At 45.6% G+C, this 144,179-nt stretch overlaps 3 protein-coding genes across 18 annotated transcripts; 2 read left to right on the plus strand and 1 right to left on the minus strand.

Annotated features, from left to right (window-relative positions):
- Positions 1-2,093: 2,093 nt before the first annotated feature.
- LOC106572866 (uncharacterized) lies at positions 2,094-38,537 on the plus strand. 11 transcript variants are annotated; one of them, XR_006758782.1, is made up of 8 exons: positions 2,094-2,298; positions 9,383-9,611; positions 14,446-15,325; positions 24,956-25,045; positions 25,176-25,775; positions 26,337-26,473; positions 26,532-26,603; positions 26,646-27,776. XR_006758782.1 is itself a non-coding variant. In XM_045694177.1 (7 exons), the coding sequence occupies exons 2-7, from the start codon at positions 9,405-9,407 to the stop codon at positions 26,541-26,543; spliced, it is 1,926 nt and encodes a 641-aa protein (XP_045550133.1). In that variant the 5' UTR covers positions 2,094-2,298; positions 9,383-9,404; the 3' UTR covers positions 26,544-27,776. The 11 variants fall into 11 exon arrangements, 4 of the variants coding, with proteins under 4 accessions (XP_045550133.1, XP_045550127.1, XP_045550141.1 ...); XR_006758781.1 differs by having other exon boundaries at positions 26,337-27,105; positions 27,156-27,776; XR_006758784.1 differs by having other exon boundaries at positions 26,337-27,105; positions 27,214-27,776.
- Positions 38,538-44,829: 6,292 nt separating this feature from the next.
- Positions 44,830-52,870, minus strand: inip (INTS3 and NABP interacting protein). Of its 4 annotated transcripts, none has more exons than XM_014147377.2 (5): positions 52,757-52,870; positions 52,324-52,369; positions 52,013-52,109; positions 51,733-51,823; positions 44,830-45,283 (listed from the first exon to the last, which is right to left on the minus strand). In XM_014147377.2, exons 1-5 carry the CDS (start codon positions 52,853-52,855, stop codon positions 45,173-45,175), a joined length of 444 nt encoding a protein of 147 aa, XP_014002852.2. In that variant the 5' UTR covers positions 52,856-52,870; the 3' UTR covers positions 44,830-45,172.
- Positions 52,871-57,224: 4,354 nt separating this feature from the next.
- On the plus strand, positions 57,225-120,832 carry LOC106591923 (sorting nexin-30). Of its 3 annotated transcripts, none has more exons than XM_045694194.1 (9): positions 57,225-57,521; positions 81,692-81,880; positions 93,759-93,869; positions 97,528-97,686; positions 101,734-101,923; positions 102,971-103,170; positions 104,377-104,469; positions 107,163-107,318; positions 118,685-120,832. In XM_045694194.1, exons 1-9 carry the CDS (start codon positions 57,381-57,383, stop codon positions 118,760-118,762), a joined length of 1,317 nt encoding a protein of 438 aa, XP_045550150.1. In that variant the 5' UTR covers positions 57,225-57,380; the 3' UTR covers positions 118,763-120,832. The 3 variants fall into 3 exon arrangements, with proteins under 3 accessions (XP_045550150.1, XP_045550153.1, XP_045550158.1); XM_045694197.1 differs by having other exon boundaries at positions 107,166-107,318; XM_045694202.1 differs by lacking the exons at positions 57,225-57,521; positions 81,692-81,880 and adding an exon at positions 81,891-82,087.
- The last annotated feature ends 23,347 nt before the right edge of the window (positions 120,833-144,179 follow it).

A 144,179-nucleotide genomic window follows, 5' to 3' on the forward strand; every position in this document is an offset into this window, starting at 1 on the left:
CCAAATATTTCCCTCAATCCTGAGTCTCAGTCCCTGCCGCTGAAAACCATCCCCACAGCATGATCAATGAAAACAGGATGCACCTGAGCTCAATTTTGAGTCTCATAGCAAAGGGTCTGAAAAGTTATGTAAGTAAGATAACTGATAGTTTTTTTATTTTTAATACATTTGCAAACATTTCTAAAAACCAGTTTTTGCTTCGTCATTATGGGGTAGTGTGTGTAGATTGAGGATAAAAAAAAAAAAATCTAATTAATTTTAGAATAACACGGAACACAAACCGGCTGCGCGCGTGCGCCATCGTGCATAAATGTATTTTGTCCCCCTACACCAAACGCGATCACGACACGTAGGTTAAAATATCAAAACAAACTCTGAACCAATGACATTAATTTGGGGACAGGATGAAAAGCATTAAACATTTATGGCAATTTAGCTAGTTAGCTTGCGCTTGCTAGCTAATTTGTCCTATTTAGCTAGCTTGCTGTTGCTAGCTAATTTGTCCTATTTAGCTAGCTTGCTGTTGCTAGCTAATTTGTCCTATTTAGCTAGCTTACTGTTGCTAGCTAATTTGTCCTGGGATATAAACATTGAGTTGTTATTTTACCTGCACAAGGTCCTCTACTCCGACAATTAATCCACACATAAAACGGCCAACCGAATCGTTTCTAGTCATCTCTCCTCCTTCCAGGCTTTTCATCTTTGAACTTATATGGTGATCGGCATCTACACTTTCATAGTATTACCACGACAACCGGCAAAACAGTTCGTCTTTCAATCACCCACGTGGGTATAACCAATGAGGAGATGGCATGTGGGTACCTGCTTCTATTAACCAATGAGGAGACGGCACGTGGGTACCTGCTTCTATAAACCAATGAGGTGATGGGAGAGGCAGGACTTGCAGCGCGATCTGCGTCAGAAATAGAAAGGAGTTCTATTTTATCCCCTTGGCAACGCAGCCGCTCGTTGGCGTGCGAGAGCAGTGTGTCCGGTCTGGTCAGCATGTAAGAGTTTAAACTACTAGAGTTATCAGATAGGATTTATTAATTACAAAAACGGGTCGTTTTTTTGGGGGTTGGAACCGGTTCATAAATGTATTTTGCTGGTTGGAACAGTGACCACATTTCCATCCACAGTAAAGTCATAATAAAACACAAATCACAACAGCTGTAGAAATAGGAAGTGTCGGGACAGATATTTTTGGGATCTTTTTGTGTCAGTAAAATGTACTATGGGAGAAATGGCGGAAGAAATGCCCAGATGTGCAAATATATCTATACAGCAACGCTCCCTATCCAACCAGACAGAGCTTGAGAGGATCTGCAGAGAAGAATGGGAGAAACTCCCCAAATACAGGTGTGCCAAGCTTGTAGCGTCATACCCAAGAAGACTCGAGGCTGTAATCACTGCCAAAGGTGCTTCAACAAAGGACTGAGTCTGTGATACATTTACATTTAGCAGACTTGCATTTATCCAGAGCGACTTGCAGTAGTGAGAGCATACATTTTACATTTTACAATACTAAATGTGATATCCGTTTTTTTTATTTCATACATTTGCAATACATTCTAAAAACCTGTTTTTGTTTTGCCATTATGGGGTATTTTCTGTAGATTGATGAGGAAAAAACGATTTAACACATTTTAGAATAAGGCTGTAACGCAACAAAATGTGGATGCACTGTACACTAACCAGATTTATTTGTGGGTAAAGTTGATAACATTACCGGTGGAGGGTTCTTATCAACAGTCTAAAGCCATCTACATTTCTAGAAATGAAACAAACAAAAAACAAATAGCTAGTGTGAGTTCTTTTTTTAATTCTCCCTATTGATTTAATGAATGTAAACATGTTTTAAAAAAAATAATAATAATAAGTTTAACTTTCTTGTTTTGTTAAAACAAGTATACAATGAGCCTAACATCAACCCATGCATTGTCTTTAAAGTTTCTCATCCTTCCATTTTGTATATGTTACAAAATTGTCATGTATTGTATTTATTATGAATAAGATTTACATTTTTCATCTGTCGTGGCCACACGATGACGTAGCTACAAAAAAGCGAGAAAAAAAACCCGATGACGCAGCTACATATCCGATTCGACGTATTTCCGGTTAGGCCTCGTGCCCCTTCAACGTCTTTTATTTATATGTTTTAGGAGAAGAAGAAGAAGAAGAAGAAAAAGCTATCCAGCTAGCTTGGCTAGTTGACCGCTGTGTTACTTACCATCATCCCAAACAACTCCTTCCTTTATGTTAGAAGAAATAGCTATATGAAGAGTCTCCGGTGTAAAGGTAAGTGTTTATTGACAATACAGAGAGATTAGGCGTCTCTTTGTTCTATGAGGAGTCGGATCACGCTAACGAACGTAGCTAGCCGGGCCGTTGTTATTCTGGCTGCTGTTGATTTGAAATAGCTGAATATCTAGCAAGATAACTGGCTAGCTCGAGTGTGTTATGTTAGCCGCGGGCCCAGCTAGATAATTAGCAAGCTAGCTAGATAGCGAAATGCAGAATGGTTGAAATGACTAGCCAGCCCAGAACTAACGTTAAATCAATGTGCTAGCCACTGATAACGAAATGGCCTATGAACCATATTTTTATTTGGTTGTTTATATATATATATATCTAACAACTTTAACAGTAGGCCGTTCTTTGCCTTAGTTGACTTATAATCGGCATACACTAGACGACTTAACAACTTGGACGTGCTCACATTTCCCGATGTCCTTGTCCCCAATCTTTCCTCCCATCCATCCATCCTAAACCCCAGGACGTGGGTGTTCACATTACACAATGATTCCCTAGTTGATCCTGACCTGCTCTTCTCGGTTGTCGTAGGAAGAAAACAAATATGTGCAGAAACATCAAAAAAGTCTGAGGCGCAGAATATGGTCTTGATTTCATGTCATCTATTATTGTTTATTTCTGTCATGTAACGCGTATGTAATATTGGTTCGTTTTGCTTGGCCTGTTGCCTCGGGTGAGTGGAGGTTTTACTTAAGTGCCAAGGATTCTGTTTTCCCTTGCAAAAGGGATTGCTTTTGATAAAACGTTTTTTTTTCTTCCTTCCCAATGAAAATGAAAATATGTATTTTATGGAAAAGAGATGTATGTTTATGGACGATGCACCATGCTGCCTTGTTGACAACATGACAGAGCTGTTCCATTTGAGAAGGGCATGCCTCCCTCCCCGCCAGATGTGACAGGTAGAGGCCCCGGCTCAACATGATTGAATCCGCCCATTGTTTTGGTCTCACATGCTGAATGCTCCATGGCTATTGGCAGCAGTCCTTGCCCAATCATGCCGAAGCAATGCTCATACTATAAAATGCACAACCAACATTTAGGACATGTCAGAGACTGATCAGGACATCAGACAGGGGTCTGGAGAACAGAACAGCCATCATTGGTGCGTCCTTGACCTGCTCGAACTATGCGAGTCTCGATGTAATGATCCTAGCCCAAGTTCATAGGATTTTACCCAGATCATGAAAATTCATCTGGGATGGCAAAATTGTGTAGTGTATGCCTGGCCTTAAGCCCTCTACAGATGGTACGATTTTAGCTGTCTTATGCAGTGATTTTTGCCTTCTCAGACAACATTTCCACATCATTGGCAAATTCTTAAGTCGTAAACGATTGTTGGACATCTTGGCTCGTTCAGTGTAACGGGGTCTAGGTCTGCCGATTTTTAAAAGAAAAAAAGTTTAAAAATAAATTGTTTTAAGTACAATTACATTCGTAGGCTCTGACACAGTTCTGGTGGCGTCTTCATCGTGTAGTGTGGCAGGTGTTCCGAGCTGATCCCGGTGACTGACCAATAGGAACACTGAGTATGCACACAATTAGTCAGAATAATATAATAGTTTGGTTTTAAACATTTACATGCTGTGCAAGAAAGAACCGATTTCTCTAATAATCTTGTTTACATGATGGGATTTTGATAAATGCAGAAAATCTCCAATCAAAATAAACGTTCTACCATGTTATTTTGGGGAAGCCTATTTTGATTCTGACTTGGGACATATGAAGTTTGTATGTGTAAACTTTTTACAGATGCATACTTTCTGTTTTTCTGAACTCACTTCTCTCGCGCACAACCATAGAGAGAGGCTTGCGCTGCTGGTACAGATCAAATACGCCGCTGCAGTTGGCATAGCCTACATCGGCTGGTGTTGACGTAAGCCCAGCAGCATACCACCCTGCATCCCGCTGCTGGCTTGCTTCTGAAGCTAAGCAGGGTTGGCCCTGGTCGGTCCCTGGATGGGAGACCAGATGTTGCTGGAAGTGGTGTTGGAGGGCCGGTAGGAGGCACTCTTTCCTCTGATCTAAAAAAAAATATATATATTCCAATTCCCCAGGGCAGTGATTGGGGACATTGCCCTGTGTAGGGTGCCATCTTTCGGATGGGACGTTAAACGGGTGCCCTGACTCTCTGAGGTCACTAAAGATTCCATGGCACTTATCGTAAGAGTAGGGGTGTTAACCCCGGTGTCCTGGTTACATTCCCAATCTGGCCCTCATACCATCATGGCCACCTAATCATCCCCAGTTTACAATTGGCTCATTCATCCCCCTCCTCTCCCCTGTAACTATTTCCCAGGTCGTTTCTGTAAATGAGAATGTGTTCTCAGTCAACTTACCTGGTAAAATAACGGTAAAATAAATGAAATAAAAACATCGGCTGGTGTTGCATCTCAAGCTAATCGCAGAATGTGATGACAAACCCGTACCAATTTAACCAGGTTGATGTCCAGATTTTAATTAACATCGCACACAGTGAATCTGACGTACAGTCCGCACAAAGGCCTTAAACTCTACAAATTACTATGGAGTTGAGCAGCGGTGAGTGTGAGCGGACTGTTGCGGGCGGGCTGTAACTGGCTCCATTAGCCATTACAGGATAGTAGGCAGGGCAAACCCCGTTTTGGATATTTCTGGTAGATCATCAACAAATAAATCACAGTATGTTTTTGGACACATTCAGCAGTTTAAAAAAAAAATATATATATATATATTTTGTACCAGATTAAGTACAATACCATTGGAAATGAATGTTAAAAATTCAGTTGTATATTCCTAAAAACTTAAATTGAAAATTATGCTGTCAACTGCTTCTGTTTTTCATGAGTGTTTTAGTCTTTTTGGTCACGTGACAGACGCCAAGCCCCTCCCCATGCCACTCACAACAAAGACGAAAGATTATCTTCTTCCTCTATGACAACAAGCCGTTTTAATTAACTCGCTATTTGCATTTGAGGTTTGGTCCAATACAATCGGTCATATGGACACTGAAAAACATTGAGACATTATTTTACTGTAATAGAGGAGACCTTGACCTTTCTAATGATTCCCTATTTATGTCTCAACTCCCAACATGTTGAACAGAGAAGACCCTACTAAAACGAGAAGATCAATGAACATGTTGAACAGAGAAGACCCTACTAAAATGAGAAGATCAATGAACATGTTGAACAGAGAAGACCCTACTAAAACGAGAAGATCAATGAACATGTTGTGGAAAATCAATAAAATGTATTTATAAAGCCCTTTTTACATCAGCCGATGTCACAAAGTGCTGTACAGAAACTCAGCCTAAAACCCCAAACAGCAAGCAATGCAGATGTAGAAGCACGGTGGCTAGGAAAAACTCCCTAGAAAGGCCAGAACCTAGGAAGAAACCTAGAGAGGAACCAGGCTATGAGGGGTGGCCAGTCCTCTTCTGGCTGTACTGGGTAGAGAGGAACCAGGCTCTGAGGGGTGGCCAGTCCTCTTCTGGCTGTACTGGGTAGAGAGGAACCAGGCTCTGAGGGGTGACCAGTCCTCTACTGGCTGTACTGGGTAGAGAGGAACCAGGCTCTGAGGGGTGGCCAGTCCTCATCTGGCTGTACCGGGTAGAGCGCAACCAGGCTCTGAGGGGTGACCAGTCCTCTACTGGCTGTACTGGGTAGACCAGAGGAACCAGGCTCTGAGGGGTGGCCAGTCCTCTGCTGGCTGTACTGGGTAGACCAGAGGAACCAGGCTCTGAGGGGTGGCCAGTCCTCTACTGGCTGTACTGGGTAGACCAGAGGAACCAGGCTATGAGGGGTGGCCAGTCCTCTACTGGCTGTACTGGGTAGACCAGAGGAACCAGGCTATGAGGGGTGACCAGTCCTCTACTGGCTGTACTGGGTAGACCAGAGGAACCAGGCAATGAGGGGTGACCAGTCCTCTACTGGCTGTACTGGGTGGAGATGAGGAACCAGGCAATGAGGGGTGGACCAGTCCTCTACTGGCTGTACTGGGTGGAGATTAGGAACCTAGAGAGGAACCAGGCAATGAGGGGTGGACCAGTCCTCTACTGGCTGTACTGGGTAGACCAGAGGAACCAGGCTCTGAGGGGTGACCAGTCCTCTACTGGGTGGAGATTATAACAGAACATGGCCAAGATGTTGTTTGAGGCCTGTTCATTTTCTATAATGCCTGCTACCAGTAGTTGGTCTATAATGATCTATATTGTTACCAGTAGTTGGTCTATAATGATCTATATTGTTACCAGTAGTTGGTCTATAATGATCTATATTGTTACCAGTAGTTGGTCTATAATGATCTATATTGTTACCAGTAGTTGGTCTATAATGATCTATATTGTTACCAGTAGTTGGTCTATATTGTTACCAGTAGTTGGTCTATAATGATCTATATTGCTACCAGTAGTTGGTCTATAATGATCTATATTGCTACCAGTAGTTGGTCTATAATGATCTATATTGCTACCAGTAGTTGGTCTATAATGATCTATATTGCTACCAGTAGTTGGTCTATAATGAGCTATATTGTTACCAGTAGTTGGTCTATATTGTTACCAGTAGTTGGTCTATAATGATCTATATTGCTACCAGTAGTTGGTCTATAATGATCTATATTGCTACCAGTAGTTGGTCTATAATGATCTATATTGTTACCAGTAGTTGGTCTATAATATTACCAGTAGTTGGTCTATAATGATCTATATTGTTACCAGTAGTTGGTCTATATTGTTACCAGTAGTTGGTCTATAATGATCTATATTGTTACCAGTAGTTGGTCTATATTGTTACCAGTAGTTGGTCTATAATGATCTATATTGTTACCAGTAGTTGGTCTATAATGATCTATAATGTTACCAGTAGTTGGTCTATAATGGTCTATATTGTTACCAGTAGTTGGTCTATAATGATCTATATTGTTACCAGTAGTTGGTCTATAATGATATTTACCAGTAGTTGGTCTATAATGATCTATATTGCTACCAGTAGGTGGTCTATAATGATCTATATTGTTACCAGTAGTTGGTCTATAATGATCTATATTGTTACCAGTAGTTGGTCTATAATGATCTATATTGTTACCAGTAGTTGGTCTATATTGTTACCAGTAGTTGGTCTATAATGATCTATATTGTTACCAGTAGTTGGTCTATAATGATCTATATTGTTACCAGTAGTTGGTCTATAATGATCTATATTGTTACCAGTAGTTGGTCTATAATGATCTATATTGTTACCAGTAGTTGGTCTATAATGATCTATATTGCTACCAGTAGTTGGTCTATAATGATCTATATTGTTACCAGTAGGTAGTCATTATTAGTAGATGTGCATTATTCATGGTTCTGGTTACATTTGTAACAATAAGGGTGTTTTCATAGACAGACTTGAAAGCCAGATCACTGATTATTGCAAAAAAAAAGCAGGTTAAACTATTTTGATAAAATAATTATATTATTAGTGGGTCTTATGGTTGTGGAGGCTTATATTTAGCTTTGGTATCATTTTACAACCCCTGAATTCATTAGATTATTCCAGACTTTTTGAAATGCATTCATTTACCTTTTTTTAATTGAACAACAAAGCCTGTTTTGAGAACTTAAAAAAATAAAATATATAAACAAAACATTTACTCTATCGATTTAATAAAAAAATAAAATCTTAGTTCAATTCAAAGGTCAATTAATGCATTTCAAACATTCATGAACACCCATAAGTTTGAAAAATTCAGAGATGATTTTTAGGCCCTAGATAGGTTCTGTTTGTAGCTAGTGAGTGATGTGCAGTTTGCGAACCATTCCTTCTTTTTGAACGACTTACTGAGTCGAGTCATGATTAGTTTTTCTAAGTGACTCGTTCATTGTAGCCGTTCGTTTTGACCTGCTAGTGCTGGGCACAGTACAGCAGGATGAATACAAGCTCCTCTGGCTCAGTGGCTCCAGAGACGTGCTCTGACCACCGCCTGTCAAATTCACGCAGGACTATCGATCATGAGTACAGAGAAGAAGAAATACATGTTTACAACTGATAATTGATCACATGGTGCAAAAATGACAGCAATTCATTTATTGTTTCATGTTATGATGGACACAGCTTTGTAGAACCAAAACATACTCTGCTCAACAAACTCCTAATTTGTTGGGTTGTTGGGTTGCAGTTTACAAACAACATTGTGTTTATCACCCTCGGGCCATTCAAGCAATGCAATCCACCAATGGTGGAACAAGCTCCCTCACGACGCCAGGACAGCGGAGTCAATCACCACCTTCCGGAGACACCTGAAACCCCACCTCTTCAAGGAATACCTGGGATAGGATATAGTAATCCTTCTAACCCCCCCCCCCATAAAAAGATATAGATGTACTATTGTAAAGTGGTTGTTCCACTGGATATCATAAGGTGAATGCACCAATTTGTAAGTCGCTCTGGATAAGAGCGTCTGCTAAATGACTTAAATGTAAGAATCATTCAATCTCGTCTGGTTGTGGCCACAACTAGACCTCGTTTGAAATGTATCAAGAAATAATTATATTTGTATACGTAGCGATCAACACATGTCCATCACCTGGGTTCACAAGGTGCGTGTTGCCTTCCTCCTCGCCGTCAGTGTTTTAAAAAATTAAAAACGTTTATAAGGGTTCAGTTCCAATACGCTATGATGAGCGACATTTGAACGAAGGGGCTTAGAATCGTTAGTTTTCAGTTCATTGTTCACCGGTAGGGGGTCCAGCGTGCTCTGGGCATTACTGACTCAAATGAATGAGATGTGTCTGGTGTAGTACAGAGTTTTTTTTTCTCAGTAAACCTTAACTTGGCGATACTATCTTAGTTCTCCTGTCTTCTGGAATATACGGTTTCCTGTTTACAGGTTTGTTTTGAATTACATCGAGTCGCTGTCAGTTCATACTTGGAAAAATGTTACCTATGTTAAATGTGTTATTTTCTTTGGGTGCTGCAATGGATGACTGTAATAACGCTCTCGGTAGCCGATGTGAACAAAACCTTTTAAAACAGGTCAACATTCACAAAGCCGCTGGGCCAGACGGATTACCAGGACGTATGAATAAGTAATATACATTTTTCCATAGGGGGAAACGACTCCAACTCACGATGGAAGACTGCTTGCACACTTCTTCAGAGAACCTGTCTAAGTTGGTCCGCTGGGCCCACAGTCACGGCACCATCTGTGCTCTCATCCCGAACCTCAAACACCTGCTTACCGAGGGTTCCCATGGGACCCTGACCGCCATGTGGGGGTGCAGCGCGGGCCACGCCTACCACTGGCCCCTCCCCGCCACCTGTAAGACAGGCCAGAAGGTGGGTGTGTTTTTAGTCCCAGATGTTTGTGATTTTGACTGGTCTATTGACAAGCTGAACATGTTTGGGTTGGCAAGAGGGCAGAAACAGACTGGAGCCCAGGTTAGGCATTTATGGCACTGTAATGTAAACTCAGTGGCCAGTTTACACCACCCCGTTCACTACAATGGTTCACTCCTACAGACAGTGAGTCACGTGGCTTGTTATATAAAGCAGGCAGGCATCGAGGCATTCAGTTACTGTTTTATTGAATGTTAGAATGGGCAAAACAAGTGACCTATACGACTGAGCGTGGTATGATTGTCGGTGTCAGGTGTGCCAGTTCCAATGCGCCGGTTCTCAGAAATGGCCGGCCTCCTGGGCTTTTTACGCACGACAGTGTCTAGGGTTTACCGAGAATGGTGCGATTTTAAACAAAAAATATCTGGTCAGTGGCAATCCTGTTGCCAAAAACAGCTCATTGATGAGATGTCGAAGGAGAATGGCAAGAATCGTGCAAGATAAAAGGCGGTCAACGAACAGGCAAATAACGGTGCAGTACAACGGTGGTGTTCACAAACGGCATCTCGGATTGGCTATTGCAGCAGACGACCACACCAGGTTCCACTCCCATCAGCTAAAAACAAGAAGTGGCGGCTTCAGTGGGTACACCATCACCAACACTGGACAATAGAGGAGTGGAAAACATTGCCTGGTCCGATGAATCCCGGTTCCTTTTGTCAAGCTGATGGCGCTCAGTATTTAGCGTAAGCGGCAGAGCGCTCTGTAAGCAGTATGAGTCATGGCCCCATCCTGCCTGGTGTCAACACTACCGGCTGGTGGCGGTGGTTTAATGGAGTGGGGAAGGTTTCCCTGGCACGCCTTAGGTCCCTTGATACCGATTGAGCAACTTTCCATGCCCTGGCGAAGTCTGGCTTTTCTGGAGGCAAAGGGGAGTCTGACCCGGTACTATACGAGTTTATAGGTAAACTGTATGTCTTCCTGTAAATAATGGGGCCAATGTGTGACGTTGGGATAAACATTTTCTAAATGGTTTGAAACCAAAATAAAAATGATTTTCATGCAGTTCCAAATGTGAACTCGGAGGAATAAAAGTGAATATATGCAAATTGGACCATAACTCCACCTATACGACACCACAGGTCTAGGACTGTACGACACCACAGGTCTGGGACTGTACGACACCACAGGTCTGGGACTGTACGACACCACAGGTCTGGGACTGTACGACACCACAGGTCTGGGACTGTACGACACCACAGGTCTGGGACTGTACGACACCACAGGTCTGGGACTGTACGACACCACAGGTCTGGGACTGTACGACACCACAGGCCTGGGACTGTACGACACCACAGGCCTGGGACTGTACGACACCACAGGCCTGGGACTGTACGACACCACAGGCCTGGGACTGTACGACACCACAGGCCTGGGACTGTACGACACCACAGGCCTGGGACTGTACGACACCACAGGTCTGGGACTGTACGACACCACAGGCCTGGGACTGTACGACACCACAGGCCTGGGACTGTACGACACCACAGGCCTGGGACTGTACGACACCACAGGCCTGGGACTGTACGACACCACAGGCCTGGGACTGTACGACACCACAGGCCTGGGACTGTACGACACCACAGGCCTGGGACTGTACGACACCACAGGCCTGGGACTGTACATCCTTTAAGCAAGATTCATAAAGACATTGCCCAGTCAAATTCAAGGACTTTCAGGCACTTTTTCAAGCACTTTATTGTAATTTTCAAGGACCTCAAAGTTATTGTTAGATTCTGGGTTAAACTTGGAACATTATTATACTACAGACATGATACATCAGAAGTAATACTGTAGTATCTGAGGGGTGATAGACTGGTTGTTACATCAGAAAGTAAGACCAATAACATTTTGATTTGAACAGAGTAGCGCAGCGGTAAACAAATGAAAGTGGGGGGCAATGCAAATGGGGGGGGTGGGGGGGGGAATGCAAATAGTCTGGGTTGCCATTTGATTAGGTGTTCAGGAGTCTTATGGCTTGGGGGTAGAAGCTGTTTAGGAGCCTGTTGGACCTAAACTTGGCGCTCCGGTACCGCTTGCCGTGTGGTGGCAGAGAGAACAGTCTATGACTTGGGTGGCTGGAGTCTTTGACAATGTTTAGGGCCTTCCTCTGACACCGCCTGGTATAGAGGTCCTGGATGGCAGGAAGTTTGGCCCCAGTGATGTACTGGGCTGTACGCACTACTCTCTGTAATGCCTTGCGGTCGGAGATCGAGCAGTTGCCATACCAGGCGGTGATACAACCAGTCAGGATGCTCTCGATGTTGCAGCTGTAGAACCATTTGAGGATCTGGGGACCCATGCCAAATCTTTTCAGTCTCCCGAGGGGGAATAGGTGTTGTCGTGCCCTCTTCACGACTGTCCTGGTGTGCTTGGACCATGTTAGTTTGTTGATGATGTGGACACCAAGGAACTTGAAGCTCTCAACCTGCTCCACTACAGCCCCGTCGATGAGAATGGGGGCGTGCTCAGTCCTCCTTTTCCTGTAGTCCACAATCATCTCCTTTGTCTTGATCATATTGAGGGAGAGGTTGTTGTCCTGGCATCACACTGCCAGGTCTCTGATCTCCTCCCTATAGGCCGTCTCATCGTTGTCGGTGATCAGGCCTACCACTGTTGTGTCGTCAGCGAACTTAATGGTGGTGTTGGAGTCGTGCCTGGCTGTGCAGTCATGAGTGAACAGGGTTTTAAGTGTCAATGTAGTGACTCTCGGTTAGAAGCATTCCATGAAAACCGTTTTCACCTGTAACATAAGGAGACACAAAATGTTATGTAGTTATGAGATCTTTATACCCAAACTGTCCAACAGATAGATACCTGGTTCCAGTTCAGTGTCTAATTTAACCGTCAATTTACACTGCTAAAAAAATGCAAGTCATGTATTATGTCACACAATTTTGGACAAATCCATCAAGTTACCAACCATGATGAAAGGTTAAACAAGTTTTAAATCAACTTGTGAATGTTATTGATTATAGCTATGATGTTATTGATTATGATCCTTCATGTAATGACATTAAAACATTGTCAGATTATTATCAATGACTTTTGTCCTCACTGGTACCTTTTCATAGAAATTAAATTACATTATTATTATTAAATTCAAATACAGAGCGGAAAGTATTCTGACCCATTCACCTTTTCCACATTTTGATTCGTTTATAGCCTTATTCTAAAATTGATTAAATAGTTTTTTTCCCCCCATCAATCTACAAACATTACCCCATAATGACAAAGCAAAAACAGGTTTATATTTTTTTTGCACATTTTATTAGAAATAAAACTCAAACACATTTACGTAATTATTCAGACCCTTTACTCAGTACTTTTGTTGAAGCACCTTTGGCTGTGATTACAGTCTTGGTTATGTCACTACAAGCTTGGCACACCTGTATTTGGGAGTTTCTCCCATTCTTCTCTGCAGATCCTCTCAAGCTCTGTCAGGTTGGATGGGGAGTGTCGCTGTACAGCTATTTTCAGGTCTCTCCAGAGATGTTCGATCGGGTTCAAGTCCAGGCTCTGGGCGGGCCACTTAGTGACATTCAGAGACTTGTCCCGAAGCCACTCCTGCATTGTCTTGGCTGCGTGCTTAGGGTTGTTGTCCTGTTGGAAAGTGAACCTTAGACTGGGGCAAAGGTCCTGAGCGCTCTGGAGGTTTTCATCAAGGATCTCTCTGTACTTTGCTTCGTTCATCTTTCCCTCGATCCTGAGTAGTCTCTCAGTCCCTGCCGCTGAAAAACAACCCCACAGCATGATGCTGCCACCACCATGCTTCATCGTAGGGATGGTGCCAGGTTTCCTCCAGACGTGACGCTTGGCATTCAGGCCAAAGAGTTCAATCTTGGTTTCATCAGACCAGAGAATCTTATTTCTCATGGTCTGAGAGTCCTTTAGGTGCCTTTTGGCAAACTCCAAGCGGTCTGCCTGGTGCCTTTTACTGAGGAGTGGCTTCCGTCTGACCACCCTACCATAAAGGCCTGATTGGTGGATTGCTGCAGAGATGGTTGTCCTTCTGGAAGGTTGTCCCATCTCCACATAGGAACTCTGGAGCTCTGTCAGTGACCATCGGGTTCTTGGTCACCTCCCTGACCAAGGCCCTTCTCCCCAGATTGCTCAGTTTGGCCGGGCAGCCAGCTCTAGGAAGAGTCTTGGTGGTTCTAAACTTCTTCCATTTAAGAATGATGGAGGCCACTGTGTTCTTGGGGACCTTCAATGCTGCAGATATGTGTTGGTACCCTTCCACAGATCTGTGCCTTGACACAATCCTGTCTCGGAGCTCCACTGACAATTCCTTCGACCTCATGGCTTGGTTTTTGCTCTGACATGCACTGTCAACTGTGGGACCTTATATAGACAGGTGTGTGCTTTTCCAAATCATGTCCAATCAGTTGAATTTACCACAGGTGGACTCCAATCATGTTGTAGAAACATCTCAAGGATGATCAATGGAAACAGGATGCACCTGAGCTAAATTTAGAGTCTCATAGCAAAGGGTCTGAATACTTTTAAAAAAAAAATTTAATACATTTGCAAAAAAATCTAAACCTATTTTTGCTTTGTCATTATGGGGTATTGTGTGTAGATTGAGGGGGAAGAAAACAATTTAATCCATTTTAGAATAAGGCTGTAACGTAACAAAATGTGGCAAATAGTCAAGCGGTATGAATACTTTCTGAATGCACTGTATTCTCTGTATATTATGTTGTCAGTGCCATTCCACCAAGTCAAATTCCTGATCCATGTCAAATGTACTTGTTAATTCTGATTTCTAAAGGAGCGGGGTGGCTGCTACCAGGACAGCCGTAGCATCAACTCAGACAGCCTCAGTCTCCAGGGAGGGGCTTCAGCCCGTCAGAGCAGCCCAGGAGGTGAGAGGTTTCTGGGCCGCTCCACCAAGGCCAAGGGAGGCGACAGCAGCCAGACCCGGGACTCCTGCGACTTCTCCAACTGCAGCGACGACAACACCGAAGCCGACGACAACACTGAGGAATATAACAGCAACCTGTTTGATATCGTCTGTGAGTCCTCAGCCACGACGGACGAGGATGGAGACGTAGACTACGAGCCTCATCACAGACCCAGGAAGAGGGGACCCCCGGGGGGAATGCCCGGCCCCCAGAGACCAGGGTCTGAGGACAGGGGACAGGGGGACAAGTCAGTGAAGAAGATCAAGCAGGAGACTTCTGAGGACTATTACACAGTACCTAAAGCCCAGCTAGCAGCAGTGGTAGGTACTGACTCTGGCCTGGCCTCTCACTCAGTCTCCCAGTCCCCAAAACCTAATAATAACAACTCTCTGTCCCACCATGCATTGCCACACAAACCCTCCCAGCTGGACGCCGACTGTTTGGTTGGTGGCGTGTCGTTGTCTGTGTTGGGGCGCTCCTTTCCTCACAAACCTCTCCGAGGCTCTATCTCCAGCTCTGTCTCCAAACCTTCCATGATGGGCGCTAGTTCTCCCAGACACCAGGACCTGTCCTCGGTGTCGACCCGGGACCTGAGCACCCTCCCTGGGGCAGGTAGTGAGCTGATGGAGGACCTGCTGAAGCATGGAGGATCCGAGGGGCCGTTGGGGAACATGACTCCTTCCTCACCCAGTGGGATGAACCCTGACCTGGACCTCCTGGGAGCAGAGACCAAAGGAGAGGCTACAGGTACAGTTAACATCGCTCTCTCTCCCTCTAGCTGCCCCCTCTCTCCTTCTAGCTGCCCCCTCTCTCCCTCTAGCTGCCCCCTCTCTCCTTCTAGCTGCCCTCTCTCTCCCTCTAGCTGCTCTCTCTCTCCCTCTAGCTGCTCTCTCTCTCCCTCTAGCTGCCCCCTCTCTCCCTCTAGCTGCCCCCTCTCTCCCTCTAGCTGCCCCCTCTCTCCTTCTAGCTGCCCTCTCTCTCCCTCTAGCTGCTCTCTCTCTCCCTCTAGCTGCTCTCTCTCTCCCTCTAGCTGCTCTCTCTCTCCCTCTGGCGGCCCCCTCTCTCCTTCTAGCTGCCCCCTCTCTCCTTCTAGCTGCCCCCTCTCTCCCTCTAGCTGCCCCCTCTCTCCCTCTAGCTGCCCCCTCTCTCCCTCTAGCTGCCCCCTCTCTCCCTCTAGCTGCCCCCTCTCTCCCTCTAGCTGCCCCCTCTCTCCTTCTAGCTGCCCCCTCTCTCCCTCTAGCTGCCCCCTCTCTCCCTCTAGCTGCCCTCTCTCTCCCTCTAGCTGCCCCCTCTCTCCCTCTAGCTGCCCCCTCTCTCCCTCTAGCTGCCCCCTCTCTCCCTCTAGCTGCCCCCTCTCTCCCTCTAGCTGCCCCCTCTCTCCTTCTAGCTGCCCCCTCTCTCCCTCTAGCTGCTCTCTCTCCCTCTAGCTGCCCCCTCTTTCCCTCTAGCTGCCCCCTCTCTCCTTCTAGCTGCCCCCTCTCTCCTTCTAGCTGCCCCCTCTCTCCCTCTAGCTGCCCTCCCTCTCCCTCTAGCTGCCCTCTCTCTCCCTCTGGCTGCCCCCTCTCTCCCTCTAGCTGCCCCCTCTCTCCCTCTAGCTGCCCCCTCTCTCCCTCTGGCTGCCCCCTCTCTCCCTCTAGCTGCCCCCTCTCTCCCTCTAGCTGCCCCCTCTCTCCCTCTAGCTGCCCCCTCTCTCCCTCTAGCTGCCCCCTCTCTCCCTCTAGCTGCCCTCTCTCTCCCTCTAGCTGCCCCTCTCTCTCCCTCTGGCTGCCCCCTCTCTCCCTCTAGCTGCTCTCTCTCCCCCTCTAGCTGCCCCCTCTCTCCCTCTAGCTGCTCCCTCTCTCCCTCTAGCTGCCCCCTCTCTCCCTCTAGCTGCCCTCTCCCCCTCTAGCTGCCCTCTCTCCCTCTAGCTGCCCCCTCTCTCCTTCTAGCTGCCCCCTCTCTCCCTCTAGCTGCCCTCTCTCTCCCTCTAGCTGCCCTCTCTCCCTCTAGCTGCCCTCTCTCTCCCTCTAGCTGCCCCCTCTCTCCCTCTAGCTGCCCCCTCTCTCTCCCTCTAGCTGCCCTCTCTCTCCCTCTAGCTGCCCTCCCTCTCCCTCTAGCTGCCCTCCCTCTCCCTCTAGCTGCCCCCTCTCTCCCTCTAGCTGCCCCCTCTCTCCCTCTAGCTGCCCCCTCCCTCTCCCTCTAGCTGCCCCCTCTCTCCCTCTAGCTGCCCCCTCTCTCCCTCTAGCTGCCCCCTCCCTCTCCCTCTAGCTGCCCCCTCTCTCCCTCTAGCTGCCCTCTCCTCTCCCTCTAGCTGCCCTCTCTCTCCCTCTAGCTGCCCTCTCTCTCCCTCTAGCTGCCCCCTCTCTCTCCCTCTAGCTGCCCTCTCTCCCTCTAGCTGCCCTCTCTCTCCCTCTAGCTGCCCTCTCTCTCCCTCTAGCTGCCCTCTCTGTCTGTGTGTGTCTCACCACACTAGTTCTGCTGTCAAACACAACCAATTCTCACAAAAAGGCTCCTCACCATTTCTGAGTGGTGTACCTGAGAGCTTAGTGCACCTACCAATTAAAGCGATTACAAATATCTAGAATATAATGTACTGTTACACCTTTTCTATACCGGTGAAAACTTGTATCTGTGTTTGTAGTGTATTTCAGAGCCCTGTCTTTTCTGTATGTTGTTGTAATATGGCCCGTTCCTCAATAGACAATAAGATTTACACTGCTGCATGCTCCATATCTTCCCCCATGTGTTATGATTTTAGAAGACATGACAGTTTCTCTGTGAATCATGTAGGAGGACTCTTAAGGGTGTAACGGTACACGGGGACCTTGGTTCGGTCCGCACTGTGAACTCTAATACCTTTAAAAACATATTTACAAAATAAAAATACTAGGCTTAAAGGCTATGCCTAAACTGTGTGGCAGAGCTGCCCCCTCTGTGTGGCAGAGCTGCCCCCTCTGTGTGGCAGAGCTGCCCCCTCTGTGTGGTGTGGCAGAGCTGCCCCCTCTGTGTGGCAGAGCTGCCCCCTCTGTGTGGCAGAGCTGCCCCCTCTGTGTGGCAGGCCCTGCTCCTCAAGTAAATCTGAGCTGAAAAAAAACAATTTCAGCCTATTTTGTTAAAACAACTAAAGCCTATGTGCACGTTAATCAAAATTTTAAATCTTAATTAGCGCATTTCAAACTATCCTTTTTCTGAGGCGCAGCCAGGAACTATTTCTGTACGATGGCGAGTGGTGGGGTCGATTTTTAAACAGGAAATGGAGGATCATCCGGCGTTTAAATCTCCATTTGGGGGAACATTTTGACTTCCCAGTAGATTTATAACTGTGATAGTGAGTTGTGGCTAAAACGTTAACAGTATGTCGCCACGCTCAACAAGAATAGTCTTTGTAGCTGCCAACACCTCATATGTTGACACATTTACACAGACATTACCCCAGTATACCAGAGCAAGAGGAAACGCAAAGAAACACATCTTCTTCCTTCTGCATTCAAGCAGCTTATTCTGACCGGACCAAAGACATTACAAGAGTGATAGGTAGGCTATGCGTATAATCATTTTTACATTTTTTTTGATAGCCTTTTGGTTTATAGCCGCTTATATAAACCATTCTTGGTGGTTGAGAATAGGAGGTTTCAGGCAGAACCTCGTGAAAGTTCTTCGAGCCACATTACGAACTTCGCTCTATATAAGCAAGCCAAAAGTTTTCGATGAATTGCGCTTACTTAAGTGACAGCCCATTGCATTACCCCGGGGTGGGAGGTGCAGCCCATCAACATTACCCCGGGGTGGGAGGTGCAGCCCATCAACATTACCCCGGGGTGGGAGGTGCAGCCCATCAACATTACCCCGGGGTGGGAAGTGCAGCCCATCAACATTACCCCGGGGTGGGAGGTGCAGCCCGTCGCATTACCCCGGGGTGGGAGGTGCAGCCCGTCGCATTACCCCGGGGTGGGAGGTGTGTCGTGCAGCCCTTCACATTGCCGTGCTACAGACACAACTCCTTTTATTCGTCACAAGTGGGCGTCTGGCACTGAAGGAAGTAGTGTCGTGGTGCGTTCGTAACCAAGGTAGTGGGAATTTACCACATATGACTGGGAAAAATCCACTTGAAAGTTAGCAACTTATATATAGTTAGTTAGGATAGTTAGCAACTTATATATAGTTAGTTAGGATAGTTAGCAACTTATATATAGTTAGTTAGGATAGTTAGCAACTTATATATAGTTAGTTAGGATAGTTAGCAACTTATATATAGTTAGTTAGGATAGTTAGCAACTTATATATAGTTAGTTAGGATAGTTAGCAACTTATATATAGTTAGTTAGGATAGTTAGCAACTTATATATAGTTAGTTAGGATAGTTAGCAACTTATATATAGTTAGTTAGGATAGTTAGCAACTTATATATAGTTAGTTAGGATAGTTAGCAACTTATATATAGTTAGTTAGGATAGTTAGCAACTTTTAAACAATGACCCATTCCTATAAGTATTATTTTATTCATGTTCAATAATACACATTGGCTGTTAAGGCAATTCTATTCTATGACTGTTGCCTCCTGTTTGTAGTTTATTGTGATGGTAATGTCATTTTAGTTTTTTGATAATAATTATTAGGTGGAAGGTCGCTGGCTACAGCATCTTCAACCTAGCTTAGCTTTTAGCTAGCTAGCTGCTCTGGGATGTTTTTGAAAAACAAGTTGAAGGGGGCGAAAAAGTAACTAAAACGTCTTGAATGAAAAATTCATATTTTGCCATCTCTCAAAAATAAACGAGATATCTGAAGTGAGACTCTCCTCCGTCTTGTCTTGCTTTGTTAAACCCTATACGTTCTCCGTTCAGTAGCGGAACGAGATTACGGGAAGATGACCTACTGCATAATGACATGTTGCGGCCTGCGTAGCTCTGGTCCGGGCTGTTATGTTGCGGCCTGCGTAGCTCTGGTCCGGGCTGTTATGTTGCGGCCTGCGTAGCTCTGGTCCGGGCTGTTATGTTGCGGCCTGCCTAGCTCTGGTCCGGGCTGTTATGTTGCGGCCTGCGTAGCTCTGGTCCGGGCTGTTATGTGGCGGCCTGCGTAGCTCTGGTCCGGGCTGTTATGTTGCGGCCTGCGTAGCTCTGGTCCGGGCTGTTATGTTGCGGCCTGCGTAGCTCTGGTCCGGGCTGTTATGTTGCGGCCTGCGTAGCTCTGGTCCGGGCTGTTATGTTGCGGCCTGCGTAGCTCTGGTCCGGGCTGTTATGTTGCGGCCTGCGTAGCTCTGGTCCGGGCTGTTATGTTGCGGCCTGCGTAGCTCTGGTCCGGGCTGTTATGTTGCGGCCTGCGTAGCTCTGGTCCGGGCTGTTATGTTGCGGCCTGCGTAGCTCTGGTCCGGGCTGTTATGTTGCGGCCTGCGTAGCTCTGGTCCGGGCTGTTATGTTGCGGCCTGCGTAGCTCTGGTCCGGGCTGTTATGTCGCGGTCTCCCTAGCTCTGGTCCAGGTTGTTATGTTGCTGACCCTTTTTCAAATGAACGTCAGCAAGGTATTCACACCCCTTGACTTTTTCCACATTTTGTTGTTACAGCCTGAATTTAAAATGGATTAAATGTAGATTCGTCACTGATCTAAACACAATACCCCATAATGTCAGTGGAATTATGTTTTTTAGAAATGTTTACAAATGAATTAAAAATAAAAAGCTGAAAAGGTCTTGAGTCAATAAGTATTCAACCCCTTTTTTGTTATGGCAAACCTATAGTTAAATCACATAATAAGTTGCATGGACTGACTCCGTGTGGAATAGTGTTTAGCATGATTTTTAAATGACTACCCCGTAGTCGACCAGTGAATTTCAAGCACAGATTCAACCACAAAGACCAGGGAGGTTTTACTACGGTTCGCGAAGAAGGGCACCGATTGGTAGATGGGTAAAAAAAAATACTTATCCCTTTGAGCATGGTGCATTTATTAATTACTCTTTGGATGGTGTATCAATACAACCAGTCACTTCAAAGATACAGGCATCCTTCCTAACTAAGTTGCCGGAGAGGAAGGAAACTGCTCAGGGATTTCACCATGAAGCCAATGGCAATTTTAAAACAGAGTTCAGCACAGGCAAAATCCTAGAGGAAACCCTGGTTCAGTCTGCTTTCCAACAGACACTGGGAGATGAATTCACCTTTCAGCAGGTCAATAAGCTTTACGTATTGGCCTCAAGGCCTTCGTCAGAGCTTTTGTGAATTTTTTTTTTTAAATCGGCACCCCTATGTAGACCTAGCCCCACCCACATCCGTTCCACGCATGGAAAGGGGTTGGAGGCGAAGGAAAAACAAATAAGTGCTACCAAACGTAACAATATGCATTTCACAAACACTACAAAAGTGTATAAATAAGACGCATTAAACACGCCCATAAAACCACAATGAGGACACAGCAAGTTTTCATTAATCATTAATCGTACGAAAAAACATCAGAGGAATCTGAAATAGCCACATCATTAATGTTCAAATTCACAACATAACACACAGAGGCATTTCATCATTAAGTCCTTTAGGAAATAATGTCTGGAGGGTGAAAATCCCAAAACATTCTCTTTTACTCAGAGTATTATTAATATCACCTCCCCTGTCTGGTCAATAATCTAAAACGCATGGCCAAGGGCCACTGATTGAACAGAGCTCTAACCTTATGAAAACTCAATTCTCTCATTTAGAAGCTAAAATTACATTTAATCTTTTCACAAATAGTTTAATTTAAATTGAACAACAATTCCATGTGAATCTGATAACTAGAGGGTGTAGACTTTCCCAGGTACAGTTTATGTCGTCCTGTCATCAGTCATAATGTCTCAGATTACAACCGAACTGACATCATATTCATTAAGTACCAACGCATATTTTCAACTGGTTCTATTACCGAAATATGGTTCCTTTCCCCCCACTTGTTTGATGTTCCCAGACTCTTTGTTTAACAAAGGCTTTTCAAGAGTCCTTCAGTAGAGTCAGAGAGAGAGGGGGGGTCATAAACCTTACCCACAGGCCAACTTCATGACACTTCTCTGCAGATCCTCTCAAGCTCTGTCAGGTTGGATGGGGAGCGTCGCTGTACAGCTATTTTCAGGTCTCTCCAGAGATGTTCGATCGGGTTCAAGTCCGGGCTCTGGGCGGGCCACTCAAGAACATTCAGAGACTTGTCCCGAAGCAACTCCTACGTTGTCTTGGCTGTGTTCTTAACGTCGCTGTCCTGTTGGAAGGTAAACCTTCGCCCCAGTCTGAGGTCCTGAGCGCTCTGGAGCAGGTTTTCATCAAGGATCTCTCTGTACTTTGCTCCGATCATCTTTCCCTCAATCCTGACTAGTCTCCCAGTCCCTGCCGCTGAAAAACATCCCCACAGCATGATGCTGCCACCACCATGCTTCACTGTAGGGATGGTATTGGCCAGGTTTCCTCCAGACGTGACGCTTGACATTCAGGCCAAAGAGTTCAATCTTGGTTTCATCAGACCAGAGAATCTTATTTCTCATGGTCTGAGAGTCCTTTAGGTGCCTTTTAGCAAACTCCAAGCGGGCTGTCATGTGCCTTTTACTGAGGAGTGGCTTCCGTCTGACCAGTGTACCATAAAAGCCTGATTGGTGGATTGCTGCAGAGATGGTTGTCCTTCTGGAAGGTTCTCCCATCTCCACATAGGAACTCTGGAGCTCTGTCAGAGTGACCGTCAGGTTCTTGGTCACCTCCCTGACCAAGGCCCTTCTCCCCCGATTGCTCAGTTTGTCCGGGCGGCCAGCTCTATGAAGAGTCCTGGTGGTTCCAAACTTCTTCCATTTAAGAATGATGGAGGCCACTGTGTTCTTGGGGAGCTTCAATGTTGCAGAAATGTTTTGGTACCCTTCCCCAGATCTGTGCCTCGACACAATCCTGTCTCGGACCTCCACTGGACAATTCCTTCGACCTCATGGCTTGGTTTTTGCTCTGACATGCACTGTCAACTGTGGGACCTTATATAGACAGGTGTGTGCTTTTCCAAATCATGTCCAATCAATTGAATTTACCACAGGTGGACTCCAATCAAGTTGTAGAAACATCTCAAGGATGATCAATGGAAACAGGATGCACCTGAGCTAAATTTAGAGTCTCATAGCAAAGGGTCTGAATACTGATGTAAATAAGGTTTTTCTGTTTTTATTTAAATGTTTTATATATGTGCAAAAATGTTTAACCTGTTGTCGCATTGTCATTATGGGGTGTTGTGTGTAGATTGAGGATTTAATAATGTAATCGTTTTTAGAATAAGGCTGTAATGTGGAAAAAGGGAAGGTGTCTGAATACACTATGACATTATGCTGGTGAGGTTTAGTTTTCTAGGGCATCACGTAATGACAGAAGAGAACCTGCATATATCAAATTATAGACAAGTTGACTAACTAATAGTCTGACAAAATGTCAGAAATTATAAGCAGAAACATAAGCCTAATCTAAAAAGGCCTGTCCAAAAAACAAAACAAAAAAAAAAACAGCTTTTTCTGACTGTACAGCGTCTTTTTTCAATGTTAGGGTTGATTGCAAACTTTTACCACATTAAATCGGGAGGTTGCGGATGAGTTAACAAGAAGAAGAAATGGCTGACCTGCTCACCACTAATCTCAATATAAGGTGAGTTATTAAACCTTTCTGTTGAGTGATATATATATATATATATATATATTTCTAGCTGATTTTGTGTAATGTAGTTCTGTACAATCGGATTTAATTAAAAAAATTTGACTGCCTGTATGCTATAACTAAGGAGAGCACTGTATGTTTCCGTCCTAAATCCCACCCTATTCCCTAAGTAGTGCACTACTTTTGACCTGTGCCCATAGGGAATAGGGTTCCATTTAGGGAATAATGTGCCATTTGCGTAGTAGACTTTTTTTTTTTCTTCATTTCTTCATGTGAAACAGTGAATGAACAAGTGTTCAATCCCATTTTACAGGTCCACCAGACTGTTCCAAGAAGATGGGAGTGAGCTGTTTTTTTACTTTGAGAAAAATGGTTAGTTATTTGTATGTACATTTCCAATTAAATGTGCTTTTAAAGGTCATAAACCAATCAAAAATCATGTTTTTTTTTTTTTTTCTTCATTTAATTGGATGAGATTTGGATGAAACCAGATCAAAGTATGAATAAATGACTGTTGCTTCTACATCGCTAAAGTTTGATCATAAAGTTACTGGTCCCGTCCCACGTGTCAAACACTTGGATTCAGGAGGCGGGATTATTAAGATGATAGGGTGACATCACCTTAGCTCTCTCGTTTTTTTTAATAGACCAATGGTAACATGATTATTACTTCGCCTAATTTACATAAGTAGGGGCTTATAACCAACATCAGAGATGCTGTGTTTGCAGAGGGGCGTGGTTTATATAGCTCCAAAGCTACTCTACTGGTGCCAAAATCTGACTGTAGGGTGGCAGCAAATATAATTAAAAGTTTACTCATTCGTTTACCCTTTCATCCGGCTAGCTAGGTCTGGGGGGGGGGGGGTTGTTCAAAACTCACGTCAACACATCCGTCAGTGCTGCCGTGAACCGCATGGCATAACAAACGGGAGATGTATAAAACATTTTTCACATCATTGATGCTTTGTGTTTCACCAAATTTAGGTTGAGAGGATTTTACTGCAACATTGCATCCAAGTTGCTTGACATAGGCGTTTTTCAAAGAGCTCATGAATATAAGCTCCCCGCCCACTCAGCCTGTCTTTTTTATTTTTTTTTATTTTTTTTAATTTTTTTACTTCCTGGTAGTTAGCCATGAGAGGAAGTACTTTTTCCTCACATTTTAAATTTTTGTCTGTTTGACATGGGAATCAGAATGACTGTTGGGGACCAATGACTAGGCATTGTTCAATGATGCCCCTCAAACTTGTACAGTGAATACTGTGTAAAATAAACTGTAATAAAAAAAAAAAAAAATGTACAGCCAAACTGTGTTGTCATTATGTCTTATAGGGAATATAGTTAAAGCTGCACTATGTAGAAATCGCTCCGCCATTTCCTGGTTGCAAACATTTCTAGAGTTTGCCTAATTTCAGTTTGTGACAAAACAAAGGATAGTGTAGAGAATTATTGTACCATCTAAACCACTGTGAAATTATCTTCTCCATAACTCAAAATATTGTATTTTCAGCTGTTTGAAGCTGGTGTACAAAATAAAACGCGTAAACTAAACTTTAAGAACAGGAAGCATAGAAATAGCACACACACACAACAGATCTGCCGTTTTTCTTAAACTCAGCGACAGATCTATAACTCATTTCTATGAGTTTGTTCGGCTCGTCCAAAAAGTGACATATATTCCCACATTTTTTTTAATTGAAAATATTTATATAAACTTTTCTAAAAACCTGTCTGATTCCTCTTCTCCTTTTTTTATATATTTTTTTAGACTTATTCTGGCCCACCTCTTCAAGTCACTGCTTGACCAGCGACCCGTCAGAGGAGCGGCGGCGGGTTGAGGAGTTTGTTGCTAGTATAGGTGAGGCCATTTTGGAACTAAGCCGGTTTTCAAATGACACTATTGATGGAAGGTTTCTTCTAGGCACATTTTGTAGAAATTGCTCTGTGTTTTTTGTTTTGTGTGTAAATCTCTGTGTTGTTCTCTACAGACCTGGGTCAGCTACAGAGTCTTCAGACAGTCATCCACCAGGTTCTGTCTTTCCGTGAGAAGAAAACGGAGAGAGGGGAAGAGAGGAGAACGGAGAGAGGGGAAGAGAGGAGAACGGAGAGAGGGGAAGAGAGGAGAACGGAGAGAGGGGAAGAGAGGAGAACGGAGAGAGGGGAAGAGAGGAGAACGGAGGATTGGAGAACGGAGACATGGCAGTTCCATGAGGCTAGAGCTCCCAGTCATTATCCCCAGCCTCACATTCATCAACCCAACAGCCATCAGCAACAGACCCAGTCCCATCTCGAGACCCACCAGCCACAGCTTCAACCCCAGCCTGAGCCGACGCGCTGGCGAGGCCGTCACAGGGAGCAGATGCAGGGCCAGCAGCAGCTCTACCCCGGCTCAGGAGTCCTGCTGTCCTCCCTGCAGCTAGCTGCCATGTTTCAGGAGGCCAGAGGGAACTGCATGAGACTCTTTCATCTCCTATTCGAGCATTTCTTCACCGAGGAAGACCTCATAGGGGCGGTGGCTTTCGGCAGGAGGGGGAAAGTACCCGACGGCAAGAAGATTCTTGACCGCAGAACGGTGGACGCAATCATAGGTGAGGAGGAGATTGTTAATAATGCACTTTTTTGGGCCCTGGTCAAAAGTAGTGGACTATATAGAGGGAATAGGGCCCTGGTCAAAAGTAGTGGACTATATAGGGAATAGGGCCCTGGTCTATAGTAGTGCACTATATAGAGGGAATAGGGCCCTGGTCAAAAGTAGTGGACTATATAGGGAATAGGGCCCTGGTCTATAGTAGTGCACTATATAGAGGGAATAGGGCCCTGGTCAAAAGTAGTGGACTATATAGGGAATAGGGCCCTGGTCTATAGTAGTGGACTATATAGGGAATAGGGCCCTGGTCAAAAGTAGTGGACTATATAGGGAATAGGGCCCTGGTCTATAGTAGTGCACTATATAGAGGGAATAGGGCCCTGGTCAAAAGTAGTGCACTATATAGAGGGAATAGGGCCCTGGTCTAAAGTAGTGCACTATATAAAGGGTTGCCATACACGGGACTCAGTTACTTGTGTTTTCTACTCTGGGCACATGTATTGTATTGTATTGTATGTATGTATTGTATTGTTACCTAACTGTTTCATGGCCTACTTTACAGCGTACGTCCTCCACTGCTCTGCCCTGGATGGATGGACATCGGTGGAGTCGTCCAAACTGAAGAAAGCATGCATCAATAAGTGTAGACTGAGGATGTGTCAGAGGAGAATTGTTACATGTCCTGGTGACTTTCCACAGGTCAGGGTCTGAGGGTCTGAGGATCTCATTATTACATGTCCTGGTGACCTTTCCACAGGTCAGGGTCTGAGGGTCTGAGGATCTCATTATTACATGTCCTGGTGACCTTTCCACAGGTCAGGGTCTGAGGGTCTCATTATTACATGTCCTGGTGACCTTTCCACAGGTCAGGGTCTGAGGATCTCATTATTACATGTCCTGGTGACCTTTCCACAGGTCAGGGTCTGAGGATCTCATTATTACATGTCCTGGTGACCTTTCCACAGGTCAGGGTCTGAGGATCTCATTATTACATGTCCTGGTGACCTTTCCACAGGTCAGGGTCTGAGGGTCTCATTATTACATGTCCTGGTGACCTTTCCACAGGTCAGGGTCTGAGGATCTCATTATTACATGTCCTGGTGACCTTTCCACAGGTCAGGGTCTGAGGGTCTCATTATTACATGTCCTGGTGACCTTTCCACAGGTCAGGGTCTGAGGGTCTGAGGATCTCATTATTACATGTCCTGGTGACCTTTCCACAGGTCAGGGTCTGAGGGTCTGAGGATCTCATTATTACATGTCCTGGTGACCTTTCCACAGGTCAGGGTCTGAGGATCTCATTATTACATGTCCTGGTGACCTTTCCACAGGTCAGGGTCTGAGGATCTCATTATTACATGTCCTGGTGACCTTTCCACAGGTCAGGGTCTGAGGGTCTGAGGATCTCATTATTACATGTCCTGGTGACCTTTCCACAGGTCAGGGTCTGAGGGTCTGAGGGTCTCATTATTACATGTCCTGGTGACCTTTCCACAGGTCAGGGTCTGAGGGTCTGAGGATCTCATTATTACATGTCCTGGTGACCTTTCCACAGGTCAGGGTCTGAGGGTCTGAGGATCTCATTATTACATGTCCTGGTGACCTTTCCACAGGTCAGGGTCTGAGGGTCTGAGGGTCTCATTATTACATGTCCTGGTGACCTTTCCACAGGTCAGGGTCTGAGGGTCTGAGGATCTCATTATTACATGTCCTGGTGACCTTTCCACAGGTCAGGGTCTGAGGGTCTGAGGATCTCATTGTTACATGTCCTGGTGACCTTTCCACAGGTCAGGGTCTGAGGGTCTGAGGATCCTACCATTGTGGAGGAAATGAGGTCATCATGTCTGCCTTCTGTTAGACATTAGACCATGTCTTTGTCCCAAATGGAACCCTATTGCCTTCATATGGGCTCTGGTCTAAAGTAGTGCTCTATATAGGGAATAGGGCTCTGGTCTAAAGTAGTGCTCTATATAGGGAATAGGGCTCTGGTCTATAGTAGTGCACTATATAGGGAATAGGGCTCTGGTCTAAAGTAGTGCTCTATATAGGGAATAGGGCTCTGGTCTAAAGTAGTGCTCTATATAGGGAATAGGGCTCTGGTCTAAAGTAGTGCTCTATATAGGGAATAGGGCTCTGGTCTAAAGTAGTGCTCTATATAGGGAATAGGGCTCTGGTCTAAAGTAGTGCACTATATAGGGAATAGGGCTCTGGTCTAAAGTAGTGCACTATATAGGGAATAGGGCTCTGGTCTATAGTAGTACCACTATATAGGGAATAGGGCTCTGGTCTATAGTAGTACTATACAGTGTACTATATAGGGAATAGGGGGCCTGTGGGACTACATGTTTACTAATCAAGAAGACATGGCGCCGGGGGGGAACGGCGCCGGGGGGGGGACGCAGGGTTCTGTTATTTAGTTCCCTTTTTCCTGCATTACGTTTATTGTTGTTTGTAAAGATGTTAGACCAATGACTGGAGGAGGAATGTTGTGTGTAAAGATGTTAGACCAATGACTGGAGGAGGAATGTTGTTTGTAAAGATGTTAGACCAATGACTGGAGGAGGAATGTTGTTTGTAAAGATGTTAGACCAATGACTGGAGGAGGAATGTTGTTTGTAAAGATGTTAGACCAATGACTGGAGGAGAAATGTTGACAGTATGTTGCTCTGAAATAAATGGTCAATACCCCTCGATGGTGTCAAGGAATTATTGAATGGATATTTAAAAAGACAAGCCTTGATCTCAGTCATAGAAGGGTTTAAACTGATCTCTTCATGTTTCTCTACAACTTTTTCTGAACTCTGTATGTCACAGTTTTATATTAGTGTTGAAGACTAGCTACAGTTGAAGTGGGAAGTTTACGTACACTAAGGTTGGAGTCCTTAAAACTCGTTTTTTAACCACTCCACAAATTTCTTGTTAACAAAATATAGTTTTGGCAAGTCAGTTAGGACATCTACTTTGTGCGTGACACAAGTCATTTTTCCAACAATTGTTTACAGACAGATTATTTCACTGTATCACAATTCCAGAGGGTCAGAAGTTTACATACACTAAGTTGACTGTGCCTTTAAACAGCTTGGAAAATTCCAGAAAATGTCATGGCTTTAGAAGCTTCTGATAGGCTAATTGACATCATTTGAGTCAATTGGAGGTGTACTTGTGGATGTATTTCAAGGCCTAACTTCAAACTCAGTGCCTCTTTGCTTGACATCATGGGAAAATCAAAAGAAATCAGCCAAGACCTCCACAAGTCTGGTTCATCCTTGGGAGCAATTTCCAAACACCTGAAGGTACCACGTTCATCTGTACAAACAATAGTACGCAAGTATAAACGCCATGGGACCACGCAGCCGTCATACCGCTCAGGAAGGAGACGCGTTCTGTCTCCTAGAGATGAACGTACTTTGGTGCGAAAAGTGCAAATCAATCCCAGAACAACAGCAAAGGACCTTGTGAAGATGCTGGAGGAAACAGGTACAAAAGTATCTATATCCACAGTAAAACGAGTCCTATATCGACATATCCTGAAAGGCCGCTCAGCAAGGAAGAAGCCACTGCTCCAAAACCGCCATAAAAAAGCCAGACTATGGTTTGCAACTGCACATGGGGACAAAGATCGTACTTTTTGGAGAAATGTCCTCTGGTCTGATGAAACAAAAATAGAACTGTTTGGTCATAATGACCATCGTTATGTTTGGAGGAAAAATGGGAAGGCTTGCAACCTGAAGAACACCATCCCAATCGTGAAGCACGGGGGTGGCAGCATCATGTTGTGGGGGTGCTTTGCTGCAGGAGGGACTGGTGCACTTCACAAAATAGATGGCTTCATGAGGGAGGAAAATTATATGGATATATTGAAGCAACATCTCAAGACATCAGTCAGGAAGTTAAAGCTTGGTTGCAAATAGGCATACTTCCAAAGTTGTGGCAAAATGGCTTGAGAACAAAGTCAAGGTATTGGTGTGGCCATCACAAAGCCCTGATCTCAATCCTATAGAACATTTGTGGGCAGAACTGAAAAAGTGTGTGCGAGCAAGAGGCCTACAAACCTGACTCAGTTACACCAGCTCTGTCAGGAGGAATGGGCCAAAATTCACCCAACTTATTGTGGGAAGCTTGTGGAAGGCTACCTGAAACGTTTGACCCAAGTTAAACAATTTAAAGGCAATGCGACCAAATACTAATTCAGTATATGTAAACTTCTGACCCACTGGAAATGTGATGAAAGAAATAAAAGCTGAAATACATAATTCTCTCTACTATTATTCTGACATTTCACATTCTTAAAATAAAGTGGTGATCCTAACTGACCTAAAACAGGGAATTTTTACTCTGATTAAATGTCAGGAAATGTGAAAAACTGAGTTTAAATGTATTTGGCTAAGGTGTATGTAAACTTCCGACCTTAACTGTATGTACTAAATAGCTAATCGATATTTTAAAACTTTTCCCAACTCCTTTTTTAAAATTAAAACACATATAGGGCCGCTAACTGTATAGAGTTTTAAAGCAAGTGGGGAAAACTCCTCTCATATTGGAAAGTTAACTGCAACAAATTAACCGCACCTGTTATGAGAAGCAGGTAGTTTCCAATTTTCTCTCGTAAACTTTTCCATTTCCTGTTATTTGGCCTTGGTGCATTCTGCATGTGTTCTCTCATATGTTGGAACTGGGGGGAGGAGGGGGGGGGTCTGCCCGGGGGGGAGGGGGTCTGCCCGGGGGGGGTCTGCCTACGTTCTTTTGGAAGTGACCCTACTCTGTATGTTCTCTGAACTAAGTGTGTAGGCCTACACCATAAGGATACACTGTTAGTTACTTCGTTTAGCTTTTTATGCACTTTAAGCTTATTTCTGTAATAAAATTACTATTATTATTATTATTATGTACATATTGAAACTGTATAGTGTTCCTGTCTCAACCTTCCTGTTACCAGTGGGCCCAGCTCTGTGTGAGATAGAGCGGCTGCGAGCGTTGCTGAGTGTTGAGCGGAGCCGCAGGGAGCAGATGGGAGAGACCATCTCTAGTCTGAAACAGGACAAGGAGCTGCTGCAGCAGGAACTCACTAAGAAGGCTGAACTCATCTGTGACTTCCTGCAAGACCAGCTACGACCAGGTATGCTCTTACTACGCCCAGGTAGGCACCTCTCATTCTTCTCAGATACGCTATGAGCTCAATGGGATGTTATATAATGGGATATTAATATTGAGGGTTGTGTTTTCAGCGCTGACAGACAGGGTAGAAAAGTAATGTGTAATGACCTAAATCTAACCCAGCTGGTGACTAAGACTACATTTCCCAAACCTAAAGATCCTTCAAAGTCAACTCTGATCTTATTCTAACGAATAAACCAGTGAAATATGTTTCTATTGGTGTCTTCTCCCAAGACATTAGTGACAATTGCCCAGTTTGTGTTAGAGAAATCCCTAGCTGTTTTAATACAGGCAAAACTAAACTCAAGTTGTTTTTTAAAACTCTCGTAGGCATGTTTCAGATTAACTACATGTTCACTCATTGGATGGTTCTCCAATCGAACATGTTCCTGCATAAAGTGGGGGGGGGGGGGGAGTATTTGATCCCCTGCTGATTTTGTGCGTTTGCCCACTGACAAAGAAATTATCAGTCTATAATTTTAATGGTAGGTTTATTTGAACAGTGAGAGACAGAATAACAACAAAAATATCCAGAAAAACGCATGTCAGAAATGTTATGTTTCCACATTTTGTTACATTAAAGCCTTATTCTAAAATTGATTTCATAAAAAAAAGTATTCATCAATCTACACACAATACCCCATAATGACATCACAATACCCCATAATGACATCACAATACCCCATAATGACATCACAATACCCCATAATGACATCACAATACCCCATAATGACAAAGCGAAAAAGGATTTTAGAAAGTTTTACAAATAAAAACAGAAATACCTTATTTACAGAAGTATTCAGACCTTTTGTTATGAGTCTCGAAATTGAGTTCAGGTGCATCCTGTTTCCATTGATCATCCTTGAGATGTTTCAAAAACCAAGCCATGAGGTCGAAGGAATTGTCCGTAGAGCTCCGAGACAGGATTGTGTCGAGGCACAGATCTGGGGAAGGGTACCAAAACATTTCTGCAGCATTGAAGGTCCCCAAGAACACAGTGGCCTCCATCATTCTTAAATGGAAGAAGTTTGGAACCAATAAGACTTTTCCTAGAGCTGGCTGCCCGGACAAACTGAGCAATCTGGGGAGAAGGTGTGGTCTGGCTGGTGTGTTTACGGACATATTCAATCAATCCTTATCCCAGTCTGCTGTTCCCACATGCTTCAAGAGGACCACCATTGTTCCTGTTCCCAAGAAAGCAAAGGTAACTGAACTAAATGACTACCGCCCCGTAGCACTCACTACTGCCATCATGAAGTGCTTTGAAAGACTAGTCAAGAACCATATCACCTCTACCTTACTTGCCACTCTAGACCCACTCCAATTTGCTTACCGCCCCAACAGGTCCACAGACGATGCAATCACACTGCACACTGCCCTAACCCATCTGGACAAGAGGAATACCTATGTGAGAATGCTGCTCATCGACTACAGCTCAGCATTTAATAACACCATAGTACCCTCCAAACTCGTCATTAAGCTCGACACCCTGGGTCTCGACCCCGCCCTGTGCAACTGGGTCCTTGACTTCCTGACGGGCCGCCCCCAGGTGGTGAGGGTAGGTGACAACATCTCCACCCCGCTGATCCTCAACACTGGGGCCCCACAAGGGTGCGTTCTCAGCCCTCTCCTGTACTCCCTGTTCACCCACGACTCCAACTCAATCATCAAGTTTGCAGACGACACTACAGTGGTAGGCTTGATTACCAACAACGACGAGACGGCCTACAGGGAGGAGGTGAGGGCCCTCGGAGTGTGGTGTCAGGAAAATAACCTCTCACTCAACGTCAACAAAACAAAGGAGATGATTGTGGACTTCAGGAAACAGCAGAGGGAGCAGCCCACCATCCACGTCGACGGGACAGTAATGGAGAAGGTGGAAAGTTAAGTTCCTCGGCGTACACATCACGGACAAACTGAAATGGTCCACCCACACAGACAGCGTGGTGAATAAGGCACAGCAGCGCCACTTCAACCTCAGGAGGCTGAAGAAATTCGGCTTGTCACCAAAAACACTCGCAAACTTTTACAGATGCACAATCGAGAGCATCCTGTCGGGCTGCATCACCGCCTGGTACGGCAACTGCTCTGCCCATAACCATAAGGCTCTCTAGAGGGTAGTGAGGTCTGCACAACGCATCACCGGGGGTAAACTACCTGCCTTACAGGACACCTACAGCACCCGATGTCACAGGAAGGCCAAAAAGATCATCAAGGACAACAACCACCCGAGCCACTGTCTGTTCACCCCGCTATCATCCAGAAGGCGAGGTCAGTACAGGTGCATCAAAGCTGGAACCGAGAGACTGAAAAACACCTATCTCCAGGCCATCAGACTGTTAAACAGCCATCACTGACATTGAGTGGCTGCTGCCAACATACTGACTCAACTCCAGCCACTTTAAACAATGCCACTTTATATAATGTTTACATACCCTACATTACTCATCTCATATGTATATACTGTATTTTATACCATCCACTGTATCTTGCCTATGCCATTCTATACCATCACTCATTCATATATTTATTTTAATGTATATATTCTTATTCATTCCTTTACACTTGTGTGTAATAGGTAGTTGTTGTGAAATTGTTAGGTTATATTACTCGTTGGATATTACTGCATTGTCGAAACTAGAAGCACAAGCATTTCGCTACACTCGCATTAACATCTGCTAACCATGTGCATGTGACAAATAAAATTTGATCCTGACGAACAGTTATTGTGCTGACTTCCAGAGGCAGTTTGGAACTCGGTAGTGAGTGTTGCAACCGAGGACAGATGATTTTTACGCACTACGTGGTGGTTCCGTTCTGTGAGCTTGTGTGGCCTACCACTTCGCGGCTGAGCCGTTGTTGCTCCTAGACGTTTCCACTTGACAATAACAGCACTTACAGTTGACCGGGAAATTTGACTTACTGACTTGTTGGAAAGGTGGCATCCTATGACAGTGCCTCGTTGAAAGTCACTGAGCTCTCCAGTAAGGTCCATTCTATGTTTGTCTATGGAGATCGCATGGCTGTGTGCTCAATTTCATACACCTGTCAGAAATAGCTGAATCCACTAATTTGAAGGGGTGTCTACATATATATATATATATATAAACACCATACTCAACGTCAACAGTGAAGAGGCGACTCCGGGATACTGGCCTTCTAGGCAGAGTTGCAAAGAAAAAGCCATATCTCCGACTGGCCAATAAAAATAAAAGATTAAGATGGGCAAAAGAACACAGACACTGGACAGAGGAACTCTGCCTAGAAGGCCAGCATCCCGGGGTCGCCTCTTCACTGTTGACGTTGAGACTGGTGTTTTGCGGGTACTATTTAATGAAGCTGCCAGTTGAGGACTTGTGAGGCGTCTGTTTCTCAAACTAGACACTCTAATGTACTTGTCCTCTTGTTCAGTTGTGCACCGGGGCCTCCCACTCCTCTTTCTATTCTGGTTAGAGCCAGTTTGTGCTGTTCTGTGAAGGGAGTAGTACAAAACGTTGTACGAGATCTTCAGTTTCTTGGCAATTTCTCGCATGGAATAGCCTTCATTTCTCAGAACAAGAATAGACTGACAAGTTTCAGAAGAAAGGTCTTTGTTTCTGGCCATTTTGAGCCTGTAATCGAACCCACAAATGCTGATGCTCCAGATACTCAACTAGTCTAAAGAAGGCCAGTTTTATTGCTTCTTTAATCAGAACAACAGTTTTCAGCTGTGCTAACATAATTGCAAAAGGGTTTTCTAATGATCAATTAGCCTTTTAAAATGATAAACTTGGATTAGCTAACACAACGTGCCATTGGAACACAGGAGTGATGGTTGCTGATAATGGGCCTCTGTACGCCTCTGTAAATATTCCATAAAAAATCTGCCGTTTCCAGCTACAATAGTCATTTACAAGATTAACAATGTATTTCTGATAAATGTTATTTTAATGGACAAAATGTTTGCTTTTCTTTCAAAAACAAGGACATTTCTAAGAGACCCCAAACTTTTGAATGGTAGTGTACCATTAAAAAAATCTCTGTGCATTCAAATTAACATTTAATAAAATGCAATTGTGTTGGTTGTCCGTGGCTTATGCCTGTCCATACCATAACCCCACCGCCACCATGGGGCACACTGTTCACAACGTTGACATCAGCAAATCGTTCGCCCCACATGACGCCATACTGCGTTTGGAGGCCGGTTGGACGTACTGCCAAATTCCCAAAAAACGACGTTGGAGGCTTATTTTGGAGAAATGAACATTCAATTATTTGGCAACAGCTCTGGTGGACATTCCTGTAGTCAGCATGCCAATTACACGCTCCCTCAAAACATCAGACATCTGTGGCATTGTGTTGTTTGACAAAACTGCACATTTTAGAGTGGCCTTTTATTGTCCCCCAGCACAAGGTGCACCTGTGTAATGATCATGCTGTTTTAATCAGCTTCTTGACATGCCACACCTGTCAGATGGATGGATTATCTTGGCAAAGGAGAAATGCCCCACTAACAGGGATGGAAACAACATTTGTGTACAAAATTTGAGAGAAATAAGCTTTTTGTCCGACACTTTTTTATTTCAACTCATGAAATATGAGACCAACGCTTTACATGTTGCATTTTATATTTTTTGTTCAATGTAGAAGATAATTAGTCTGAGGCTTAGGAGGCATGTAGAAGAATGACACTACATTATAAACCCAGAGGTAAAAACGTGATGTCAGAGACCATCGGTTTAATGTTTTTTTTTTCTTCTTTTCCTCAGAGAAGAGGCGTGGTCTTTCGTCCAGCCAGATGGAGCTGGGGACGGGTAGCTCCTCCCACATGGGGGTGGGTTTCCCTGACGAGGGTGTGGCTTTTGAGAACCCCGCCTTGTTCGACAGCTTTGAGGAGGTGGAGCTCCACAGGGTGATGAAGAGCTCCAAGAGGAGCAGAGATGGAGAGAACACGCGAGTCAGGAGTAAGTACTGTAGATGGCCCTTAAACAGAGTCGGGACTGTAGATGGCCCTTAAACAGAGTCGGGACTGTAGATGGCCCTTAAACAGAGTCGGGACTGTAGATGGCCCTTAAAACAGAGTCGGGACTGTAGATGGCCCTTAAACAGAGTCGGGACTGTAGATGGCCCTTAAACAGAGTCGGGACTGTAGATGGCCCTTAAACAGAGTCGGGACTGTAGATGGCCCTTAAACAGAGTCGGGACTGTAGATGGCCCTTAAACAGAGTCGGGACTGTAGATGGCCCTTAAACAGAGTCGGGACTGTAGATGGCCCTTAAACAGAGTCGGGACTACAGTCCTGTAGCCAATACCATAGAGTTGGATAGAGGGCGCACTTGGACCAAAGTCTGGTGATGGCGCTGAATGGCGCTGCCCATGCTGCTCACAGAAGTGGCCAATGCAAAGATAGGATATGAGCTCTCTAGTACATCTCCATCCCTCACACTGAAACATGTCAAATAAAGAGTTGAGAAACCAGCGTTTTAAACGAAAAAATGCATTTGTTTTACTATTACGTAACCCCGTCGGTCCTGTCTCTCTCCTCAGTGAAGAACGTGGTGGGCGTCATCGCCAGGTACATGGCGGCCCTGCAGGAGTTCAGACGCAGCGTCTCCATGAAGGTGGCGTTTGACCGGGTGGGCGTCGACCGGAACACCATCTCACGGACGGCCGCCATCGCCGAGCTGAGCCTGGCAGCTCCAGAGGTCCGATGGAGACATTTTAATCTAAGGCTCTCCATTGAGTTTGCTTTTTAGTCTGGGATTAGGTTATCATCATTTGTGTCTTTCATTGTATTTATTCAGTGTTGTAGGAGCCATTTTGATTTATGAGTTGTGTATATATCGTCTGTCCAGGGTTATTTTGACTTGTTTTGTACACTAGAGGGCACTATATGTTGGGGTCATGGGTCACTGGTCTCGTGTGTGTAGGTAGCCCAGGTGACCAGGAAGGGTTAGGTCACAGGTGACCAGGAAGGGTTAGGACAGGTGACCAGGAAGGGTTAGGACAGGTGACCAGGAAGGGTTAGGACAGGTGACCAGGAAGGGTTAGGACAGGTGACCAGGAAGGGTTAGCACAGGTGACCAGGAAGGGTTAGCCCAGGTGACCAGGAAGGGTTAGCCCAGGTGACCAGGAAGGGTTAGCACAGGTGACCAGGAAGGGTTAGCCCAGGTGACCAGGAAGGGTTAGGACAGGTGACCAGGAAGGGTTAGCCCAGGTGACCGGGAAGGGTAAGCCCAGGTGACCAGGAAGGGTAAGCCCAGGTGACCAGGAAGGGTTAGGACAGGTGACCAGGAAGGGTTAGGACAGGTGACCAGGAAGGGTTAGCCCAGGTGACCAGGAAGGGTTAGCCCAGGTGACCAGGAAGGGTTAGCCCAGGTGACCAGGAAGGGTTAGGACAGGTCACCAGGAAGGGTTAGGACAGGTGACCAGGAAGGGTTAGCACAGGTGACCAGGAAGGGTTAGCCCAGGTGACCAGGAAGGGTTAGGACAGGTGACCAGGAAGGGTTAGCCCAGGTGACCACATACAATTGTTACTGTATCACATATATAGCTGATGGAAAGCATCTCTCTGCACCTTTTCTATAGGAATATGGGCATTGGAGCTATTTATATACGCAATAAATGGGAACTTCCCCCCCCCCAAAAGAGTAACGTTTGGAAAGCTGATTGTTATGGACGTGGCTTTTCATAGGAAATCGCCACTGCAGGTGTTGTATGTATTAGCTGGTCCTTTAGGGGATTAATAAAGTACTATTTTTATCCTAGGTGTTCCACGCTCTGCCACCTTGGGACGAGAAAGAGGAGACGCTGGCTCACTACGCCCACCGCTGCAGGCAGGCCATGGACGACACCATCAGAGCCAAGATCAAAACCATGAAGACCAAGGGAGAGCTGCTGCCTATAGTCAGCAAATAACAGAGGAGACGGAAGGTGTGACCTCTGATGCCTGTAGGACAAACCAGACCAACACCATCTGTAGTAGATTACCTGCTCTGTGTTTTGACGAAATGTGGCCATTTTAACATGTAGAATCGTCAGGTAATGACAGCCTACGTTCTGTGGTCGAAGGCGATAGGACGGCTGTGTTCTGTGGTCGAAGGCGATAGGACGGCTGTGTACGGCCTACGTGTTGGTCTGTCTTGTCCTTGTGATTAAAGCCTGGTCCACAGATGTGTGTTTGTACTGTCATGCCAAGTTGGAAAGACGACACAAACAGGTCTGGGGTCAGGCTTTTGCCCTCTGATCCCCAGTGATGCTCGACTGCCATTTTAAAACAAGTGAAACGTTCTTATTGCTCCATTCCAATTGTCTGTCGTCCCCCCCCCCAATCACCTTAACCCATCAATGACGACAGACACCATGACTATATTAAAATACATTGTAGTGCACAAATGTTTTGATTTACTGTAATGTGTAACATTTATTTAGTCTTTTGAATGATGTGCTAATGCTTTGAAGTGTTTTTAGTAGTGGAGAACAACATTGGAAAATACTATTCAAATAAGAATCTTATTTTTGTTAAAAAGAGATTTTCCGGTACTTTTGGTGGTCTATGTAATTGTTTTTAAAGAGATTCTCCAGTACTTTTGGTGGTCTATGTAATTGTTTTTAAAGAGATTCTCCTGTACTTTTGGTGGTCTATGTAATTGTTTTTAAAGAGATTCTCCTGTACTTTTGATGGTCTATGTAGGGTGGTCTATGTAGGTGGTCTATGTAGGGTGGTCTATGTAGGTGGTCTATGTAGGGTGGTCTATGTAGGGTGGTTTATGTAGTGTTGTTTTTAAAGAGATTCTCCGGTACTTTTGTATACTTTTTAGCCAGTAGTTTTGAAAGTAGCGCTCACGAGCCAAAAGGGGTCCCTGAAAATTGCATACTACGTCACTGCTCTTGCTAGCTGTCACTCAAATGGCGAGGGGTTGAACTCAAACTGCCTAGGGGCTGGCCCACGTGGGGGAAAATGTAAGGAAATGGTGCAGCTTCCAGAAAAACAGTTGCTTTCAAACTAGGGATTTTAAGGCTAATTGAGATGAGACGTGTTGATATTTTAGTTTGTCCCTTTAGGGCACTCGTACTGATCTAGCGATGTCTCTGAGGTTGTGTACATTGTCACTCGTGGGAAAGGAGGAGAGCTGTCGGACAGCCTAAATCCTTACCCGGTGAGGAGAAACAAGCTCACAGTTCAGTCTGGATGCTTGCTATGGGGCTTTCGAGTCATCATACCGCCGCCACTGACAATGCAGCTGCTTGATGAACTACATTCAGGGCACTGTGGCATGGTGCGAATGAAGGAGATTGCACGCAGCTACTTTTGGTGGCCAGGCTTGGATGCAGTTATCAAAGACAAGGCCAAGTGTTGTTCTGCATGTCACGTGACGAGGAACATGAGGAACGTGCCTTAGTTAGCTAGAGGAGCCTTGGCAGCGAGTACACATGCAGGCCCACTGGAGCAAGGTTTTCTAAACTCTGTCCTGGGCTCCTCGGTTTCGGTTTTCTTGGCCCCTAGCACCACACAGCTGATTTAAATAATCAAAGCGTGATGATGAGTTGGTTATTTGAATCAGCTGTGTAGTGCTAGGGGCAAAAAAAAACAAAACGTGCACCGCAGGGAGAAGCCCAGGACCGAGTTGAGAAAACCCTAGACTGGAGGATCGTATGTTCCTAGTCGTAGTCACACAGCGATGAAGAACACTTCGGCAGAGAGAACCATCGAAGAGTTACGATCAATATTCAGTCGCTTCAGATTGCCAACGCAACTCGTTAGTGATAATATTCCCCCAGCTGGTGTCTGAAGAGGTCCGGTCGTTCGCGGAAAAAAACAGAATCCACCACATCAAGTCAGCACTGTATCACCCTGCAACGAACTGCCTCGTCGAAAGATTCATCCAGACTATGAAGCAAGCTTTAAAAAAATCATCACAAGGAAACGGGTCCCTCAACAGGCGCCTAAACACCTTCCTGTTAACCAACAGAAACCCCTCCCCACGCTGCAACCAAAGTGGCACCCACATCAGCCACGATAAAAAAGACCGCTTCGCACTCACTCGACCTCCTGAGACTAAACAGGTCGTACAGACACAACAGAGAGCATGTACTCTTTACAACTATTGATTATGAATGGTTATAGCCCGTTATAACACTGGCTGTTTTTTTGTAAAATAAAAAAGTACAAGACTTTTTACATGGTTGGAACACATTGGGCGAGCGGAATTCTAGGAGAAATTCTGACGTGTGTCTGTTAGCAACAGAACATAGTGTGTCCTCACTGCATAGTGAACTATATAGGGAAATCACTACAGGCTCTGAATGGTTTCAGTATAACTCCTTCTCGTTGGTTCTGACCGAGCTGGAGGCGGCTGAAAGAGAACAGGGAGAAGACCATCCATACAGCTCTCCCCGTAACTTCAGAGACTTCCTGGTGTTCAAGTATCCGTCCGAGAGCCCGGGAGATCTACTGTCTCTCTCCCCTGCAGAGAGCTGGGCAGCTACCTGGCCTCCTTCGGTGACTCGATGTAGAAGGACGGTTTGGAGTCCAACAGCCTGGCCAATTACCAGTGTGGTCTGCAGCGCTACAGGTAATGGCAGGTTAGAAAAGCGGGGCAGCAACCTTCAAGGTTGCCAGTTGAAATCCCATGTCCGACGAAAAAAATCTGGTCGGGAGTGTCCTAGATGCCGTCTCTTGCCGTTGTGTCCGTAAGCTCCAAACTGCTCACCGGGTGGCGTAGTATGGCTGCCTTCTGCTCCGACCTCTGTGTTTCTGAGGGGTCGGACTAAAGCAGAAGACATTTCCATTGGACAATAAACAAATCTTCAGCTACAGCATCATCAGAGACAAGGAGGCCATATTTGCAAACATAAGCAACCATTTAAAGTTAAATGGGTTCTCCAGGCAATGAAATGCATTGATTTACTTGTGTGTGACAGAACACTAAATTGTAGCTTGTCCCATCAGATAACATGGCACATGTTACATATTAAAGCGTTAGACCTCACACTAAAAGCTTCAGTCATACAAAAGTTACTTAAATCCAAACTGGTTCTCCAGCGGATCAGTAAGAATGTCTCACCCCATGTTCAAGAATGGCCTTTTCCCCTTTATTCAGATTACGACCTCTCCCTTTATTCAGATTACAACCTCTCCCTTTATTCAGATTACGACCTCTCCCTTCATTCAGATTACAACCTCTCCCTTTATTCAGATTACGACCTCTCCCTTTATTCAGATTACGACCTCTCCCTTTATTCAGATTACGACCTCTCCCTTTATTCAGATTACGACCTCTCCCTTTATTCAGATTACGACCTCTCCCTTTATTCAGATTACGACCTCTCCCTTTATTCAGATTACGACCTCTCCCTTTATTCAGATTACGACCTCTCCCTTTATTCAGATTACGACCTCTCCCTTTACTCAGATTACGACCTCTCCCTTTATTCAGATTACAACCTCTCCCTTTATTCAGATTACAACCTCTCCCTTTATTCAGATTACGACCTCTCCCTTTATTCAGATTACGACCTCTCCCTTTATTCAGATTACGACCTCTCCCTTTATTCAGATTACGACCTCTCCCTTTATTCAGATTACGACCTCTCCCTTTATTCAGATTACGACCTCTCCCTTTATTCAGATTACGACCTCTCCCTTTATTCAGATTACGACCTCTCCCTTTATTCAGATTACGACCTCTCCCTTTATTCAGATTACGACCTCTCCCTTTATTCAGATTACGACCTCTCCCTTTATTCAGATTACGACCTCTCCCTTTATTCAGATTACGACCTCTCCCTTTATTCAGATTACGACCTCTCCCTTTACTCAGATTACGACCTCTCCCTTTATTCAGATTACAACCTCTCCCTTTATTCAGATTACAACCTCTCCCTTTATTCAGATTACGACCTCTCCCTTTATTCAGATTACGACCTCTCCCTTTATTCAGATTACGACCTCTCCCTTTATTCAGATTACGACCTCTCCCTTCATTCAGATTACGACCTCTCCCTTCATTCAGATTACGACCTCTCCCTTTATTCAGATTACGACCTCTCCCTTCATTCAGATTACAACCTCTCCCTTTATTCAGATTACGACCTCTCCCTTTATTCAGATTACAACCTCTCCCTTTATTCAGATTACAACCTCTCCCTTCATTCAGATTACAACCTCTCCCTTTATTCAGATTACGACCTCTCCCTTCATTCAGATTACGACCTCTCCCTTTATTCAGATTACAACCTCTCCCTTTATTCAGATTACAACCTCTCCCTCTATTCAGATTACAACCTCTCCCTCTATTCAGATTACAACCTCTCCCTTCATTCAGATTACAACCTCTCCCTTTATTCAGATTACAACCTCTCCCTTTATTCAGATTACAACCTCTCCCTTTATTCAGATTACAACCTCTCCCTTCATTCAGATTAGGGTTAGGGTTAAAAATAAAAGTCCTAATCTTTGTAAATGTTATCATAAACAGGACTGGTGGAGTTCTGCCAAACATGGAAATGTCTGCTCTACCCACAATTACAACCAACTAATTGCAGCATTACTGCAAAAAGGCAAGAGGCATGTAGAAGGGGGAGAAAGGAACTTGTCTATTAAAGACCAAAATTGGTTAAAAAAAAAAAGACCAGTTTCATTTAAGAACCAACATTTTTTATAGCTGTGCCATATATAGTTGGTAAGAGATTTTTGACGTACTGATTCCACGGCACATGGTTTATGAACAAAACGACGCCATATTCAAAACTTAGAATTCTGTTTAATTTAAGACACGATGAAGGTGTCAGTAGAATTTTCTATCCCAATGATGATAATTAACAATCAATAAGCCGTGACTAATCCCCGAGGTTTGTAAGACACCGGGTTAAGAATAATTAGGCAAGGACTCAGCTTTTCTGCAAAAAGGTCTGTACAGTTTATTCAGAGAACATTCTGAGGTTCAAATAACAAAGACATTCATTTTATGCTAACTCTCCACTTACGCACACACCTCCACACAAACAGTAGGTGAGTTGTAACCCTCCTTGGAGTTCTCACCACTGTTAATCACTACCCAGCGCTGTCTGTTCCTTTCCCCCCCGAGATTAGAGAAACCTTGAGGGTCACTCCCTTTCTTCTCTAAGTTACTCCAAGTTCCTCACTAGGTCGGGTCAAACACAGTCTACTATTTTCTTAGGCACACTTAATACACACATTTCATTTTTGTCCCGGGCCTCTACTAGACCTTATGGGCCTTTCGATTAGTACTTTAATTATACATGCTACATAACTACTAATTGGTTACGTGACAGGGTTGGATTCTTTAATCATTTACCTTTGAACATATTATTCCCTTATCAGAAGGTCAGACAATACGGAACATTACAAGAACTTCGAAAGTTAACTCAAGTGCAGTCGCAAAAACCATCAAACGCTATGATGAAACTGGCTCTCATGAGGACCACCACAGGACAGGAAGACCCAGAGTTCCCTCTGCTGTTGAGGATACGTTCATTAGAGTTACCAGCCTCAGAAATTGCAGCCCAAATAAATGCTTCAGAGTTCAAGTAACAGACACATCTCAACATCAACTGTTCAGAGGAGACTGTGTGAATCAGGCCTTCATGGTCGAATTGCTGCAAAGAAACCACTACTAAAGGACACCAATAATAAGAAGAGACTTGCTTGGGCCAAGAAACACGAGCAATGGACATTAGACCGGTGGAAATCTGTCCTTGTCTGATTTAAGATTTTTGGTTCAATCCGCTGTGTCTTTGTGAGACGCAGAGTAGGTGAACTGATGATCTCCGCATGTGTTGTTCCCACCGTGAAGCATGGAGGAGGAGGTGTGACACTGATTTATTTAGAATTCAAGGTACACTTAACCAGCATTGCTACCACAGCATTCTGCAGTGATACGCCATCCCATCTGGTTTGGGCTCAGTGAGACGATCATTTGTTTTTCAACAGGACAATAACCCAACACACCTTCAGGCTGTGTAAGGGCTATTTGACCAAGGAGAGTGATGGAGGGCTGCATCACCTGACCTCAACCCAATTGAGATGGTTTGGGATGAGTTGGACCGCAGAGTGAAGGAAAAGCAGCCAACAAGTGCTCATCATAAGTGGGAACTCCTTCAAGACTGTTGGAAAAGCATTCCAGGTGAAGCTGGTTGAGAGAATGCCAAGAGGGTGCAAAGCTGTCAAAGGCAAAGGGTGGCAACTTTGAAGAATCTAAAATAGATTTTGATTTGTTTAAGACTTTTTTGTTACATGATTCCATGTGTTATTTCACAAACTATGTTCATAGTTCCTTCCAGGGTTGGGTATATTACATTTACATTTTAGTCATTTAGCAGACGCTCTTATCCAGAGCGACTTAGTAGTGAATGCATACATTTCATACATATTTTTATTTTTTTTCTGTGCTGGCCCCCCGTGGGAATCGAACTCACAACCCTGGCGTTGCAAACACCATGCTCTACCAACTGAGCTACAGGGAAGACCATTTAGATTACTTTCTAAATATAATCTGTTAGTTACGTACCAAAATTGTAATAACTAAATGTAATTTTGGATTATTTAGAATTATATAAAAATGATCCATCATATAGGTGTGAGACTCGATCAGGTGGAACAAACTTTAAAAAGTGCGATTTTTTTTTGCTCTCAACGCTGAATTGAATGTTGAGAAAACAAAAGGTGTATTTTTTTCACAAACATCCTTTCTGAATTTAAAAGTAATCATTTCATTTTTTCAAAAGTATCTGTAATCCAATTATAATATTTTTTGCTGGTAACGTAACTGATTTGTCATCAGATTACGTAAACAGTTACCCAACCCTTGTTCCTTCTATGTTGTAACAATATAACCTCTGGGTTTAATATAACGATATATAATGAGTTTGCAAATTCCCAAGTAAAAAGCGTCCAAATGTTGTTGTTGACTTGATCTTTATTTGATTAGGCCTTTTTTTCCATTTATAAAAAAAAATGTTAGAAAAATGACATTGTCTTTCAAAACCACATGATGTACGGTGCACCGAAAATAGACAGAAATAATATGACCCTTAGCTTCAACAAACAATCCAAGACTTTTGTTCGGAAAAGTTCTAGAGAGCAACTTGTAACAAAAGTCTGTGTCAGTTGAGAAAACACCAGAACGAACGTCGACTAAATGATCTGTTGGGGTGTTGACGAACGGTGGCAATTCAACAGAATCGTTGGAAAATGGCGGCCGATCTGTGGCCCACTGCCATTCGTTTTCTGCAGTTTCCTTCTTAAGATTCTGCTGGTGGTGGTGGATCTAGACGTGGCAACACCGGGAGGATCAGGTTCCCGAAGGACGAGTCTTGAGTGATGAAGAATCCAGAAGAGTGAGCATGGGCATGCTACAAAACAGAAAGATAAAGGAAGATTAGCAGTGTTTTCCACAGGAACATACAGTAGCCAACCACATAGACAGTGGTCTGCGGACGCTGGGCCGGGTAACCTCCAGGGTTAGATTGTGTTTGCTAAAAAAAGCTCTAATTTGGTGGCCTCTGGTACATTCTGGCCTTGATTCCATCTGAATACACAGACAAATTATTCAATTTGTTATCAAGTTTACCTCCCAGATTAGAACATTTGTTGTGGTATTGTGAAAAAAATAAAGTACAATTTAAATGACTGAAAAAGTACTATCAGTAAGAGAACATTACGTTTGTATTTATATATTTTTTTATTTATTTTTAACTTTCAACCCGTCTTCTCTTGAGATGAATGTCTTAGTAATATATGAACGTTTCTGTTTTAATAAAATATTTTGAAGAACAAACCAAGTAGATAGTCCACATTATCTTGAAAAATAAAGGTTAAATAAAAAAAAATAAAGGGATTTAATTTTATTAGGATCTTTTAAGTCCTCATTTGGACTAATCTTCCAAGAGTCCTTAAACATTAAAATACAATTTATAATACGAACACATTTTCACATATAACACACAAACATATTGACCAGATAAACACTCTTAACAGTCTGAAAAGATATTGATTCTTCTTCTACTGTAGTCCAGCACAACTTTCCTATGAATTATATTTAAATGGTTTTAAAGTATTGTTTGAATTTATATATTGAAAAGGTTTCTGGTTTGCTCAGAAATTATTCCATTTCTTTATTGCTCTAAATCAAAATGTTCTTTTGCCAATTTTTATCAGTCTTGTTGGGGCTACAGGCAATGAACCCCGAGTCGGGATTGCTAACAAGGCTGGAAATTCAAAACATCAAAAATCTAATAATTTCAATTTCTCAAACAATCAACTATTTTACACAATTTAAAAGATAAACATCTCCTTAATCTAACCACATTGTTCGATTTTCAAAGAGGCTTTACGGCAAAAGCATAAAGTTAGATTATGTTAGGACAGTACATAGCGACAAAAGTACAAACATCCATTTTCAATTCAAGGTCAGGCGTCACCAAAAGCAGAAACCAGCTAGAATTATGCACTAACCTTTGTCAATCTCCATCAGATGACACTCCTAGGAAATTATGTTATACAATACATGCATTTTTTGTTCCATCAAGTTCATATTTATATCCAAAAACAGCATTTTACAGTAGCGTGAAATTCAGATTTTTTTCTTCTCTGAAATGCTTCCGGTGAACATAACAAAATTACTATTCGAAAACATTGGTAAATTATAATATTGTCATTCAAAGAATAATATATTATCATCTCGTAATTTCTACCGAATGGCCAGATCTCAAAATAACTTTACTGGGAAATCACATTTTGCAATAAACGGGGTGCTATGCTAAGAACAATAAGCTATGCTATACAGTTAGCATCATCTAATATCGATAATAACATTGTAAATATCCCCTTACCTTTGATTATCTCCATCAGAAGGCACTGCCAGGAATCCCAGGTCCAGAACAAATGTGGTTTCTTTTGACAAAGTTCATAATTTATGTCCAAATAACACCAAGTAGTTAGCGTTCATTATGCTCCCACAAAACGTGGTGGGGGGGGGGTGTAAAATCACGCCGAAAAGTTAAAAAAACCTAGTAAATAATCTATTTACGTTCGTTCAAACATGTCAAACGTTGTTTAGCATTAATCTTTTGGTCCATTTTTAACGTTAAACATCAGTAATATTTTCACACAACCTATCCTATGTCTAGATAAACAATTATGACAAACTCACGTCTCTCAGATTTATGCGCAGGCGCAAAAAAATGAAGTGATGACATGTCAACTTCCTTGGATTCTAATTTGCTCTCTGTTTATCATAGACGCTTCAAACAACTTTATAAAGATCGTTGACATCTAGTGGAAGCCGTAGGAGTTGCGAAATGAATCATTTCTCACTATGGTATCTATAAAACAATGACACTAAATAGTACAGTCACAAAATTCACATTTTTTTTTAAATCTATTTTTCACAGGTTTTTGCCTGCAATATGAGTTTTGTTATACTTACAGACACCATTCAAACTGTTTTAGAAAATTCAGAGTGTTTTCTATCCGAATGTGTTAATAATATGCATATCCTAGCTTCTGAGTTGGTGTAGGAGGCAGTTAAAAATGGGCACATATATTTTTTTTAATTTCTCAATACTGCCCCCTAGCCCCAACAGGTTAATGGTATTGACAAACTATCCCGTGGCTATTTCTTTGAAGTATTTTAATACATTTGAATATTTGTGGCTACTTTTTAAGTTAATACCTTGAGGCTGTCCCAAACTTTACAACAACAAAAAGTTGGTCGGCCGAAAGTAGTCTGTTCTTTCGACCAATCGATTGCTACAACATTTTAAACATGTATTTTTCCATATATAGACACACCCCATGTGCATTGAGCTTGTCTGATGATTTAAACTTACGGGTTGAGGCCTCAAGAGGGCACCAGAGATCTAGATAACCAGAAGAAAAAAAACCTAACCCTATTATTCTCCAACAGCTCCTGCTGGCTTCCACAGATTCTGCCATTACTCTCCTGAAGTTGACGGTAATAAGCGACACGAGGAGTCAGCAACCTTTCATGTGGAATGCCAATTTATCTCACCATTCTACCGATCCGTGTGCCAGTTATGGTTTTCATTGGCACATTATTGTGAAACAGTTATTTCATTTATAATAACGTATTCATATCTCAAAATCACTGTCATTTGGTTAATCAAAATTCTATATCTAAAATGATACAAACATAAAAAGTAACTTCTATTGCCAACTATGTACAAATAGCCTACATAAAGCCAACAAATACAAACATTGCAGCCTGCAGGAAGAAAATATCCTGATAAGAATGAAATATCCTATAAATAACATTGGCTACACATGGGCTGTCAGCAACGAACTTGAAACATTGTATCAACTATTAACTTGGGTCTGGCCAGAAGCACTAGCGAACTTGCAACATTGTATAAAATATTCTGGGCCCTCAGAGTTTCCTGAGCCAGTGAGCTGGAGGCTATTTTCACCAGGGCTAAGAAGCAGTGGTTGACTTGGGCAGGAGCTCACCGGAGCCGGGTACCGACACCTCAAAATGTTATTCTGCTTCAGCTCCTGTTCCTCTTGTAGAATATCAGCTCCAGAATGAGGAACCGATTTCACTCCAAGTGAAGCGCTGATAAGAAGCCGATTTTATGATGTTTCTACTGGATCAGAGCAGGACATTGTTCCCTTTCACGCCGAGTGGTTATCGAAAGGGAGAGCGCTGGAAAGATTTTTACAAATACAGTTGAAGTCAGAAGTTTACATACACTTAGGTTGGAGTCATTATAACTCGTTTTTCAACCACTCCACAAATTTCTTGTTAACAAATTATAGTTTTGGCAAGTCGGTTAGGACATCTACTTGGTGCATGACAAGTCATTTTTCCAACAATTGTTTATAGACAGATTATTTCACTTATAATTCACTGTATCACAATTCCAGAGGGTCAGAAGTTTACATACACTAAGTTGACTGTGCCTTTAAACATCTTGGAAAATTACAGAAAATGATGTCATGGCTTTAGAAGCTTCTGGTAGGCTAATTGACATCATTTGAGTAAATTGGAGGTGTACCTGTGGATGTATTTCAAGGCCTACCTTCAAACTCAGTGCCTCTTTGCTTGACATCATGGGAAAATCAAAAGAAATCAGCCAAGACCTCAGAAAATAATTTGTCTGGTTCATCCTTGGGAGCAATTTCCAAACGCCTGAAGGTACCACGTTCATCTGTACAAACAATAGTACGCAAGTATAAACACCATGGGACCACGCAGCCGTCATACCGCTCAGGAAGGAGACTCGTTCTGTCTCCTAGAGATGAACGTACTTTGGTGCGAAAACTGCAAAAACAATCCCAGAACAACAGCAAAGGACCTTGTGAAGATGCTGGAGGAAACAGGTACAAAAGTATCTATATCCACAGTAAAACGAGTCCTATATCTACATAACCTGAAAGGCCGCTCAGCAAGGAAGAAGCCACCTCTCCAAAACCGCCATAAAAAGCCAGACTACGGTTTGCAACTGCACATGGGGTCAAAGATCGTACTTTTCGGAGAAACGTCCTGTGGTCTGATGAAACAAAAATAGAACTGTTTGGCCATAATGACCATCGTTATGTTTGGAGGAAAAAGGGGGAAGCTTGCAAGCTGAAGAACACAATCCCAATCGTGAAGCACGGGGGTGGCAGCATCATGTTGTGGGGGTGCTTTGCTGCAGGAGGGACTGGTGCACTTCACATTACCGATGGCATCATGAGGAAGGGAAATGATGTGGATATATTGAAGCAACATCTCAAGACATCAGTCAGGAAGTTAAAGCTTGGTCGCAAATGGGTCTTCCAAATGGACAACAACCCCAAGCATACTTCCAAAGTTGTGGCAAAATGGCTTAAAGACAACAAAGTCAAGGTATTGGAGTGGCCATCACAAAGCCCTGACCTTAATCCTATAGAAAATTTGTGGGCAGAACTGAAAAAGTGTGTGCGAGCAAGGAGGCCTACAAACCTGACTCAGTTACACCAGCTCTGTCAGGAGGAATGGGCCAAAATTCACCCAACTTATTGTGGGAAGCTTGTGGAAGGCTACCTGAAACGTTGACCTAAGTTAAACAATTTAAAAGGCAATGCTACCAAATACTAATTGAGTGTATGTAAACTTCTGACCCACTAGGAATGTGATGAAAGAAATAAAAGCTGAAATAAATCACTCTATTATTCTGACATTTCACATTCTTAAAATAAAGTGGTGATCCTAACTGACCTAAGACAGGGAATTTCTACTAGGATTAAAATGTCAGGAATTGTGAAAAACTGAGTTTAAATGTATTTGGCTAAGGTGTATGTAAACTTCCCACTTCAACTGAACATGTAGGTCGGGGTAAAGTGACTATGCATAGATAAAAAACACTGAATAGCTGGGGTAGCCGTTTGATTAGCTTTTAAAAAGTATTTTTGGACCTCGACTTGGCGCTTCGGTACCGCTTACTGTGCTGTAGCAGAGAGAACAATCTATGACTAAGTTGGCTGGAGTCTTTGGCAATATTTAGGGCCTTCTTCTGACACCGCCTGGTATAGAGGTCCTGGATGGCAGGAAGCTTGGCCCCAGTGATTTACTGGGCCGTACTCACTACCCTCTGTAGCGCCTTGTGGTCGGATGCATAGCAGTTGCCATACCAGGCAGTGATGCAACCAGTCAGGATGCTCTCGATGGTGCAGCTGTATAACTTTTTTGAGGATCTGAGAACCCATGCCAAATTTTTTCAGTCTCCTGAGGGGGAAAAGGCATTGTCGTGCCCTCTTCACAACTGTGTGTGTGTTTGGACCATGTCGTCCACTGGATTGAATCCCCGAGCTGACAAGGGGAAAAAAAATCTGTCGTCGAAAGGTATCCCCCTTTCCCTTTCCAACTGACTAGGTGTCCCCTTTTCCAACTGACTAGGTATCCCCCCTTTCCAACTGACTAGGTATCCCCCCTTTCCAACTGACTAGGTATCCCCCCTTTCCAACTGACTAGGTATCCCCCCTTTCCAACTGACTAGGTATCCCCCCTTTCCAACTGACTAGGTATCCCCCCTTTCCAACTGACTAGGTATCCCCCTTTCCCTGTACAACTGACTAGGTATCCCCCCTTTCCCTGTACAACTGACTAGGTATCCCCCCTTTCCCTGTACAACTGACTAGGTATCCCCCCTGTACAACTGACTAGGTATCCCCCTTTCCAACTGACTAGGTATCCCCCTTTCCAACTGACTAGGTATCCCCCCTTTCCAACTGACTAGGTATCCCCCCTTTCCAACTGACTAGGTATCCCCCCTTTCCAACTGACTAGGTATCCCCCCTTTCCAACTGACTAGGTATCCCCCTTTCCAACTCACTAGGTATCCCCCCTTTCCAACTCACTAGGTATCCCCCCTTTCCAACTGACTAGGTATCCCCCTTTCCAACTCACTAGGTATCCCCCTTTCCCTTTCATTACATTAAGACACGGTCACATCTTTTTATTTTTTTGTCTTGGGAATATTTCGGAACAGATTTCCTAAATTAAACTCATCCTTAGCTTTATTCCCGGTAATTTTAGTCTTTTTTATTTTCTACATAAAAATAAAAATCCCTCGTGGGCCTAATGTTGCCGACGCCTGCCTTCCTGTGTACACAGAGATCATGCAGAATGGCTCTGGGGCCACCTATGACCCTCTTGGGGAAAAAAACTTCTGAAATGCATCCTTCCAGATCTGAATTGGTTGGTTTAGGTAACACCTCGCTCACACCCGTCCAATCACTTATAGATCTATGCTTAGCCCCCAGATGAAAAAAGGAGGGAGGGGTGCACTTCTGAAATGTTCAAATGAGGTCAAGGCCTTACCTGCAGAGCTGCTTTCTGCTGGGCAGCGATGTGCTGCTGCTCCGCGTGGTCTCTGAAGTCTTTATTCAGGGCTGGTCTGGACAGAGGGATGCTGTTGGCGAGAGGGATGGAGGGATATGGGTCAGGGGCTGCACTGGGGTTTATGTCCCAAACAGCACCTTATTCCCTATATAAATGCAGGGCTCATAGGGCTCTGTTCAAAAGTAGTTCACTATATGGGACGCAATCAAGGTTTATGGCAAACACACACACTCCATCATAACCAGATGCTTCCAGATACCTGGCTCCAGGGTTATTCATGGAGGAGTTTTGTATCAAGCGTCTCTTCTCTTTGTCCAGTTCAGCCAAAATGGCAACACGGTTCTTGTTCTGGAATCCTGAGTAGAGAAAAATAAAAATATAAACTGATTAGCAACAAAGTAAATGTTACAGAAATACAGTACCAGCACAATTAACGCCAAACTTAGCTGTAGTCCAGTGCTGTTTAAGAAGACTCGCCATCAGTAAGCAGCACAAAACGCCCTGGGTCACAGCTACCTGCTAACTATACTATCCTGCTATTACTACCCGGACTTTTACTACTCGACTTACCCGCTCCAGGTGCAGGCGAGGCCATGTCAGAGAAAGTGACTGCAGCCTAAACAACACAAAAGATAAGAGAGAGAGAGAGCACTGGGCTAACTAGCATTTAGCACTGGGCTAGTTAGCATTTAGCACTGGGCTAGTTAGCATTTAGCACTGGAACAGATTGGACGAATCGACTAAGGATAGTAGATGTTCACTATCGTTCAAATAGTTACATAACTATCACAAACAATAAAAATGCTTGAGTTCTACCGTAAAGTCTTTGCTATATACAGAAACAAACCACTAAAACATAACTACGTTTTTAGTCCTCCGGTGAACTCGTGTATCAACAACAACAAAAAGTCGCGTTACCGCTTCAAACGGAGGGCGCGTTCGAGCGGATCGCTTTTATCGAGTTGGTGACTATCGATCAAATCAAGGTTTATTGGTGGCGTACACAGATTTCCAGACGCAGCGAAATGTTTGTTTCTTCTTCTTCTTCTTCTTCTTCTTCTTTGTGATTGGGTTGGCGGAGAACGTATTCAACTTTTAACATGCATACAACGCCACCTATTGTAGTGGAGTGTGAGGCCAGTCACGGCCTGCCTATATTAAATTCTCTTCATTAGTCCTGTTCCTCCAGGAAAGTGAACTAGAGCCCTAGACACCACTTCCCTTTCCTTCCCCCACTAATCCACCCATACCCCATCCAGCCTCTATAACCCTTTCACACTATCTCTCCCTATCTACGTTCTACAGTTCTCAAAAATAACAACACATGTTTCCACCGTTTCCTCCACTAAACACTCATCACACAGACCAAAATCAAAAATCAAATCAAATTTATTTTTTATATAGCCCTTCGTACATCAGCTGATATTCTCAAAGTGCTGTACAGAAACCCAGCCTAAAACCCCAAACAGCAAGCAAAGCATGTGAAAGAAGCACGGTGGCTAGGAAAAACTCCCTAGGAAAAACTCCCTAGAAAGACCAAAAACCTAGGAAGAAACCTAGAGAGGAACCAGGCTATGAGGGGTGGCCAGTCCTCTTCTGGCTGTGCAGGGTGGATATTATAACAGAACATGGTCAAGATGTTAAAATGTTAAAATGTTCATAAATGACCAGCATGGTCAAATAATAATAATCATAGTAGTTGTCGAGGGTGCAACAAGCACGTCCGGTGAACAGGTCAGGGTTCCATAGCCGCAGGCAGAACAGTTGAAACTGGAGCAGCAGCACGGCCAGGTGGACTGGGGACAGCAAGGAGTCATCATACCAGGTAGTCCTGAGGCATGGTCCTAGGGCTCAGGTCCTCCGAGAGAAAGACAGAAAGAGAGAAAGAGAGAATTAGAGAGAGCATATTTAAATACACACAGGACACCGGATAAGACAAGAGAAATACTCCAGATGTAACAGACTGACCCTAGCCCCCCGACATATAAACTACTGCAGCATAAATACTGGAGGCTGAGACATTATTTATTTAACTAGGCAAGTCAGTTAAAAACAAACTCTTATTTACAATGATGGCCTAGGAACAGCAGGTTAACTGCCTTGTTCAGGGACCGAACGACAGATATTTACTTTGTCAGCTCAGAGATTCGATCCAGCAACCTTTCAGTTACTAGTCCAACGCTCTAATCACTAGGCTACCTGCTGCCCCAATATACAAGTCAAAAGTTTGGACACACCTACTCATTCAAGGGTTTTTCTTTATTTGTACTATTTTCTACATTGTAGAATAATAGTGAAGACATCAAAACTATGAAATAACACATATGGAATCATGTAGTAACTAAAAAAGTGTTAAACAAATCAAAATATAAGTGGCCTAATCTGAACACAAGTGTAACACATGTAGCCTGTGTGTAGAGATGTCATTTTGTTTGGTCTTAAAAATATCACAGACCTTTTCAGCATATTGATTCTGAATTTTGACATTTTAAAACCAGTGTTTTGACACTGGTCTATAACATCAAACAAATCAATGACAACAAGAAGCAGCAACAGCAGTGCTTCAGTTGAGCCGGATCCTGCTGAAACAGGATCAGGAACCTTGTTTGTTTTGGACTGTTTTTGTTCCGGGAACCGATCTGGTATCTGGTCTCGTGGTATGGACATATATTATTCTCTCTTTTTGCAATGTAAAAATTTGAATAAAAGCGATCAAAGTTAATTCGAGTTGCCCCCACAAATGTAATATGAAAAAGTAGATTTTTCAGCCCTGGCCTAATATTCTAAGAGTTGATTTGGTTTGAGACCTGACCCGGGTTAATGGTTTGCGTAACATTGTTAACTATGTTTGAGACCAACAGGTGACTGGGGCTGCATGAGAAACATGCCAGTATCTCTCATGTTACTAGAATGAGATTCACGTTCTACGATCTTCTCTCTCTCTCTCTCTCTCTCTCTCTCTCTCTCTCTCTCTCTCTCTCTCTCTCTCTCGCTCTCTCCTGCTCTGATAGACATGAGCCTGCAACTCTCATCTCTCCAGCGTTGCACTTCGTCATTTATTTCCTTATAGAATCATAGCCGCACAAAGGGTTCTGGGGGAACTGCAGCACCCCTGATGAATTGAAATACATTTGACAAAGTTAAAGAATAACCGCTGTCTGTTCATAAATAAATGAAATAATTCAGAATAGCCTACTACACCATGAGAAGGCTTATAATTTAGCCACAGAGGATCAATAGCTTCTTTTTTTTTAAATAGCATGTGGATTGTAGCCCAATAACAAGGAATAGCCTACAGTCAGGAACATGCGGCAAATCTGTCAGAGAAATAAAACATCACACCGACAAAACAAACCTTTTGCTAAATATTTCAAATACAATCGAGGGAAAACACAGGTTGTAAAGCAAATGGCTCCTGCTGAAAAGAGAACACGATGCTGTAGGCTACCAATATATTTTATATTACATCAACTTCCAAAATATTGTTTTACAAGAGAGAAAGACTTTGGCACGAGTGTGTCGGCCATCACCAGCAAGTGAAACTGGAAAGCATTTTTAGGACTATAATTTCCTTCCTCATATTGTAGCCTACAATATGTTTCTCCACACACCTAGGCCCGGGTTATTGATGGATTCAAGACAAGGTCGTTTTTAATGATCTCAGTTTGTCAGTGTCAAAGTAGTCTGCCATTTTGATCATTTATGCGGTATAAAAAAAAGTCTCTGGTCATGTAAAATTAAATAGAATTGCATGAAATGTGTTTATAAAAGGCCACATTTTTCCCGGACCCTAGGCTACTAAAAATGTTCTCCATGTGTGCAACTTCTGTAAGTGCCTCTCACTCTACTGCTCTACATAAATCTGTCCCAACAGCAGAGCTTTTATTTTCAGCACCACGGAGTGAATCCTTACCACTGCTACACCTGGTTATCAGCAGAGCCCAGTCGGGCAGCGAAACAGTTCATTCAGCCTCTTTTACTGCTTTTGTTAAAAAAAAAAACATATGGCTGACTTGCTTAAACAAATGTTGTTTCTACTGACAGTTGAGATGTACAAACTATGGCATAAGGGGACGACAGGGGCTTGGCTTCCCTAGTGATTTGGGGGGGGCTTGGCTTCCCTAGTGATTTGGGGGGTGGGGCTTGGCTTCCCTAGTGATTTGGGGGGGGGCTTGGCTTCCCTAGTGATTTGGGGGGGGGCTTGGCTTCCCTAGTGATTTGGGGGGGCTTGGCTTCCCTAGTGATTTGGGGGGGGGCTTGGCTTCCCTAGTGATTTGGGGGGGGGGCTTGGCTTCCCTAGTGATTTGGGGGGGGGCTTGGCTTCCCTAGTGATTTGGGGGGAGGGGGGGGCTTGGCTTCCCTAGTGATTTGGGGGGGGCTTGGCTTCCCTAGTGATTTGGGGGGGGGCTTGGCTTCCCTAGTGATTTGGGGGGGGCTTGGCTTCCCTAGTGATTTGGGGGGGGGGCTTGGCTTCCCTAGTGATTTGGGGGGGGGCTTGGCTTCCCTAGTGATTTGGGGGGGGGCTTGGCTTCCCTAGTGATTTGGGGGGGGGCTTGGCTTCCCTAGTGATTTTGCCCACGCACAGCTACTGTTTGGGTGCTCTATATGAAATACTGTGTGACAAAAGTGGTCCATATTGAAAACAAGATTTTTCTTTCATGGCACAAGAGACAGCTGCCTGGTTTGTGCCTGTCTCAGTGGACTAATCCATTAGGAGGCCGTGGGGATTGACACAGTCCAAGAATATGGGGATTGACACAGTCCTAGAATATGGGGATTGACGCAGTCCAAGAATATGGGGATTGACACAGTCCTAGAATATGGGGATTGACACAGTCCTAGAATATGGGGATTGACACAGTCCTAGAATATGGGGATTGTGGCTCAGATGCACAAGGCACATCTCTCTCCAGAATACCTCTTTCCCGCCAAGCTGCTTTCTGTTTCAGTCATGTCTATGGTCCCGTTCACATCGGTTTAACAAAAACACTTACGATTGATTGACAATTAGTGCCTTCCACAATGCAGGCAATGGCTTCAAGTTGCAGCTGGTGAGGAGCAACTGCAGAAAATGTGCAGTCAAAACTTCTGATCACGTTTATTTAACTAGGCAAGTAAGTGAAGAATAAATTCTTATTTACAATGACAGCCTAGGAATAATGAGTTAACCGCCTTGTCCAGAGGCAGAGCAACAGATTTTTACTTTGTTAGCTCGGGGACTTGATCATCAACCTTTGGGTTACAGACTCAACGCTCTAACCACTAGGATACCTGCCGCCCCTGGTGGTTGTATTGTTCATGCAGTGGACATGTAGGTGCAAGTGGGACAATTTTATCCCAATAATGCAACACACTTTGAAAGGATGTGACCAACGATTGTCACCCGAATTGACAAAAGTGATCCACTCGAACGCACCCTCTGGCTCAAGCGTTGTATTACTTCCGGTACTGTTATTTTACTTCCGGTGCGAGTCACCTGACAGTTGTGTGGATGCAGCCAGCGGGTTCAGCATTTGATACACGGGATTGGAAATAATCACAAAACAAACCATAATTCCAGGCCAAAAAATAAAAAAAACGAAGAGATTTTCCGTTAAATCGGTTCTCGGTTTCCCGTCTCTTGCACAATGAGTGCTGGCACCCCTAAATCACTGGCATCATCGGGACAAAAACCCATTCAAGAGATCTGCCATCCGCTCGGAGCCGAGGAGGCTGCTCTCACACCCAGTCCAGATGTCAGGAACATCACCAGCAGCATTGGAGAGAAGGTATGATAAATATATAGATAGATAGATAAATATGTTAACTAGTTGTTTAGATATTTTGGTCCTAACACGGGTTTAGGATAATAACCGACTAACATGGTTATCAAATGTTTTCTGATTTTTTTTTTTCTTCTTCTGAACGCTCATCTGTTTCACCAAACCACAAATATCTTTTCGAATATGACATTTTTTTTTATCAGTTTATCCTGTAGACATGTAATAGATCTGGGGACAGAGCTGTTGGGAGACTGATTTCTACTGATAACTTGAAGCTACAGAGATTCAGTGAATTCTCCATATGGCATCAACTATAGATGCTTGTTGTGACTGTATATGACCTAACAAAACATTGTTTAACTCTATAACATTTTGTAAATTAATCCATGCCGAAGGTTTTCTGATCACAGGATAGATAAAGACGGGGTCTTCAAGCTGGAGATTCCTTCTACCAGTAGTTTGTAAAGAACTCAAGATAACCATATCATACGCAGCCTAATACAAATGAATACCAGGTCCAGATTGGAAGAGCTTTCAGTCTGTTGTTGATACAGAGCAGATGTTGTCGTTTTTAAAACCCATGCTATTTCTACAAAGCAGTGGTATTTAAAACATAAACACACATAAACAAACAGCCCTAGACAGTTGAGCTGGTTTTGTGATACTGTAGGTGGCTTCAGAGTGGGCTGTCCGTGCCAGTCATGAGCAGCTTGACAACGGCGCTGTGTTTTCCTCAGGGACATCTCGTTCTCATGGGCTGTGGCCACAAATGGCACCTGATTCCCAATATAGTGCACTACTTTTGACCAGAGCCCTCAAAAAGTAGTGAACTACATAGGGAACAGGGTGCCGTTTGGCCACATCCTGTGCTCTCTATGGGGGATTGTTTACTGTGTGTATAACTTGTTGTATCATAATGTGTGTAGTGAAAATGGGGCCATGTCCAAGACAAGCTGTAGCCTGCCAGGAGATAGAGGATGTTTACAAATAGCAAGAGAAGTAGATCACTATATGACTTCGCTACTCAGACCTCACAGTGAAATGCTGAATACAACAGGTGTAGTAGACCTCACAGTGAAATGCTGAATACAACATGTGTAGACCTCACAGTGAAATGCTGAATACAACAGGTGTAGTAGACCTTACAGAGAAATGCTGAATACAACAGGTGTAGTAGACCTCACAGTGAAATGCTGAATACAACAGGTGTAGTAGACCTCACAGTGAAATGCTGAATACAACAGGTGTAGTAGACCTCACAGTGAAATGCTGAATACAACAGGTGTAGTAGACCTTACAGTGAAATGCTGAATACAACAGGTGTAGTAGACCTCTCAGTGAAATGCTGAATACAACAGGTGTAGTAGACCTCACAGTGAAATGCTGAATACAACAGGTGTAGTAGATCTCACAGTAAAATGCCGAATACAACAGGTGTAGTAGACCTCACAGTGAAATGCTGAATACAACAGGTGTAGTAGACCTCACAGTGAAATGCTGAATACAACAGGTGTAGTAGACCTCACAGTGAAATGCTGAATACAACAGGTGTAGTAGACCTCACAGTGAAATGCTGAATACAACAGGTGTAGTAGACCTCACAGTGAAATGCTGAATACAACAGGTGTAGTAGACCTCACAGTGAAATGCTGAATACAACAGGTGTAGTAGACCTTACAGTGAAATGCTGAATACAACAGGTGTAGTAGACCTCACAGTGAAATGCTGAATACAACAGGTGTAGGTAGACCTTACAGTGAAATGCTGAATACAACAGGTGTAGTAGACCTCACAGTGAAATGCTGAATACAACAGGTGTAGTAGACCTTACAGTGAAATGCTGAATACAACAGGTGTAGTAGACCTCACAGTGAAACGCTGAATACAACAGGTGTAGTAGACCTCACAGTGAAACGCTGAATACAACAGGTGTAGTAGACCTTACAGTGAAATGCTGAATACAACAGGTGTAGTAGACCTCACAGTGAAATGCTGAATACAACAGGTGTAGTAGACCTCACAGTGAAATGCTGAATACAACAGGTGTAGTAGACCTTACAGTGAAATGCTGAATACAACAGGTGTAGTAGACCTTACAGTGAAATGCTGAATACAACAGGTGTAGTAGACCTTACAGTGAAATGCTGAATACAACAGGTGTAGTAGACCTCACAGTGAAATGCAGAATACAACAGGTGTAGGTAGACCTTACAGTGAAATGCTGAATACAACAGGTGTAGTATACCTCACAGTGAAATGCTGAATACAACAGGTGTAGTAGACCTTACAGTGAAATGCTGAATACAACAGGTGTAGACCTCACAGTGAAATGCTGAATACAACAGATGTAGTAGACCTCACAGTGAAATGCTGAATACAACAGGTGTAGTAGACCTCACAGTGAAATGCTGAATACAACAGGTGTAGTAGACCTCACAGTGAAATGCTGAATACAACAGGTGTAGTAGACCTTACAGTGAAATGCTGAATACAACAGGTGTAGTAGACCTCACAGTGAAATGCTGAATACAACAGGTGTAGTAGACCTTACAGTGAAATGCTGAATACAACAGGTGTAGTAGACCTCACAGTGAAATGCTGAATACAACAGGTGTAGTAGACCTTACAGTGAAATGCTGAATACAACAGGTGTAGTAGACCTCACAGTGAAATGCTGAATACAACAGGTGTAGTAGACCTCACAGTGAAATGCTGAATACAACAGGTGTAGTAGACCTTACAGTGAAATGCTGAATACAGCAGGTGTAGTAGACCTTACAGTGAAATGCTGAATACAACAGGTGTAGTAGACCTCACAGTGAAATGCTGAATACAACAGGTGTAGTAGACCTTACAGTGAAATGCTGAATACAACAGGTGTAGTAGACCTCACAGTGAAATGCTGAATACAACAGGTGTAGTAGAACTCACAGTGAAATGCTGAATACAACAGGTGTAGTAGACCTTACAGTGAAATGCTGAATACAACAGGTGTAGTAGACCTCACAGTGAAATGCTGAATACAACAGGTGTAGTAGACCTTACAGTGAAATGCTGAATACAACAGGTGTAGTAGACCTCACAGTGAAATGCTGAATACAACAGGTGTAGTAGACCTTACAGTGAAATGCCTTATACAACAGGTGTAGTAGACCTCAAAGTGAAATGCTGAATACAACAGGTGTAGTAGACCTTACAGTGAAATGCTGAATACAACAGGTGTAGTAGACCTTACAGTGAAATGCTGAATATAACAGGTGTAGTAGACCTTACAGTGAAATGCTGAATACAACAGGTGTAGTAGACCTCACAGTGAAATGCTGAATACAACAGGTGTAGTAGACCTTACAGTGAAATGCTGAATACAACAGGTGTAGTAGACCTCACAGTGAAATGCTGAATACAACAGGTGTAGTACAACTCACAGTGAAATGCTGAATACAACAGGTGTAGTAGACCTCACAGTGAAATGCTGAATACAACAGGTGTAGTAGACCTCACAGTGAAATGCTGAATACAACAGGTGTAGTAGACCTCACAGTGAAATGCTGAATACAACAGGTGTAGTAGACCTTACAGTGAAATGCTGAATACAACAGGTGTAGTAGACCTCACAGTGAAATGCTGAATACAACAGGTGTAGTACAACTCACAGTGAAATGCTGAATACAACAGGTGTAGTAGACCTTACAGTGAAATGCTGAATACAACAGGTGTAGTAGACCTCACAGTGAAATGCTGAATACAACAGGTGTAGTAGACCTCACAGTGAAATGCTGAATACAACAGGTGTAGGTAGACCTTACAGTGAAATGCTGAATACAACAGGTGTAGTAGACCTCACAGTGAAATGCTGAATACACCAGGTGTAGTAGACCTTACAGTTAAATGCTGAATACACCAGGTGTAGTAGACCTCACAGTGAAATGCTGAATACAACAGGTGTAGTAGACCTTACAGTGAAATGCTGAATACAACAGGTGTAGTAGACCTTACAGTGAAATGCTGAATACAACAGGTGTAGTAGACCTTACAGTGAAATGCTGAACACAACAGGTGTAGTAGACCTCACAGTGAAATGCTGAATACAACAGGTGTAGCAGACCTCACAGTGAAATGCTGAATACAACAGGTGTAGTAGACCTTACAGTGAAATGCTGAATACAACAGGTGTAGTAGACCTCACAGTGAAATGCTGAATACAACAGGTGTAGCAGACCTCACAGTGAAATGCTGAATACAACAGGTGTAGCAGACCTCACAGTGAAATGCTGAATACAACAGGTGTAGTAGACCTCACAGTGAAATGCTGAATACAACAGGTGTAGTAGACCTTACAGTGAAACGCTGAATACAACAGGTGTAGTAGACCTTACAGTGAAATGCTGAATACAACAGGTGTAGTAGACCTTACAGTGAAATGCTGAATACAACAGGTGTAGTAGACCTTACAGTGAAATGCTGAATACAACAGGTGTAGTAGACCTTACAGTGAAATGCTGAATACAACAGGTGTAGTAGACCTTACAGTGAAATGCTGAATACAACAGGTGTAGTAGACCTCACAGTGAAATGCTGAATACAACAGGTGTAGTAGACCTCACAGTGAAATGCTGAATACAACAGGTGTAGTAGACCTCACAGTGAAATGCTGAATACAACAGGTGTAGTAGACCTCACAGTGAAATGCTGAATACAACAGGTGTAGCAGACCTCACAGTGAAATGCTGAATACAACAGGTGTAGTAGACCTCACAGTGAAATGCAGGATACAACAGGTGTAGTAGACCTCATAGTGAAATGCTGAATACTACAGGTGTAGTAGACCTTACAGTGAAATGCTGAATACAACAGGTGTAGTAGACCTCACAGTGAAATGCCGAATACAACAGGTGTAGTAGACCTCACAGTGAAATGCTGAATACAACAGGTGTAGTAGACCTCACAGTGAAATGCTGAATACAACAGGTGTAGTAGACCTCACAGTGAAATGCTGAATACAACAGGTGTAGTAGACCTTACAGTGAAATGCTGAATACAACAGGTGTAGTAGACCTCACAGTGAAATGCTGAATACAACAGGTGTAGTAGACCTTACAGTGAAATGCTGAATACAACAGTTGTAGTAGACCTCACAGTGAAATGCTGAATACAACAGGTGTAGTAGAACTCACAGTGAAATGCTGAATACAACAGGTGTAGTAGACCTTACAGTGAAATGCTGAATACAACAGGTGTAGTAGACCTCACAGTGAAATGCTGAATACAACAGGTGTAGTAGACCTTACAGTGAAATGCTGAATACAACAGGTGTAGTAGACCTCACAGTGAAATGCTGAATACAACAGGTGTAGTAGACCTTACAGTGAAATGCTGAATACAACAGGTGTAGTAGACCTTACAGTGAAATGCTGAATACAACAGGTGTAGCAGACCTCACAGTGAAATGCTGAATACAACAGGTGTAGTAGACCTCACAGTGAAATGCTGAATACAACAGGTGTAGTAGACCTTACAGTGAAATGCTGAATACAACAGGTGTAGTAGACCTCACAGTGAAATGCTGAATACAACAGGTGTAGTAGACCTTACAGTGAAATGCTGAATACAACAGGTGTAGTAGACCTCACAGTGAAATGCAGAATACAACAGGTGTAGGTAGACCTTACAGTGAAATGCTGAATACAACAGGTGTAGTATACCTCACAGTGAAATGCTGAATACAACAGGTGTAGTAGACCTTACAGTGAAATGCTGAATACAACAGGTGTAGACCTCACAGTGAAATGCTGAATACAACAGATGTAGTAGACCTCACAGTGAAATGCTGAATACAACAGGTGTAGTAGACCTCACAGTGAAATGCTGAATACAACAGGTGTAGTAGACCTCACAGTGAAATGCTGAATACAACAGGTGTAGTAGACCTTACAGTGAAATGCTGAATACAACAGGTGTAGTAGACCTCACAGTGAAATGCTGAATACAACAGGTGTAGTAGACCTTACAGTGAAATGCTGAATACAACAGGTGTAGTAGACCTCACAGTGAAATGCTGAATACAACAGGTGTAGTAGACCTTACAGTGAAATGCTGAATACAACAGGTGTAGTAGACCTCACAGTGAAATGCTGAATACAACAGGTGTAGTAGACCTCACAGTGAAATGCTGAATACAACAGGTGTAGTAGACCTTACAGTGAAATGCTGAATACAGCAGGTGTAGTAGACCTTACAGTGAAATGCTGAATACAACAGGTGTAGTAGACCTCACAGTGAAATGCTGAATACAACAGGTGTAGTAGACCTTACAGTGAAATGCTGAATACAACAGGTGTAGTAGACCTCACAGTGAAATGCTGAATACAACAGGTGTAGTAGAACTCACAGTGAAATGCTGAATACAACAGGTGTAGTAGACCTTACAGTGAAATGCTGAATACAACAGGTGTAGTAGACCTCACAGTGAAATGCTGAATACAACAGGTGTAGTAGACCTTACAGTGAAATGCTGAATACAACAGGTGTAGTAGACCTCACAGTGAAATGCTGAATACAACAGGTGTAGTAGACCTTACAGTGAAATGCCTTATACAACAGGTGTAGTAGACCTCAAAGTGAAATGCTGAATACAACAGGTGTAGTAGACCTTACAGTGAAATGCTGAATACAACAGGTGTAGTAGACCTTACAGTGAAATGCTGAATATAACAGGTGTAGTAGACCTTACAGTGAAATGCTGAATACAACAGGTGTAGTAGACCTCACAGTGAAATGCTGAATACAACAGGTGTAGTAGACCTTACAGTGAAATGCTGAATACAACAGGTGTAGTAGACCTCACAGTGAAATGCTGAATACAACAGGTGTAGTACAACTCACAGTGAAATGCTGAATACAACAGGTGTAGTAGACCTCACAGTGAAATGCTGAATACAACAGGTGTAGTAGACCTCACAGTGAAATGCTGAATACAACAGGTGTAGTAGACCTCACAGTGAAATGCTGAATACAACAGGTGTAGTAGACCTTACAGTGAAATGCTGAATACAACAGGTGTAGTAGACCTCACAGTGAAATGCTGAATACAACAGGTGTAGTACAACTCACAGTGAAATGCTGAATACAACAGGTGTAGTAGACCTTACAGTGAAATGCTGAATACAACAGGTGTAGTAGACCTCACAGTGAAATGCTGAATACAACAGGTGTAGTAGACCTCACAGTGAAATGCTGAATACAACAGGTGTAGGTAGACCTTACAGTGAAATGCTGAATACAACAGGTGTAGTAGACCTCACAGTGAAATGCTGAATACACCAGGTGTAGTAGACCTTACAGTGAAATGCTGAATACACCAGGTGTAGTAGACCTCACAGTGAAATGCTGAATACAACAGGTGTAGTAGACCTTACAGTGAAATGCTGAATACAACAGGTGTAGTAGACCTTACAGTGAAATGCTGAATACAACAGGTGTAGTAGACCTTACAGTGAAATGCTGAACACAACAGGTGTAGTAGACCTCACAGTGAAATGCTGAATACAACAGGTGTAGCAGACCTCACAGTGAAATGCTGAATACAACAGGTGTAGTAGACCTTACAGTGAAATGCTGAATACAACAGGTGTAGTAGACCTCACAGTGAAATGCTGAATACAACAGGTGTAGCAGACCTCACAGTGAAATGCTGAATACAACAGGTGTAGCAGACCTCACAGTGAAATGCTGAATACAACAGGTGTAGTAGACCTCACAGTGAAATGCTGAATACAACAGGTGTAGTAGACCTTACAGTGAAATGCTGAATACAACAGGTGTAGTAGACCTCACAGTGAAATGCTGAATACAACAGGTGTAGTAGACCTCACAGTGAAATGCTGAATACAACAGGTGTAGTAGACCTTACAGTGAAATGCTGAATACAACAGGTGTAGTAGACCTCACAGTGAAATGCTGATTACAACAGGTGTAGTAGACCTCACAGTGAAATGCTGAATACAACAGGTGTAGTAGACCTTACAGTGAAATGCTGAATACAACAGTTGTAGTAGACCTCACAGTGAAATGCTGAATACAACAGGTGTAGTAGAACTCACAGTGAAATGCTGAATACAACAGGTGTAGTAGACCTTACAGTGAAATGCTGAATACAACAGGTGTAGTAGACCTCACAGTGAAATGCTGAATACAACAGGTGTAGTAGACCTTACAGTGAAATGCTGAATACAACAGGTGTAGTAGACCTCACAGTGAAATGCTGAATACAACAGGTGTAGTAGACCTTACAGTGAAATGCTGAATACAACAGGTGTAGTAGACCTTACAGTGAAATGCTGAATACAACAGGTGTAGACCTCACAGTGAAATGCTAAATACAACAGGTGTAGTATACCTCACAGTGAAATGCTGAATACAACAGGTGTAGTAGACCTCACAGTGAAATGCTGAATACAACAGGTGTAGCAGACCTCACAGTGAAATGCTGAATACAACAGGTGTAGTAGACCTCACAGTGAAATGCTGAATACAACAGGTGTAGTAGACCTTACAGTGAAATGCTGAATACAACAGGTGTAGTAGACCTTACAGTGAAATGCTGAATACAACAGGTGTAGACCTCACAGTGAAATGCTGAATACAACAGGTGTAGTAGACCTTACAGTGAAATGCTGAATACAACAGGTGTAGTAGACCTCACAGTGAAATGCTGAATACAACAGGTGTAGTAGACCTTACAGTGAAATGCTGAATACAACAGGTGTAGTAGACCTCACAGTGAAATGCTGAATACAACAGGTGTAGTAGACCTCACAGTGAAATGCTGAATACAACAGGTGTAGTAGACCTTACAGTGAAATGCTGAATACAGCAGGTGTAGTAGACCTTACAGTGAAATGCTGAATACAACAGGTGTAGTAGACCTCACAGTGAAATGCTGAATACAACAGCTGTAGTAGACCTTACAGTGAAATGCTGAATACAACAGGTGTAGTAGACCTCACAGTGAAATGCTGAATACAACAGGTGTAGTAGAACTCACAGTGAAATGCTGAATACAACAGGTGTAGTAGACCTTACAGTGAAATGCTGAATACAACAGGTGTAGTAGACCTCACAGTGAAATGCTGAATACAACAGGTGTAGTAGACCTTACAGTGAAATGCTGAATACAACAGGTGTAGTAGACCTCACAGTGAAATGCTGAATACAACAGGTGTAGTAGACCTTACAGTGAAATGCCTTATACAACAGGTGTAGTAGACCTCAAAGTGAAATGCTGAATACAACAGGTGTAGTAGACCTTACAGTGAAATGCTGAATACAACAGGTGTAGTAGACCTTACAGTGAAATGCTGAATATAACAGGTGTAGTAGACCTCACAGTGAAATGCTGAATACAACAGGTGTAGTAGACCTCACAGTGAAATGCTGAATACAACAGGTGTAGGTAGACCTTACAGTGAAATGCTGAATACAACAGGTGTAGTAGACCTCACAGTGAAATGCTGAATACACCAGGTGTAGTAGACCTTACAGTGAAATGCTGAATACACCAGGTGTAGTAGACCTCACAGTGAAATGCTGAATACAACAGGTGTAGCAGACCTCACAGTGAAATGCTGAATACAACAGGTGTAGCAGACCTCACAGTGAAATGCTGAATACAACAGGTGTAGTAGACCTCACAGTGAAATGCTGAATACAACAGGTGTAGTAGACCTTACAGTGAAATGCTGAATACAACAGGTGTAGCAGACCTTACAGTGAAATGCTGAATACAACAGGTGTAGTAGACCTCACCGTGAAATGCTGAATACAACAGGTGTAGTAGACCTCACCGTGAAATGCTGAATACAACAGGTGTAGTAGACCTCACAGTGAAATGCTGAATACAACAGGTGTAGTAGACCTCACAGTGAAATGCTGAATACAACAGGTGTAGTAGACCTCACAGTGAAATGCTGAATACAACAGGTGTAGTAGACCTCACAGTGAAATAATGAATACAACAGGTGTAGTAGACCTTACAGTGAAATGCTGAATACAACAGGTGTAGGTAGACCTCACAGTGAAATGCTGAATACAACAGGTGTAGTAGACCTCACAGTGAAATGCTGAATACAACAGGTGTAGTAGACCTTACAGTGAAATGCTGAATACTACAGGTGTATTACAACTCACAGTGAAATGCTGAATACAACAGGTGTAGACCTCACAGTGAAATGCTGAATACAACAGGTGTAGACCTTACAGTGAAATGCTGAATACAACAGGTGTAGTAGACCTCACAGTGAAATGCTGAATACAACAGGTGTAGTAGACCTCACAGTGAAATGCTGAATACAACAGGTGTAGTAGACCTCACAGTGAAATGCTGAATACAACAGGTGTAGTAGACCTTACAGTGAAATGCTGAATACAACAGGTGTAGTAGACCTCACAGTGAAATGCTGAATACAACAGGTGTAGTAGACCTCACAGTGAAATGCTGAATACAACAGGTGTAGTAGACCTTACAGTGAAATGCTGAATACAACAGGTGTAGTAGACCTCACAGTGAAATGCTGAATACAACAGGTGTAGTAGACCTTACAGTGAAATGCTGAATACAACAGGTGTAGTAGACCTCACAGTGAAATGCTGAATACAACAGGTGTAGTAGACCTCACAGTGAAATGCTGAATACAACAGGTGTAGTAGACCTTACAGTGAAATGCTGAATACAACAGGTGTAGACCTCACATTGAAATGCTGAATACAACAGGTGTATTAGACCTCACAGTGAAATGCTGAATACAACAGGTGTAGTAGACCTCACAGTGAAATGCTGAATACAACAGGTGTAGTAGACCTCACAGTGAAATGCTGAATACAACAGGTGTAGTAGACCTCACAGTGAAATGCTGAATACAACAGGTGTAGTAGACCTTACAGTGAAATGCTGAATACAACAGGTGTAGTAGACCTCACAGTGAAATGCTGAATACAACAGGTGTAGCAGACCTCACAGTGAAATGCTGAATACAACAGGTGTAGTAGACCTTACAGTGAAATGCTGAATACAACAGGTGTAGACCTCACATTGAAATGCTGAATACAACAGGTGTATTAGACCTCACAGTGAAATGCTGAATACAACAGGTGTAGTAGACCTCACAGTGAAATGCTGAATACAACAGGTGTAGTAGACCTCACAGTGAAATGCTGAATACAACAGGTGTAGTAGACCTCACAGTGAAATGCTGAATACAACAGGTGTAGTAGACCTCACAGTGAAATGCTGAATACAACAGGTGTAGCAGACCTCACAGTGAAATGCTGAATACAACAGGTGTAGTAGACCTCACAGTGAAATGCTGAATACAACAGGTGTAGTAGACCTCACAGTGAAATGCTGAATACAACAGGTGTAGCAGACCTCACAGTGAAATGCTGAATACAACAGGTGTAGTAGACCTCACAGTGAAATGCTGAATACAACAGGTGTAGTAGACCTCACAGTGAAATGCTGAATACAACAGGTGTAGTAGACCTTACAGTGAAATGCTGAATACAACAGGTGTAGTAGACCTCACAGTGAAATGCTGAATACAACAGGTGTAGTAGACCTCACAGTGAAATGCTGAATACAACAGGTGTAGTAGACCTCACAGTGAAATGCTGAATACAACAGGTGTAGTAGACCTCACAGTGAAATGCTGAATACAACAGGTGTAGTAGACCTTACAGTGAAATGCTGAATACAACAGGTGTAGTAGACCTTACAGTGAAATGCTGAATACAACAGGTGTAGTAGACCTCACAGTGAAATGCTGAATACAACAGGTGTAGTAGACCTTACAGTGAAATGCTGAATACAACAGGTGTAGTAGACCTTACAGTGAAATGCTGAATACAACAGGTGTAGTAGACCTCACAGTGAAATGCTGAATACAACAGGTGTAGTAGACCTTACGGTGAAATGCTGAATACAACAGGTGTAGTAGACATTACAGTGAAATGCTGAATACAACAGGTGTAGTAGACCTTAATAATAGCTAGATTATATACAGGGTATTACGGTACAGAGTCAATGTGGAGGCTATATATAGGGTATTACGGTACAGAGTCAATGTGGAGGCTATATACAGGGGGTACCGGTACAGAGTCAATGTGGAGGCTATATACAGGGGGTACCGGTACAGAGTCAATGTGGAGGCTATATACAGGGTGTACCGGTACAGAGTCAATGTGGAGGCTATATACAGGGTATTACGGTACAGAGTCAATGTGGAGGCTATATACAGGGTGGTACCGGTACATAGTCAATGTGGAGGCTATATACAGGGTGTTACGGTACAGAGTCAATGTGGAGGCTATATACAGGGGGTACCGGTACAGAGTCAATGTGGAGGCTATATACAGGGGGTACCGGTACAGAGTCAATGTGGAGGCTATATACAGGGGGTACCGGTACAGAGTCAATGTGGAGGCTATATACAGGGGGTACCGGTACAGAGTCAATGTGGAGGCTATATACAGGGGGTACCGGTACAGAGTCAATGTGGAGGCTATATACAGGGGGTACCGGTACAGAGTCAATGTGGAGGCTATATACAGGGGGTACCGGTACAGAGTCAATGTGGAGGCTATATACAGGGTATTACGGTACAGAGTCAATGTGTGGGGGCACTGGTTAGTCGAGGTAATTGAGGTAACATGTAGGTAGAGTTAAAGTGACTGTATAGATAATAAACAGAGTAGCAGCAGTGTAAAAGAGGGGTCTGGGTAGCCCTTTGATTAGCTGTTCAGGAGTCTTATGGCTTGGAGGTAGAAGCTGAGACTTATCCTATACGAGAAAGCATTTTCAAAAGAGCTTGTCCCTTTGAGCGTGTTTTTTATTCCAGGCATAGGCCTTAATCCGTGTCCGGCAAACCTACCCATAATCTTGGTTGAAGCATTCCTGGCGTTCCACAGTGCAATGCATTCCTAATGCTCCCTCCTAGGTCTAGAGGAATTAGGCTGTTCATAAACCATCTCTCCATAAATCACTGGACTGAACATAAAGAAAGCCTTTCAAGAACGTGTTCATTTGTTATCGTAGTTTACCATCGGCTCTGTTTTGACCAAGGCCCGTAGGGCTCTGTTTTGACCAAGGCCCGTAGGGCTCTGTTTTGACCAAGGCCCGTAGGGCTCTGTTTTGACCAAGGCCCGTAGTAGGGCTCTGTTTTGACCAAGGCCCGTAGGGCTCTGTTTTGACCAAGGCCCGTAGGGCTCTGTTTTGACCAAGGCCCGTAGTAGGGCTCTGTTTTGACCAAGGCCCGTAGTAGGGCTCTGTTTTGACCAAGGCCCGTAGTAGGGCTCTGTTTTGACCAAGGCCCGTAGTAGGGCTCTGTTTTGACCAAGGCCCGTAGTAGGGCTCTGTTTTGACCAAGGCCCGTAGTAGGGCTCTGTTTTGACCAAGGCCCGTAGTAGGGCTCTGTTTTGACCAAGGCCCGTAGTAGGGCTCTGTTTTGACCAAGGCCCGTAGTAGGGCTCTGTTTTGACCAAGGCCCGTAGTAGGGCTCTGTTTTGACCAAGGCCCGTAGTAGGGCTCTGTTTTGACCAAGGCCCGTAGTAGGGCTCTGTTTTGACCAAGGCCCGTAGTAGGGCTCTGTTTTGACCAAGGCCCGTAGTAGGGCTCTGTTTTGACCAAGGCCCGTAGTAGGGCTCTGTTTTGACCAAGGCCCGTAGTAGGGCTCTGTTTTGACCAAGGCCCGTAGTAGAGCTCTGTTTTTAATCTTGAGGAAATGAAGGATACTGAGTATATTGAAAAGCAGGTGCTTCCACACAGGTGTGGTTCTTGAGTTAATTAAGCAATTAACATCCTATCATGTTAATGATGGTGTTTCTGCACATTAGGGCTGTCCCCCTACAAAAAAATGTTGGTCGACCAAGAGTCGTCTATTCTTTCCACCAATTGGACTACATTTTAAAAAGTGTCTTTTTCCATATATTGACACATCCTATGTGTTTAAAAAAAATCAGCCATATGCACTGAGCTTGTCTGATGCTTTAAGCACAGTGTTTGATTCAATCATTAAGACACAAATAACTAGAGGGAGCACAGCTGCCTTTTCAACTTAAACAAGTTGTCTATTACCTCCAATTCACTCTGTAGAATAAAAACAAGTCCATATAGTCCTCCATCACCTCGTTCTCTCTACAGCTCCTCCAGTATGTCCTCCATCACCTCGTTCTCTCTACGGCTCCTCCACCAGTCTGTCCTCCATCACCTCGTTCTCTCTACAGCTCCTCCACCAGTCTGTCCTCCATCACCTCGTTCTCTCTACAGCTCCTCCACCAGTCTGTCCTCCATCACCTCGTTCTCTCTACAGCTCCTCCACCAGTCTGTCCTCCATCACCTCGTTCTCTCTACAGCTCCTCCAGTATGTCCTCCATCACCTCGTTCTCTCTACAGCTCCTCCACCAGTCTGTCCTCCATCACCTCGTTCTCTCTACAGCTCCTCCACCAGTCTGTCCTCCATCACCTCGTTCTCTCTACAGCTCCTCCACCAGTCTGTCCTCCATCACCTCGTTCTCTCTACAGCTCCTCCACCAGTCTGTCCTCCATCACCTCGTTCTCTCTACAGCTCCTCCACCAGTCTGTCCTCCATCACCTCGTTCTCTCTACAGCTCCTCCACCAGTCTGTCCTCCATCACCTCGTTCTCTCTACAGCTCCTCCACCAGTCTGTCCTCCATCACCTCGTTCTCTCTACGGCTCCACCACCAGTCTGTCCTCCATCACCTCGTTCTCTCTACAGCTCCTCCACCAGTCTGTCCTCCATCACCTCGTTCTCTCTACAGCTCCTCCACCAGTCTGTCCTCCATCACCTCGTTCTCTCTACAGCTCCTCCTCCAGTCTGTCCTCCATCACCTCGTTCTCTCTACAGCTCCTCCACCAGTCTGTCCTCCATCACCTCGTTCTCTCTACAGCTCCTCCACCAGTCTGTCCTCCATCACCTCGTTCTCTCTACAGCTCCTCCACCAGTCTGTCCTCCATCACCTCGTTCTCTCTACAGCTCCTCCACCAGTCTGTCCTCCATCACCTCGTTCTCTCTACAGCTCCTCCACCAGTCTGTCCTCCATCACCTCGTTCTCTCTACAGCTCCTCCACCAGTCTGTCCTCCATCACCTCGTTCTCTCTACAGCTCCTCCACCAGTCTGTCCTCCATCACCTCGTTCTCTCTACAGCTCCTCCACCAGTCTGTCCTCCATCACCTCGTTCTCTCTACAGCTCCTCCACCAGTCTGTCCTCCATCACCTCGTTCTCTCTACAGCTCCTCCACCAGTCTGTCCTCCATCACCTCGTTCTCTCTACAGCTCCTCCACCAGTCTGTCCTCCATCACCTCGTTCTCTCTACAGCTCCTCCACCAGTCTGTCCTCCATCACCTCGTTCTCTCTACAGCTCCTCCACCAGTCTGTCCTCCATCACCTCGTTCTCTCTACAGCTCCTCCACCAGTCTGTCCTCCATCACCTCGTTCTCTCTACAGCTCCTCCACCAGTCTGTCCTCCATCACCTCGTTCTCTCTACAGCTCCTCCACCAGTCTGTCCTCCATCACCTCGTTCTCTCTACGGCTCCACCACCAGTCTGTCCTCCATCACCTCGTTCTCTCTACAGCTCCTCCACCAGTCTGTCCTCCATCACCTCGTTCTCTCTACAGCTCCTCCACCAGTCTGTCCTCCATCACCTCGTTCTCTCTACAGCTCCTCCACCAGTCTGTCCTCCATCACCTCGTTCTCTCTACAGCTCCTCCTCCAGTCTGTCCTCCATCACCTCGTTCTCTCTACAGCTCCTCCACCAGTCTGTCCTCCATCACCTCGTTCTCTCTACAGCTCCTCCACCAGTCTGTCCTCCATCAACTCGTTCTCTCTACAGCTCCTCCACCAGTCTGTCCTCCATCACCTCGTTCTCTCTACAGCTCCTCCACCAGTCTGTCCTCCATCACCTCGTTCTCTCTACAGCTCCTCCACCAGTCTGTCCTCCATCACCTCGTTCTCTCTACAGCTCCTCCACCAGTCTGTCCTCCATCACCTCGTTCTCTCTACGGCTCCTCCACCAGTCTGTCCTCCATCACCTCGTTCTCTCTACAGCTCCTCCACCAGTCTGTCCTCCATCACCTCGTTCTCTCTACAGCTCCTCCACCAGTCTGTCCTCCATCACCTCGTTCTCTCTACAGCTCCTCCACCAGTCTGTCCTCCATCACCTCGTTCTCTCTACAGCTCCTCCACCAGTCTGTCCTCCATCACCTCGTTCTCTCTACAGCTCCTCCACCAGTCTGTCCTCCATCACCTCGTTCTCTCTACAGCTCCTCCACCAGTCTGTCCTCCATCACCTCGTTCTCTCTACAGCTCCTCCACCAGTCTGTCCTCCATCACCTCGTTCTCTCTACAGCTCCTCCACCAGTCTGTCCTCCATCACCTCGTTCTCTCTACAGCTCCTCCAACAGTCTGTCCTCCATCACCTCGTTCTCTCTACAGCTCCTCCAACAGTCTGTCCTCCATCACCTCGTTCTCTCTACAGCTCCTCCAACAGTCTGTCCTCCATCACCTCGTTCTCTCTACAGCTCCTCCACCAGTCTGTCCTCCATCACCTCGTTCTCTCTACAGCTCCTCCACCAGTCTGTCCTCCATCACCTCGTTCTCTCTACAGCTCCTCCACCAGTCTGTCCTCCATCACCTCGTTCTCTCTACAGCTCCTCCACCAGTCTGTCCTCCATCACCTCGTTCTCTCTACGGCTCCACCAGTCTGTCCTCCCTCACCTCGTTCTCTCTACAGCTCCTCCACCAGTCTGTCCTCCATCACCTCGTTCTCTCTACAGCTCCTCCACCAGTCTGTCCTCCATCACCTCGTTCTCTCTACAGCTCCTCCACCAGTCTGTCCTCCATCACCTCGTTCTCTCTACAGCTCCTCCACCAGTCTGTCCTCCATCACCTCGTTCTCTCTACAGCTCCTCCACCAGTCTGTCCTCCATCACCTCGTTCTCTCTACAGCTCCTCCACCAGTCTGTCCTCCATCACCTCGTTCTCTCTACAGCTCCTCCACCAGTCTGTCCTCCATCACCTCGTTCTCTCTACAGCTCCTCCACCAGTCTGTCCTCCATCACCTCGTTCTCTCTACAGCTCCTCCACCAGTCTGTCCTCCATCACCTCGTTCTCTCTACAGCTCCTCCACCAGTCTGTCCTCCATCACCTCGTTCTCTCTACAGCTCCTCCACCAGTCTGTCCTCCATCACCTCGTTCTCTCTACAGCTCCTCCACCAGTCTGTCCTCCATCACCTCGTTCTCTCTACAGCTCCTCCACCAGTCTGTCCTCCATCACCTCGTTCTCTCTACAGCTCCTCCACCAGTCTGTCCTCCATCACCTCGTTCTCTCTACAGCTCCTCCACCAGTCTGTCCTCCATCACCTCGTTCTCTCTACAGCTCCTCCACCAGTCTGTCCTCCATCACCTCGTTCTCTCTACAGCTCCTCCACCAGTCTGTCCTCCATCACCTCGTTCTCTCTACAGCTCCTCCACCAGTCTGTCCTCCATCACCTCGTTCTCTCTACAGCTCCTCCACCAGTCTGTCCTCCATCACCTCGTTCTCTCTACAGCTCCTCCACCAGTCTGTCCTCCATCACCTCGTTCTCTCTACAGCTCCTCCACCAGTCTGTCCTCCATCACCTCGTTCTCTCTACAGCTCCTCCACCAGTCTGTCCTCCATCACCTCGTTCTCTCTACAGCTCCTCCACCAGTCTGTCCTCCATCACCTCGTTCTCTCTACAGCTCCTCCACCAGTCTGTCCTCCATCACCTCGTTCTCTCTACAGCTCCTCCACCAGTCTGTCCTCCATCACCTCGTTCTCTCTACAGCTCCTCCACCAGTCTGTCCTCCATCACCTCGTTCTCTCTACAGCTCCTCCACCAGTCTGTCCTCCATCACCTCGTTCTCTCTACAGCTCCTCCACCAGTCTGTCCTCCATCACCTCGTTCTCTCTACAGCTCCTCCACCAGTCTGTCCTCCATCACCTCGTTCTCTCTACAGCTCCTCCACCAGTCTGTCCTCCATCACCTCGTTCTCTCTACAGCTCCTCCACCAGTCTGTCCTCCATCACCTCGTTCTCTCTACAGCTCCTCCACCAGTCTGTCCTCCATCACCTCGTTCTCTCTACAGCTCCTCCACCAGTCTGTCCTCCATCACCTCGTTCTCTCTACAGCTCCTCCACCAGTCTGTCCTCCATCACCTCGTTCTCTCTACAGCTCCTCCACCAGTCTGTCCTCCATCACCTCGTTCTCTCTACAGCTCCTCCACCAGTCTGTCCTCCATCACCTCGTTCTCTCTACAGCTCCTCCACCAGTCTGTCCTCCATCACCTCGTTCTCTCTACAGCTCCTCCACCAGTCTGTCCTCCATCACCTCGTTCTCTCTACAGCTCCTCCACCAGTCTGTCCTCCATCACCTCGTTCTCTCTACAGCTCCTCCACCAGTCTGTCCTCCATCACCTCGTTCTCTCTACAGCTCCTCCACCAGTCTGTCCTCCATCACCTCGTTCTCTCTACAGCTCCTCCACCAGTCTGTCCTCCATCACCTCGTTCTCTCTACAGCTCCTCCACCAGTCTGTCCTCCATCACCTCGTTCTCTCTACAGCTCCTCCACCAGTCTGTCCTCCATCACCTCGTTCTCTCTACAGCTCCTCCACCAGTCTGTCCTCCATCACCTCGTTCTCTCTACAGCTCCTCCACCAGTCTGTCCTCCATCACCTCGTTCTCTCTACAGCTCCTCCACCAGTCTGTCCTCCATCACCTCGTTCTCTCTACAGCTCCTCCACCAGTCTGTCCTCCATCACCTCGTTCTCTCTACAGCTCCTCCACCAGTCTGTCCTCCATCACCTCGTTCTCTCTACAGCTCCTCCACCAGTCTGTCCTCCATCACCTCGTTCTCTCTACAGCTCCTCCACCAGTCTGTCCTCCATCACCTCGTTCTCTCTACAGCTCCTCCACCAGTCTGTCCTCCATCACCTCGTTCTCTCTACAGCTCCTCCACCAGTCTGTCCTCCATCACCTCGTTCTCTCTACAGCTCCTCCACCAGTCTGTCCTCCATCACCTCGTTCTCTCTACAGCTCCTCCACCAGTCTGTCCTCCATCACCTCGTTCTCTCTACAGCTCCTCCACCAGTCTGTCCTCCATCACCTCGTTCTCTCTACAGCTCCTCCACCAGTCTGTCCTCCATCACCTCGTTCTCTCTACAGCTCCTCCACCAGTCTGTCCTCCATCACCTCGTTCTCTCTACAGCTCCTCCACCAGTCTGTCCTCCATCACCTCGTTCTCTCTACAGCTCCTCCACCAGTCTGTCCTCCATCACCTCGTTCTCTCTACAGCTCCTCCACCAGTCTGTCCTCCATCACCTCGTTCTCTCTACAGCTCCTCCACCAGTCTGTCCTCCATCACCTCGTTCTCTCTACAGCTCCTCCACCAGTCTGTCCTCCATCACCTCGTTCTCTCTACAGCTCCTCCACCAGTCTGTCCTCCATCACCTCGTTCTCTCTACAGCTCCTCCACCAGTCTGTCCTCCATCACCTCGTTCTCTCTACAGCTCCTCCACCAGTCTGTCCTCCATCACCTCGTTCTCTCTACAGCTCCTCCACCAGTCTGTCCTCCATCACCTCGTTCTCTCTACAGCTCCTCCACCAGTCTGTCCTCCATCACCTCGTTCTCTCTACAGCTCCTCCACCAGTCTGTCCTCCATCACCTCGTTCTCTCTACAGCTCCTCCACCAGTCTGTCCTCCATCACCTCGTTCTCTCTACAGCTCCTCCACCAGTCTGTCCTCCATCACCTCGTTCTCTCTACAGCTCCTCCACCAGTCTGTCCTCCATCACCTCGTTCTCTCTACAGCTCCTCCACCAGTCTGTCCTCCATCACCTCGTTCTCTCTACAGCTCCTCCACCAGTCTGTCCTCCATCACCTCGTTCTCTCTACAGCTCCTCCACCAGTCTGTCCTCCATCACCTCGTTCTCTCTACAGCTCCTCCACCAGTCTGTCCTCCATCACCTCGTTCTCTCTACAGCTCCTCCACCAGTCTGTCCTCCATCACCTCGTTCTCTCTACAGCTCCTCCACCAGTCTGTCCTCCATCACCTCGTTCTCTCTACAGCTCCTCCACCAGTCTGTCCTCCATCACCTCGTTCTCTCTACAGCTCCTCCACCAGTCTGTCCTCCATCACCTCGTTCTCTCTACAGCTCCTCCACCAGTCTGTCCTCCATCACCTCGTTCTCTCTACAGCTCCTCCACCAGTCTGTCCTCCATCACCTCGTTCTCTCTACAGCTCCTCCACCAGTCTGTCCTCCATCACCTCGTTCTCTCTACAGCTCCTCCACCAGTCTGTCCTCCATCACCTCGTTCTCTCTACAGCTCCTCCACCAGTCTGTCCTCCATCACCTCGTTCTCTCTACAGCTCCTCCACCAGTCTGTCCTCCATCACCTCGTTCTCTCTACAGCTCCTCCACCAGTCTGTCCTCCATCACCTCGTTCTCTCTACAGCTCCTCCACCAGTCTGTCCTCCATCACCTCGTTCTCTCTACGGCTCCTCCACCAGTCTGTCCTCCATCACCTCGTTCTCTCTACAGCTCCTCCACCAGTCTGTCCTCCATCACCTCGTTCTCTCTACAGCTCCTCCACCAGTCTGTCCTCCATCACCTCGTTCTCTCTACAGCTCCTCCACCAGTCTGTCCTCCATCACCTCGTTCTCTCTACAGCTCCTCCACCAGTCTGTCCTCCATCACCTCGTTCTCTCTACAGCTCCTCCACCAGTCTGTCCTCCATCACCTCGTTCTCTCTACAGCTCCTCCACCAGTCTGTCCTCCATCACCTCGTTCTCTCTACGGCTCCTCCACCAGTCTGTCCTCCATCACCTCGTTCTCTCTACAGCTCCTCCACCAGTCTGTCCTCCATCACCTCGTTCTCTCTACAGCTCCTCCACCAGTCTGTCCTCCATCACCTCGTTCTCTCTACAGCTCCTCCACCAGTCTGTCCTCCATCACCTCGTTCTCTCTACGGCTCCACCAGTCTGTCCTCCATCACCTCGTTCTCTCTACGGCTCCACCAGTCTGTCCTCCATCACCTCGTTCTCTCTACAGCTCCTCCACCAGTCTGTCCTCCATCACCTCGTTCTCTCTACAGCTCCTCCACCAGTCTGTCCTCCATCACCTCGTTCTCTCTACAGCCTCCACCAGTCTGTCCTCCATCACCTCGTTCTCTCTACAGCTCTCCACCAGTCTGTCCTCCATCACCTCGTTCTCTCTACGGCTCCACCAGTCTGTCCTCCATCACCTCGTTCTCTCTACGGCTCCACCAGTCTGTCCTCCATCACCTCGTTCTCTCTACAGCTCCTCCACCAGTCTGTCCTCCATCACCTCGTTCTCTCTACAGCTCCACCAGTCTGTCCTCCATCACCTCGTTCTCTCTACAGCTCTCCACCAGTCTGTCCTCCATCACCTCGTTCTCTCTACGGCTCCTCCACCAGTCTGTCCTCCATCACCTCGTTCTCTCTACAGCTCCTCCACCAGTCTGTCCTCCATCACCTCGTTCTCTCTACGGCTCCACCAGTCTGTCCTCCGTCACCTCGTTCTCTCTACGGCTCCACCAGTCTGTCCTCCGTCACCTCGTTCTCTCTACGGCTCCACCAGTCTGTCCTCCGTCACCTCGTTCTCTCTACGGTCCTCCACCAGTCTGTCCTCCATCACCTCGTTCTCTCTACAGCTCCTCCACCAGTCTGTCCTCCATCACCTCGTTCTCTCTACAGCTCCTCCACCAGTCTGTCCTCCATCACCTCGTTCTCTCTACGGCTCCACCAGTCTGTCCTCCATCACCTCGTTCTCTCTACGGCTCCACCAGTCTGTCCTCCATCACCTCGTTCCCTCTACGGCTCCACCAGTCTGTCCTCCATCACCTCGTTCTCTCTACGGCTCCACCAGTCTGTCCTCCATCACCTCGTTCTCTCTACGGCTCCACCAGTCTGTCCTCCATCACCTCGTTCTCTCTACAGCTCCTCCACCAGTCTGTCCTCCATCACCTCGTTCTCTCTACAGCTCCACCAGTCTGTCCTCCATCACCTCGTTCTCTCTACGGCTCCACCAGTCTGTCCTCCATCACCTCGTTCTCTCTACGGCTCCACCAGTCTGTCCTCCATCACCTCGTTCTCTCTACGGCTCCACCAGTCTGTCCTCCGTCACCTCGTTCTCTCTACGGCTCCACCAGTCTGTCCTCCGTCACCTCGTTCTCTCTACGGCTCCACCAGTCTGTCCTCCGTCACCTCGTTCTCTCTACGGCTCCACCAGTCTGTCCTCCGTCACCTCGTTCTCTCTACGGCTCCACCAGTCTGTCCTCCGTCACCTCGTTCTCTCTACGGCTCCACCAGTCTGTCCTCCATCACCTCGTTCTCTCTACGGCTCCACCAGTCTGTCCTCCATCACCTCGTTCTCTCTACGGCTCCACCAGTCTGTCCTCCATCACCTCGTTCTCTCTACGGCTCCACCAGTCTGTCCTCCATCACCTCGTTCTCTCTACGGCTCCACCAGTCTGTCCTCCGTCACCTCGGTTCAAACGATGCATGTTGTTGCTTTCCTCAAAGCCATCATTGTTTTGGTCTCAAATGCTGAGTACTCATTGGCTATTGGCAGCAGTCCTTGCCCAATCATGTTGTAGCACTGCTCATATTGCAAGATCCATGACCACCATTTCTTTCATGTCAAGCAATCTCAGTCTCTGACAGAGAGGAACCAGGCTATGAGGGGTGGCCAGTCCTCTTCTGGCTGTCCAGACACTTGTCAAATCTATGCCAAGGTACATTGATGCTGTTCTGGCGGTTCGTGGTGGCCCAACGCCCTATTAAGACACTTTATTTTTGTTGTTTCCTTTAATTTGTCAGTTACCTGTAGACGGGAATGTGTGATTTAACATGGAGCCAATTGGCGTTTTAACCTCTGAGCCCGAGAGGACTCCGAGATGGAGGCTAGAGAGCTGAATGACTCTGTCCTGCTAGGCCTAACTAGCAAGCTGTATGAAATGTTCTACTGACAGGGCAGTGTACCTCCTGGGGGTTTGCTTATATTGTCAGTCTTTAACATCAGTGTTTAACTTTGGCTAACACTGTTATTGTCTGTTTAGGAAAGAGCACTTTATGAAACAAGCCCAACTCTCCTAGCTGGCTGGGCAGGCTACCAGGAAAGTTTGGTCAGTATTTTTCCAGCAGCAGCAGCAGCAGCTCTGTTTAAATGAGAATGTATTTTTATATTACACAATTCACTTTCCTCACCACCACTATTACAACGCTGGTTTGATGCCCTGATACAGTTGTAATACCTAACAACACAGTACAGTCATAGAGGACCAGTCATGTGATCTGTGATTAGCTGTAGAGGACCAGTCATGTGATCTGTGATTAGCTGTAGAGCACCAGTCATGTGATCTGTGATTAGCTGTAGAGGACCAGTCATGTGATCTGTGATTAGCTGTAGAGGACCAGTCATGTGATCTGTGATTAGCTGTAGAGCACCAGTCATGTGATCTGCGATTAGCTGTAGAGGACCAGTCATGTGATCTGTGATTAGCTGTAGAGGACCAGTCATGTGATCTGTGATTAGCTGTAGAGGACCAGTCATGTGATCTGCGATTAGCTGTAGAGGACCAGTCATGTGATCTGCGATTAGCTGTAGAGGACCAGTCATGTGATCTGTGTTAGGTGGTATTCTCTGGTCAGAAGTAGTGCACTATGTTGGGTGGTATTCTCTGGTCAGAAGTAGTGCACTATGTTAGGTGGTATTCTCTGGTCAGAAGTAGTGCACTATGTTAGGTGGTATTCTCTGGTCAGAAGTAGTGCACTATGTTAGGTGGTATTCTCTGGTCAGAAGTAGTGCACTATGTTGGGTGGTATCCTCTGGTCAGAAGTAGTGCACTATGTAGGGTGGTATTCTCTGGTCAGAAGTAGTGCACTATGTTGGGTGGTATTCTCTGGTCAGAAGTAGTGCACTATGTTGGGTGGTATTCTCTGGTCAGAAGTAGTGCACTATGTTGGGTGGTATCCTCTGGTCAGAAGTAGTGCACTATGTTGGGTGGTATTTAGGACACATCCAACTACTAAAGCTTTTTGTTCTTCATGTTTCCTGCTTCTAGGACCCAAGCCTGCCCAATGGGACACCGGTGGAGACATCGAGTCCCTCGTCCTCGTCTTCCCTCCTGAACCGCCTGCAGCTGGATGACGACCCGGATGTTGAAACACGTGACCTTTTCGTCACCGTGGACGACCCGAAGAAACACGTCTCCACCATGGAGACCTACATCACCTACAGAGTGGTCACTAAGGTAGGCAGGGTCCTCTCGCTGTCTCTCAGTTCCATGGAGACCTACATCACCTACAGAGTGGTCACTAAGGTAGGCAGGGTCCTCTCGCTGTCTCTCAGTTCCATGGAGACCTACATCACCTACAGAGTGGTCACTAAGGTAGGCAGGGTCCTCTCGCTGTCTCTCAGTTCCATGGAGACCTACATCACCTACAGAGTGGTCACTAAGGTAGGCAGGGTCCTCTCGCTGTCTCTCAGTTCCATGGAGACTGTGTCTATGTGACAGCTGTCTGTTTCCGTCTGGAGGACACGTGAAGCTGAAGTCACCCAGGAAGGCAGATCTGGAAAACACTACCTGTCATGTGGAGGGGAAAATGCAGCATCCGCCCCAACCTTTACATTCATAAAGCTTTCTTGTTGTTAGAGTTCTGTGTTTATTCTGTCATCAAACAGACCAACTTAGCCTGAGGCTGGAGCAACACCGTGTTGTTGTCTCTCACTTCTCGCTCATCCCCCTCCTCACCCCTCCTCACCCCTCTTCACCCCTCCTCACCCCTCTTTATCTCTCCTCACCCCTCTTCACCTCTCCTCACCCCTCTTCACCTCTCCTCACCCCTCCTCACCCCTCTTTATCTCTCCTCACCCCTCTTCACCTCTCCTCACCCCTCTTCACCTCTCCTCACCCCTCCTCACCCCTCTTCATCTCTCCTCACCCCTCTTCACCTCTCCTCACCCCTCTTCACCTCTCCTCACCCCTCCTCACCCCTCTTCATCTCTCCTCACCCCTCTTCACCTCTCCTCACCCCTCTTTACCTCTCCTCACCCCTCCTCACCCCTCTTTATCTCTCCTCACCCCTCTTCACCTCTCCTCACCCCTCCTCACCCCTCTTCACCTCTCCTCACCCCTCTTCATCTCTCCTCACCCCTCTTCACCTCTCCTCACCCCTCTTTACCTCTCCTCACCCCTCCTCACCCCTCTTTATCTCTCCTCACCCCTCTTCACCTCTCCTCACCCCCTCCTCACCCCTCTTCACCTCTCCTCACCCCTCTTCATCTCTCCTCACCTCTCCTCACCTCTCCTCACCCCTCCTCACCCCTCTTCACCTCTCCTCACCCCTCTTCACCTCTCCTCACCCCTCCTCACCCCTCTTCACCTCTCCTCACCCCTCTTCACCCCTCCTCACCCCTCTTCACCTCTCCTCACCCCTCTTCACCTCTCCTCACCCCTCTTCACCTCTCCTCACCCCTCCTCACCCCTCTTTATCTCTCCTCACCCCTCTTCACCTCTCCTCACCCCTCTTCACCCCTCTTTATCTCTCCTCACCCCTCCTCACCTCTCTTCACCTCTCCTCACCCCTCTTTACCTCTCCTCACCCTCTCTACCTTTTCCTCACCCCTCTTTACCTCTCCTCACCCCTCTTCACCTCTCCTCACCTCTCCTCACCCCTCTTTACCTCTCCTCACCCCTCTTCACCTCTCCTCACCTCTCCTCACCCCTCCTCACCCCTCTTCACCTCTCCTCACCTCTCTTCACCTCTCCTCACCCCTCTTTACCTCTCCTCACCCTCTCTACCTTTTCCTCACCCCTCTTTACCTCTCCTCACCCCTCTTCACCCCTCCTCACCCCTCTTTACCTCTCCTCACCCCTCTTCACCTCTCCTCACCTCTCCTCACCCCTCTTCACCCCTCCTCACCCCTCTTTACCCCTCTTCACCCCTCTTCACCTCTCCTCACCTCTCCTCACCCCTCTTCACCCCTCCTCACCCCTCTTTACCTCTCCTCACCCCTCTTCACCTCTCCTCACCCCTCTTCACCTCTCCTCACCTCTCCTCACCCCTCTTTACCTCTCCTCACCCCTCTTCACCTCTCCTCACCTCTCCTCACCCCTCTTTACCTCTCCTCACCCCTCTTAACCTCTCCTCACCCCTCTTCACCTCTCCTCACCTCTCTTCACCTCTCCTCACCCCTCTTTACCTCTCCTCACCCCTCTTTACCTCTCCTCACCCCTCTTTACCTCTCCTCACCCCTCTTTACCTCTCCTCACCTCTCCTCACCCCTCTTTACCTCTCCTCACCCCTCTTCACCTCTCCTCACCTCTCCTCACCCCTCTTTATCTCTCCTCACCCCTCTTTACCTCTCCTCACCCCTCTTTACCTCTCCTCACCTCTCCTCACCCCTCTTTACCTCTCCTCACCCCTCCTCACCCCTCTTTACCTCTCCTCACCCCTCTTCACCTCTCCTCACCCCTCTTTACCCCTCTTCACCCCTCCTCACCCCTCTTTACCCCTCCTCACCTCTCCTCACCCCTCTTTACCTCTCCTCACCCCTCTTTACCTCTCCTCACCTCTCTTCACCTCTCCTCACCCCTCTTTACCCCTCTTCACCCCTCCTCACCCCTCTTTACCCCTCTTCACCTCTCCTCACCCCTCCTCACCTCTCCTCACCCCTCCTCACCTCTCTTCACCCCTCTTTACCCCTCCTCACCCCTCTTCACCCCTCTTCACCCCTCTTTACCCCTCCTCACCCCTCCTCACCCCTCTTCACCCCTCTTCACCCCTCTTCACCTCTCCTCACCCCTCTTTACCTCTCCTCACCCCTCCTCACCCCTCTTTACCTCTCCTCACCCCTCTTTACCTCTCCTCACCCCTCCTCACCCCTCTTTACCTCTCCTCACCCCTCCTCACCCCTCCTCACCCCTCTTCACCTCTCCTCACCCCTCCTCACCCCTCTTTACCTCTCCTCACCTCTCCTCACCCCTCTTTACCTCTCCTCACCCCTCTTTACCTCTCCTCACCCCTCCTCACCCCTCTTTACCTCTCCTCACCCCTCTTTACCTCTCCTCACCCCTCCTCACCCCTCTTTACCTCTCCTCACCTCTCCTCACCCCTCCTCACCTCTCTTCACCTCTCCTCACCCCTCTTTACCCCTCTTCACCCCTCCTCACCCCTCTTTACCCCTCTTCACCTCTCCTCACCCCTCCTCACCTCTCCTCACCCCTCCTCACCTCTCTTCACCTCTCCTCACCCCTCTTTACCTCTCCTCACCCTCTCTACCTTTTCCTCACCCCTCTTTACCTCTCCTCACCCCTCTTCACCTCTCCTCACCTCTCCTCACCCCTCTTTACCTCTCCTCACCCCTCTTCACCTCTCCTCACCTCTCCTCACCCCTCCTCACCCCTCTTCACCTCTCCTCACCTCTCTTCACCTCTCCTCACCCCTCTTTACCTCTCCTCACCCTCTACCTTTTCCTCACCCCTCTTTACCTCTCCTCACCCCTCTTCACCCCTCCTCACCCCTCTTTACCTCTCCTCACCCCTCTTCACCTCTCCTCACCTCTCCTCACCCCTCTTCACCCCTCCTCACCCCTCTTTACCTCTCCTCACCCCTCTTCACCTCTCCTCACCTCTCCTCACCCCTCTTCACCCCTCCTCACCCCTCTTTACCTCTCCTCACCCCTCTTCACCTCTCCTCACCCCTCTTCACCCCTCTTCACCTCTCCTCACCTCTCCTCACCCCTCTTTACCTCTCCTCACCCCTCTTCACCTCTCCTCACCCCTCTTTACCTCTCCTCACCCCTCTTCACCTCTCCTCACCCCTCTTCACCTCTCCTCACCTCTCTTCACCTCTCCTCACCCCTCTTTACCTCTCCTCACCCCCTCTTTACCTCTCCTCACCCCTCTTTACCTCTCCTCACCTCTCCTCACCCCTCTTTACCTCTCCTCACCCCTCTTCACCTCTCCTCACCTCTCCTCACCCCTCTTTATCTCTCCTCACCCCTCTTTACCTCTCCTCACCCCTCTTTACCTCTCCTCACCTCTCCTCACCCCTCTTTACCTCTCCTCACCCCTCCTCACCCCTCTTTACCTCTCCTCACCCCTCTTTACCTCTCCTCACCCCTCTTTACCCCTCTTCACCTCTCCTCACCCCTCTTTACCCCTCTTCACCCCTCCTCACCCCTCTTTACCCCTCCTCACCTCTCCTCACCCCTCTTTACCTCTCCTCACCCCTCTTTACCTCTCCTCACCTCTCTTCACCTCTCCTCACCCCTCTTTACCCCTCTTCACCCCTCCTCACCCCTCTTTACCCCTCTTCACCTCTCCTCACCCCTCCTCACCTCTCCTCACCCCTCCTCACCTCTCTTCACCCCTCTTTACCCCTCCTCACCCCTCCTCACCCCTCTTCACCCCTCTTCACCCCTCTTCACCCCTCTTCACCCCTCTTCACCTCTCCTCACCCCTCTTTACCTCTCCTCACCCCTCCTCACCCCTCTTTACCTCTCCTCACCCCTCTTTACCTCTCCTCACCCCTCCTCACCCCTCTTTACCTCTCCTCACCCCTCTTTACCTCTCCTCACCTCTTCCCCTCCTCACCCCTCTTCACCTCTCCTCACCCCTCCTCACCCCTCTTTACCTCTCCTCATCTCTCCTCACCCCTCTTTACCTCTCCTCACCCCTCTTTACCTCTCCTCACCCCTCCTCACCCCTCTTTACCTCTCCTCACCCCTCCCTCTCCTCACCCCTCCTCACCCCTCTTTACCTCTCCTCACCTCTCCTCACCCCTCCTCACCTCTCTTCACCTCTCCTCACCCCTCTTTACCCCTCTTCACCCCTCCTCACCCCTCTTTACCCCTCTTCACCTCTCCTCACCCCTCCTCACCTCTCCTCACCCCTCCTCACCTCTCTTCACCCCTCTTTACCCCTCCTGACCCCTCTTTACCCCTCCTCACCCCTCTTTACCCCTCCTCACCCCTCTTCACCCCTCTTCACCCCTCCTCACCCCTCTTTACCCCTCCTCACCCCTCTTCACCCCTCTTCACCCCTCTTTACCCCTCCTCACCCCTCCTCACCCCTCCTCACCCCTCCTCACCCCTCTTCACCCCTCTTTACCCCTCCTCACCCCTCTTCACCCCTCCTCACCCCTCTTTACCCCTCCTCACCCCTCTTCACCCCTCCTCACCCCTCTTTACCCCTCCTCACCCCTCTTTACCCCTCCTCACCCCTCTTCACCCCTCCTCACCCCTCTTCACCCCTCTTCACCCCTCCTCACCCCTCCTCACCCCTCTTCACCCCTCTTTACCCCTCCTCACCCCTCTTCACCCCTCCTCACCCCTCTTTACCCCTCCTCACCCCTCTTTACCCCTCCTCACCCCTCTTTACCCCTCTTCACCCCTCTTCACCCCTCTTTACCCCTCCTCACCCCTCCTCACCCCTCTTCACCCCTCCTCACCCCTCTTTACCTCTCCTCACCCCTCCTCACCCCTCCTCACCCCTCTTCACCCCTCCTCATGTGGAGTATTATTATGGGATATTCTGTTCTAGTGCTGAATCAGAATGTCCTGTCCCCATGGTAATGGGTTCAGGGTCCGTCAGAACAACAGCTTGGTTCTGTGTCCCAAATGGCATCCTATTCCCTTTTATAGTGGGCAACTTTTGACCAGGGTCCATAGGGAGACCCATAGGACTCTGGTCAAAAGTAGTGCACTATATAGGGAACGGGGCGCCATTTGGGACGAAGACAGTAATCACAGTCCAGAGGACAGATATGGGACTAGAGTAGATGGACTGTATCATGGCAAACGTCCAGTGTTTGTGATAAGGGTCGTATGCATGGCAGCGTTGGATAACTGTCTCATTATAAACCCGGCCAATGATTGAGGGTTTTTGTTTAGTTGTGTTTACGTTGTCTGAGAATAAGAGCTTGATCCTTGGCTGATTAGAGTTACCCTGGTTACCCCGGTTACCCTGGTTACCCCGGTTACCCCGGTTACGCCAGACTGAATGCTGCTCTGTGAAGTGAAACAACGGTGAACACAGTGACCAGTGTGGTTTAACCAGGCCAGGAGGAAGAGCCATTCCTAACCAATGGGGATTCTAGCCCAGATATTGTGTTAGTGTTGTCACGATACCAGAATTTTGACTTGGATGCTGATAACCGGGTTTAGTGACAAAATACTCAATACCGAAACGATACTCAATACTGTATACTGCTGTAATACACACACTTTACTATGTAATACTATAGTAATAGTGTATACTGCTGTAATACATACACTTTACTATGTAATACTATAGCAGTAATACTGTACACTGATGTAATACACACACTTTACTATGTAATAATATAGTAATAGTGTATACTGATGTAATACACACACTTTACTATGTAATACTATAGTAATAGTGTATACTGATGTAATACACACACTTTACTATGTAATACTATAGTAATAGTGTATACTGATGTAATACACACACTTTACTATGTAATACTATGGCAGTAATTCTGTACACTGCTGTAATACACACACTTTACTATGTAATACTGTACACTGCCGTAGGGACGGGGGGAGAGTATGATAGTGAGGAGATTACTAAGTCATCCATTAACCAAGGGTCCACTCTGCCCGCTGAGCTGGAGAAAACACATGGTGGAACCGGTTCCATTAACCAAGGGTCCACTCTGCACGCTGAGCTGGAGAAAACACATGGTGGAACCGGTTCCATTAACCAAGGGTCCACTCTGCCCGCTGAGCTGGAGAAAACACATGGTGGAACACGTGGAACCGGTTCCATTAACCAAGGGTCCACTCTGCACGCTGAGCTGGAGAAAACACATGGTGGAACCGGTTCCATTAACCAAGGGTCCACTCTGCCCGCTGAGCTGGAGAAAACACACGGTGGAACACGTGGAACCGGTTCCATTAACCAAGGGTCCACTCTGCCCGCTGAGCTGGAGAAAACACACGGTGGAACACGTGGAACCGGTTCCATTACATGGCTACCTATTACCACCATACCATATTACCACCATACCATATTACCACCATACCATATTACCACCATACCATATCACCACCATACCATATTATCACCATACCATATTACCACCATACCATATTACCACCATACCATATTACCACATTATCATACCAATATACCATATTATCACCATACCATATTACCATCATACCGTATTGTCACCATACCATATTACCACCATACCATATTACCACCATACCATATTATCACCATACCATATTACCACCATACCATATTACCACCATACTATATTATCACCATACCATATTACCACCATACCATATTCTCACCATACCATATTCTCACCATACCATATTCTCACCATACCATATTATCACCATACCATATTATCACCATACTGAGGGACCTCACCATACCATATTACCACTTTACTCTAATGCCGATTCAATATGTATAGAATTACCAAGGACCTCACAATAAATTAAATTAATAAATTGAAGAGACATGGCAGAAAGGCAGAGCGGAAGTGGAGATAGTCAAAGTTGCAGGTCCTGTATGATATTCTGAGAGATCAACTTGGCATATATAGGAAGGCAATTAGAAATGCAGCCTGGCACATTTTTTAAACTTAATCACTAATGATCAGAATAATCTGAGAGTGCTCTTCTTAAACGTTGATGGCCTGATAAATCCTACCCCTACAAACCTATGTGAACTTTCCTCCACATCTAAATTATGTTTTAGTGCTAACTCCACGACAGCACGGAGATAGCCTTAGTTAAAGTGGTCAGTTATCTTTTTATTTATTTAACCTTTTGTTTAACTAGGCAAGTCAGTTAACTTCTTGCGGATTAGTGGGACGCTACCGTCCAATTTCAACAATTTACGGTGAAATTGCAGAGTGCCAAATTCAAATTAAATTACTATAAATATTAAACTTTCATGAAATCACAAGTACAATACATCAAAATAAAGCTTAACTTGTTGTTAATCCAGCCGCCGTGTCAGATTTCAAAAAGGCTTTACGGCGAAAGCAAACCATGCGATTATCTAAGGACAGCGCCCAGCACACAAATGCATAACAAATCATTTTCAACCAGGGAGTTGCGACACGAAAGTCAGAAATAGCGATATAATATATGTCTTACCTTTTGAAGATCTTCTTCTGTTGGCACTCCTAAAGGTCCCAGTTACATAACAAATGGTCCTTTTGTTCGATAATGTCCTTCTTTATATCCATAATAACTCAGTTTAGCAATAATCCACTCAGTTTCCCTCCTTCAAAATGCATACAAAATGAATCCCAAACGTTACCAATAAACTTTTCCAAACAAGTCAATCAACATTTCTAATCAAACAATAGGTACCCTAATACGCAAATAAACTATAAAATTTAAGACGGAGAATCGTTATTGTCTTTACAGGAGAAAAATACCAAAGAACGCGCTCTCATTCACGCGCTTGGAAACACTACAGCCAAAATGGGAGCCACCTAGAAAAAATACAATTTCTGGCTCATTTTTCCAAAAACCAGCCTGAAACTGGACGCTTGCGTCCCACCTACTCAACAGCCAGTGTAATCCCGTGGCGCGATATTCAAATACCTCAAAAATGCAAAAACTTCAATTTTTCAAACATATGACTATTTTACACCATTTTAAAGACAAGACTCTCGTTAATCTAACCACACTGTCCGATTTCAAAAATGCTTTACAACGAAAGCAAAACATTAGATTATGTCAGCAGAGTACCCAGCCAGAAATAATCAGACACCCATTTTTCAAGCTAGCATATAATGTCACATAAACCCAAACCACAGCTAAATGCAGCACTAACCTTTGATGATCTTCATCAGATGACACTCCTAGGACATTATGTTATACAATACATGCATGTTTTGTTCAATCAAGTTCATATTTATATCAAAAACCAGCTTTTTATATTAGCATGTGACTAGCATGTGACTAGCATTTCCACCGAACACTGCCGGTGAATTTACTAAATTACTCACGATAAACGTTCACAAAAAAGATAACAATTATTTTAAGAATTATAGATACAGAACTCCTCTATGCACTCTATGTCCGATTTTAAAATAGCTTTTCGGTGAAAGCACATGTTGCAATATTCTCAGTAGATAGCCCGGCATCACAGGGCTAGCTATTTAGACACCCAGCAAGTTTAGCACTCACCAAAGTCAGATTTACTATAACAAAAATGTTATTACCTTTGCTGTTCTTCGTCAGAATGCACTCCCAGGACTTCTACTTCAATAACAAATGTTGGTTTGGTCCCAAATAATCCATTGTTATATCCAAATAGCGGCGTTTTGTTCGTGCGTTCAAGACACTATCCGAAAGGGTAAATAAGGGTGACGAGCATGGCGCATTTCGTGACAAAAAAATTCTAAATATTCCATTACCGTACTTCGAAGCATGTCAACCGCTGTTTAAAATCAATTTTTATGCCATTTTTCTCGTAAAAAAGCGATAATATTCTGACCGGGAATCTGCGTTTAGGTAAAAAGAGGAAAGAAAATAAAGCACGGGGTCGAGTCGTGCACGCGCCTAAGCCCATTGTCCTCTGATCGGCCACTTGCCAAACGCGATAATGTGTTTCAGCCAGAGGCTGCCTCGATATCATTCAGCTTTTTCCCGGGCTCTGAGAGCCTATAGGAGCCGTAGGAAGTGTCACGTTACAGCAAAGATCCTCAGTCTTCAATAAAAAGAGCCAAGATGAACAACAACTTGTCAGACAGGCCACTTCCTGTTCAGAATCTTCTCAGGTTTTTGCCTGCCATATGAGTTCTGTTATACTCACAGACACCATTCAAACAGTTTTAGAAACTTTAGGGTGTTTTCTATCCAAAGCCAATAATTATATGGATATTCTAGTTACTGGGCAGGAGTAGTAACCAGATTAAATCGGGTACGTTTTTTATCCGGCCGTGTCAATACTGCCCCCTAGCCCTAACAGGTTAAGTTTAATGCTTCAGACAAGCTCAGTGCATATAGTTGATTTGATTAAAACACATAGGATGTGTCTATATATGGAAAAATACACAACAACAAAAACTTGATCTACCAAGATTTTGTTTTTAGCCGGGGACCCTACGGTACTCTTGGATTTAACCATTTAGCCGGGGACAGCCCTACGGTGCTCTTGGATTTAACCATTTAGCCGGGGACAGCCCTAAGGTACTCTTGGATTTAACCATTTAGCCGGGGACAGCCCTACGGTACTCTTGGATTTAACCATTTAGCCGGGGACAGCCCTACGGTGCTCTTGGATTTAACCATTTAGCCGGGGACAGCCCTACGGTGCTCTTGGATTTAACCATTTAGCCGGGGACAGCCCTACGGTGCTCTTGGATTTAACCATTTAGCCGGGGACAGCCCCTACGGTGCTCTTGGATTTAACCATTTAGCCGGGGACAGCCCCTACGGTGCTCTTGGATTTAACCATTTAGCCGGGGACAGCCCTACGGTGCTCTTGGATTTAACCATTTAGCCGGGGACAGCCCTACGGTGCTCTTGGATTTAACCATTTAGCCGGGGACAGCCCTACGGTGCTCTTGGATTTAACCATTTAGCCGGGGACAGCCCTACGGTGCTCTTGGATTTAACCATTTAGCCGGGGACAGCCCTACGGTGCTCTTGGATTTAACCATTTAGCCGGGGACAGCCCTACGGTGCTCTTGGATTTAACCATTTAGCCGGGGACAGCCCTACAGTGCTCTTGGATTTAACCATTTAGCCGGGGACAGCCCTACGGTGCTCTTGGATTTAACCATTTAGCCGGGGACAGCCCTACGGTGCTCTTGGATTTAACCATTTAGCCGGGGACAGCCCTACGGTACTCTTGGATTTAAGTACGACCTCTCTGGTCCAGTTCTAATTTGGTTTAGGACCCATCAATCGTTTTTTTGTCACCCTTGGTGAACATAACTCAACGAAAATACATATCAAATGTGGCTTTCCACAAGGTTCGATTTTGGGTCCGTTACTGTTCAGTTTATTATATATGTTAACCCCTTGGCATCGTTATCAAAAAACTAAAGATTTTCACTGCTAGGAAGAAGATGCTACACAACTTTACATTTTCTGTGTTACCAGAGGATTTTAGCTCCACGGATAAAATTATTAGACCTTATTAGTGATTTAAATCAGTTGGGTAGCTCAACTTCCTCCAGCTAAATCAAGACAATACAAAGGTACTTACTGTTGGAGCCAAAGCACAGAGAGATAATCTGGTCGCACATTTTAATTCACGGGAAATAAAGATAAAACACCAGGTAAAAAAAAAAAAAAAAACCCTAGTTGTTATTTTAGATTCTGAACTCCATTTTGAATTACACATTAGGAATGTGACCAAAATAACTTTTTATCACCTGAGGAACATATTCAAGGTGCAACTGTTTTTACTCAGGCTGGTACAGAGAGACTCATCCATGCTTTTATTACAAGCAGACTTGACTACTGTAATGCTCTCCTGTCTGGTCTACCCAAGAAGGCAATGAGTCAACTACAAAACATACAGAATGCTGCAGCACAGGTACTGACCAAGACCAGATGGAGAGAACACACATTACACCGGTTTTAAGGTCTCTGGCTGCCTGTCAGTTTTACAATTCATTTTAAGATTCTTCTATTGGTTTTTAAATCAATCCACGATTGTTCACCCCAATACATGTCAAACATGCTTTTAAGTTATGTACCCATTAGGTCCCTCAGGTCCTCTGGCACTGGACTTTTAACTATCCCAAAGCCTAGGACCAAGAGGCATGGAGAGACAGCCTTTTAACTATCCCAAAGCCCAGGACCAAGAGGCATGGAGAGAGCAGCCTTTTAACTATCCCAAAGCCTAGGACCAAGAGGCATGGAGAGACAGCCTTTTAACTATCCCAAAGCCCAGGACCAAGAGGCATGGAGAGACAGCCTTTTAACTATCCCAAAGCCCAGGACCAAGAGGCATGGAGAGAGCAGCCTTTAGTTATTATGCCCCCATGCCCTCCATGTCTCTCTCTCTCTCTCCAGACCGGTGGGGTTTGACCGACCACAGTACTCTGAGGGTTAGCGTTAGGTAACACAGTGTAACCCTCCATGTCTCTCTCTCTCTCCAGACAACGCGGGTGGAGTTTGACCTACCAGAGTACTCCGTGAGGAGACGCTACCAGGACTTTGATTGGCTCAGGACCAAGTTGGAGGATAGTCAGCCTACACATCTCATACCAGTAGGTAACCCTGACCTTGACCCTGGACTACACATCTCATACCAGTAGGTGACCCTTAACCCTGACCCTGACCCTAGACTACACATCTCATACCAGTAGGTAACCTTGACCCTGACCCCTGACTCTAGACTCCACATCTCATACCAGTAGGTAACCCTTAACCCCTAACCCTAGACTCCACATCTCATACCAGTAGGTAACCCTTAACCCCTAACCCTAGACTCCACATCTCATACCAGTAGGTGACCCTGACCCTGACCCTAGACTCCACATCTCATACCAGTAGGTAACCCTTAACCCTTAACCCCTGACCCTAGACTCCACATCTCATACCAGTAGGTGACCCTGACCCTGACCCTAGACTCCACATCTCATACCAGTAGGTAACCCTTAACCCTAACCCTGACCCTAGACTCCACATCTCATACCAGTAGGTAACCCTGACCCTGACCCTAGACTCCACATCTCATACCAGTAGGTAACCCTTAACCCTTAACCCCTGACCCTAGACTACACATCTCATACCAGTAGGTAACCCTTAACCCCTGACCCTAGACTCCACATCTCATACCAGTAGGTAACCCTTAACCCCTAACCCTAGACTACACATCTCATACCAGTAGGTAACCCTTAACCCCTAACCCTAGACTACACATCTCATACCAGTAGGTAACCCTTAACCCCTGACCCTAGACTACACATCTCATACCAGTAGGTTACCCTGACCCTGACCCTAGACTCCACATCTCATACCAGTAGGTAACCCTTAACCCCTGACCCTAGACTACACATCTCATACCAGTAGGTAACCCTTAACCCCTGACCCTGACCCTAGACTACACATCTCATACCAGTAGGTAACCCTTAACCCCTGACCCTGACCCTAGACTCCACATCTCATACCAGTAGGTAACCCTTAACCCCTGACCCTAGACTCCACATCTCATACCAGTAGGTAACCCTTAACCCCTAACCCTAGACTACACATCTCATACCAGTAGGTAACCCTTAACCCCTGACCCTGACCCTAGACTACACATCTCATACCAGTAGGTTACCCTGACCCTGACCCTAGACTCCACATCTCATACCAGTAGGTAACCCTTAACCCCTGACCCTAGACTCCACATCTCATACCAGTAGGTAACCCTTAACCCTTAACCCCTAACCCTAGACTCCACATCCGTAACTTAGGTAGTAGTTTAACTGGTTGGCTCTGAACCCCGGTTTCCCTCTTGGAAAACAAACAAACATCTTAAGCATTAGAGAAATTCCCTCTCATGGCGATGCAGATTTTTGACACTCTTACTCAATTAAATGTCAATTTAGGGCTTTATTGACATGGGAAACATATGTTATCATTCCAAAGCAAGTGAACTTGATAATAAATAAAAGTGAAATAAACAATAACAAATGAACAGTAAACATTACGCTCACAAAAGGTCCAAAATAATAATGACATTACAAATGTCATATTATGTCTATATACAGGTTTCTAACGATGTGCGAATAGTTAAAGTGCAAAAGGGAAAATAAATAAACATAAATATGGGTTGTATTTACAACGGTGTTTGTTCTTCACTGGTTGACCTTTTCTTGTGGCAACAGGTCACACATCTTGCTGCTGTGATGGAACACTGTGATATTTCACCCAGTAGATATGGGAGTTTATCAAGATTGGGTTTGTTTTCAAATTTTATATGGGTCTGTATAATCTGAGGGAAATATGTGTCTCTAATATGGTCATACATTTAGCAGGAGGTTAGGAAGTGCAGCTCAGTTTCCACCTCATTTTGTGGTCAGTGTTGCACATATCCTGTCTTCTCTTGAGAGCCAGGTCTGCCTACGGCGGCCTTTCTCAATAGCAAGGCTATGCTCACAGGTCTGACAGAATCTGTGCAGAAGATCTAGGTGCTGCTGTAGGTCCTCCTTGGTTGGGGACAGAAGCACCAGATCATCAGCAAACAGTAGACATTTGACTTCAGATTCTAGTAGGGTGAGGGCCGGGTGCTGCAGACTGTTCCAGTGCCCTCGCCAATTCATTGATATATATGTTGAAGAGGGTGGAGCTTAAGATTCCTGTCTCACCCCACGGCCCTGTGGGAAGAAATGTGTTTTTTGCCAATTTTAACCACACACTTGTTGTTTGTGTATATGGATTTCATAATGTCGTATGTTTTCCCACAACACCACTTTCCATCCATTTGTATAGCAGACCCTCAGACCCTCAGACCCTCAGGCCAAATTGAGTCGAAAGCTTTTTTTGAAATCAACAAAGCATGAGACGACTTTGCCTTTGTTTTGGTTTGTCTGTTTGTCAATTAGGGTGTGCAGGGTGAATTCGTGGTCTGTCGTACGGTAATTTGGTAAAAAGCCAATTTGACATTTGCTCAGTACATTGTTTTCACTGAGGAAATGTACGAGTCTGCTGTTAATGACAATGCAGAGGATTTTCCCAAGGTTGCTGTTGACGCATATCCCACGCTAGTTACTGGGGTCAAATTTGTCTCCACTTTTGTGGATTGGGGTGGTCAGTCATTGGTTCTAAATACTGGGGAAGATGCCAGAGCTGAGGATGATGTTAAAGAGTTTAAGTATATCCAATTGGAATTTGTGGTCTGTATATTTGATCATTTCATTGAGGATACCATCAACACCACAGGCCTTTTTGGGTTGGAGGGTTTGTATTTTGTCCTGCAGCTCATTCAATGTAATTGGAGAATCCAGTGGGTTCTGGTCGTCTTTAATAGTTGATTCTAAGATTTGTATCTGATCATGTATATGTTTACTCTGTCTCTGTCCCCCCCCCACTTAATCTCTATCTCACACTCTTCTCTCGCTCTCTCTCTCTTCGCTCTCTCTCTGTCTCTCTCTGTCTCTCTCTCTCTCTCTGTCTCTCTCTGTCTCTCTCTCTCTCTCGCTCTGTCTCTCTCTCTCTCTCTTCGCTCTGTCTCTCTCTCGCTCTGTCTGTCTCTCTCTCTGTCTCTCTCTGTCTCTCTCTCTCTTCGCTCTCTCTCTGTCTCTCTCTCTCTCTCTCGCTCTGTCTCTCTCTCTCTCTCTTCGCTCTGTCTCTCTCTCGCTCTGTCTGTCTCTCTCTCTGCTCGCTGTCTCTTTGCGCTCTCGCTCTCTCTCGCTCGCTCTCTCTCTCTTCGCTCTCTCTCTGTCTCTCTCTCTCTCTGTCTCTCTCTCTCTCGATCTCTCTCTCTCTCTCTCTCTCTCTGTCTCTCTCTCTCTATCTCTCTCTCTCGCGCCTCGCTCTCTCTCCTGTCTCGATCTCTCTCTCTCTCTCTCTCTCTCTCTCTCTCTCTCTCTCTCTCTCTCTCTGCCCCCCCTCTCTCTCCCTCTCTCTCTCTCTCTCTCTCTCTCTCTCTCTCTCTCTCTCCCCCCCTCTCTCTCTCTCTCTCTCTCTCTCTCTCTTCCCCCCTCTCTCTCTCTCTCTCTCTCTCTCTCTCTCTCTCTCCTGTCTCTCTCTCTCTCCTGTCTCTCTCTCTCTCTCTCTCTCTCTCTCTCTCTCTCTCTCTCTCTGTCTCTCTCTCTCTCTCTCTCTCTCTCTCTCTCTCTCTCTCGCGCCTCTCTCTCTCTCTCTCTCTCTCTCTCTCTGTCTCTCTCTCTCTCTCTCCTGTCTCTCTCTCTCTCTCTCTCTCTCTGCCCCCTCCAGCCCCTCCCAGAGAAGTTTGTGATGAAGGGGGTGGTTGACCGGTTCTCTGAGGAGTTTGTTGAGACGAGAAGGAAGGCTCTGGATAAGTTCCTGAAGAGAGTGGCTGACCATCCTGTCCTGTCGTTCAACGAACACTTCAACTCCTTCCTGTCTGCCAAGGTATGTTAGTAGAGCTCTGCTACCCGAGCCCGACGGGCTCAGACGTTATCGGGTTAGGACCGGTTTTTCATCAATAACTGAGGTATTGGTTAGGACTCTGGTATAATTCAATTGATCACTAACATTTTGAAGCTGAGCCATTTGCTCGTGCTCTGCTGCTCAGTACAGTCATATCTGACTAAGATCGTAACAGAAGTATTTCAACCTCGTCAAATATAAGACAGGAAAGATTATTTGTTAAAAGAAATGTATAATGTTCCTTGAGTTGTCAGAGTTTAGAGTGACCAAAAGTAGCCAATAGCTAACGGCTCTGTCAAGTCTCTTCATTCTTTGAGCAGAGCCAGAGATACATTTAAGAAGATGGGAAATTGTATTTACATTGGGGGGGTTCAGGGAGTCACTGACAGCTACCAGCAGAGAATGGATTTACTAGCAAAGGAAGTTATTTGTGGTTTCGGGCCGGGCCTTAAATTAGGCAGAATCATTCGGGCCTGAGTAGGGTTGGGCTTGAAGGTCACTGGCATGGGTATGGCTCAGGCGTAAAATTCATGCCCATGCAGGGCTCTATAGAGTATGTTAGCATGGGAGGTATTACAATACTGTACATATCTCTCTCTCTCGTAACTCTGTAAATTAAATAAAGTTTTAAGGAGTATCCAATCAAAGTCTTTCGGTGTTAACCTGCGTGTTGTGATGTGCTGTTAACCTGCGTGTTGTTCTGTTAACCTGCGTGTTGTTCTGTTAACCTGCGTGTTGTTCTGTTAACCTGCGTGTTGTGCTGTTAACCTGCGTGTTGTGCTGTTAACCTGCGTGTTGTGCTGTTAACCTGCGTGTTGTTCTGTTAACCTGCGTGTTGTTCTGTTAACCTGCGTGTTGTGCTGTTAACCTGCGTGTTGTGCTGTTAACCTGCGTGTTGTTCTGTTAACCTGCGTGTTGTGCTGTTAACCTGCGTGTTGTGCTGTTAACCTGCGTGTTGTGCTGTTAACCTGCGTGTTGTGCTGTTAACCTGCGTGTTGTTCTGTTAACCTGCGTGTTGTTCTGTTAACCTGCGTGTTGTGCTGTTAACCTGCGTGTTGTTCTGTTAACCTGCGTGTTGTGCTGTTAACCTGCGTGTTGTGTTGTGCTGTTAACCTGCGTGATGTGCTGTTAACCTGCGTGTTGTGCTGTTAACCTGCGTGATGTGTTGTGCTGTTAACCTGCGTGTTGTGCTGTTAACCTGCGTGTTGTGCTGTTAACCTGCGTGTTGTGCTGTTAACCTGCGTGTTGTGCTGTTAACCTGCGTGTTGTGCTGTTAACCTGCGTGTTGTGTTGTGCTGTTAACCTGCGTGATGTGCTGTTAACCTGCGTGTTGTGCTGTTCTGTTAACCTGCGTGTTGTTCTGTTAACCTGCGTGTTGTGTTGTGGTGTTAACCTGCGTGTTGTTCTGTTAACCTGCGTGTTGTGTTGTGCTGTTAACCTGCGTGATGTGCTGTTAACCTGCGTGTTGTGATGTTAACCTGCGTGTTGTGATGTTAACCTGCGTGTTGTTCTGTTTAAAAATCCTATTACTTCAATTTCTCAAACATATGACTATTTTACAGCTATTTAAAGACAAGACTCTCGTTAATCTAACCACACTGTCCGATTTCAAAAAGGCTTTACAACGAAAGCAAAACATTAGATTATGTCAGCAGAGTACCAAGCCAGAAATAATCAGACACCCATTTTTCAAGCCAGCATATAATGTCACCAAAACCCAGAAGACAGCTAAATGCAGCACTAACCTTTGATCTTCATCAGATGACAACCCAAGGACATTATGTTATACAATACTTCCGGGGAATTCGCTAACATTTTACTAAATTACTCACGATAAACGTTCACAAAAAGCATAACAATTATTTTAAGAATTATAGATACAGACCTCCTCTATGCACTCGATATGTCCGATTTTAAAATAGCTTTTTGGTGAAAGCACATTTTGCAATATTCTAAGTACATAGCCCAGGCATCACGGGCTCGCTATTTAGACACCCGGCAAGTTTAGCACTCACCATAATCATATTTACTATTATAAAAGTTTGATTACCTTTTGTTGTCTTCGTCAGAATGCACTCCCAGGTCTGCTACTTCAATAACAAATGTTGGTTTGGTCCAAAATAATCCATCGTTATATCCGAATAGCGGCGTTTTGTTCGTATGCGTTCCAGACACTATCCGAAATGGTAAAGAAGTGTCGCGCGCATGGCGCAATTCGTGACAATAAAATTCTAAATATTCCATTACCGTACTTCGAAGCATGTCAACCGCTGTTTAAAATCAATTTTTACGCCATTTTTCTCGTGAAAAGCGATAATATTCCGACAGGGAATCTCCTTTTCGGCAAACAGAGGAAAAAATCCCAAAGGCGGGGGCGGTCGGGTCACGCGCCTAAGCCCAGAGTCCCTTGATCGGCCACTTGAGAAAGGCGATAATGTGTTTCAGCCTGGGGCTGGAATGACGACATTCTGTTTTTTCCCGGGCTCTGAGAGCCTATGGAAGACGTGGGAAGTGTCACGTTAGAGCAGAGATCCTTAGTAAAAGATAGAGATGGAAAAGAAGTTCAAGAAATGGTCAGACAGGCCACTTCCTGTAAAGGAATCTCTCAGGTTTTGACCTGCCATTTGAGTTCTGTTATACTCACAGACACCATTCAAACAGTTTTAGAAAATTTAGGGTGTTTTCTATCCATATGTAATAATTATATGCATATTCTAGTTACTGGGTAGGAGTGGTAACCAGATTAAATCGGGTATGTTTTTTATCCAGCCGTGTCAATACTGCCCCCTAGCCCTAACAGGTTTTAACCTGCGTGTTGTTGTGTTGTTAACCTGCGTGTTGTTGTGTTGTTAACCTGCGTGTTGTGTTGTGCTGTTAACCTGCGTGTTGTTCTGTTAACCTGCGTGTTGTGGTGTTAACCTGCGTGTTGTTCTGTTAACCTGCGTGTTGTGGTGTTAACCTGCGTGTTGTGCTGTTAACCTGCGTGTTGTTCTGTTAACCTGCGTGTTGTGGTGTTAACCTGCGTGTTGTGGTGTTAACCTGCGTGTTGTGGTGTTAACCTGCGTGTTGTTCTGTTAACCTGCGTGTTGTTCTGTTAACCTGCGTGTTGTGTTGTGGTGTTAACCTGCGTGTTGTGTTGTGGTGTTAACCTGCGTGTTGTGTTGTGGTGTTAACCTGCGTGTTGTGTTGTGGTGTTAACCTGCGTGTTGTGCTGTGGTGTTAACCTGCGTGTTGTGCTGTGGTGTTAACCTGCGTGTTGTGTTGTGGTGTTAACCTGCGTGTTGTGTTGTGGTGTTAACCTGCGTGTTGTGTTGTGGTGTTAACCTGCGTGTTGTGTTGTGGTGTTAACCTGCGTGTTGTGTTGTGGTGTTAACCTGCGTGTTGTGTTGTGGTGTTAACCTGCGTGTTGTGTTGTGGTGTTAACCTGTGTGTTGTGTTGTGGTGTTAACCTGCGTGTTGTGCTGTGGTGTTAACCTGCGTGTTGTGCTGTTAACCTGCGTGTTGTGTTGTGGTGTTAACCTGCGTGTTGTGTTGTGGTGTTAACCTGCGTGTTGTTCTGTTAACCTGCGTGTTGTGTTGTTAACCAGCGTGTTGTTCTGTTAACCTGCGTGTTGTTCTGTTAACCTGCGTGTTGTTTGTAAGTGTTGTTCTGTTAACCTGCGTGTTGTTCTGTTAACCTGCGTGTTGTGATGTGCTGTTAACCTGCGTGTTGTTCTGTTAACCTGCGTGTTGTGGTGTTAACCTGCGTGTTGTTCTGTTAACCTGCGTGTTGTTCTGTTAACCTGCGTGTTGTGTTGTGGTGTTAACCTGCGTGTTGTGGTGTTAACCTGCGTGTTGTGGTGTTAACCTGCGTGTTGTGATGTGCTGTTAACCTGCGTGTTGTTCTGTTAACCTGCGTGTTGTGGTGTTAACCTGCGTGTTGTTCTGTTAACCTGCGTGTTGTGCTGTTAACCTGCGTGTTGTGGTGTTAACCTGCGTGTTGTACCTAAATAAGAGACGAGGCTCTAACCGTTGGCGTTTTCCCCTCAGGACCTGAATAAGAAACAAGGCCTAGCCCTGCTCTCTAAGATGGGGGAGTCGGTGAAGTACGTGACGGGAGGGTACAAGCTGAGGAGCCGACCCATGGAGTTTGCTGCTATGGGAGACTACCTGGATATGTTCACACAGAAGCTGGGTACTATCGACAGGATAGCACAGAGAATCATCAAAGAACAGTCTGGTGGGTAACAGAACTGTCTCTCTGTGCTGGGACTCTCTGTCAGACTGTCTCTCTGTGCTGGGACTTTGTCAGACTGTCTCTCTGTGCTGGGACTCCCTGTCAGACTGTCTCTCTGTGCTGGGACTCTGTCAGACTGTCTCTCTGTGCTGGGACTCTCTGTCAGACTGTCTCTCTGTGCTGGGACTCTGTCAGACTGTCTCTCTGTGCTGGGACTCTCTGTCGGACTGTCTCTCTGTGCTGGGACTCTGTCAGACTGTCTCTCTGTGCTGGGACTCTCTGTCGGACTGTCTCTCTGTGCTGGGACTCTGTCAGACTGTCTCTCTCTCTCTCCCCCCCTCTCTCTCTCTCTCTCTCTCTCTGCCCCCCCCTCTCTCTCTCTCTCTCTCTCTCTCTCTCTCTCTCTGCCCCCCCTCTCTCTCTCTCTCTCTCTCTCTCTCTCTCTCTCTCTCTGCCCCCCCATCTCTCTCTCTCTCTCTCTCTCTCTCTCTCTCTGCCCCCCCCTCTCTCTCTCTCTCTCTCTCTGCCCCCCTCTCTCTCTCTCTCTCTCTCTCTCTCTCTCTCTCTCTCTGCCCCCTCCCTCTCTCTCTCTCTCTCTCTCTCTCTGCCCCCCTCTCTCTCTCTCTCTCTCTCTCTCTCTGCCCCCGCTCTCTCTCTGTGCCCCCGCTCTCTCTCTCTCTGTCCCCTCTCTCTCTCTCTCGATCTCTGTCCCCCCCTCTCTCTCGCTCTCTCTCTGTCCCCCTCTCTCTCTCGCTCTCTCTCTGTCCCCCCTCTCTCTCTCGCTCTCTCTCTCTCTCTCTCTCTCTCTCTCTCTCTCTCTCTGTCCCCCTCTTCCTCTCTGTCCCCCCTCTCCCTCTCTCTCTCTCTCTGTACCCCCTCTCTCTCTCTGTCCCCCCTCTCTCTCTGTCCCCCTCTCTCTCTCTCTCTCTCTCTCTCTCTGTCCCCCTCTCTCTCTCTCTCTATGGTCCATTCTACACCAGCTGGGCTTTGACTCAGTGTCCCTTGCTCTTCCCCTCCGACTGTGTGGTGGTGTGGTGTGTGTGTGTGTAGAGTACCTAGCAGAGCTGAGGGAGTACGGTCCAGTCTACACCACCTGGGCGGCGTCGGAGGCGGAGCTACAGGGGCCTCTGGAGGGCGTGGCCAGCTGCATGGCTAACTGCTCCAGCGCTCTGGACGAACTCACCCAGGAAATGAGCGGAGACTTCCTGCCCGTACTCCGAGAATACGTCCTCTATATCGAGTCCATGAAGGTAAGTCTGCCAGGACAACAGTGCTAGATTTCTCTTAACACAGTACGGGGTGGGGGGGTGGGTGGGTGTGTGTGTGTGGGTGGGGGGATGGGTGGGTGGGTGAGTGTGGGTGGGGGGATGGGTGGGTGTGGGTGAGTGTGAGTGGATGTGTGGGTGTGTGGGTGAGTGTGAGTGGGTGTGTGGGTGAGTGTGGGTGGGTGTGTGGCAATCAGAGTTTGTATTAAGACTTTTTAAAGAAACACATTCACAGCCTTATCCAACCCCATGTTCACATCTCTCTACTACCTATCCCAGTCTGGTTTCTAACCCAGTCTGGTTTCTAACCCAGTCTGGTTTCTAACCCAGTCTGGTTTCTATCCCAGTCTGGTTTCTAACCCAGTCTGGTTTCTATCCCAGTCTGGTTTCTAACCCAGTCTGGTTTCAGTCACATCTCTCTACTAACTAACTCAGTCTGGTTTCAGTCACATCTCTCTACTAACTAACCCAGTCTGGTTTCAGTCACATCTCTCTACTAACTAACTCAGTCTGGTTTCAGTCACATCTCTCTACTAACTAACCCAGTCTACTAACTAACCCAGTCTGGTTTCTATCCCAGTCTGGTTTCTAACCCAGTCTGGTTTCTATCCCAGTCTGATTTCTAACCCAGTCTGGTTTCAGTCACATCTCTCTACTAACTAACCCAGTCTTGTTTTAGTCACATCTCTCTACTAACTAACCCAGTCTGGTTTCAGTCACATCTCTCTACTAACTAACCCAGTCTTGTTTTAGTCACATCTCTCTACTAACTAACCCAGTCTGGTTTCAGTCACATCTCTCTACTAACTAACCCAGTCTTGTTTTAGTCACATCTCTCTACTAACTAACCCAGTCTGGTTTCAGTCACATCTCTCTACTATCTATCCCAGTCTGGTTTCTATCCCAGTCTGGTATCTATCCCAGTCTGGTTTCAATCACATCTCTCTACTAACTAACCCAGTCTGGTTTCTACAAGAAGAGGAGTTGAATTGGAGAATTCGTTTTTTCCCTCCACCTTTAATCTCTCACTTTGTCTGACAACCCATCCTTTTTACACACTATTTTCTTCTCCAATAAAAACAGATATTAAACTACGATTTGAATAGGAAGTCTGTGTTGTAATGATGAACAGAATGAATGTGAGAGTGAGCGGGAATAGATATAACATCTGGTGTCTTTCTGCTCTGCCAGGCTGTTCTGAAGAAGAGGGACGATGTCCATGCAGAGTATGAGGCCAAACTGGAAGCCGCTTCGCTCCGGAAAGAGGAGAGACCAACAGCCAAGGTTAGTCTAGTCAACGCCCTATGGGGCTTCGCCGAAAGTAGTGCACTATATAAGGGGAATAGGGTGCCATTTGAGATCCATAGGAGCCTACAGCTATGTCTCTAAACCAGCTACTGGTACACTGACGAGCTTAAACTTTGACGGTTTAGTTTAATAGCAAGTCATAAAATGAATAAGTCCACATTTTTCTCAGTGTCTGTGGTTGGATGAATCAGTTTTCCTCATACCTACAGTAGCTATGTAGAATGTGACGTTCCTGAGCAGGCAAGCAACGAGTGTTGTTGACAGTGATCCAGTTCTAATTCTGTACTAAGTCATTGCTAATGCTAATGCTAATGCTTTTTTATTTATTTATTTTATTTCACCTTTATTTAACTAGGTAAGTACAGATGGGCTATGTACAGGTGCAGTGATCTGTGAGCTGCTCTGACAGCTGGTGCTTAAAGCTAGTGAGGGAGATATGAGTCTCCAGCTTGCACTAAGTCAATGCTAATGCTAGTGATCTAGGCCTGCACTAAGTCAATGCTAATGCTAATGATCTAGGCTTGCACTAAGTCAATGCTAATGCTAATGGTCTAAGCTTGCACTAAGTCAATGCTAATGATCTAGGCTTGCACTAAGTCAATGCTAATGATCTAGGCTTGCACTAAGCTAATGCTAATGATCTAGGCTTGCACCAAGTCAATGCTAATGCTAATGGTCTAGGCTTGCACTAAGTCAATGCTAATGCTAATGATCTAGGCTTGCACTAAGCTAATGCTAATGCTAATGATCTAGGCTTGCACTAAGTCAATGCTAATGCTAATGATCTAGGCTTTTCCCCAACCATTCCTTTAGCCCTTTTTAGCGTAGTGCTATGCCCATTGAAGCAGACTCCAAGCATAGCCACATGCCCATAAAGCCTTGCTTCGAGCGCTATGGTATGTGTCCCTAGCAGTTTACCCATAGTGCATTGCTTCGAGCGCTATGTGTCCCTAGCAGTTTACCCATAGTGCCTTGCTTATTTCTGTTAGTTCTGCTCCCTGTCTCCTCTCTACAGCAGGTGCTTAGTTCTGTTCCCTCTCTACAGCAGGTGCTTAGTTCTGTTCCCTGTCCTCTCTACAGCAGGTGCTTAGTTCTGTTCCCTGTCCTCTCTACAGCAGGTGCTTAGTTCTGTTCCCTGTCCTCTCTACAGCAGGTGCTTAGTTCTGTTCCCTGTCCTCTCTACAGCAGGTGCTTAGTTCTGTTCCCTGTCCCCTCTCTACAGCAGGTGCTTAGTTCTGTCCCCTGTCCTCTCTATAGCAGGTGCTTAGTTCTGTCCCCTGTCCTCTCTACAGCAGGTGCTTAGCTTTGTCCCCTCTCTACAGCAGGTGCTTAGTTCTGTCCCCTCTCTACAGCAGGTGCTTAGTTCTGTCCCCTCTCTACAGCAGGTGCTTAGTTCTGTCCCCTCCCTACAGCAGGTGCTTAGTTCTGTTCCCTGTCCCCTCTCTACAGCAGGTGCTTAGTTCTGTCCCCTCTCTACAGCACGTGCTTAGTTCTGTTCCCTGTTCCCTCTCTACAGCGGGTGCTTAGTTCCGTTCCCTGTCCTCTCTACAGCAGGTGCTTAGTTCTGTTCCCTGTCCCCTCTCTACAGCAGGTGCTTAGTTCTGTTCCCTGTCCTCTCTACAGCAGGTGCTTAGTTCTGCTCCCTGTCCCCTCCCTACAGCAGGTGCTTAGTTCTGTTCCCTCTCTACAGCAGGTGCTTAGTTCTGTCTCCTCTCTACAGCAGGTGCTTAGTTCTGTTCCCTGTCCTCTCTACAGCAGGTGCTTAGTTCTGTTCCCTGTCCTCTCTACAGCAGGAGCTTAGTTCTGTCCCTTCTCTACAGCAGGTGCTTAGTTCTGTCCCCTCTCTACAGCAGGTGCTTAGTTCTGTCCCCTCTCTACAGCAGGTGCTTAGTTCTGTCCCCTCTCTACAGCAGGTGCTCTTTCTGTCCCCTCTCTACAGCAGGTGCTTAGTTCTGTCCCCTCTCTACAGCAGGTGCTTAGTTCTGTCTCCTCTCTACAGCAGGTGCTTAGTTCTGTTCCCTGTCCTCTCTACAGCAGGTGCTTAGTTCTGTTCCCTGTCCTCTCTACAGCAGGTGCTTAGTTCTGTCCCCTCTCTACAGCAGGTGCTTAGTTCTGTTCCCTCTCTACAGCAGGTGCTTAGTTCTGTTCCCTGTCCCCTCTCTACAGCAGGTGCTTAGTTCTGTCCCCTCTCTACAGCAGGTGCTTAGTTCTGTCCCCTCTCTACAGCAGGTGCTTAGTTCTGTCCCTTCTCTACAGCAGGTGCTTAGTTCTGTCCCCTGTCCTCTCTACAGCAGGTGCTTAGTTCTGTTCCCTGTCCCCTCTCTACAGCAGGTGCTTAGTTCTGTTCCCTGTTCCCTCTCTACAGCACGTGCTTAGTTCTGTTCCCTGTTCCCTCTCTACAGCACGTGCTTAGTTCTGTTCCCTGTCCTCTCTACAGCAGGTGCTTAGTTCTGTTCCCTGTCCTCTCTACAGCAGGTGCTTAGTTATGTTCCCTGTCCTCTCTACAGCAGGTGCTTAGTTCTGTTCCCTCTCTACAGCACGTGCTTAGTTCTGTTCCCTCTCTACAGCAGGTGCTTAGTTCTGTTCCCTGTCCCCTCTCTACAGCAGGTGCTTAGTTCTGTTCCCTGTCCTCCCTACAGTAGGTGCTTAGTTCTGTTCCCTCTCTACAGCAGGTGCCTACAGACGTGGAGAAGTGCCAGGACAGAGTGGAGTGTTTTAACGCTGACCTGAAGTCAGACTGGGACCAGTGGCAGAACAACAAGATACAAGACTTCAGACAGCTACTCACTGGCATGGCCGACCACAACATCCAGTACTATGAGAAGGTAAGAGGGCCGACCACAACATCCAGTACTATGAGAAGGTAAGAGGGCCGACCACAACATCCAGTACTATGAGAAGGTAAGAGGGCCGACCACAACATCCAGTACTATGAGAAGGTAAGAGGGCCGACCACAACATCCAGTACTATGAGAAGGTAAGAGGGCCGACCACAACATCCAGGACTATGAGAAGGTAAGAGGGCCGACCACAACATCCTGTACTATGAGAAGGTAAGAGGGCCGACCACAACATCCAGTACTATGAGAAGGTAAGAGGGCCGACCACAACATCCAGGACTATGAGAAGGTAAGAGGGCCGACCACAACATCCTGTACTATGAGAAGGTAAGAGGGCCGACCACAACATCCAGTACTATGAGAAGGTAAGAGGGCCGACCACAACATCCAGGACGATGAGAAGGTAAGAGGGCCGACCACAACATCCAGTACTATGAGAAGGTAAGAGGGCCGACCACAACATCCAGTACTATGAGAAGGTAAGAGGGCCGACCACAACATCCAGTACTATGAGAAGGTAAGAGGGCCGACCACAACATCCAGTACTATGAGAAGGTAAGAGGGCCGACCACAACATCCAGTACTATGAGAAGGTAAGAGGGCCGACCACAACATCCTGTACTATGAGAAGGTAAGAGGGCCGACCACAACATCCAGTACTATGAGAAGGTAAGAGGGCCGACCACAACATCCAGTACTATGAGAAGGTAAGAGGGCCGACCACAACATCCAGTACTATGAGAAGGTAAGAGGGCCGACCACAACATCCAGTACTATGAGAAGGTAAGAGGGCCGACCACAACATCCAGTACTATGAGAAGGTAAGAGGGCCGACCACAACATCCAGGACGATGAGAAGGTAAGAGGGCCGACCACAACATCCAGTACTATGAGAAGGTAAGAGGGCCGACCACAACATCCAGTACTATGAGAAGGTAAGAGGGCCGACCACAACATCCAGTACTATGAGAAGGTAAGAGGGCCGACCACAACATCCAGGACGATGAGAAGGTAAGAGGGCCGACCACAACATCCAGTACTATGAGAAGGTAAGAGGGCCGACCACAACATCCAGTACTATGAGAAGGTAAGAGGGCCGACCACAACATCCAGGACTATGAGAAGGTAAGAGGGCCGACCACAACATCCTGTACTATGAGAAGGTAAGAGGGCCGACCACAACATCCAGTACTATGAGAAGGTAAGAGGGCCGACCACAACATCCAGTACTATGAGAAGGTAAGAGGGCCGACCACAACATCCAGGACTATGAGAAGGTAAGAGGGCCGACCACAACATCCTGTACTATGAGAAGGTAAGAGGGCCGACCACAACATCCAGTACTATGAGAAGGTAAGAGGGCCGACCACAACATCCAGTACTATGAGAAGGTAAGAGGGCCGACCACAACATCCAGTACTATGAGAAGGTAAGAGGGCCGACCACAACATCCAGGACTATGAGAAGGTAAGAGGGCCGACCACAACATCCAGGACTATGAGAAGGTAAGAGGGCCGACCACAACATCCTGTACTATGAGAAGGTAAGAGGGCCGACCACAACATCCAGTACTATGAGAAGGTAAGAGGGCCGACCACAACATCCAGTACTATGAGAAGGTAAGAGGGCCGACCACAACATCCAGTACTATGAGAAGGTAAGAGGGCCGACCACAACATCCAGTACTATGAGAAGGTAAGAGGGCCGACCACAACATCCAGGACGATGAGAAGGTAAGAGGGCCGACCACAACATCCAGGACTATGAGAAGGTAAGAGGGCCGACCACAACATCCAGGACGATGAGAAGGTAAGAGCAGGAGACTACTACAGACTACTGGCTTTTGTTATCATATATCCATTTAATACAGGTAGTAGTACAGGGTGCAAAGGAAAACGTTGCTTATTGATCCAATGTATTTTCAGTAATATCATCAAAATCAATCAATCCATCAATCATATCAGGTTTTTAGGCTCGTTAAGTCGTTTTTACCTCATTAAGTAGAATCCTGTCGATTTAAAAAATAAATAATAATAATAATGTTTTTTTTTTAAGTATAATTAATTTTCCTAAAACATCATTTGAAAACGATACTGTTGCTGCTTCCTGTTTGGGTGTCAAAGCGCTGGTTTTAAATGTCCAAATTCATAATCAATATGTTGAAATAAGTTGTATGTCTTCAACTTACAGTGTCACATGTTACTCCCTACACACAGGTCACACTTGTCACGACGTACACTGTATTTAGCTAAATTAGTACCTTAGAAACATCAGCATTTACCAAGCGGACACTCTAAACCGGAATTGATTAGCTTGTTCTACTGTAATCAATAGTGTGCGCAAATTAATCACTGACGTTAAATACAAAATATATTGACATTTTGTATAGAAATCATTGAATATTATAATAAATATAGAAATTGGACTGGTACCAATGTACCGTTTTTCTCTGTTCTAAAAGACAAAACACAATGAACTAACTAAGTAAACTATATGACCTGTTGATAGATGACGACACGTCGTAGCTAGTCTCCTAGAGCCACGGTGTTTATGGTAGATGACCCATATGAGAAGGAAACGCAAGACTTTTTTTGACTGGATCATTTCAACTAATCAATACCTTCACAGGTAGTTCTACATAGTAACAGGGGTTGGCTTCCATTTGAGTGATAGTTAGCTTGACTGTCAAAATCTGTGTATTTGTTTGTGTCTATTCAACTTTTGTACAGAGAGTGCCTCGATTTTTGTCCGTGCCATTTGAATTTGAAAATGATCAACTGCGTTTTACCGTACCAAACCAAAGATATGAATCTGTTAAAAAGGGATGTGTAATTTGTGTTTTTAAATGGGACGAACTAAAAGCACGTATATCAAATCAAATGTATTTATAAAGTCCTTCTTACATCAGCTGATATCTCAAAGTGCTGTACAGAAACCCAGCCTAAAATCCCAAACAGCAAGCAATGCAGATGTAGAAGCACGGTGGCTAGGAAAAACTCCCTAGAAAGGCCAGAACCTAGGAAGAAACCTAGAGAGGAACCAGGCTATGAGGGGTGGCCAGTCCTCTTCTGGCTGTGCTGGGTGGAGATTAGAAACCTAGAGAGGAACCAGGCTATGAGGGGTGGCCAGTCCTCTTCTGGCTGTGCCGAGTGGAGATTATAACAGAGCATGGCCAAGATGTTCAAATGTTCATAGATGACCAGCAGGGTCAGATAATAATAATCACAGTGGTTGTCGAGGGTGCAACAGGTCAGCACCTCAGGAGTAAATGGCAGTTGGCTTTTCATAGCAGATCTTTGAGAGTATCTCTACCGCTCCTGCTGTCTCTAGAGAGTTGAAAACAGCAGGTCTGGGACAGGTAGCACGTCCGGTGAACAGGTCAGGGTTCCATAGCCACAGGCAGAACAGAACAGTTAACTGGAGCAGCAGCACGGCCAGGTGGACTGGGGACAGCAAGGAGTCATCAAGCCAGGTAGTCCTGAGGCATGGTCCTAGGGCTCAGGTCCTCCGAGAGAGAAAGAAAGAGAATTAGAGAGAGCATACTTAAATTCACACAGGACACTGGATAAGACAGGAGAAATACTCCAGATATAACAGACTGACCCTAGCCCCCCGACACAACTATTGCAGTATAAATACTGGAGGCTGAGACAGGAGGGGTCAGGAGACACTGTGGCACCGTCCGATGATACCCCCGGACAGGGCCAAACAGGTAGGATATAACCCCACCCACTTTGCCAAAGCACAGACCCCACCCACTTTGCCAAACCACAGACCCCACACCACTAGAGTGATATCTTCAACCACCAACTTACCATCCTGAGACAAGGCAGAGTATAGCCCACAAAGATCTCCGCCACGGCACAACCCAAGGGGGGGCGCCAACCCAGACAGGAAGACCACGTCAGTGACTCAACCCACTCAAGTGACGCACCCCTCCTAGGGACGGCATGGAAGAGCACCAGTGAGCCAGTGACTCAGCCCCTGTAATAGGGTTAGAGGCAGAGAATCCCAGTGGAGAGAGGGGAACCGGCCAGGCAGAAACAGCAAGGGCGGTTCATTGCTCCAGCCTTTCCGTTCACCTTCACACTCCTGGGCCAGACTACACTCAATCATAGGACCTACTGAAGAGATGAGTCTTCAGTAAAGACTTAAAAGTTGAGACTGAGTCTGCATCTCTCACATGGGTAGGCAGATCATTCCATAAAAATGTAGCTCTATAGGAGAAAGCCCTGCCTCCAGCTGTTTGCTTAGAAATTCTAGGGACGGTAAGGAGGCCTGCGTCATGTGACCGTAGCGTACGTGTAGGTATGTACGGCAGGACCAAATCGGAAAGATAGGTAGGAGCAAGCCCATGTAATGCTTTGTAGGTTAGCAGTAAAACCGTGAAATCAGCCCTAGCCTTAACAGGAAGCCAGTGTAGAGAGGCTAGCACTGGAGTAATATGATCACATTTTTTGGTTCTAGTCAAGATTCTAGCAGCCTAACTGAAGTTTATTTAGTGCTGTAGCCGGAAAGTAGAGCATTGCAGTAGTCTAATCTAGAAGTGACAAAAGCATGGATTCATTTTTCAGGAAAGAAATTTTCTGATGTTGGCAATGTTACGTAGATGGGAAAAAAGCTGTCCTTGAAACAGTCTTGATATGTTCTTCAAAAGAGAGATCAGGGTCCAGAGTAACGCCGAGGTCCTTCACAGTTTTATTTGAGACGACTGTACAACCATCAAGATTAATTGTCAGATTCAACAGAAGATCTCTTTGTTTCTTGGGACCTAGAACAAGCATCTCTGTTTTGTCCGAGTTTAAAAGTAGAAAGTTTGCAGCCATCCACTTCTTTATGTCTGAAACACAGGCTTCTAGCGAGGGCGATTTTGGGGCTTCACCATGTTTCAGAGAAATGTACAGCTGTGTGTCGTCCGCATAGCAGTGAAATTTAACATTATGTTTCCGAATGACATCACCAAGAGGTAAAATATATAGTTAAAACAATAGTGGTCCGAAAACCGAAATTTACAATTGATTTGTCAGAGGATTAAACCATTCACAGACACAAACTGATATCTTTCCGACAGATAAGATCTAAACCAGGCCAGAACTTGTCCATGTAGACCAATTTGGGTTTCCAATCTCTCCAAAAGAATGTGGTGATCAATGGTATCAAAAGCAGCACTAAGGTCTAGGAGCACGAGGACAGATGCAGAGCCTCGGTCTGATGCCATTAAAAGTTAATTTACCACCTAAACAAGTTCAGTCTCAGTGCTATGATGGGGTCTAAAACCAGACTGAAGCATTTCGTATACATTGTTTGTCTTCAGGAAGGCAGTGAGTTGCTGCGCAACAGCTTTTTCTATAATTTTTGAGAGGAATGGGAGATTCGATATAGGCCGATAGTTTTTTATATTTTCTGGGTCAAGGTTTGGCTTTTTCAAGAGAGGCTTTATTTCTGCCACTTTTTGTGAGCTTGGTACACATCCGGTGGATAGAGAGCCGTTTATTATGTTCAACATAGGAGGGCCGAGCACAGGAAGTAGCTCTTTCTGTAATTTAGTTGGAATAGGGTCCAGTATGCAGCTTGAAGGTTTATCCTAGGTCCCTGCAGAGTTGTGCAGACTCAGGACAACTGAGCTTTGGAGGAACGCAGATTTAATATATCCAATGATGATATATTCTACCAACAGGACATTAAAAACTATAATATCTTATGTTTCACCGAGTCGTGGCTGAACGACGACATTAATATCATACAGCTGGCGGGTTAAACACTCCATCGACACTGTATTGGCAGGATAGAACAGCAGCCTCTGGGCGCCACGGGGCGGGGGCCTATGCATATTTGTAAACAACAGCTGGTGCACGATATCTAAGGTTGTCTCCAGGTTTTGCTCGCCTGAGGTAGAGTATCTCATGATAAGCTGTAGACCACACTATCTACCTAGAAAGTTTTCATCTATATTTTTCGTAGCTGTCTACATACCACCACAGACCGATGCTGGCACTAACACCGCACTGAATGAGATTTTGCTCGCTTGAAGTAGAGTATATTGTGATAAATTGCAGGCCACACTATTTGCCTAGAGAGTTTTCAGCTATACTTTTAGTGGCTGTTAATTTACCACCACAGACAGATGCTGGCACTAAGACCGCACTCAGTCAGCTGTATAAGGAAATAAGCAAACAGGAAACCACTCACCCAGAGGCGGCGCTCCTAGTGGCCGGAGACTTTAATGCAGGGAAACTTAAATCAGTTCTACCAAATTTCCATCAATATTTTAAATGTGCAACCAGAGGAAAAAAAACTCTAGACCACCTTTACTCCACACATAGAGACGCGTACAAAGCTCTCCCTCGCCCTCCATTTGGCAAATCTGACCATCATTCTACCCTCCTGATTCCTGCTTACAAGCAAAAATTAAAGCAGGAAGCACCAGTGACTCGGTCTATAAAAAAGTGGTCTAGTGAAGCAGATTGGAATATGTTCCACTCCAACACCAACACAGGCTCTCACAGACTGGAATATGTTCCGGGATTCATCCGATGGCATTGAGGAGTACACCACATCAGTCACTGGCTTCTTCAATAAGTGCATCGAGGACGTCGTCCCCACAGTGACTGTGGCGTTAACGAACCATCAAACAGGGAAAGCATCAATACAGGACTAAGATCGAATCGTACTACACCGCTCGTCGGATGTGGCAGGGCTTGCAAACTATTACAGACTACAAAGGGAAGCACAGCTGAGAGCTGTCCAGTGACACGAGCCTACCAGACGAGCTAAACTACTTCTATGCTCGCTTTGAGGCAAGTAACACTGAAACATGCATGAGAGCATCAGCTGTTCCGGACGACTGTGTGATCACGCGCTCTGCAGCCAATGTGAGTAAGACCTTTAAACAGGTTAACATTCACAAGGCCGCGGGGCCAGACGGATTAGCAGGACGTGTACTCCGAGCATACGCTGATCAACTGACAAGTGTCTTCACTGACATTTTCAACCTCTCCCTGTCTGAGTCTCTAATACCAACATGTTTCAAGCAGACCACCATAGTCCCTGTGCCCAAGAACACTAAGGTAACCTGCCTAAATGACTACAGACCCGTAGCACTCACGTCTGTAGCCATGAAGTGCTTTGAATGGCTGGTAATGGCTAACATCAACACCATTATCCCAGAAACCCTAGATCCACTCCAATTTGCATACAGCCCCAACAGATCCACAGATGATGCAATCTCTATTGCTCTCCACACTGCCCTTTCCCACCTGGACAAAAGGAACACTTATGTGAGAGTGCTATTCATTGACTACAGCTCAGTGTTCAACACCATAGTGCCCACAAAGCTCATCACTAAGCTAAGGACCCTGGGACTTTACACCTCCCTCTGCAACTGGATCCTGGACTTCCTGACGGGCCGCCCCCAGGTGGTGAGGGTAGGTAGCAACACATCTACCACGCTGATCCTCAACACGGGGGCCCCTCAGGGGTGCGTGATCAGTCCCCTCCTGTACTCCCTGTTCACCCACGACTGCATGGCCAGGCATGACTCCAACACCATCATTGAGTTTGCTGACGACACAACAGTGGAAGGCCTGAACACTGACAATGATGATACAGCCTATAGGGAGGAGGTCAGAGACCTGGCAGTGTGGTGCCAGGACAATAACCTCTCCCTCAATGTGATCAAGACAAAGGAGATGATTGTGGACTACAGGAAAAGGAGGACTGAGCACGCCCCCATTCTCATCGACGGGGCTGTAGTGGAGCAGGTTGAGAGCTTCAAGTTCCTTGCCGTCCACATCACCAACAAACTAACATGGTCCAAGCACACCAAGACAGCCGTGAAGAGGGCACGACAAGACCTATTCCCCCTCAGGAGACTGAAAAGATTTGGCATGGGTACTCAGATCCTCAAACGGTTTTACATGTGCGCCATCGAGAGCATCCTGACTGGTTGCATCACTGCGTGTTATGGAAACTGCTCGGTCTCCAATCGCAAGGCGCTACAGAGGGTAGTGCGTAAGGCCCAGTACATCACTGGGGCCAAACTTCCTGCCCTCCAGGACCTCTATACCAGGCGGTGTCAGAGGATGGCCCTAAAAATTGTCAAAGACTCCAACCACCCTAGTCATAGACTGTTCTCTCTGCTACCGCACAGCAAGCGGTACCGGAGCGCCAAGTCTAGGTCCAAGAAGCTTCTAAACAGCTTCTACCCCCAAGCCATAAGAGTGCTGAACATCTAATCAAATGGCTACCCAGACTATTTGCATTGCCCCCTCCCCCTCTTTTACACCGCTGCTACTCTCTGTTACTATATATGCACTTTAATAACTCTACCTGTATTTATAAACTCAGCAAAAAAAAGAAACGTCCTTTAACTGTCAACTGTGTTTATCTTCAGCAAACTTAACATGTGTAAATATTTGTATGAACATAACAAGATTCAACAACTGAGACATAAACTGAACAAGTTCCACAGACATGTGATTAACAGAAATGGAATAATGTGTCTCTGAACAAAAGGGGGGGGGGCAAAATCAAAAGTAACAGTCAGTATCTGGTGTGGCCACCAGCTGCATTAAGTACTGCAGTGCATCTCCTCCTCATGGACTGCACCAGATTTGCCAGTTCTTGCTGTGAGATGTTACCCCACTCTTCCACCAAGGCACCTGCAAGTTCCTGGACATTTCTGGGGGGAATGGCCCTAGCCCTCACCCTCCGATCCAACAGGTCCCAGACGTGCTCAGAGGGATTGAGATCCGCTGGCCATGGCAGAACACTGACATTCCTGTCTTGCAGGAAATCACGCACAGAACGAGCAGTATGGCTGGTGGCATTGTCATGCTGGAGGGTCATGAAAGGCCTCTTTAGTGTCCTAAGTTTTCGTAACTGTGACTTTAATTGCCTACCGTCTGTAAGCTGTTAGGGTCTTAACGACCGTCCCACAGGTGCATGTTCATGAATTGTTTATGGTTCATTGAACAAGCATGGGGAAACAGTGTTTAAACCCTTTACAATGAAGATCTGTGAAGTTATTTGGATTTTTACGAATTATCTTTGAAAGACAGGGTCCTGAAAAAGGGACGTTTCTTTTTTTTTTGCTGAGTTTATTACCTCAATTACCTCGACACCGGTGCCCCCTCTATATATCCCCGCTATTGTTATTTATTGCTGCTCTTTATTTTGTATTTTCTTAAAACTGTTGGTTAACTTCTATGGGCTAGGTGGGACACAGCCAGTGAAATATCAGGGCGGCAAATTCAAAAAACAACAAAATGTCATAATTCAACTTTTCTCAAACATACAACTATTTTACACCATTTTAAAGATACACTTCTCCTTAATCTAACCACATTGTCCGATTTGAAAAAGGCTTTACAGCGAATGCAAAACATTACATTATGTTAGGAGAGTACATAGACAAAAATAATCACACAGCCATTTTCTAAGCAAGGACATGTGTCAATAAAACCCAAAACACAGCTAAATGAAGCACTAACCTTTGACGATCTTCATCAGATGACACTCCTAGGACATCATGTTACACAATACATGTATGTTTTGTTCGATAAAGTTCATATTTATATCCAAAAACAGCATTTTACATTGGCGCGTAATGTTCAGAAAATGTATTCCCACCAAAACGTCCAGTGAATGTGCACATCAATTTACAAAAACACTCATCATAAACGTTGACAAAATATATAACAATTATTTAAAGAATTATAGATAGACTACCCCTGGATGCAACCGCTGTGTCAGATTTTAAAATAGCTTTACGGAGAAAGCACATTTTTCAATATTCTGAGTACATAGTTCAGCCATCACGGCGAGCTATTCAGACACCCGCCAAGTTCGGGGCAACCTAAACTCAGAATTAGTATTAGAAATATTCTCTTACCTTTGCTGATCTTCGTCAGAATGCACTCCCAGGACTGCTACTTCCACAAGAAATGTTGTTTTTGTTCCAAATAATCCATATTTATGTCCAAATACCTCCGTTTTGTTCGTGCGTACAGATCACTTATCCAAAGGCATAACGCGCGAGCGCTGAACCAGAGACGAAAAGTCAAAATGTTCTATTACCGTACTTAGAAGCATGTCAAACGCTGTTTAAAATCAATCGTTATGGTATTTTTAACGTAAAATTGCGATAATATTCCAACCGGACAATAGCGTATTCAAGGAGAAAAAGAAGGAACAGCGAGCTCGCGGGACTGCGCATATCCAATTCCTTTGTTGCCAGGCAGACCACTCAGTAACTGAGCTCCTATACTCTGCCCAGTGACAGGAAAATGCTCAAACCACTTTCTGAAAGCTTTAGACAGCCAATGGAAGCCTTAGGAAGTGCAACATAACCCCACAGATACTGTAGTTTCAAAAGGGACTAGAAAGAAGAACTACAATTCTCAGATCCTCCACTTCCTGGTTAACTTTTTCTCTGGTTTTTGCCTGCCATATGAGTTCTGTTATACTCACAGACACCATTCAAACAGTTTTAGAAACTTCTGAGTGTTTTCTATCCAAATCTAATAATAATATGCATATTCTAGTTTCTGGGCCAGAGAAGTAACCTGTTTAAATTGGGTACGTTTTTCATCCGGCCGTGAAAATACTGCCCCCTATCCCAGACTGGTTAACGGCTCATATGTAAGCATTTCACTGTAAGGTCTACACCTGTTGTATTTGGCACATTTGACAAATACAATTTTATTTGAACGTTCACCGTCCCCACTAGTGTTTCAGTGCAGCAGGTTGAACCTGGTTGAATAAACAAAGGAAAAACAAACAGTAACATATATTCTAACTAAATGTATTAAAGCCCTTTGGTGACTTGTGACGTTGAAACTAACAGGGGCCAACAGGAAGTAGGAATGGGCTGCAGAGGAACTAAGAATGACACCAAGAATGACTTTAGAAACCTTTTTATCTCATGTCTTATGATGCGTTCAGTGTCACTCCAGTGCCTCTGTATCTGGTCATATCTGACTGTTAACACTACCATCTGTCTGTGTGTTAACACTACCATCTCTCTGTGTGTTAACGCTACCATCTGTCTGTGTGTTAACACTACCATCTCTCTGTGTTAACGCTACCATCTGTCTGTGTGTTAACACTACCATCTCTCTGTGTTAACACTACCATCTCTCTGTCTGTTAACACTACCATCTCTCTGTGTGTTTCTGTGTGTTAACACTACCATCTCTCTGTGTGTTAACGCTACCATCTGTCTGTGTGTTAACTCTACCATCTGTCTGTGTGTTTCAGTGTGTTAACACTACCATCTGTCTGTGTGTTAACTCTACCATCTCTCTGTGTGTTTCAGTGTGTTAACGCTACCATCTGTCTGTGTGTTTTAGTGCCTTGCAGCGTGGGAGTCAGTCATTCCAGTATTACAGGACAAGCAGCCACAGGAGACAGAAACGGAGGAAGACTGAAACGGCCAGCTGACCTTTGAAGCACATTGGAAAAGTGGACATAACATCTCAAACACTTCTCTACCCGAGTCACCAGAGTCACACACCGACACAGATACTCTGGAAGGGAGATTACCAAGGAAATGGGCTTTTGGAGTCTTCAGACGGAAATCTTTTTTTAGTTTTGGCGTTTCTGTTTGTGAAACCCAGTCAGTCGAAAACGTCCCGTCCTGCCTGCTGGTCGTTGTCTCACGTCAGGTAGCTCAACGGCAGTCTGCGCTGATCTGTCTGATAACTTGCAAACACTCATGGGATAGCTAAAAATAAGTTTGGCCACAATATGCTGTGCTAACATTCGAAAATGTTACGAAGGTGACATCGTCTGCTGAAGCCACTACGTCATCTAAAAGACTCCGAGTTAATCTGACCAAAAAATATCAACCTGGAGTCTGAGTTAATCTGACCAATAATATCAGCCTGCAGTCTGAGTTAATCTGACCAATAATATCAGCCTGCAGTCTGAGTTAATCTGACCAAAAAATATCAACCTGGAGTCTGAGTTAATCTGACCAATAATATCAACCTGGAGCTAATAAATCTTCACTAGCTAATTCTACATCTAACGAAGGTGTTTTGTGGTCGGTAGAATCAGTATTTATGAAATTCGTAATGTACACTATAATTAGCTAGCTAAAGCGTTAGCTACACTAGCTAGTGTCTGCTTGCTGGCTGAACCAGACTCAAATCAATCCATAATGAAAGGCAGGGATGTTAACAATGCGAGTTCACACACACACTCAATGCTGAATAACCCTAGTAAATTCTGGCTAATGCACGAATTAGTTTTCATGATATCTTGTTCTGCCGAGTTCTACAGCACAGCAAGGCACATTACCAGCTGTCACAGTCAGACACCTGCTGATTTCTGAGAACAGTCCCAGAACCTTGGTGCCTTACAAAGCTGGCAAACTATCTACCGTATGGCCGTTCAAAACAAGCCCTGCACTAAAATCTAGATTGTTAGAGATGAGTTCCACGTCCTACGTGACAGATCGGCTGAGGGATGAGCGCCGTGTAGGAGTGACGCCATCTGACGTGAGACAATGGCCTGCTGGGAAGAGCCATGGAGCGGAGTGGATGGTACTCTCTGTCTGTCTGTCTGTCTGTCTGTCTGTCTGTCTGTCTGTCTGTCTGTCTGTCTGTCTGTCTGTCTGTCTGTCTGTCTGTCTGTCTGTCTGTCTGTCTGTCTGTCTGTACTCTCTTCTGTCTCTCTCTGTGTCTCTCTCTCTCTGTGTCTCTCTCTCTCTGTGTCTCTCTCTCTCTGTGTCTCTCTCTCTCTGTCTCTCTCTCTCTCTCTCTCTCTCTCTCTCTCTCTCTCTCTCTCTCTCTCTCTCTCTCTCTCTCTCTGTCTGTCTGTCTGTCTGTCTGGAAGCCCTGTATTGTTCCTTGTTGCACACCAAAATAGCCTGGGTTGTATTCACTAGAAACCAAACAGAAGAAAACAGACTACCTGAACTTGTCCAAAAAGAAACTCATTTTTGTTGCTGAACGCTTTCCGTTGTTTAACGTTTTTCTACATTGTGCACTAATGAACACCACCCTGATACCATAGACAGGCTGTCCTAGAAGCTTTCTGTCCCACCGACCGGCCAAAGGATTAGCGAATGAAGAGACCAAACTAATTTAGGGTGTCCAAACACCCTTTTGGTGATGAAGTTTCACTTTCTTATGTTTTGAAATACATTTTACCGAGACAAGTGTGATTATTTATGTTCTGAATTGTTCAGTTGGCGTTTTCTTTAACATATTCTTAACTTTATATCAGAAAGTAGTTTTTTGTTGTTGTAACCTAACATCTGATAATTACCACCTGGCTCTGTGTTGACGTTTTAGGGCAGGTTTCTCCGAAATACTTTTGAGGATTTTACATTTTTGTTGTTGTCGTCGTCTTCTAAGTAGTTTCCGCGTGTCACCAACAAAAAAAATACAAAAAAAAATACATTTGACACGAGCTGAATTAAAAATGTAAAAAGGCTTGGAAATAAATTGCTCGGTATATGCTCAGTGCTCTGTAGACATTTCGCAGAGAAACGCTTGTTTTTTTTTTTTGTTGTTGTTGTGAGAAAGCTTTGAAAAAGAACGGGAATTTTTAAATTGATATGAAAATACTATTATCTCAAAATCGATATTTATGTTACCTTCTATATTGTTTTATGTCTTGTTGGATTTGAGAAGAAAGATGAAGAGTTCAACGGGAAAGGAATCCTGCCAGTTTAGCTGATTCAATGCTATTTTACAGATTTTTTTTTCTTTCGTTCTACGCAATTAACATTATTTTACCCATTGGTCAAAAGATTGCGCTTTCGATTGAACATTATATTCACTGTGTTTTTGTTTTTCTTTCTGTTAGAAGGTTCTAGTCTGTTGAGAACGGTTGGTTGCCAATTATCTTTTTTGTTGTTGTAAACAATGCAGGTGTTTGACGGGTCTTTGACGTAGCCTAAAGCCCTTGAAGAGTCAAGCAGCATCTTCATCATGTTTTTTTATCATGTTGTTGTTGTTGAAGCACTAACAGATCCAGCTATCAAACAGAGTAGAGCAGAAATCCTCTGGCCAAAGAGGAAACCTACCTCACATACTGTCTAACTTTTTCTTGGTTGGTGGTCTGTCTCCCACACCAAGGGTTTATACACTAGGAAGCAAACAGGCTGCTGCTCACACAAGATTTGATTCTGGGTTGCCAAGATTACACCACACCACACCATACAAGACTCTTCGTCCTGTGCCCAATAGCCTGGGGATGAGGTCGAAGGTTAACTGGTATGAATCTTATGACAGTGTCTCAAATAGCTATCTAGTGCGCTACTGTTGACCAGGACTCTGGTAGTGCAATATATGTATATATATATAGGAAATAGGATGCAATTTGGGACGCAGACATGTAGTGCCAAATCGTGTTGGACTGCCTCCTCCCTCTTCCTCCCTCCTCCCTCTTCCTCCCTCTTCCTCCCTCCTCCCTCCTTCCTCCCTCTTCCTCCCTCCCCCCTCTTCCTCCCTCTTCCTCCCTCTTCCTCCCTCCTCCCTCTTCCTCCCTCCCCCTCTTCCTCCCTCCTCCCTCTTCCTCCCTCCCTCCCCCTCTTCCTCCCTCCCCCTCTTCCTCCCTCTTCCTCCCTCTTCCTCCCTCCTCCCTCTTCCTCCCTCCCACCCCCTCTTCCTCCCTCCCCCTCTTCCTCCCTCTTCCCCCTCTTCCTCCCTCCCCCTCTTCCTCTCTCTCCCTCTCCCTCTCCCCTCTTCCTCCCTCTTCCTCCCTCTTCCCCTCCCTCTTCCTCCCTCCCCCTCTTCCTCCCTCCCTCCCCCCCCTCACCCCTCTTCCTCCCTCCCCCTCTTCCTCCCTCCCCTCTTCCTCCCTCTCCCTCCCTCCCTCTCCTCCCTCCCCCTCCCCCCTCTTCCTCCCTCCCCCCCTTCCTCCTCCCCTCTTCCTCCCTCCTCCCTCTTCCTCCTCTTCCTCCCTCCCTCCTCCCTCTTCCTCCCTCCCTCTCCTCTTCCTCCCTCCTCCCCCCTCTTCCTCCTCCCTCTTCCTCCCCTCTTCCTCCCTCTTCCTCCCTCCTCCCTCTTCCTCCCTCCCAACCCCCTCTTCCTCCCTCCCCCTCTTCCTCCCTCTTCCCCCTCTTCCTCCCTCCCCCCTCTTCCTCTCTCTCCCTCTCTCTCCCCTCTTCCTCCCTCTTCCTCCCTCTTCCTTTCTCCTCCCTCTTCCTCCCTCCCCCTCTTCCTCCCTCCCTCCCTCCCCCCTCACCCCTCTTCCTCCCTCCCCCTCTTCCTCCCTCCCCCTCTTCCTCCCTCTCCCTCCCTCCCTCTCCCTCCCTCCCCCTCACCCCTCTTCCTCCCTCCCCCTCTTCCTCCCTCCCCCTCTTCCTCCCTCTCCCTCCCTCCCTCCTCCCTCCCCTATCCACTGTTATGTAACCCAGTGTGGTTGTTGACATGGATTTGATGATATCTCTGTTAGCTGAGGAGTGAACAGCTCTAGCAGCAGTCTGCAGCTGGGACACAAAACCGGTACGATTTATTTTTCTTTTTTTACCAAAATAAATGTTCTTTTTTTTCTGAGCGCCCCAGGACATATTGAACCTCTTAAGAAAACATATTTTTCCATCTCAGGCAAGAAAAGCCCTGTCATTATCAGCCATGTTCTTCTGATATGGACACCATTTGTCCGTTATGGACACTGTGGAAGCTGTCTGGATATGATTATAAAATACACTTTGTAATAAAATTAACATTTCACATGTCTCTCGAACGAATTCAATAATTGCAAATATAAAATATCACACTTTTGCTATACTAAAGCCTGATGTGGACACTCAACAGTCTCATAATAGTTTTTTAATCAAAAGTATGGTTTAATTTCAGAATTTGAACTAAAATCAATATGCTCATGAAACATCTAAACAGGTCAGACTGAGCTCAACAAACATTACATTCATATTTCAGAAACTTTTCAAAATTGTAATGTAACAGGGTTGAAGATGGTAACTGGGATTGAAAAGACATACGGCTTCCATTGAATAAGTGTTTGTTAATCTCAAGATTCACTCCGAAGATTTTCTATAAACATTGTATTTCATAGATATAACCATGTAATGAGGACAAGCGAAAAACATTTGAATTAATCTGAGTTGCAGGAACTGAGTATTAACCCAACGGCAGTAAAACACTAAACCAATAACAACATGGACGACACTGGGTCAACAGGTCATCTACCTGAACAGGTCATCAGGTCATCTAACTGAACAGGTCAACAGGTCATCTAACTGAACAGGTCATCTACCTGAACAGGTCAACAGGTCATCTACCTGAACAGGTCATCAGGTCATCTAACTCAACAGGTCATCTAACTGAACAGGTCATCAGGTCATCTACCTGAACAGGTCAACAGGTCATCTAACTGAACAGGTCAACAGGTCATCTAACTGAACAGGTCATCAGGTCAACAGGTCATCTAACTGAACAGGTCATCAGGTCATCTAACTGAACAAGTCAACAGGTCATCAGGTCATCTAACTGAACAGGTCATCAGGTCATCTAACTGAACAGGTCAACAGGTCATCTAACTGAACAGGTCAACAGGTCATCTACCTGAACAGGTCATCAGGTCATCTAACTGAACAGGTCAACAGGTCATCTAACTGAACAGGTCATCAGGTCATCTAACTGAACAGGTCATCAGGTCATCTAACTGAACAGGTCATCTAACTGAACAGGTCACCAGGTCATCAGGTCATCTACCTGAACAGGTCATCAGGTCATCTAACTGAACAGGTCACCAGGTCATCAGGTCATCTACCTGAACAGGTCATCAGGTCATCTAACTGAACAGGTCATCTAACTGAACAGGTCATCAGGTCATCTAACTGAACAGGTCATCAGGTCATCTAACTGAACAGGTCATCAGGTCATCTAACTGAACAGGTCATCAGGTCATCTAACTGAACAGGTCATCAGGTCATCTAACTGAACAGGTCATCAGGTCATCTACCTGAACAGGTCATCAGGTCATCTAACTGAACAGGTCATCAGGTCATCTAACTGAACAGGTCATCAGGTCATCTACCTGAACAGGTCATCAGGTCATCTACCTGAACAGGTCATCAGGTCATCTAACTGAACAGGTCATCTAACTGAACAGGTCATCAGGTCATCTAACTGAACAGGTCAACAGGTCATCTAACTGAACAGGTCAACAGGTCATCTAACTGAACAGGTCAACAGGTCATCAGGTCATCTAACTGAAAAGGTCATCTACTGAACAGGTCATCTAACTGAACAGGTCATCAGGTCATCTAACTGAACAGGTCAACAGGTCATCTAACTGAACAGGTCATCAGGTCATCTAACTGAACAGGTCATCAGGTCATCTAACTGAACAGGTCATCAGGTCATCTACCTGAACAGGTCATCAGGTCATCTAACTGAACAGGTCATCAGGTCATCTACCTGAACAGGTCATCAGGTCATCTAACTGAACAGGTCATCAGGTCATCTACCTGAACAGGTCATCAGGTCATCTAACTGAACAGGTCATCAGGTCATCTAACTGAACAGGGCAACAGGTCATCTAACTGAACAGGTCATCAGGTCATCTAACTGAACAGGTCATCAGGTCATCTACCTGAACAGGTCATCAGGTCATCTAACTGAACAGGTCAACAGGTCATCTAACTGAACAGGTCATCAGGTCATCTACCTGAACAGGTCATCAGGTCATCTAACTGAACAGGTCATCAGGTCATCTACCTGAACAGGTCATCAGGTCATCTACCTGAACAGGTCATCAGGTCATCTAACTGAACAGGTTAACAGGTCATCAGGTCATCTAACTGAACAGGTCACCAGGTCATCTAACTGAACAGGTCATCAGGTCATCTACCTGAACAGGTCACCAGGTCATCTAACTGAACAGGTCATCAGGTCATCTACCTGAACAGGTCAACAGGTCATCTAACTGAACAGGTCATCAGGTCATCTACCTGAACAGGTCATCAGGTCATCTAACTGAACAGGTCATCAGGTCATCTACCTGAACAGGTCATCAGGTCATCTACCTGAACAGGTCATCAGGTCATCTAACTGAACAGGTTAACAGGTCATCAGGTCATCTAACTGAACAGGTCACCAGGTCATCTAACTGAACAGGTTAACAGGTCATCAGGTCATCTACCTGAACAGGTCATCAGGTCATCTACCTGAACAGGTCATCAGGTCATCTAACTGAACAGGTCATCAGGTCATCTAACTGAACAGGTCATCAGGTCATCTAACTGAACAGGTCATCAGGTCATCTACCTGAACAGGTCATCAGGTCATCTACCTGAACAGGTCATCAGGTCATCTAACTGAACAGGTCATCAGGTCATCTAACTGAACAGGTCATCAGGTCATCTAACTGAACAGGTCATCAGGTCATCTAACTGAACAGGTCAACAGGTCATCTAACTGAACAGGTCAACAGGTCATCTACCTGAACAGGTCATCAGGTCATCTAACTGAACAGGTCAACAGGTCATCTAACTGAACAGGTCATCAGGTCATCTAACTGAACAGGTCATCAGGTCATCTAACTGAACAGGTCATCTAACTGAACAGGTCACCAGGTCATCAGGTCATCTACCTGAACAGGTCATCAGGTCATCTAACTGAACAGGTCACCAGGTCATCAGGTCATCTACCTGAACAGGTCATCAGGTCATCTTACTGAACAGGTCATCTAACTGAACAGGTCATCAGGTCATCTAACTGAACAGGTCATCAGGTCATCTACCTGAACAGGTCATCAGGTCATCTAACTGAACAGGTCATCAGGTCATCTACCTGAACAGGTCATCAGGTCATCTAACTGAACAGGTCATCAGGTCATCTACCTGAACAGGTCATAAGGTCATCTAACTGAACAGGTCATCAGGTCATCTAACTGAACAGGTCATCAGGTCATCTACCTGAACAGGTCATCAGGTCATCTACCTGAACAGGTCATCAGGTCATCTAACTGAACAGGTCATCTAACTGAACAGGTCATCAGGTCATCTAACTGAACAGGTCAACAGGTCATCTAACTGAACAGGTCAACAGGTCATCTAACTGAACAGGTCAACAGGTCATCAGGTCATCTAACTGAAAAGGTCATCTTACTGAACAGGTCATCTAACTGAACAGGTCATCAGGTCATCTAACTGAACAGGTCAACAGGTCATCTAACTGAACAGGTCATCAGGTCATCTAACTGAACAGGTCATCAGGTCATCTAACTGAACAGGTCATCAGGTCATCTACCTGAACAGGTCATCAGGTCATCTAACTGAACAGGTCATCAGGTCATCTACCTGAACAGGTCATCAGGTCATCTAACTGAACAGGTCATCAGGTCATCTACCTGAACAGGTCATCAGGTCATCTAACTGAACAGGTCATCAGGTCATCTAACTGAACAGGGCAACAGGTCATCTAACTGAACAGGTCATCAGGTCATCTAACTGAACAGGTCATCAGGTCATCTACCTGAACAGGTCATCAGGTCATCTAACTGAACAGGTCAACAGGTCATCTAACTGAACAGGTCATCAGGTCATCTACCTGAACAGGTCATCAGGTCATCTAACTGAACAGGTCATCAGGTCATCTACCTGAACAGGTCATCAGGTCATCTACCTGAACAGGTCATCAGGTCATCTAACTGAACAGGTTAACAGGTCATCAGGTCATCTAACTGAACAGGTCACCAGGTCATCTAACTGAACAGGTCATCAGGTCATCTACCTGAACAGGTCACCAGGTCATCTAACTGAACAGGTCATCAGGTCATCTACCTGAACAGGTCAACAGGTCATCTAACTGAACAGGTCATCAGGTCATCTACCTGAACAGGTCATCAGGTCATCTAACTGAACAGGTCATCAGGTCATCTACCTGAACAGGTCATCAGGTCATCTACCTGAACAGGTCATCAGGTCATCTAACTGAACAGGTTAACAGGTCATCAGGTCATCTAACTGAACAGGTCACCAGGTCATCTAACTGAACAGGTTAACAGGTCATCAGGTCATCTACCTGAACAGGTCATCAGGTCATCTACCTGAACAGGTCATCAGGTCATCTAACTGAACAGGTCATCAGGTCATCTAACTGAACAGGTCATCAGGTCATCTAACTGAACAGGTCATCAGGTCATCTACCTGAACAGGTCATCAGGTCATCTACCTGAACAGGTCATCAGGTCATCTAACTGAACAGGTCATCAGGTCATCTAACTGAACAGGTCATCAGGTCATCTAACTGAACAGGTCATCAGGTCATCTAACTGAACAGGTCAACAGGTCATCTAACTGAACAGGTCAACAGGTCATCTACCTGAACAGGTCATCAGGTCATCTAACTGAACAGGTCAACAGGTCATCTAACTGAACAGGTCACCAGGTCATCAGGTCATCTACCTGAACAGGTCATCAGGTCATCTAACTGAACAGGTCACCAGGTCATCAGGTCATCTACCTGAACAGGTCATCAGGTCATCTAACTGAACAGGTCATCAGGTCATCTAACTGAACAGGGATGACTGAACAGGTCATCAGGTCATCTAACTGAACAGGTCATCAGGTCATCTAACTGAACAGGTCATCAGGTCATCTAACTGAACAGGTCATCAGGTCATCTAACTGAACAGGTCATCTAACTGAACAGGTCACCAGGTCATCAGGTCATCTACCTGAACAGGTCATCAGGTCATCTAACTGAACAGGTCACCAGGTCATCAGGTCATCTACCTGAACAGGTCATCAGGTCATCTTACTGAACAGGTCATCAGGTCATCTAACTGAACAGGTCATCAGGTCATCTAACTGAACAGGTCATCAGGTCATCTAACTGAACAGGTCATCAGGTCATCTACCTGAACAGGTCATCAGGTCATCTAACTGAACAGGTCAACAGGTCATCTAACTGAACAGGTCATCAGGTCATCTACCTGAACAGGTCATCAGGTCATCTAACTGAACAGGTCATCAGGTCATCTACCTGAACAGGTCATCAGGTCATCTACCTGAACAGGTCATCAGGTCATCTAACTGAACAGGTTAACAGGTCATCAGGTCATCTAACTGAACAGGTCACCAGGTCATCTAACTGAACAGGTCATCAGGTCATCTACCTGAACAGGTCACCAGGTCATCTAACTGAACAGGTCATCAGGTCATCTACCTGAACAGGTCAACAGGTCATCTAACTGAACAGGTCATCAGGTCATCTACCTGAACAGGTCATCAGGTCATCTAACTGAACAGGTCATCAGGTCATCTACCTGAACAGGTCATCAGGTCATCTACCTGAACAGGTCATCAGGTCATCTAACTGAACAGGTTAACAGGTCATCAGGTCATCTAACTGAACAGGTCACCAGGTCATCTAACTGAACAGGTTAACAGGTCATCAGGTCATCTACCTGAACAGGTCATCAGGTCATCTACCTGAACAGGTCATCAGGTCATCTAACTGAACAGGTCATCAGGTCATCTAACTGAACAGGTCATCAGGTCATCTAACTGAACAGGTCATCAGGTCATCTACCTGAACAGGTCATCAGGTCATCTACCTGAACAGGTCATCAGGTCATCTAACTGAACAGGTCATCAGGTCATCTAACTGAACAGGTCATCAGGTCATCTAACTGAACAGGTCATCAGGTCATCTAACTGAACAGGTCAACAGGTCATCTAACTGAACAGGTCAACAGGTCATCTACCTGAACAGGTCATCAGGTCATCTAACTGAACAGGTCAACAGGTCATCTAACTGAACAGGTCATCAGGTCATCTAACTGAACAGGTCATCAGGTCATCTAACTGAACAGGTCATCTAACTGAACAGGTCACCAGGTCATCAGGTCATCTACCTGAACAGGTCATCAGGTCATCTAACTGAACAGGTCACCAGGTCATCAGGTCATCTACCTGAACAGGTCATCAGGTCATCTTACTGAACAGGTCATCTAACTGAACAGGTCATCAGGTCATCTAACTGAACAGGTCATCAGGTCATCTACCTGAACAGGTCATCAGGTCATCTAACTGAACAGGTCATCAGGTCATCTACCTGAACAGGTCATCAGGTCATCTAACTGAACAGGTCATCAGGTCATCTACCTGAACAGGTCATAAGGTCATCTAACTGAACAGGTCATCAGGTCATCTAACTGAACAGGTCATCAGGTCATCTACCTGAACAGGTCATCAGGTCATCTACCTGAACAGGTCATCAGGTCATCTAACTGAACAGGTCATCTAACTGAACAGGTCATCAGGTCATCTAACTGAACAGGTCAACAGGTCATCTAACTGAACAGGTCAACAGGTCATCTAACTGAACAGGTCAACAGGTCATCAGGTCATCTAACTGAAAAGGTCATCTTACTGAACAGGTCATCTAACTGAACAGGTCATCAGGTCATCTAACTGAACAGGTCAACAGGTCATCTAACTGAACAGGTCATCAGGTCATCTAACTGAACAGGTCATCAGGTCATCTAACTGAACAGGTCATCAGGTCATCTACCTGAACAGGTCATCAGGTCATCTAACTGAACAGGTCATCAGGTCATCTACCTGAACAGGTCATCAGGTCATCTAACTGAACAGGTCATCAGGTCATCTACCTGAACAGGTCATCAGGTCATCTAACTGAACAGGTCATCAGGTCATCTAACTGAACAGGGCAACAGGTCATCTAACTGAACAGGTCATCAGGTCATCTAACTGAACAGGTCATCAGGTCATCTACCTGAACAGGTCATCAGGTCATCTAACTGAACAGGTCAACAGGTCATCTAACTGAACAGGTCATCAGGTCATCTACCTGAACAGGTCATCAGGTCATCTAACTGAACAGGTCATCAGGTCATCTACCTGAACAGGTCATCAGGTCATCTACCTGAACAGGTCATCAGGTCATCTAACTGAACAGGTTAACAGGTCATCAGGTCATCTAACTGAACAGGTCACCAGGTCATCTAACTGAACAGGTCATCAGGTCATCTACCTGAACAGGTCACCAGGTCATCTAACTGAACAGGTCATCAGGTCATCTACCTGAACAGGTCAACAGGTCATCTAACTGAACAGGTCATCAGGTCATCTACCTGAACAGGTCATCAGGTCATCTAACTGAACAGGTCATCAGGTCATCTACCTGAACAGGTCATCAGGTCATCTACCTGAACAGGTCATCAGGTCATCTAACTGAACAGGTTAACAGGTCATCAGGTCATCTAACTGAACAGGTCACCAGGTCATCTAACTGAACAGGTTAACAGGTCATCAGGTCATCTACCTGAACAGGTCATCAGGTCATCTACCTGAACAGGTCATCAGGTCATCTAACTGAACAGGTCATCAGGTCATCTAACTGAACAGGTCATCAGGTCATCTAACTGAACAGGTCATCAGGTCATCTACCTGAACAGGTCATCAGGTCATCTACCTGAACAGGTCATCAGGTCATCTAACTGAACAGGTCATCAGGTCATCTAACTGAACAGGTCATCAGGTCATCTAACTGAACAGGTCATCAGGTCATCTAACTGAACAGGTCAACAGGTCATCTAACTGAACAGGTCAACAGGTCATCTACCTGAACAGGTCATCAGGTCATCTAACTGAACAGGTCAACAGGTCATCTAACTGAACAGGTCACCAGGTCATCAGGTCATCTACCTGAACAGGTCATCAGGTCATCTAACTGAACAGGTCACCAGGTCATCAGGTCATCTACCTGAACAGGTCATCAGGTCATCTAACTGAACAGGTCATCAGGTCATCTAACTGAACAGGGATGACTGAACAGGTCATCAGGTCATCTAACTGAACAGGTCATCAGGTCATCTAACTGAACAGGTCATCGGGTCATCTAACTGAACAGGTCATCAGGTCATCTAACTGAACAGGTCATCTAACTGAACAGGTCACCAGGTCATCAGGTCATCTACCTGAACAGGTCATCAGGTCATCTAACTGAACAGGTCACCAGGTCATCAGGTCATCTACCTGAACAGGTCATCAGGTCATCTTACTGAACAGGTCATCAGGTCATCTAACTGAACAGGTCATCAGGTCATCTAACTGAACAGGTCATCAGGTCATCTAACTGAACAGGTCATCAGGTCATCTAACTGAACAGGTCATCAGGTCATCTACCTGAACAGGTCATCAGGTCATCTAACTGAACAGGTCATCAGGTCATCTACCTGAACAGGTCATCAGGTCATCTAACTGAACAGGTCATCAGGTCATCTACCTGAACAGGTCATAAGGTCATCTAACTGAACAGGTCATCAGGTCATCTACCTGAACAGGTCATCAGGTCATCTACCTGAACAGGTCATCAGGTCATCTAACTGAACAGGTCATCTAACTGAACAGGTCATCAGGTCATCTAACTGAACAGGTCAACAGGTCATCTAACTGAACAGGTCAACAGGTCATCTAACTGAACAGGTCAACAGGTCATCAGGTCATCTAACTGAAAAGGTCATCTTACTGAACAGGTCATCTAACTGAACAGGTCATCAGGTCATCTAACTGAACAGGTCAACAGGTCATCTAACTGAACAGGTCATCAGGTCATCTAACTGAACAGGTCATCAGGTCATCTAACTGAACAGGTCATCAGGTCATCTACCTGAACAGGTCATCAGGTCATCTAACTGAACAGGTCATCAGGTCATCTACCTGAACAGGTCATCAGGTCATCTAACTGAACAGGTCATCAGGTCATCTACCTGAACAGGTCATCAGGTCATCTAACTGAACAGGTCATCAGGTCATCTAACTGAACAGGTCAACAGGTCATCTAACTGAACAGGTCATCAGGTCATCTAACTGAACAGGTCATCAGGTCATCTACCTGAACAGGTCATCAGGTCATCTAACTGAACAGGTCAACAGGTCATCTAACTGAACAGGTCATCAGGTCATCTACCTGAACAGGTCATCAGGTCATCTAACTGAACAGGTCATCAGATCATCTACCTGAACAGGTCATCAGGTCATCTACCTGAACAGGTCATCAGGTCATCTAACTGAACAGGTTAACAGGTCATCAGGTCATCTAACTGAACAGGTCACCAGGTCATCTAACTGAACAGGTCATCAGGTCATCTACCTGAACAGGTCACCAGGTCATCTAACTGAACAGGTCATCTAACTGAACAGGTCATCAGGTCATCTACCTGAACAGGTCATCAGGTGATCTAACTGAACAGGTCATCAGGTCATCTAACTGAACAGGTCATCAGGTCATCTAACTGAACAGGTCATCAGGTCATCTAACTGAACAGGTCATCAGGTCATCTAACTGAACAGGTCATCAGGTCATCTAACTGAACAGGTCAACAGGTCATCTAACTGAACAGGTCATCAGGTCATCTAACTGAACAGGTCATCAGGTCATCTAACTGAACAGGTCATCAGGTCATCTAACTGAACAGGTCATCAGGTCATCTAACTGAACAGGTCATCAGGTCATCTACCTGAACAGGTCATCAGGTCATCTAACTGAACAGGTCATCAGGTCATCTAACTGAACAGGTCATCAGGTCATCTAACTGAACAGGTCATCAGGTCATCTAACTGAACAGGTCATCAGGTCATCTAACTGAACAGGTCAACAGGTCATCTAACTGAACAGGTCATCAGGTCATCTACCTGAACAGGTCATCAGGTCATCTAACTGAACAGGTCATCAGGTCATCTACCTGAACAGGTCATCAGGTCATCTACCTGAACAGGTCATCAGGTCATCTAACTGAACAGGTTAACAGGTCATCAGGTCATCTAACTGAACAGGTCACCAGGTCATCTAACTGAACAGGTTAACAGGTCATCAGGTCATCTACCTGAACAGGTCATCAGGTCATCTACCTGAACAGGTCATCAGGTCATCTAACTGAACAGGTCATCAGGTCATCTAACTGAACAGGTCATCAGGTCATCTAACTGAACAGGTCATCAGGTCATCTACCTGAACAGGTCATCAGGTCATCTAACTGAACAGGTCATCAGGTCATCTAACTGAACAGGTCATCAGGTCATCTAACTGAACAGGTCATCAGGTCATCTAACTGAACAGGTCAACAGGTCATCTAACTGAACAGGTCATCAGGTCATCTAACTGAACAGGTCAACAGGTCATCTAACTGAACAGGTCACCAGGTCATCAGGTCATCTACCTGAACAGGTCATCAGGTCATCTAACTGAACAGGTCACCAGGTCATCAGGTCATCTACCTGAACAGGTCATCAGGTCATCTAACTGAACAGGTCATTAGGTCATCTAACTGAACAGGGATGACTGAACAGGTCATCAGGTCATCTAACTGAACAGGTCATCAGGTCATCTAACTGAACAGGTCATCAGGTCATCTAACTGAACAGGTCATCAGGTCATCTAACTGAACAGGTCATCTAACTGAACAGGTCACCAGGTCATCAGGTCATCTACCTGAACAGGTCATCAGGTCATCTAACTGAACAGGTCACCAGGTCATCAGGTCATCTACCTGAACAGGTCATCAGGTCATCTTACTGAACAGGTCATCAGGTCATCTAACTGAACAGGTCATCAGGTCATCTAACTGAACAGGTCATCAGGTCATCTAACTGAACAGGTCATCAGGTCATCTAACTGAACAGGTCATCAGGTCATCTACCTGAACAGGTCATCAGGTCATCTAACTGAACAGGTCATCAGGTCATCTACCTGAACAGGTCATCAGGTCATCTAACTGAACAGGTCATCAGGTCATCTACCTGAACAGGTCATAAGGTCATCTAACTGAACAGGTCATCAGGTCATCTAACTGAACAGGTCATCAGGTCATCTACCTGAACAGGTCATCAGGTCATCTACCTGAACAGGTCATCAGGTCATCTAACTGAACAGGTCATCTAACTGAACAGGTCATCAGGTCATCTAACTGAACAGGTCAACAGGTCATCTAACTGAACAGGTCAACAGGTCATCTAACTGAACAGGTCAACAGGTCATCAGGTCATCTAACTGAAAAGGTCATCTTACTGAACAGGTCATCTAACTGAACAGGTCATCAGGTCATCTAACTGAACAGGTCAACAGGTCATCTAACTGAACAGGTCAACAGGTCATCTAACTGAACAGGTCAACAGGTCATCAGGTCATCTAACTGAAAAGGTCATCTTACTGAACAGGTCATCTAACTGAACAGGTCATCAGGTCATCTAACTGAACAGGTCAACAGGTCATCTAACTGAACAGGTCATCAGGTCATCTAACTGAACAGGTCATCAGGTCATCTAACTGAACAGGTCATCAGGTCATCTACCTGAACAGGTCATCAGGTCATCTAACTGAACAGGTCATCAGGTCATCTACCTGAACAGGTCATCAGGTCATCTAACTGAACAGGTCATCAGGTCATCTACCTGAACAGGTCATCAGGTCATCTAACTGAACAGGTCATCAGGTCATCTAACTGAACAGGTCAACAGGTCATCTAACTGAACAGGTCATCAGGTCATCTAACTGAACAGGTCATCAGGTCATCTACCTGAACAGGTCATCAGGTCATCTAACTGAACAGGTCAACAGGTCATCTAACTGAACAGGTCATCAGGTCATCTACCTGAACAGGTCATCAGGTCATCTAACTGAACAGGTCACCAGGTCATCTAACTGAACAGGTCATCTAACTGAACAGGTCATCAGGTCATCTACCTGAACAGGTCATCAGGTGATCTAACTGAACAGGTCATCAGGTCATCTAACTGAACAGGTCATCAGGTCATCTAACTGAACAGGTCATCAGGTCATCTAACTGAACAGGTCATCTTACTGAACAGGTCATCAGGTCATCTAACTGAACAGGTCATCAGGTCATCTAACTGAACAGGTCAACAGGTCATCTAACTGAACAGGTCATCAGGTCATCTAACTGAACAGGTCATCAGGTCATCTAACTGAACAGGTCATCAGGTCATCTACCTGAACAGGTCATCAGGTCATCTAACTGAACAGGTCATCAGGTCATCTACCTGAACAGGTCATCAGGTCATCTAACTGAACAGGTATCAGGTATCTACCTGAACAGGTCATCAGGTCATCTAACTGAACAGGTCATCAGGTCATCTAACTGAACAGGTCATCAGGTCATCTAACTGAACAGGTCAACAGGTCATCTAACTGAACAGGTCATCAGGTCATCTAACTGAACAGGTCATCAGGTCATCTAACTGAACAGGTCATCAGGTCATCTACCTGAACAGGTCATCAGGTCATCTAACTGAACAGGTCAACAGGTCATCTAACTGAACAGGTCATCAGGTCATCTAACTGAACAGGTCATCAGGTCATCTACCTGAACAGGTCATCAGGTCATCTAACTGAACAGGTCATCAGGTCATCTACCTGAACAGGTCATCAGGTCATCTACCTGAACAGGTCATCAGGTCATCTAACTGAACAGGTTAACAGGTCATCAGGTCATCTAACTGAACAGGTCACCAGGTCATCTAACTGAACAGGTTAACAGGTCATCAGGTCATCTACCTGAACAGGTCACCAGGTCATCTAACTGAACAGGTCATCAGGTCATCTAACTGAACAGGTCATCAGGTCATCTACCTGAACAGGTCATCAGGTCATCTACCTGAACAGGTCATCAGGTCATCTACCTGAACAGGTCATCAGGTCATCTAACTGAACAGGTCATCAGGTCATCTAACTGAACAGGTCATCAGGTCATCTAACTGAACAGGTCATCAGGTCATCTAACTGAACAGGTCATCAGGTCATCTACCTGAACAGGTCATCAGGTCATCTACCTGAACAGGTCATCAGGTCATCTAACTGAACAGGTCATCAGGTCATCTAACTGAACAGGTCATCAGGTCATCTAACTGAACAGGTCATCAGGTCATCTACCTGAACAGGTCATCAGGTCATCTACCTGAACAGGTCAACAGGTCATCTAACTGAACAGGTCATCAGGTCATCTAACTGAACAGGTCAACAGGTCATCTAACTGAACAGGTCAACAGGTCATCTAACTGAACAGGTCAACAGGTCATCAGGTCATCTAACTGAACAGGTCATCAGGTCATCTTACAGAACAGGTCATCAGGTCATCTAACTGAACAGGTCATCAGGTCATCTAACTGAACAGGTCATCAGGTCATCTAACTGAACAGGTCATCAGGTCATCTAACTGAACAGGTCATCAGGTCATCTAACTGAACAGGTCATCAGGTCATCTAACTGAACAGGTCATCAGGTCATCTAACTGAACAGGTCAACAGGTCATCTAACTGAACAGGTCATCAGGTCATCTAACTGAACAGGTCATCAGGTCATCTACCTGAACAGGTCATCAGGTCATCTACCTGAACAGGTCATCAGGTCATCTACCTGAACAGGTCATCAGGTCATCTAACTGAACAGGTCATCAGGTCATCTAACTGAACAGGTCATCAGGTCATCTAACTGAACAGGTCATCAGGTCATCTACCTGAACAGGTCATCAGGTCATCTAACTGAACAGGTCATCAGGTCATATACCTGAACAGGTCATCAGGTCATCTAACTGAACAGGTCATCAGGTCATCTACCTGAACAGGTCATCAGGTCATCTAACTGAACAGGTTAACAGGTCATCAGGTCATCTAACTGAACAGGTCAACAGGTCACCAGGTCATCTAACTGAACAGGTTAACAGGTCATCAGGTCATCTACCTGAACAGGTCACCAGGTCATCTAACTGAACAGGTCATCAGGTCATCTAACTGAACAGGTCAACAGGTCATCTACCTGAACAGGTCATCAGGTCATCTACCTGAACAGGTCATCAGGTCATCTAACTGAACAGGTCATCAGGTCATCTAACTGAACAGGTCAACAGGTCATCTAACTGAACAGGTCATCAGGTCATCTAACTGAACAGGTCATCAGGTCATCTACCTGAACAGGTCATCAGGTCATCTAACTGAACAGGTCATCAGGTCATCTACCTGAACAGGTCATCAGGTCATCTACCTGAACAGGTCATCAGGTCATCTAACTGAACAGGTCATCAGGTCATCTAACTGAACAGGTCATCAGGTCATCTAACTGAACAGGTCATCAGGTCATCTACCTGAACAGGTCATCAGGTCATCTAACTGAACAGGTTAACAGGTCATCAGGTCATCTAACTGAACAGGTCAACAGGTCACCAGGTCATCTAACTGAACAGCTTAACAGGTCATCAGGTCATCTACCTGAACAGGTCACCAGGTCATCTAACTGAACAGGTCATCAGGTCATCTAACTGAACAGGTCAACAGGTCATCTACCTGAACAGGTCATCAGGTCATCTACCTGAACAGGTCATCAGGTCATCTAACTGAACAGGTCATCACAGGTCACCTGTTACGTTCCCCAGTTTCTGTGTTGTGGTTTCTGTGTTGTGGTTTCTGTGTTGTGGTTTCTGTGTTGTGGTTTGTGTGTTTGTATGTGTGTGTTTCAGGATGGCTTCCTGAATTCCCCCAAGCAGCTGATTGGTCGGCCCCCATTGCTAATTGGAGAGCTGACCACGCCCCCTCGTCAGGATACAGCTGTATCCCATTACAGACTCCTCCTCCAGCTATGTAAGGGTTATATCCTGGGTTGGTTGTTCCTCAGTAGAGAGATGAGGGTTATATCCTGGGTTGGTTGTTGCTCAGTAGAGAGATGAGGGTTATATCCTGGGTTGGTTGTTTCTCAGAGAGATTAGGGTTATATCCTGGGTTGGTTGTTCCTCAGTAGAGAGATGAGGGTTATATCCTGGGTTGGTTTGTTCTCAGTAGAGAGATGAGGGTTATATCCTGGGTTGGTTGTTCCTCAGTAGAGAGATGAGGGTTATGTCCTGGGTTGGTTGTTGCTCAGTAGAGAGATGAGGGTTATGTCCTGGGTTGGTTGTTGCTCAGAGAGATGAGGGTTATATCCTGGGTTGGTTGTTTCTCAGAGAGAGATGAGGGTTATATCCTGGGTTGGTTGTTGCTCAGAGAGATGAGGGTTATATCCTGGGTTGGTTTGTTCCTCAGTAGAGAGATGAGGGTTATATCCTGGGTTGGTTGTTTCTCAGAGAGAGATGAGGGTTATATCCTGGGTTGGTTGTTTCTCAGTAGAGAGATGAGGGTTATATCCTGGGTTGGTTGTTCCTCAGTAGAGAGATGAGGGTTATATCCTGGGTTGGTTGTTCATCAGTAGAGAGATGAGGGTTATATCCTGGGTTGGTTGTTTCTCAGAGAGATGAGGGTTATATCCTGGGTTGGTTGTTTCTCAGAGAGATGAGGGTTATATCCTGGGTTGGTTGTTTCTCAGTAGAGAGATGAGGGTTATGTCCTGGGTTGGTTGTTTCTCAGTAGAGAGATGAGGGTTATATCCTGGGTTGGTTGTTTCTCAGTAGAGAGATGAGGGTTATATCCTGGGTTGGTTGTTTCCCAGAGAGATGAGGGTTATATCCTGGGTTGGTTGTTGCTCAGTAGAGAGATGAGGGTTATATCCTGGGTTGGTTGTTTCTCAGAGAGATGAGGGTTATATCCTGGGTTGGTTGTTTCCCAGAGAGATGAGGGTTATATCCTGGGTTGGTTGTTCCTCAGTAGAGAGATGAGGGTTATATCCTGGGTTGGTTGTTTCTCAGAGAGATGAGGGTTATATCCTGGGTTGGTTGTTGCTCAGTAGAGAGATGAGGGTTATATCCTGGGTTGGTTGTTCCTCAGTAGAGAGATGAGGGTTATATCCTGGGTTGGTTGTTTCTCAGTAGAGAGATGAGGGTTATATCCTGGGTTGGTTGTTGCTCAGAGAGATGAGGGTTATATCCTGGGTTGGTTGTTTCTCAGAGAGATGAGGGTTAATCCTGGGTTGGTTGTTTCTCAGAGAGATGAGGGTTATATCCTGGGTTGGTTGTTTCTCAGAGAGATGAGGGTTATATCCTGGGTTGGTTGTTTCTCAGAGAGATGAGGGTTATATCCTGGGTTGGTTGTTCCTCAGTAGAGAGATGAGGGTTATATCCTGGGTTGGTTGTTCATCAGTAGAGAGATGAGGGTTATATCCTGGGTTGGTTGTTTCTCAGAGAGATGAGGGTTATATCCTGGGTTGGTTGTTTCTCAGAGAGATGAGGGTTATATCCTGGGTTGGTTGTTCCTCAGTAGAGAGATGAGGGTTATATCCTGGGTTGGTTGTTCCTCAGAGAGATGAGGGTTATATCCTGGGTTGGTTGTTCCTCAGTAGAGAGATGAGGGTTATATCCTGGGTTGGTTGTTGCTCAGAGAGATGAGGGTTATATCCTGGGTTGGTTTGTTCCTCAGTAGAGAGATGAGGGTTATATCCTGGGTTGGTTGTTTCTCAGAGAGAGATGAGGGTTATATCCTGGGTTGGTTGTTTCTCAGTAGAGAGATGAGGGTTATATCCTGGGTTGGTTGTTCCTCAGTAGAGAGATGAGGGTTATATCCTGGGTTGGTTGTTCCTCAGTAGAGAGATGAGGGTTATATCCTGGGTTGGTTGTTTCTCAGAGAGATGAGGGTTATATCCTGGGTTGGTTGTTGCTCAGTAGAGAGATGAGGGTTATATCCTGGGTTGGTTGTTCCTCAGTAGAGAGATGAGGGTTATATCCTGGGTTGGTTGTTTCTCAGTAGAGAGATGAGGGTTATATCCTGGGTTGGTTGTTGCTCAGAGAGATGAGGGTTATATCCTGGGTTGGTTGTTTCTCAGAGAGATGAGGGTTATATCCTGGGTTGGTTGTTTCTCAGAGAGATGAGGGTTATATCCTGGGTTGGTTGTTTCTCAGAGAGATGAGGGTTATATCCTGGGTTGGTTGTTTCTCAGAGAGATGAGGGTTATATCCTGGGTTGGTTGTTCCTCAGTAGAGAGATGAGGGTTATATCCTGGGTTGGTTGTTCATCAGTAGAGAGATGAGGGTTATATCCTGGGTTGGTTGTTTCTCAGAGAGATGAGGGTTATATCCTGGGTTGGTTGTTTCTCAGTAGAGAGATGAGGGTTATATCCTGGGTTGGTTGTTTCTCAGAGAGATGAGGGTTATATCCTGGGTTGGTTGTTTCTCAGTAGAGAGATGAGGGTTATATCCTGGGTTGGTTGTTTCTCAGTAGAGAGATGAGGGTTATATCCTGGGTTGGTTGTTTCTCAGTAGAGAGATGAGGGTTATATCCTGGGTTGGTTGTTTCTCAGTAGAGAGATTAGGGTTATATCCTGGGTTGGTTGTTCCTCAGTAGAGAGATGAGGGTTATATCCTGGGTTGGTTGTTTCTCAGAGAGATGAGGGTTATATCCTGGGTTGGTTGTTGCTCAGTAGAGAGATGAGGGTTATATCCTGGGTTGGTTGTTCCTCAGTAGAGAGATGAGGGTTATATCCTGGGTTGGTTGTTTCTCAGTAGAGAGATGAGGGTTATATCCTGGGTTGGTTGTTGCTCAGAGAGATGAGGGTTATATCCTGGGTTGGTTGTTTCTCAGAGAGATGAGGGTTATATCCTGGGTTGGTTGTTTCTCAGAGAGATGAGGGTTATATCCTGGGTTGGTTGTTTCTCAGAGAGATGAGGGTTATATCCTGGGTTGGTTGTTTCTCAGTAGAGAGATGAGGGTTATATCCTGGGTTGGTTGTTTCTCAGAGAGATGAGGGTTATATCCTGGGTTGGTTGTTGCTCAGAGAGATGAGGGTTATATCCTGGGTTGGTTGTTTCTCAGAGAGATGAGGGTTATATCCTGGGTTGGTTGTTTCTCAGTAGAGAGATGAGGGTTATATCCTGGGTTGGTTGTTGCTCAAGAGAGATGAGGGTTATATCCTGGGTTGGTTGTTTCTCAGAGAGATGAGGGTTATATCCTGGGTTGGTTGTTTCTCAGAGAGATGAGGGTTATATCCTGGGTTGGTTGTTTCTCAGAGAGATGAGGGTTATATCCTGGGTTGGTTGTTGCTCAGTAGAGAGATGAGGGTTATATCCTGGGTTGGTTGTTTCTCAGAGAGATGAGGGTTATATCCTGGGTTGGTTGTTTCTCAGAGAGATGAGGGTTATATCCTGGGTTGGTTGTTTCTCAGAGAGATGAGGGTTATATCCTGGGTTGGTTGTTCCTCAGTAGAGTGATGAGGGTTATATCCTGGGTTGGTTGTTCCTCAGTAGAGAGATGAGGGTTATATCCTGGGTTGGTTGTTGCTCAGAGAGATGAGGGTTATATCCTGGGTTGGTTGTTCCTCAGTAGAGAGATGAGGGTTATATCCTGGGTTGGTTGTTTCTCAGAGAGATGAGGGTTATATCCTGGGTTGGTTGTTCCTCAGAGAGATGAGGGTTATATCCTGGGTTGGTTGTTCCTCAGTAGAGAGATGAGGGTTATATCCTGGGTTGGTTGTTCCTCAGAGAGAGATGAGGGTTATATCCTGGGTTGGTTGTTTCTCAGAGCGAGCTTCTTTGATATCTTTTGTTGGTTGTTGCAGAGAGAGAGAGAGATAATTAGCATGTTCTGTGTGTGTAAGTAGGATGCAGTGTTTTGATGATTGACATTGTTTTTGTTATTCTGTTTTTGTTCCCAGGGAGGGAAGGGCACCTTGGGAGTGCTTTGGCAAGAGTCCTGCGGGCATAACATAACATACATAACCCGTAGTAGTTTACTGTCTGTACACACTAGGTAAGACCCTGTCACGACTTAAGACGTAAGACCTATATCCTCTCTGGTGTCTATCCTATCCTATATCCTCTCTGGTGTCTATCCTATTATATCTCTCTGGTGTCTATTATCTATATTTCTGGTGTCTATTATATATTTTGGATATTATATCTCTCTGGTGTCTATCCTATATCCTCTCTGTGTCACGACTTCTACCGAAGTCGATGCCCCTCCTTGCTCGGGTGGTGTTCGGCGGTCGACGTCACCGGTCTTCTAGCCATCTTTGATCAGTTTTTCATTATCCATTGGTTTTGTCTTGTCTTACATCACACCTGTTTCCAATCCCATTAATTACATGTTGTGTATTTAACCCTCTGTTTCCCCTCATGTCCTTGTCGGTGATTGTTTGTGATATGTTACGTGTGTATTTGTATCGGTGTAAGACGGGTATATGTTACCCATGTTATTTTGTACTTTGGTTTTTGAGTTTGTTTTGTCATTAAATACTCCAGTTTAACCAATTTGGTTTCTCCTGCGCCTGACTTCCCTGCCACCTACATACACTATTATGACGGAATCACCGACCCATATATTGAAGTCAGCAGGAGAAGATACCCCGGACAGGGAGGTGGAGGAGTGCATCCAGGAGAATGCAGAGAAGCTACACCATCTATGCGCCGCCATGGATCGCTTTGACCAGAATCTGGACCGCTGGGAGAGACAGGGAATTCATCCAGCGCCTCCACCAGCCCAACCGGGGTCTATTCGAACCCGGTGGCATCAGTCTAGCCTTGCCTCAGGGTTACGACGGAAGTGCTGCCAGGGGTTTCCTGCTCCAATTAGAACTTTATCTGGCCACGGTCCACCCAGTTCCAACTGACCGTAAGAAGAGTTTCGCCCTCGTCTCGTGCTTCACCGGGAGAGCCCTGGAGTGGGCCAGCGCTGTGTGTGGAGGAGGAGATGCGGCGTTGGACCATTATGAGGAGTTCACCCGCCGTTTTCGGGCAGTTTTCGACCACCCACCCGATGGCAGAGCGGTCGGAGGCTCTTTTTTGCAATAAAACAACAAAAATTAAAACATTTGCAATAAGAACATTTACGGTGGAGCGAGCTCGCCATCTATTAGATTTTTGCTGTGTGTCACTTGGCATTTGCAATCAGTTTTGAATGAAACGACGTCCATTTCAGTGCATCGTGTGTATGTTTCGTACGATGCCAATAAGATCCCATTCATTTTTGTCCATTTCAGGGGGGTGTTCCCTTACCTAATTTAGCACCACATGGCGCTAACCAAAATACAGGGGGTGGTCCGCCCAGGTCTTACCGCATAGACAGTAAACTTCTATGGGAGAGCTGACCAAAAAAAAAAAAACACGTAGTTACGTTCAAGTTGCGGGTCCAGTTCTGACATTATGTGTAGGCCTAGCTGAGGCGACCCCGAATCCCAAGTTTCGGCTCGATAGGTCATTTGGAGGCCGAGCAGCGACCTTAATTGGTGCTGAAAATCCACATTTTCCGGGCGTTGCTACGGGGTCGTTGAATGAGCAATCGGACAGAAATGTTAGGGTCTGTCTATGGGCCGAGGCGGTTTCAATGCACCTAGTCTTGCGACTCTGGGACTTTTCTAAATGTCGTCATTTTCGTGATGGTCAAAATGAATTGAAGTTATTGCAAATGTACGAGGCTGTTTCTCGGTCTGAGAACCTTCTAGAGCCACATAACTCACCGTGCACTATCGACTTGAGCTCTAGAACAGGTTTCTAAAGTTTCAGAGCTCTAGGTCTGACGGTTCTTTGATAGTTCTAACAAAGGTAACTATTGCAGGCTCTGTGTGTCTCTAAGCCCCACACTGTGTCACTCCATCCTTGCTGTGTGTGTGTGTGTGTGTGTGTGAGCTTTTCTTGGAAATCTGATGGGAGAAATGATTGATTTACAGTTCATGAGGGTTGCCTAAAATATCTGACCTTTTTAACCCTTCGAAACAGCCCTATGACACCATTTGAAGGCACTTCCGTTTAACACAGGAAGCTGAAAGTGAACACATATCCTCCTTGGGGTAAGCTCTTATAGAATATTTAGTTTTAAGTCTTTACGTTAAGAACTGACTTATTTACAGAGGGTTGAATGAGTGTGTGTTATTTCAGAAAGTCACAGAAATCTCGCAGAGCACCGAAACCCGCCTTAACAGATTCGTGTGAACACGCTGCAACTGGATCTGTAACCTTTTTGGAAAAAACACACCT

The sequence above is a fragment of the Salmo salar genome, chromosome ssa01 (genome assembly GCF_905237065.1).
Source record: "Salmo salar chromosome ssa01, Ssal_v3.1, whole genome shotgun sequence".
Classification (NCBI taxonomy): domain Eukaryota; kingdom Metazoa; phylum Chordata; class Actinopteri; order Salmoniformes; family Salmonidae; genus Salmo; species Salmo salar.

Coding starts and splice junctions, on each gene's coding strand:
- inip (XM_014147377.2), bottom strand. CDS start 52,855: ATGTTAAAAGTTGAATACGTTCTCCGCCAACCCAATCACAAAGAAGAA. Junction 52,110..52,323: donor CTCGCCTGCACCTGGAGCGG/GTAAGTCGAGTA, acceptor TTCTCTACTCAG/GATTCCAGAACAAGAACCGT. Junction 45,284..51,732: donor AGCAGAAAGCAGCTCTGCAG/GTAAGGCCTTGA, acceptor TCTGTTTTGTAG/CATGCCCATGCTCACTCTTC.
- LOC106591923 (XM_045694194.1), top strand. CDS start 57,381: ATGAGTGCTGGCACCCCTAAATCACTGGCATCATCGGGACAAAAACCC. Junction 93,870..97,527: donor AGCCTACACATCTCATACCA/GTAGGTAACCCT, acceptor TGCCCCCTCCAG/CCCCTCCCAGAGAAGTTTGT. Junction 97,687..101,733: donor ACTCCTTCCTGTCTGCCAAG/GTATGTTAGTAG, acceptor TTTTCCCCTCAG/GACCTGAATAAGAAACAAGG.
- LOC106572866 (XM_045694171.1), top strand. CDS start 9,405: ATGGAAGACTGCTTGCACACTTCTTCAGAGAACCTGTCTAAGTTGGTC. Junction 9,612..14,445: donor CCTGTAAGACAGGCCAGAAG/GTGGGTGTGTTT, acceptor TGATTTCTAAAG/GAGCGGGGTGGCTGCTACCA. Junction 15,326..24,955: donor GACCAAAGGAGAGGCTACAG/GTACAGTTAACA, acceptor ATATTTTTTTAG/ACTTATTCTGGCCCACCTCT.